The 144,179-nt window shown below is 34.4% G+C and overlaps 9 protein-coding genes, 2 long non-coding RNA genes and 1 pseudogene across 15 annotated transcripts; 6 read left to right on the forward strand and 6 right to left on the reverse strand.

Moving 5' to 3' along the window:
• Nucleotides 1-1,985: 1,985 nt before the first annotated feature.
• On the forward strand, nucleotides 1,986-2,396 carry LOC148240455 (protein DOWN-REGULATED IN DIF1 11-like). The gene has a single exon (XM_088210321.1). The coding sequence runs from the start codon at nucleotides 1,986-1,988 to the stop codon at nucleotides 2,394-2,396; it is 411 nt and encodes a 136-aa protein (XP_088066447.1).
• Nucleotides 2,397-3,570: 1,174 nt separating this feature from the next.
• On the forward strand, nucleotides 3,571-3,981 carry LOC148240456 (protein DOWN-REGULATED IN DIF1 11-like). The gene has a single exon (XM_088210322.1). It carries the CDS (start codon nucleotides 3,571-3,573, stop codon nucleotides 3,979-3,981), a length of 411 nt encoding a protein of 136 aa, XP_088066448.1.
• A 1,174-nt stretch (nucleotides 3,982-5,155) lies between these two features.
• Nucleotides 5,156-5,566, forward strand: LOC148240457 (protein DOWN-REGULATED IN DIF1 11-like). The gene has a single exon (XM_088210323.1). The coding sequence runs from the start codon at nucleotides 5,156-5,158 to the stop codon at nucleotides 5,564-5,566; it is 411 nt and encodes a 136-aa protein (XP_088066449.1).
• Nucleotides 5,567-43,328: 37,762 nt separating this feature from the next.
• Nucleotides 43,329-44,342, forward strand: LOC148240458 (uncharacterized). Its single transcript, XR_015813953.1, has 2 exons — nucleotides 43,329-43,879; nucleotides 44,029-44,342. It is a non-coding gene; the product is annotated as an uncharacterized LOC148240458 (long non-coding RNA).
• Nucleotides 44,343-47,550: 3,208 nt separating this feature from the next.
• On the forward strand, nucleotides 47,551-48,183 carry LOC148240459 (proteinase inhibitor-like). The gene is made up of 2 exons (XM_088209385.1): nucleotides 47,551-47,707; nucleotides 47,859-48,183. The coding sequence occupies exons 1-2, from the start codon at nucleotides 47,689-47,691 to the stop codon at nucleotides 48,053-48,055; spliced, it is 216 nt and encodes a 71-aa protein (XP_088065511.1). The 5' UTR covers nucleotides 47,551-47,688; the 3' UTR covers nucleotides 48,056-48,183.
• A 3,246-nt stretch (nucleotides 48,184-51,429) lies between these two features.
• On the forward strand, nucleotides 51,430-52,037 carry LOC148240460 (uncharacterized). The gene is made up of 2 exons (XR_015813964.1): nucleotides 51,430-51,567; nucleotides 51,711-52,037. It is a non-coding gene; the product is annotated as an uncharacterized LOC148240460 (long non-coding RNA).
• Nucleotides 52,038-53,319: 1,282 nt separating this feature from the next.
• Nucleotides 53,320-61,737, reverse strand: VAMP727 (vesicle-associated membrane protein 727). 2 transcript variants are annotated; one of them, XM_088208741.1, is made up of 6 exons: nucleotides 61,582-61,737; nucleotides 60,605-60,869; nucleotides 60,324-60,522; nucleotides 60,118-60,238; nucleotides 53,795-53,857; nucleotides 53,320-53,697 (listed from the first exon to the last, which is right to left on the reverse strand). In XM_088208741.1, the coding sequence occupies exons 2-6, from the start codon at nucleotides 60,792-60,794 to the stop codon at nucleotides 53,554-53,556; spliced, it is 717 nt and encodes a 238-aa protein (XP_088064867.1). In that variant the 5' UTR covers nucleotides 60,795-60,869; nucleotides 61,582-61,737; the 3' UTR covers nucleotides 53,320-53,553. The 2 variants fall into 2 exon arrangements, with proteins under 2 accessions (XP_088064867.1, XP_088064868.1); XM_088208742.1 differs by lacking the exon at nucleotides 61,582-61,737 and adding an exon at nucleotides 61,379-61,519.
• A 948-nt stretch (nucleotides 61,738-62,685) lies between these two features.
• On the reverse strand, nucleotides 62,686-71,178 carry LOC110814492 (putative GPI-anchored protein At1g61900; annotated as a pseudogene). The gene is made up of 5 exons (XR_015813775.1): nucleotides 70,444-71,178; nucleotides 64,806-65,629; nucleotides 64,040-64,172; nucleotides 63,897-63,945; nucleotides 62,686-62,862 (listed from the first exon to the last, which is right to left on the reverse strand). The product of XR_015813775.1 is annotated as a putative GPI-anchored protein At1g61900 (transcript).
• A 6,533-nt stretch (nucleotides 71,179-77,711) lies between these two features.
• On the reverse strand, nucleotides 77,712-83,712 carry LOC110817927 (NAD(P)-binding Rossmann-fold superfamily protein). Of its 2 annotated transcripts, none has more exons than XM_022046652.2 (6): nucleotides 83,356-83,712; nucleotides 82,806-82,965; nucleotides 79,611-79,798; nucleotides 79,176-79,299; nucleotides 78,731-78,861; nucleotides 77,712-78,079 (listed from the first exon to the last, which is right to left on the reverse strand). In XM_022046652.2, exons 1-6 carry the CDS (start codon nucleotides 83,578-83,580, stop codon nucleotides 77,951-77,953), a joined length of 957 nt encoding a protein of 318 aa, XP_021902344.1. In that variant the 5' UTR covers nucleotides 83,581-83,712; the 3' UTR covers nucleotides 77,712-77,950. The 2 variants fall into 2 exon arrangements, with proteins under 2 accessions (XP_021902344.1, XP_088064951.1); XM_088208825.1 differs by having other exon boundaries at nucleotides 83,279-83,419.
• A 2,173-nt stretch (nucleotides 83,713-85,885) lies between these two features.
• LOC110817918 (AMMECR1 family) lies at nucleotides 85,886-93,327 on the reverse strand. 2 transcript variants are annotated; one of them, XM_088208826.1, is made up of 6 exons: nucleotides 93,309-93,327; nucleotides 92,880-93,084; nucleotides 90,702-90,821; nucleotides 89,456-89,570; nucleotides 86,830-86,923; nucleotides 85,886-86,400 (listed from the first exon to the last, which is right to left on the reverse strand). In XM_088208826.1, exons 2-6 carry the CDS (start codon nucleotides 92,981-92,983, stop codon nucleotides 86,195-86,197), a joined length of 639 nt encoding a protein of 212 aa, XP_088064952.1. In that variant the 5' UTR covers nucleotides 92,984-93,084; nucleotides 93,309-93,327; the 3' UTR covers nucleotides 85,886-86,194. The 2 variants fall into 2 exon arrangements, with proteins under 2 accessions (XP_088064952.1, XP_021902332.2); XM_022046640.2 differs by lacking the exon at nucleotides 93,309-93,327 and having other exon boundaries at nucleotides 92,880-93,267.
• Nucleotides 93,328-94,799: 1,472 nt separating this feature from the next.
• On the reverse strand, nucleotides 94,800-107,635 carry LOC110817937 (leukocyte immunoglobulin-like receptor family A protein). Its single transcript, XM_088209138.1, has 4 exons — nucleotides 107,477-107,635; nucleotides 102,178-102,267; nucleotides 95,835-96,099; nucleotides 94,800-95,374 (listed from the first exon to the last, which is right to left on the reverse strand). Exons 1-4 carry the CDS (start codon nucleotides 107,517-107,519, stop codon nucleotides 95,080-95,082), a joined length of 693 nt encoding a protein of 230 aa, XP_088065264.1. The 5' UTR covers nucleotides 107,520-107,635; the 3' UTR covers nucleotides 94,800-95,079.
• Nucleotides 107,636-108,837: 1,202 nt separating this feature from the next.
• On the reverse strand, nucleotides 108,838-115,829 carry LOC110814501 (bystin-like protein). Its single transcript, XM_022041976.2, has 11 exons — nucleotides 115,565-115,829; nucleotides 115,242-115,451; nucleotides 114,582-114,708; nucleotides 114,072-114,123; nucleotides 113,553-113,880; nucleotides 112,846-112,925; nucleotides 111,554-111,601; nucleotides 110,955-111,101; nucleotides 110,333-110,405; nucleotides 110,166-110,241; nucleotides 108,838-109,276 (listed from the first exon to the last, which is right to left on the reverse strand). The coding sequence occupies exons 1-11, from the start codon at nucleotides 115,679-115,681 to the stop codon at nucleotides 109,197-109,199; spliced, it is 1,338 nt and encodes a 445-aa protein (XP_021897668.2). The 5' UTR covers nucleotides 115,682-115,829; the 3' UTR covers nucleotides 108,838-109,196.
• Between the last annotated feature and the right edge of the window lie 28,350 nt (nucleotides 115,830-144,179).

Raw genomic sequence — 144,179 nt, forward strand, 5'->3', positions numbered from 1 at the left:
CTTAATTCTTATTTATTTTATTATTTTAAAACTTTTAAAAGGCTTAGGACCCACTTTTCATAATATCCATGTGTTAAAATTAATTTTCACATGGTTTTTAAAAGGATTTCACATGGGATAAATATGGATTTAAATTAATTATTATTTTAATTATAACTCTATCCGTTAATATTAATTAATTTATTAATTTGAGATAGAATAATTATTTTATTTTGAATTTATCCTACATTAAGATAGAATTTTATCTTAGATATTATTTTATTAATTATCTGAAGATTTTTGTACTCATCTAGATTGTTCGGGAAAGGCTATAAATAGACCTTTGCTCCTATGATGTAAAACACACATTTGAGAATAAATTTGAGAGAATTCTTGAGAGTTCTGGCTTTTCTTCTTTTAGTATTTTTGCTAAAAATTAGCTTCTTTAAGTTCTTCAAGAAGTAAGAGTCTTTAGAAGTCTTGTTGAGCCAAAGAGTAGGGATCAACTTATTAAGTCTGTGACATTTTTTCTTTCCTTATTTATTTCCCTAATCTTTATTTTTACTTCCCTTTAGGATTGTAAATTCAATTAGAGGGAAGAGTTTAATTCTAGGTGGTTATTATTTTGGTATTACATACATTGAGTGAGTTTCAGGAGTAGATTCGATCCTTCCCATACCTTTCTGCGTCAAATACTGTCTTGGGCTATAATGATCTTCAAAATTCATTAACGTCTAATGTTTTCCAATCATAGTATACGCAATTGTTATTACTGTACTACATGTTTTGAAAACATCATTTCCTATTCTCATTACATGGATCAATTTTTGATTACCTAGAAACCTTATCACTGCGGTACATCTGCAGTCTCCCAAGTTTCCCATGTCTACTTTAAGCTATTGTTTCCTAATTTTTGAAATTCAATATTTGATTATTTGGAGTATATTATCTTAAATCTTTAATAAAACCTCTAAGTATCACCAACATAGACATCATTCGTAAGGGCTTAGAGTTTTAATCTACTGTGGCTGTTCGTATTCATATAGGAAAGTTCACCAATACAACGGTTACTTTTACTATTCTGTTTCATATTCACATCCTCCAGGATAGGTGTGTACGAAACTAAATGGGTGTGATGGTTTTTGAAGTAACAGATGTTATTTGTGGTTCCTTATCATACTAGAGTTTTCAAGATCCTTTTTCCCTTTTTCTTTTAATTATTGGCATCTTCATGAATTTTACTTACATAAATTTTACATTTTTTGCTTACATGATATTTTTAATTAAAAAATAATTAATAAATCTAATCAAAATAAAAAGTAAATAATAAATTTCATAAACATTAATTATTCATTTAATGTGTAATTTACAGAATTAATAAAACAAAACAATAATCAAAGAATACATATATCTTAAAATGTCATTCCATCTAATCTGAAAGGAATCATATAAAATTTTTCTGGACCTTTAATTCCAAATTGAAAATTAAATTAAACTACTGTATTCTAATTCGTTCTATTTAATTCCATCTAATATTAATTATTTAGTATATGCCGAATTTTACTACTATTATAAACTCTAGGTACCATTACAAACTTTGCATTGAACTTGCTAATAAAACCAATGGTCTGCCCAAATAAGGAAAATCTGACCCATAATTTGAGGGATTGGATAAACATTTTCTTTTGTTTTTCTCTTTTTGAATGATTGGGCAAATATTTTGAATTATGTGAATTGAACATAAAATACCTCAAAGCCAATAAATATGAAAGTAATTTTTTTATAACATAATATATTTGTTAATATAAGTTTGCTTGATGATTAAAATTTGAATTTCTATCTTAAATTAATAACTTAATTAATGGATGTAATTAACGGAGGAGGGTGTAGATGTTAAATTAATATGTTATAGTGAGCGTTATAAAAAAAACATCTATATAATTCATCTCTAAAATTGAAGAACCACTGTACACAAGCTATTTTGAAAACTTTCCCTTGCTCCCAGTATGGCGAAATTGGATTGTTCCATCACTTTTCTGGCACTATTTTTCGCCGCAGGACTGCTTTTTGTACCGGCACTTTCAGAGGATATAGCCCCGTCACCCAAGTCCGAGCATCATATAGTCGATGAGGAATTCTTTCAAACTTGCGTCCAGAAAGTTAACGGGAGATGCAGCATTGAAGTGCTGGGATACCTTTTAGCTCCCAAAAATCAGCTCAACGTGAGTCGAGATTGTTGTTTGAAAATAATAGAGTCCGGGATAGATTGTCACCATATTTTGGTGGATGTCGTGTTGTCAATGAGACAGTTAGAGGCATATGAACCTGTAGCCCACAGCAAAAGCAAGGAAGTATGGAACTATTGCATAACGAATTACGGGAAGGAAGCCCATGCTCCGATCTCTCTTGACAAATGAGTTATAATACATTAATTGTAGTTTATAATTTCTCCTGTATTTGTCCATTTTTCTGGACTATTAATAATGATTTTAATTTCAAGCATACAAAGTATAGAGCTTTAAGCAAGGTATATATGTATCTACAAAGTTGCACATTGATATATCCTTGATATATTGTTTTATCAGAATATTTGAAAAGTTATATGTCGCAAAATAATTTAATTTTATCAAATGGACAGGGTTAAAATTTTTTTTTTATGAATTCATGGAGAAAATATCATTAGAAAATTAACACTCAAACAGTAAGTTATGTATGGCATTTCATGGGTGTTTGTTGATATTAAAAAGGAGACAATCAGTCCGGATAGGGCCAGAAAAAAAAAAAAAAAAAAAAAAACGCTAACGCCATCTAAATTTATTCGGTTCAGCTCAAATTAAATTGTATATTTTTTTTTCCTCACATGATGTTTTTAATTAAAATAAATAAATAAACCTAATAAGAACAAAACTAAATAATAAATTTCGTAAACCATACTTATTCACTTAATATGTAATATACGGAATTAGCAAAACAAAACAATAATCTAAGAATATACGTATCTTAAAATCTCAGTCCGTTTTGTCTGGAAGGAATCAATAAAAATTTTTAGGACCTCCAATTACAAATTGAAAAATAAATCAAACTACTATATTCTTATTGATCTATTTAACTCAATCTAATAATAACATTTTAGTACATACTGAATTTTAGCACTATTGTAAATTCTAGGTCCCATAACAAACTTCGCACTTAACTTGCTGACGAGTCCAATCAGCCTGCCCAAATAAGGAAAACCTGCCTCGTAGTTTGAGGCATTGGAGAAATATGTTCTTTTGTTTTTCTCTTTGAGAGAGGTTGGACAAGTATTTTAATCTCGTGGATCGAACGTAAAATACCTCAAAGCCAATAAATATGAAATTAATTTTTTATAAGGTAATATGTATGTCAATATTAGTTCGTTTAACTATTAAAATTTGAATTTCTATCTTAAATTAATAACTTAATTAATGGATGTAATTAACGGAGGAGGGTGTAGATGTTAAATTAATATGTTATAGTGAGCGTTATAAAAAAAACATCTATATAATTCATCTCTAAAATTGAAGAACCACTGTACACAAGCTATTTTGAAAACTTTCCCTTGCTCCCAGTATGGCGAAATTGGATTGTTCCATCACTTTTCTGGCACTATTTTTCGCCGCAGGACTGCTTTTTGAAACGGCACTTTCAGAGGATATAGCCCCGTCACCCAAGTCCGAGCATCATATAGTCGATGAGGAATTCTTTCAAACTTGCGTCCAGAAAGTTAACGGGAGATGCAGCATTGAAGTGCTGGGATACCTTTTAGCTCCCAAAAATCAGCTCAACGTGAGTCGAGATTGTTGTTTGAAAATAATAGAGTCCGGGATAGATTGTCACCATATTTTGGTGGATGCCGTTTTGTCAATGAGACAGTTAGAGGCATATGAACCTGTAGCCCACAGCAAAAGCAAGGAAGTATGGAACTATTGCATAACGAATTACGGGAAGGAAGCCCATGCTCCGATCTCTCTTGACAAATGAGTTATAATACATTAATTGTAGTTTATAATTTCTCCTGTATTTGTCCATTTTTCTGGACTATTAATAATGATTTTAATTTCAAGCATACAAAGTATAGAGCTTTAAGCAAGGTATATATGTATCTACAAAGTTGCACATTGATATATCCTTGATATATTGTTTTATCAGAATATTTGAAAAGTTATATGTCGCAAAATAATTTAATTTTATCAAATGGACAGGGTTAAATTTTTTTTTTTTATGAATTCATGGAGAAAATATCATTAGAAAATTAACACTCAAACAGTAAGTTATGTATGGCATTTCATGGGTGTTTGTTGATATTAAAAAGGAGACAATCAGTCCGGATAGGGCCAGAAAAAAAAAAAAAAAAAAAAAACGCTAACGCCATCTAAATTTATTCGGTTCAGCTCAAATTAAATTGTATATTTTTTTTTCCTCACATGATGTTTTTAATTAAAATAAATAAATAAACCTAATAAGAACAAAACTAAATAATAAATTTCGTAAACCATACTTATTCACTTAATATGTAATATACGGAATTAGCAAAACAAAACAATAATCTAAGAATATACGTATCTTAAAATCTCAGTCCGTTTTGTCTGGAAGGAATCAATAAAAATTTTTAGGACCTCCAATTACAAATTGAAAAATAAATCAAACTACTATATTCTTATTGATCTATTTAACTCAATCTAATAATAACATTTTAGTACATACTGAATTTTAGCACTATTGTAAATTCTAGGTCCCATAACAAACTTCGCACTTAACTTGCTGACGAGTCCAATCAGCCTGCCCAAATAAGGAAAACCTGCCTCGTAGTTTGAGGCATTGGAGAAATATGTTCTTTTGTTTTTCTCTTTGAGAGAGGTTGGACAAGTATTTTAATCTCGTGGATCGAACGTAAAATACCTCAAAGCCAATAAATATGAAATTAATTTTTTATAAGGTAATATGTATGTCAATATTAGTTCGTTTAACTATTAAAATTTGAATTTCTATCTTAAATTAATAACTTAATTAATGGATGTAATTAACGGAGGAGGGTGTAGATGTTAAATTAATATGTTATAGTGAGCGTTATAAAAAAAACATCTATATAATTCATCTCTAAAATTGAAGAACCACTGTACACAAGCTATTTTGAAAACTTTCCCTTGCTCCCAGTATGGCGAAATTGGATTGTTCCATCACTTTTCTGGCACTATTTTTCGCCGCAGGACTGCTTTTTGAAACGGCACTTTCAGAGGATATAGCCCCGTCACCCAAGTCCGAGCATCATATAGTCGATGAGGAATTCTTTCAAACTTGCGTCCAGAAAGTTAACGGGAGATGCAGCATTGAAGTGCTGGGATACCTTTTAGCTCCCAAAAATCAGCTCAACGTGAGTCGAGATTGTTGTTTGAAAATAATAGAGTCCGGGATAGATTGTCACCATATTTTGGTGGATGTCGTTTTGTCAATGAGACAGTTAGAGGCATATGAACCTGTAGCCCACAGCAAAAGCAAGGAAGTATGGAACTATTGCATAACGAATTACGGGAAGGAAGCCCATGCTCCGATCTCTCTTGACAAATGAGTTATAATACATTAATTGTAGTTTATAATTTCTCCTGTATTTGTCCATTTTTCTGGACTATTAATAATGATTTTAATTTCAAGCATACAAAGTATAGAGCTTTAAGCAAGGTATATATGTATCTACAAAGTTGCACATTGATATATCCTTGATATATTGTTTTATCAGAATATTTGAAAAGTTATATGTCGCAAAATAATTTAATTTTATCAAATGGACAGGGTTAAATTTTTTTTTTTTATGAATTCATGGAGAAAATATCATTAGAAAATTAACACTCAAACAGTAAGTTATGTATGGCATTTCATGGGTGTTTGTTGATATTAAAAAGGAGACAATCAGTCCGGATAGGGCCAGAAAAAAAAAAAAAAAAAAAAAAACGCTAACGCCATCTAAATTTATTCGGTTCAGCTCAAATTAAATTGTATATTTTTTTTTCCTCACATGATGTTTTTAATTAAAATAAATAAATAAACCTAATAAGAACAAAACTAAATAATAAATTTCGTAAACCATACTTATTCACTTAATATGTAATATACGGAATTAGCAAAACAAAACAATAATCTAAGAATATACGTATCTTAAAATCTCAGTCCGTTTTGTCTGGAAGGAATCAATAAAAATTTTTAGGACCTCCAATTACAAATTGAAAAATAAATCAAACTACTATATTCTTATTGATCTATTTAACTCAATCTAATAATAACATTTTAGTACATACTGAATTTTAGCACTATTGTAAATTCTAGGTCCCATAACAAACTTCGCACTTAACTTGCTGACGAGTCCAATCAGCCTGCCCAAATAAGGAAAACCTGCCTCGTAGTTTGAGGCATTGGAGAAATATGTTCTTTTGTTTTTCTCTTTGAGAGAGGTTGGACAAGTATTTTAATCTCGTGGATCGAACGTAAAATACCTCAAAGCCAATAAATATGAAATTAATTTTTTATAAGGTAATATGTATGTCAATATTACTTCGTTTAACTATTAAAATTTGAATTTCTATCTTAAATTAATAACTTAATTAATGGATGTAATTAACGGAGGAGGGTGTAGATGTTAAATTAATATGTTATAGTGAGCGTTATAAAAAAAACATCTATATAATTCATCTCTAAAATTGAAGAACCATTGTACACAAGCTATTTTGAAAACTTTCCCTTGCTCCCAGTATGGCGAAATTGGATTGTTCCATCACTTTTCTGGTACTATTTTTCGCCTCAGGACTGCTTTTTGTACCGGCACTTTCAGAGGATATAGCCCCGTCACCCAAGTCCGAGCATCATATAGTCGATGAGGAATTCTTTCAAACTTGCGTCCAGAAAGTTAACGGGAGATGCAGCATTGAAGTGCTGGGATACCTTTTAGCTCCCAAAAATCAGCTCAACGTGAGTCGAGATTGTTGTTTGAAAATAATAGAGTCCGGGATAGATTGTCACCATATTTTGGTGGATGTCGTTTTGTCAATGAGACAGTTAGAGGCATATGAACCTGTAGCCCACAGCAAAAGCAAGGAAGTATGGAACTATTGCATAACGAATTACGGGAAGGAAGCCCATGCTCCGATCTCTCTTGACAAATGAGTTATAATACATTAATTGTAGTTTATAATTTCTCCTGTATTTGTCCATTTTTCTGGACTATTAATAATGATTTTAATTTCAAGCATAGAAAGTTTAGATGTTTTAAATATTTTAAATATTTTAACAGTTATAGTTATTAGTGTCTCACTGTAATTTCTTTAGAATATTTGATCAAGCAAAAGGAATATTGATGTGATCTTCGACGACCTATAATTGGTTCTAAAAATGAAACCTTGCATCAATGAGGAATGCCCAGAATAGGAGAGTAGTTTCATCCCTGAACGCTGTCCTAATTGGGATTATTCCAATACATGGCCCAAGTTTTTCCAAGCTAGAATGCTTAAGGCCCAAGTAAGATTAATGGGTTTGAAGAATTTTAAGAAAGCCCACGCTCGAGGAGGAGGCCCACACGTTCGCCGAAAAAGTGGCCCAGCCCATATAGCCCATGAACATGCACATGTGCCCACATGAATCGTGTGTTTGAGTGCCAGGAGCGCCCACGCACGCGACCCTCTAGGCCCGCATAGAACCAACCACACACGCGTAGGCCCAAGGGGCCAAACACTTGCACCCCACGTGGACAGGCCCGTAGACGGCCCAAACGGCCGAAGCCTAGCCTGTGCTTCTCGCGAACCTCCTCCCGCACAACACGCGCAGCCCAACTGGGCCGGCCCATCCGGGTAGCCAAAACCAGCCGACCCCTCTTTTTCCCTTTTTAAAATATTTAAATTACTTAATATTTATTTATTTTATTATTTTAAAATTTTTTAAAAGGCTTGGGACCTACTTTTCAAAATACCCTTGTGTTAAAATTAATTTTCACATATTTTTTAAATGGATTTCACATGGGATAAATACGGATTTAAATTAATTATTATTTTAATTATAAATCTATAGGATTATTTAATTAATTTATTTGGGATATAATAATTATTTTATTTTGTATTTATCTTACATTAAGATATAATTTTATTTAGGATATTATTTTATTAATTATCTGAAGATTTTTGTACTCATCTAGATTGTCCGGGAAAGGCTATAAATACACATTTACCCCTAGGATGTAAAACACACATTTGAGAATAAATTTGAGAGAATTCTTGAGAGTTTTGACTTTTTTTCTTTTATCTTTTTTGCTAAAAATTAACTTCTTCAAGTTTTTCGGGAAGAAGGAGTATTTAGAAGTGTTGTTGAGTCAATGAGCGGTGATTAACTTATAGGTAACTCTGTGATTTTTTTTTTCTTGTTTATTTCTCTAGTCTTTGTTTTTACTTTCCTTTAGGATTATAAATTTAATTAGAGAGAAGAGTTTAATTCTAAGTGGTTATTTTTTTGGTATTGCATATGCTCAGTGAGTTTCAAGAGTAAATTCGATCCTCCCCCATACCTTATCGCGTCATCTGGTGTAAGAGCTTTGGCTCCTTGAAACCTAAATCTATCTTTATTTGATTTAGCATTTTGTTCTTAAATTAGCACTCAAAATTATTTGATTATTAATTCATATTACATCCTGCTTGAATTCATATCTATCCGTTCAATTCAAGTAGTTCGTGTTATTATTAAAAAAAAAATTATATATCCAAAATTACCAAAAATGCCCTAGTTGCACCCTATAAGGCAATTGGCACATGTTTGCATTTTGTATTACAAAAACAAAATAACTGCCTACTTGGTGATCGTAAATCATTTGAGAAATCAAAGGCAAAGTATGTTGCCTAACTGGTATGAGCGAAAATTTTTATTTTCTTTCCGCACGCTATCCACATTTAATTCTAATTTGCATTTCTGTAATCTGCATCAACGTTGCATAAAGAAACTTAATCGGTCGTAGAGCGTAGCCGACAAATTGGGTGTAGTATAGGAAGATACACCTACTAATTATATCCATCAAGATTGATCAGATCCTTACGCATCAATCCAAATTGTCATTCTTTGTGATCTATATTTTTGTTTTCTTTATTTTATGACTGTTACATAATTAAGTGACTAATTATTACTAGTTGTTTAACGTATAAAGAGCACACCATTCTTTTTTTCTGTGTGCTTGTTTCTGAGCTTCAGTAGAAATCAGAATCCTTTAGGGTTCCTTGTGTCATAAGGACTAACGTGTAGACCTGATTCAAGTGATTTCGATTTCAAACGCTCAACTCAACAGACGAAGCTGTCAACTGAGAGATTGCAAGGTAAACATGAGTGAAGGTGAGAGAGAGATTTTCTTTCATTAACCTTTACCTTGCAGGAAAATTCACTATGTTTCAATAAAGTGACATGCTTTCATTCCGAGAAAGCATCATTGTTGTCCGAAGGGTCGTGAACCTATAAGCCCAATGAGAGGACAACGACCAGAGGGAGAACATATTCCACACGCGATGCCTTGTCCATGATAAGGTATGTGGAATGATCATTGATAGTGGTAGCAGTGCTAATGTGGCAAGCACTCTATTCGTGAAAAGAGCAAGGTTGACATGCATCAAGCATCTAAATCCTTATCGGTTACAGTGGATGAATGAGTGTGGCGAAATTCAAGTTACCAAACAAGTCATAGTATCGTTCTCCATCGAAAAATATCACGACGAGGTATGTTGTGATATCGTACCTATGCATGCTAGTCACTTGATACTTGGAAGACCTTGTAGTTTAATAGACAGGTACAACATTACGGTCGCACCAATTGATATTCACTGAGAAAGGAAGGTTTGAATCATGTCCTTACATCTTTATCAACAAAAGAGGCACATGAAGATCATGTCAAAATTAAATAGTCCTTTAATGAATACTCAAGAAGGGTAGAAGAGAGAAAGAAGGCCATAGAGAAAGTCAATGGCCCATTAAGCATAAAGGATGCCCAACAGACAGCTAAAGATGGTCCATTGCGAGGAAGACCAAGACAGAAAACAAAGGAGTGTCCTGAAGACAGAGACATAATGTTGAGGAATATCTCTTATGAAAAGGGACGTTCAATTGTAATTACCTACAGGGAGATTCATTTTGACCTTAACCACTCTTTTCAAAGTCGTACTGTTTTTCTCTTACAAATAATTACCATAGTAAGTGGGCTACGAAGATTTGATCAAGATCCTAGAGGAATTATGAATGAAGTCATGACGTGCATCAACAACAAAGCAAACATGCCAGGGAGGTATGCGTGTTCCCTACTATAATCCCTAATCTTCTCCCTTGTGATGAAGGCTCAGATTCGAGGATGAATCTTTTTAAAGAAAGGGGAGATGATGTGATCCCAGACAGCTTAGAATTAGTTCAAAAAATACAACCTTACATCAACGAGGAACGCCCAGAATAGGAGAGTAGTTTCATGTTTGAACGCTTTCCTAATTGGGATTATTCCAAGAGATGGGCCAAGTTTGTCCAAACTAGAAGGCATAAAGTGCAAGTAAGATTAATGGACTTGAAGAATTGTAAAAAAGCCCATGCCTAAGGAGGAGGCCCACACGTGCGCCAAATAAGTGACCTAGCTCGCACGACCCATGAACATGCATGCATGCCCATACGGATCGCGCGCGCAGGCCCAAGGGGCCGAACACCCGTACCCTGCGCGGACGGGCCCGTAGATGGTCCAAATGGCGTAAGTCAGTTCCGGACGCACGCAGGCCCAAACGGCTGAACACCCACACCCCTCGCGGACGGGTCCACGAACAGCCCAAATGACCCAATCCCAGCCCGCAATTCTTGCAGGCCTCCTCCCTCGCAACCCGCACGGACCAGCCGGTCCGGCCCATCCGAGTAGCCCAAATCGGCCGTCCCCTCTTTTCCCCCTTTTAAAATATTTAAATTACTTAATTCTTATTTATTTTATTATTTTAAAACTTTTAAAAGGCTTAGGACCCACTTTTCATAATATCCATGTGTTAAAATTAATTTTCACATGGTTTTTAAAAGGATTTCACATGGGATAAATATGGATTTAAATTAATTATTATTTTAATTATAACTCTATCCGTTAATATTAATTAATTTATTAATTTGAGATAGAATAATTATTTTATTTTGAATTTATCCTACATTAAGATAGAATTTTATCTTAGATATTATTTTATTAATTATCTGAAGATTTTTGTACTCATCTAGATTGTTCGGGAAAGGCTATAAATAGACCTTTGCTCCTATGATGTAAAACACACATTTGAGAATAAATTTGAGAGAATTCTTGAGAGTTCTGGCTTTTCTTCTTTTAGTATTTTTGCTAAAAATTAGCTTCTTTAAGTTCTTCAAGAAGTAAGAGTCTTTAGAAGTCTTGTTGAGCCAAAGAGTAGGGATCAACTTATTAAGTCTGTGACATTTTTTCTTTCCTTATTTATTTCCCTAATCTTTATTTTTACTTCCCTTTAGGATTGTAAATTCAATTAGAGGGAAGAGTTTAATTCTAGGTGGTTATTATTTTGGTATTACATACATTGAGTGAGTTTCAGGAGTAGATTCGATCCTTCCCATACCTTTCTGCGTCAAATACTGTCTTGGGCTATAATGATCTTCAAAATTCATTAACGTCTAATGTTTTCCAATCATAGTATACGCAATTGTTATTACTGTACTACATGTTTTGAAAACATCATTTCCTATTCTCATTACATGGATCAATTTTTGATTACCTAGAAACCTTATCACTGCGGTACATCTGCAGTCTCCCAAGTTTCCCATGTCTACTTTAAGCTATTGTTTCCTAATTTTTTAAATTCAATATTTGATTATTTGGAGTATATTATCTTAAATCTTTAATAAAACCTCTAAGTATCACCAACATAGACATCATTCGTAAGGGCTTAGAGTTTTAATCTACTGTGGCTGTTCGTATTCATATAGGAAAGTTCACCAATACAACGGTTACTTTTACTATTCTGTTTCATATTCACATCCTCCAGGATAGGTGTGTACGAAACTAAATGGGTGTGATGGTTTTTGAAGTAACAGATGTTATTTGTGGTTCCTTATCATACTAGAGTTTTCAAGATTCTTTTTCCCTTTTTCTTTTAATTATTGGCATCTTCATGAATTTTCTTTAGTTGAATCGTACTATTCTTGTAAATCCGTCAAGGCTAAATGATTCTTAATATACCCCAATACTTGATCAACTTATTCTTAAGTCCTTTTGAATGTACATGGTAAGCATGGAATCCATGGCTATTGTCAAGAATCATTAGGAATTACTTGGGTGAAGGGTTCATTTATGAGTTTTATTTATGAGTGATTAAGTTTGGTTTTATCTCTTGCAGGATTAGGTATTACACTTTTGAGTTTTCAAAATTTTTAAGTGATTACTCTTAAATATGACCTTAAGATATGAGTTACTTGTTTATCATATTATTTATTTCTCCTTGTTGGTTCAGAGAGAAATCTTCCATGCGTGGTGGGTTATGGGTCTACTACACTTCTGTTGTGCTACTCTGATAATATCTACTTGGGAGTCTATCCTAATATATTAGTATATTGTACTACTTTGTGTTCCCTTTAGGTATATGAGAACTATATGCTGGATTTATCGTTATTTTATTAATGATTTATTTGTCATAACATGTCCATAACGTCATGGCTTTCTTCCAAGTTTGTAGCAAATCTAGAAAGATTCCTAGTTAGGCTTACTTTGTTTCACTAACTAAAATCACTTTGCATTCACCAAGTATATGATTTATTCAATCTCCCAAATTCATTCTCCTCAAAGCACATGATTACTTAATTGCTTATAATTTTAAATCGTGATTGTATCCCTATTTGGAACTTTGCTAGTAGCTTTCGAACAAGTACGGTACCCATTCTTCCTAGGGAATATTCAAAAGGAATTTCTAAAATCCATCAAAGTCTTGATATGTATCAGGTCTCCCAACATCCTTGGATATTAGGAAAGGTTCAAAAAGCATAACTGGTCATTCAAATATTTCTTTAGTTTATTGTTTTTCCTAGTCACTAGAGAACTTAGAAAAGATATTTTGCTAGAGATTTCTCCATGTTATTTGTGCATTTAAAAATTCTCCTTATAGTCTCTATTCAAATTTGGTTTGTCCCATTTTTGCTTCCTACTTTGAGGTGGAATTTATCGCTCCTATTTGCACTTCCTATTCCTTAACACTATCTCTTACATGCCCATATGTTTTACTTCTCAACCCTACTTTCTCTAAAATGTTTCCTAATGTTTGTATACTTCATATAGTCCAAACCCTCATGAATCAAAGGAGGCCAACAAAAGTTGCTCTGATACCAACTGTAACAATCCCAGTTTTCAAAGGTGGTTGTTATACCAATCAAACCTGTAAGACTTATTCACATTCTTTTCAATAAATAACACATCAAAACTAAAGATATCAACCTGCATAAATTGAAAATTAAATCAAACTATTATATTTTAACTCGGTTTATTTAATTCTATCTAATATTAATTTTTTTAGTGTATACCGAATTTTACTACTACTATAAATTCTAGGTAACATAACAAACTTTGCACTGAACTTGCTAACGAGTCCAATGGTCTCCCCAAATAAGGAAATCTGCCCTGTAATTTTGGGGGTTAGAGAAATATTTTCTTTTGTTTTTCTCTTTGAGAAAGATTGGGGAAATATTTTCAATCTTCTAGATTGAACATAAAATACCTCAAAGCCAATAAATATGAAATTAATTTTTTATAACATAATATATAAGACAATATTAGTTTGTTTAATGATTAAAATTTGAATTTCTATATTAAATTAATAATTTCATTAAGAGGTGTATTTAATGAAGGGTGTACATATTAAATTAATCTATTATAGCGAGTGCTACAGAAAAGTATCTATATAATTAATCGCTGAAACTAAAGAACCACTGTATATAAGTTATTCCACAAACTTTCTCTTGGTCCCAATATGGTAAAATTGGATTGTTCCTTCAATTTTCTGGCACTTTTTGTCGCCGCAGGACTACTTTTTATACCGACATTTATACAAGATATAAGTCCGTCACCCAAGTATGGACATCATATAATCGACGAGGAATTCTATCAAACTTGTGTCCATAAAGTTAATGGGAGATGCAGCATTGAAGTGTTAGACTCTTTTTTTTCTTAGAAAAATAAGGTTAATGTGAGTCGAAATTGTTGTTTGAAAATAATAGATTCTGGGATAAATTGTCACCATGTTGTGGTAGATGTCGTTTTGTCAAGGAAAGAGTTGGAAGCATATGAACTTGTAGCTCACATAAAAAGCAAGGAAACATGGAACTATTGCATATTGAATTATGGGAAGGAAGCACATGTTCCAATCTCTCTTGATAAATGAGTTATAATACATAATTATAGTTTATAATTTTTCATGTATATGTCCAATTTTTTGGATTATTAACAATAATTTTAATTTGAAGCGTATAAAGTATCGAGCTTTTAGCAAGGTATATATATATATCTAAAAAGTTATGTATTGATATATCCTTCATATATTGTTTTGTCAAAATATTTGAAAAGTTATATTGCAAAATAATTTAATTTCATTACAAATACCTAGTTAAATTATATAAATTCACAAAAAAAATCAATTGAAAATTAACATTCAAATAGTAAGTTATATATTAAAAAAGATTGAAAAAAAGATATTTCATGAGTGTTTATTAATATGACAAAAGATTGAATCAGACCAAATAGACAAAAAAAAAAAAGAACAACAAAGATTGTTTAAATTCATTCGGTTAAGCTGAAATTAAATTGTATATTTTTTTTCGTTACATGATTTTTTGATTAAAAAATAATTAATAAATCTAATAAAGATTAAACTAAATAACAAATTTCATAAACAATAACTATTCATTTATTAGGCCACTTATGGAATTAACAAGACAAAATAATAATATTAGAATATATATGTATATATCTTAAAATCTCAATCCATTTATATGGATGGATTCAAATAAAAATTTTTAGGACCCTAATTCCAAATTGGAAATTAAATCAAACTATTATAATTTAATTCGGTCTATTTAATTCCATCTAATATTAATTTTTTAAGTATATACCGAATTTTACCACTACTATAAATTCTAGGTAACATAACAAACTCTGCACTGAACTTGCTAACGAGTCCAATGGTCTCCCCAAATAAGGAAATCTGCCCCGTAATTTTGGGGGGTTAGAGAAATATTTTCTTTTGTTTTGCTCTTTGAGAAAGATTGAGCTAATATTTTCAATCTTCAGGATTGAACATAAAATACCTCAAAGCTAGTAAATGTGAAATTAATTTTTTATAACATAATATATACGACAATATTAGTTTAATTGATAATTAAAATTTTTATTTTTATCATAAATTAATAATTTAATTGAGAGATGTAATTAACGGGGGTTGTACATTTTAAATTAATCTAGCATAGAGAGCGTTAAAAAAAATCTATATAATTAATCTCCGAAACTAAAGAACTATTGTATACAAACTATTCTAAAAACTTTTTCTTAGTCTCAATATGGCAAAATTAGATTGTTCTATCACTTTTCTAGCACTTTTGGTTGCCGCCAAGCTACTTTTTATACCAACACTTTCACAAGATATAAGTTCATCACCCATGTATGAACATCATATAATTGATGAGGAATTCTTTCAAATTTGTATCGATAAAGTTAATGGGAGATGCAACATAAAAGTGTTAGAATACTTTTTATCTCACGAAATTCAGGTTAACATGAGATGAGATTGTTGTTTGAAAATAATAGACATCAGGATAGATTGTCCCCATCTTCTGGTAGATGTCACTTTGTCAATGAAATAGTTACAGGGATATGAACTTGTAGCTCATAAAAAAAAAGAAAATATAGAGCTAATGCATATTGAATTATAGGAAGGAAGCAATGAGTTATAATACATAACTGTAGTTTATAATTTGTCCTGTATATGTCCATTTTTCTGGACTATTAATAATAAATATAATTTTAAGCGTATAAAGTATAGATCTTTTAGTAAGGTAAATATAAATGTATATCTACAAAGCTATATATTGATATATCCTTCATATACTGTTTTATTAAAATATTTTCAAAGTTATAAATTGCTAAATAATTTAATTTTATGGAACACACCTGGTTAAATTATAAAAATTCACAAAGAAAAAAATCATTCGGAAATTAATACTCAAACAATATGTTATGTATGATATTTCTTGGATGTTTATTAATATAAAACAGGATTGAATCAAAATGAATACGAAAAAAAAACCACAAAGACTATTGAAATTCGTTTGGTTCAGTTCGAAATAAATTTTACATTTTTTGCTTACATGATATTTTTAATTAAAAAATAATTAATAAATCTAATCAAAATAAAAAGTAAATAATAAATTTCATAAACATTAATTATTCATTTAATGTGTAATTTACAGAATTAATAAAACAAAACAATAATCGAAGAATACATATATCTTAAAATGTCATTCCATCTAATCTGAAAGGAATCATATAAAATTTTTCTGGATCTTTAATTCCAAATTGAAAATTAAATTAAACTACTGTATTCTAATTCGTTCTATTTAATTCCATCTAATATTAATTATTTAGTATATGCCGAATTTTACTACTATTATAAACTCTAGGTACCATTACAAACTTTGCATTGAACTTGCTAATGAGTCCAATGGTCTGCCCAAATAACGAAAATCTGACCCATAATTTGAGGGATTGGATAAACATTTTCTTTTGTTTTTCTCTTTTTGAATGATTGGGCAAATATTTTCAATTATGTGAATTGAACATAAAATACCTCAAAGCCAATAAATATGAAAGTAATTTTTTTATAACATAATATATTTGTTAATATAAGTTTGCTTGATGATTAAAATTTGAATTTTATATCAAATTAATAATTTAATTAAGAGATCTAATTAATTAAGGGTGTACATATTAAATTAATTTATTATAGTGAGCGTTACAGAAAGTATCTATATAATTAGTCACTGAAACTAAAGAACCATTGTACACAAGCTATTTTGAAAACTTTCCCTTGCTCCCAGTATGGCGAAATTGGATTGTTCCATCACTTTTCTGGCACTATTTTTCGCCGCAGGACTGCTTTTTGTACCGGCACTTTCAGAGGATATAGCCCCCGTCACCCAAGTCCGAGCATCATATAGTCGATGAGGAATTCTTTCAAACTTGCGTCCAGAAAGTTAACGGGAGATGCAGCATTGAAATGCTGGGATACCTTTTAGCTCCCAAAAATTAGCTCAACGTGAGTCGAGATTGTTGTTTGAAAATAATAGAGTCCGGGATAGATTGTCACCATATTTTGGTGGATATCGTTTTGTCAATGAGACAGTTAGAGGCATATGAACCTGTAACCCACAGCAAAAGCAAGGACGTATGGAACTATTGCATAACGAATTACGGGAAGGAAGCCCATGCTCCGATCTCTCTTGACAAATGAGTTATAATACATTAATTGTAGTTCATAATTTCTCCTGTATTTGTCCATTTTTCTGGACTATTAATAATGATTTTAATTTCAAGCATATAAAGTATAGAGCTTTAAGCAAGGTATATATGTATCTACAAAGTTGCACATTGATATATCCTTGATATATTGTTTTATCAGAATATTTGAAAAGTTATATGTCGCAAAATAATTTAATTTTATCAAATGGACAGGGTTAAAATTTTTTTTTATGAATTCATGGAGAAAATATCATTAGAAAATTAACACTCAAACAGTAAGTTATGTATGGCATTTCATGGGTGTTTGTTGATATTAAAAAGGAGACAATCAGTCCGAATAGGGCCAGAAAAAAAAATAAAAATAAAAAAAAAATAAAAAATAAAAAAATAACGCTATCTAAATTTATTCGGTTCAGCTTAATGCAACTATGACTTTAACTATAACTATGTTCCTAGAAGACGATGTAAAATCGTAACTATGACTTGTGGAAGCTATGATTTGGTCCATGTTGATAGTGCAAATTGTCTCCTTCCGTGATTATGATTGGAAGATATTATGTGATATGATGATGGGTCTATGTGCATATGTGATTGGTTGTGTTGGTGAATAATGAAAATATGCTGTTATGTGAATATGTACATGAGATAGGATATTCTACATGCTTAAGGAAAGATGTTATATCTGTGAATATGTGCTTAGGAAAGGATATTTTATTTGTGGATATATGTAACATATGTGTTTAATGAATGATATTTTATGTATGAATATATGTAATTAACATGACTGCGATATTACGTTTGTGAGATTGTGAATAAATCAAAAGTAATTATGAGAATGTAGTTACGTAATAGTGGATACTTTATGGATGGTTTGAAAAATATGGAAAGGAAAGATACTTTATATGTGGATATGTGCAATCAAGGTGATTATACCATTATACAATTGAGATTGAGAAATTATTGATATCTTTTGAATGAAATGATGTATATGTAAGTGAAAAATATATGATTAGTAAGATCAACGATATTGTACTAGAATGTGAAAATCAGATAGTTGTGAAGGGTGTGGTAAGCTAGAGGTAAAGATAATAGCTCATATCAGTATATTATCTCCGATCTCTGGATTGAAGTCTTAAACTATTCCTACTGAGCAAGTGGTAGCTCACCCATTTTTTATAAATTTCAGAACAAGGAGTGCGGGACCAAGTCGAAGAATCATCAGAACAAGGAGATCTTGCTTAAAGGGAATAAAGGATAGAGAGATACTTGTCTTTTCTTTATGAATGTGATCTTTCAAATTTTTAAAGCGTCATTTGATTTTCTTAGTTTTCAAGAATAGTAGGACAATGTTTTAACTACCTTGCAATATGTATTAGTTGAAGCATGTTGGAATTAGTTATAAGAATGAAAATCCTTGTAGAAAAATATAAATGTTATAACTTACTTCGATATATACGAAAAAAAAAAGTAACAACTATATTATTTATAAAATTTTGGGTTATTATAGATGAGGAATTCTATCAAACTTGTGTCCATAAAGTTAATGGGAGATACAACATTGAAGTGTTAGAATATTTTTTTCTCAGAAAAATAAAGTTAGCGTGAGTTGAAATTGCTGTTTGATAGATTCTGGAATAGATTGTCACCATCTTATGGTGGATGTCGTTTTGTCAATGAAACAATTACAAACATATGAACCTGTAGCTCACAAAAAAGCAAGGAAGTATAGAACTATTGCATATAAAATTATGAGAAGGAAGCACATGCTCCAATCTCTCTTGACAAATGAGTTATAATACATAATTATAGTTTATAATTTTTCATATATACGTCCATTTTTTTGGACTATTAATAATAATTTTAATTTGAAGCGTATAAAGTATCGAGCTTTTAGCAAGGTACATGTATATATATATATCTATAAAGTTATATATTGATATGTCCTTCATATATTGTTTTATCAAAATATTTAAAAAGTTATATATTGCAAAATAATTTAATTTTATCACATAGAGCTAGTTAAATTATATAAATTCACAAAAAAATTAATTAAACATTAACATTCAAACAGTAAGTTATGTATGATATTTCATGGGTGTTTATTAATATGAAAAAATATTGAATCAAACCAAATAGACTATAAAAGCCCAAACTCCTAACAAGAATTTCGAGCGTTTAGCCTGATCATAATTATAATATAAATAATACTGAAATTTTCATTGAGTAAGAGAATTAAAGGTTTAAAGGTTATATTTCTTGCACGTTTACTTAAATACCCAAATAGGGGCTAAAGGAATGTTCAGAACTTAAATAGAGAAAACTACTACAAAGTAATTATTAACTTCAATTCGAATTTGGCGAAACAGAAAAAGATAATGTCCTAGCTAGTCTCTTGCTATTCGGGATCTGCATTTTAGTCATCCTGATCTGAAATAGTTAATAAGAAAGGGGTGAGTTACACTAATTCAATAAGAATATCAACACTTTACTACTGACACGGAAATCAAATAATTGTAGAAAGCATAAAACGACCAACGGAGCATGCTTTTAATAAAACCTGAATGCTAATGCATTCCTTATACATTTTACTTAAAACATTAGCATTTTCTTCCCTAACTAGTAGTTTCTCAAATGCCATACATAAAGATAAGATCATAATGACGATTTAATCACAAATAGCATACATTCCAATAGACATGTAAAGTTAGATTCTTCATTATTTTGCCTAAAATCGGGTTGCTTACCATACCCATCTCTACCATACCATTTTATTTTCTCTACTAGTATCGTTGGGGGCCCATAGAGATCCCCACTACGCGTGGATACATACACTTATAAATCAATCGGCTGTCCCCAAACCTCGTCCAGTAATGGGCGCCACAACTAAAAACTATTTTAATACCCTAGTCTGGCATGTGCGAAATTAATAAACTCTCAACCCCATTCGGTATGAGATTTTTCAGCCCCGTACGACTGAGGGTAATGTCCACGGTAGGGTTCACCCTATGTACCAAGTCCGTACACTCTTTTTCATGATACCTGGTAAACCCTTTCATTCAACAACATTGGTTTATGCATGCATATTTTTCATTATTATCTAAACCCCAGCAACACGTGAGACCCATACTTCAAAATACAATAAAGCGAAATTTGTACTTCAAAATTTGTTAAGGGATAAAACCATAAATAAAAAATGAAATAAAATACCATAATAGAATTACAACACCATTGGTTGCGATAACATGAATAATAAAATGAAACGATAAGTAAAGGTGGAACTAAACAATGTAGAATGTGAAAATGAAGTGCAATAAAGTACACTTCCACGATTCAAATTTGTGATTAGTATATTGATTTTAAATTGACATAACAAAAGAAAAATAGAAATGGATTGGGCCAACTGGAAAGAAATATACTATAATAAAATAAAGTAAAACAAAATAAAATAAAAATAATAAAATAAAATAAAATAAAATAAAATAAAGTAAATAAAATAAAATAAAATATAAAAAATAAAAATAGAGATAAAATAACGAATAGACAACACGAATAAACTAGTGACGAATATAAACAAATCGATTATTGGCTCAATCGGCAACCTGTATTTAATCATCAAGGAATCACAAAACTGTTTAGAATTTTCTATTTATTATTGATTAAACTTTAATTTAATAGTAATAGAAAAAGGTTGAGAGATTTTTATCCTGTGTTGGACATTAGAACACTATCTTTTTCAACTATAGTTTGTAGCGGTTCCTAACTCTCAGATCTCTTGGGTTTTTTTGGTACAATTGGAAACACACATCAAAACGGCATGAAAATAGGTAAAAAGTGGTGAAGAAAGGCAGAGGAACTCACCGGAGTCAGGTTAAGGTTCCGACACGGCGACGCCACCAAGCTCCGTCATCTGTTTTTCATTCTCCAATGCTTTTTTCTCTCAGCCAAGCCGAACCTAGTGGTCTTGTGATGAAAATTAGATTAAATCATGGAGAGGAGAGTGTTTTGCAGAGAAAGGGAGGAAATTTCAGCCTTACTAGTCGGGTTTCGACTTCTTGCACGGCGACACAACTGTGCTCCATCGTCCATCTCTCTCAGGATGTGGCTTTCCTTGGCTTCTCCTACATTAAGGTTAATATAATGACCTAGGGTGAAAAAATAGGATGAATGGGAAGAAAAATTTTGTTTACCGGCTTATTTAAGTTTTCGGCACGGTGGCGTCATTGTCCCTCCGGCGGCTAAGCTTCTCACGACCGCCCCTTCTTCTTCTTCTCTGGTTGGGGTGTCTGCTAGGGTTTTTGGGTGCTGATTAAAGAAAGGTTTAAATACATCTCTTGTTTTAATCTCAGCCATCCACTCGAGTCTGGGTGTATCAACAAGAACTATTTAATCCCTTTTATTCGGGCCAACTCAGATTTTTCTCCTTCATGCTTTGGGGACTGTCCGATCAATCAGCTTTGCAAATTAGGATCGTCGATCGTGCGACCATTGGATCCATCATGTGGGTGATCGGGTTCAACTGTTTGGATTCGCGCAGGATTGAGATCTCGTCGTTCGTGCTAACGGAAATGGATGTGGGCCATCCGATCTGTTTAGCACACAGATTGACCACTCTACTTTTTGTGTGGAAACACATGCTGACGCAGCCGCCACCCGAGGTGCTATGTTTTGTCATGCTTGCTAAGGTGGCCTATTTTTCCTTTTTTTTTTTATGAGTTGACCCCTGGTTTTTTTATTTCTTTTCAAATAGGCCCCCCATATTACAGTTATGCCCATATTTTTAAAATTATTTTCAACAAGGTCTAAAACAAATTCCTTTTAGTTATTTTTTTGTATTTTTGTGATGAATTAATTTTATTTACTTATTCCGCAATAGAATAGAAAAAAAAGGAATTAACTGGATGGAAATTCATGAAATTAAATGAATGAAATTGTTTTTATTAACTGAAAATCAAATGGGCACATCTCAAATTCAAGCGCTACAACTCCCCTTCCCCCAAGAAAATTTGATCCCCCAAATTGTTATTACTCACTGAACAGCTGAGGATGTCTAACCCTGAAGTCCGACTATATCTTTGTTGTAGCCTCGTCCTGTGAGTGATTCAGTCATAAGACTTTGATGAAGGGGATTCTCCTTTTATGAAGTACTCTCTCCTTTCGATCCAAGATGCTGATGGTTATTTCTCCGTAAGAAAGATCCTTCTGAAGTGGGAACGGTTTATAGGATAAAACATGCGAAGGATCAGGGTTATACTTGTGCAACATTGACACATAGAAGACATCATGAACCTTGGATAGTTTTGGTGAAAGTGCTAATCTATAGGAAGAAGTTCCAATCCTGTCCAAAATTTTTAATGGTCCGATAACCTGAAGATTTAGTTTTTCCCTCTTTTCAAACCTAGTGATGACCTTAAGGGGGGTGACTTTAAGAAAGACTTGATCACCTATCTCAAATTCTTAAATCCCTCCTTTGGGTGTCTGCATAACTCTTCTGTTTACTCAGGACTATTTGGATGTTTTTCTTGATTTTAACAATCTTCACTGTGGTATCCTCTACAAGTTCTGGGCCGATTAATTTCTTATCACCTACGTCTTCTCAATAGATTGGTGATCTACAGGGTTGATCGTATAATACTTCATCCAGAGTCATACCGATACTTGCTTGGTAACTATTATTGTAGGCAAACTCTATCAGGGGTAATTGATCATCCCAGTGTCCTCCGAAATCTAGGATACAAGCCCTGAGCATGTCCTATAATGTTCGAATAGTCCTATTTGATTGTCCGTCTGTTTGAGGGTGAAATGTCGTATTGAGTGATAATTTGGTCCCAATCGCCTACTGAAAACTAGTCCAAAACTTAGAGGTAAACCTGGGGTCCATGTCTGATACCATTATTATTGGAACCCCATGCTGCCTGATTATCCCTCAAATATAAATCCTAGCTAACTTGTCCAAAGGGTCTGTTACTCTAATGGCTAGGATGTGGGAGGACTTAGTGAGTCGATTGACTATTACTCAAATTGCATCATGACCAGAACGAGCTTTAGGTAATCATTGTACAAAATTCATAGTGATATACTCCCATTTCCATTATGGAATTGACAATGGTTGGAGTAGACTGCCTAGGCATTGATGCTTGGCCTTAACCTGTTAGCATATGAGACACCTTGAGACAAAATCAACAATATCCCTTTTCATCACATTCCATCAAAACCAAGGCCATATACTTTGGTATATCTTAATATTTTCCAAGTGCATGGTGAACTTCGAACTGTGAGCCTCTATCATGATATCTCTTTTAAATCAACATCGCTTGGACACACAGCCTGTCTTGGAACCTTAATAACCCATCAGTAGAAACTTAGATCCTTGGATTCAACCTCAATTCTGTATCATTTCTAAGGTTTGCTAAAGTAGAATTAGCCAACTGAACCTCCTTGATCCTCTGGATTAACTCAGGTTGGACTGTTAAGTGAACTAGATATGAGGCTCATTTTAAGTGTTGGAGTTGTATTCACTGCGTGGCCTTTACTATTCTGTACTAAGAGACCATCATATGAGCTAACATACCTGCATTATTTATGCTGAGAGCATCAGCTACCATATCACCCTTGCCTAGGTGGTATAAAATATTTCAATCATAATCCTTAAGAAGTTTTATCCAATACCTCTGACGCATGTTGAGGTCTTTTTGTGTGAATATATGTTTCAGGCTCTTATGGTCTGTATAGATTTCAAACATCTCTCCATACAAGTAATGGCACCAGATTTTCAAGGTGTGGATAATTACAACAAGTTCCAAATTGTGAGTGGGGTAATTTTTTCATGGTTTTTCGGTTGCCTGGACCCATAAGCTATGACCCTCCCCTGCTGCATAAAAATACAACCCAAATCTTGATAGGATGCATTACTGTACACTGTATATCCACCTGTTTCATTTGGTAGAGTCAACACCGATGTGGTAGTCAGTTGCTTTTTGAGTTTTGTAAAGCTTCTTTCACATTCCTCATTCCACTCAAACTTGACATTTTTCTTTGTGAGTCGTGTTAGAGGGGCTACTATACTTGAGAATCTTTCTACAAACTTGTAGTAATAACTTGCCATACCCAAGAAACTTCTAACTTCCTTGACCGTCGTCAGTTGCTTCCAGCACGTCACTGCCTCAATCTTGTCGGGATTCACTAACACTTCTTCTCTCGATATTATGTCCCAGGAAAGAAGTTTGCTCAAGCAAAAATTCACGTTTACTCAACTTTGCATATAGTTTCTTTTTTCTAAGAATCTGTAAGACTTGGGTAAGATGTGGAGTGTGTTATTCCCTGTTCTTAGAGTAAACTAGGATATCATCAATGAAAACTATAACAAACTAATCCAAGAATGGTCTGAAGACCCTATTCTTCAAATCCATGAAGATTGCAGGTGCGTTAGTCAATCCGAATTACATGACAAGAAACTCATAATGTTCATACCGGGTTCTGAAGGTCATCTTAGAGATGTCTTCTACTTTGATATTTACCTGATGGTATCCTTAACGCAGATGAATGTTAGAGAAAATTTGGGCACCCTATAACTGATTAAAAATGTCATCAATCCTGATGAAGGGTATTCATTCTTAATTGTTACTCTATTCAATTCTCCGTAGTCTATGCATAACCTCAAAATCTTATCACTCTTTTTTGCGAACATAATTCTAACACCCCAAGGAGATATGTTGTGTTAGATGAAACGATTGTCCTGCAGCTCTTTGATCTATTTTGTCAGTTATTCCATTTCAACATGGCTCATTTGGTATGGGGCGATCGAGATGGGTTGGGTGCCAGGTTGAAGACCAATGGTGAATTCTACTTCTCGATATACTAGCAGCCCTAGTACTTATTTCATCAAGGAATACGTCAGGAAAGTTTCGAATCAAAAGAAATATCTTGGATGCAAATATCTTCCTTGGGTTTGCCTATCGTAGAAAAAAGAATAATTAAGTTAATGGCATACGATTAAATTCAATATATTACCACCATATGTTAACAATATATGAGATTTTATTAATTAATAAAAGAGTTTTTTGTTAGAGATGTTGAATATAAGTCTCTTGTGGTAACATTCAATGATAACATGATAAGTCGCTAACGACTTCATCCCTAGGATTATATAAAAATCTCCTGTATCTAGTGCTATTAGATCTACGCTCAATTCCCTACTTGCCATTTTAATGATACAAGATTGTATATGACATTTCCCAGTAATGTTCTGTTCCCAAGTGTAGACACCAATAATACAAGATCAAGAGATTCAAGTAGTACATTTAAATATTAAGTAAAAGCATATGAAACAAAAGAATGCGAAAAATAAGTGTCAGTTAAAATATGTGCAAGATGTTTGTAGATAGTATACATACCCTAAATCACATATGGGTTGGCTTCAGTATCCTGCTGGGTGAACGTGTAGACTCTACCCTAGATCGCAGACCTAGCTTGATTCTGATTCCTCGGGCATTCTCTCACGTAGTGTTGGGCACTTCCGCATATACAACCACGGACCAGTTGTGCAAACTCTATTTTTTTTTAATGTCAGAGATGTTCCAGAAGGTACTTAACATTGTAGGCTGCACAAACTATTCCCAGGTGATTGGAGTGGACAGAGTAACCTGCTTGAGTTGCCACCAACATCCTGCCTAACCTACGAGTATATACGTGGCAAAGGCAACCTTTTGTTCGAGAATCACCCCAAGTATCGCGAAGGCCTTCTCTGTTTCTGTCAACTAGTACTTAACTTCCTCAAAAGTGGATGTCCCTGCGAAAGTAGATGGGTTAAGTCTCTTGTACTGCTCGATATAGTCTGGTCCATCGTAGGCAGAGCTGGGTCCTGCTGGAGGGGAACTGGATTATGCTAGGGAGGAAACGGGTGGCGCTATTAGAACACCGGATTGTACGGTGGAGGTATTAGATTGTACTGCGGAGGTGTCAGATGGTATTGTGGAGGAATTGAGTTGTATCATGGGGGTATTGGATCCTCTCGATGCGGAGGTGGCTCATACTGTGGTAGGGGTAGAGGAGGATCAAACAACTCCCTTCTCTCCTCCTTAGCCTGCTGGGTAGATATAAACCTCTTAAGCATTTCGAAGAGCCAATCAACATCCTCCCGTAATGATCCCTCTCGGGCTGCTCTTTTTAGCAGGGGCCTTCCTTTTCTCATGTTTCCTTACCTATATTACATGACAATAGTTTGAGATTCGAATTGCATAAAATTCATTCCAATCCTATGTGAAAGGAATATTTCCGAAGAACCTGGCTCTGATCCAATGATAAAAGCCTAAACCCTTAACAAAGATTTTGAGTATTTAGCCTGATCATAATAATAATATAAATAATACTATAATTTTCATTGAGTGGGAGAATTAAAGATTTATAGGTTACATTCCTTACACGTTTATTTAAATACCAAAATAGGGGCTAAACAAATGTTTAGAACTTAAAAATGAGAAAAACCGCTATAAAGTAATTATTAACCTCAATTCAAATTTGGCAGAGCAAAAAGTGATAATGTCGTAGCTAGTATCTTGCTGTTCGGGATCCTGGTCTTGGTCGTCTTGATCTGAAATGGTTAATAAGAAAGGGGTGAGCTACACTAATTTAGTAAGAATATCAACACTTTACCATTGATATGGAAATAAAAGGATTATAGAAAACATAAAATGACCAATGGAGTGTGCTTTTAATAAAACCCGAATGCTAATGAATTCCTTATATGTTTTACTAAAAACGTTATGATTTTCTTCCTTAACTAGTAGTCTCTCAAACGCCATATATGAAGATAAAATCAGAATAATGATTTAATCATAAATAACATATATTCCAATAGACATGAAACGTTGGGTTCTTCATTATTTTGCCTAAATTCGGGTTACTTACCATACCCATCTCTACTTTACAATTTTATTTTCCCCATCGGAATCACTAGGGGCCCATAAGGATCCCAACTATGTGTGGATACATACACTTTCCTTGTAAATCAATCAGCTGTCCCCAGACCCTGTGTGATAATGGGCGCCATAACTAAAAACTATCTCAATACCCCATTCGATATGAGTGAAACTAATAAACTTCCAACCCTGTATGGCTGAGGGTAACGTCCACAGTAGGGTTCACCCTATGTACTAAGTCCGTACACTCTTTTCCATGATACCTAATAAGCCCTTTCATTCAATAACATTAGTTTATGCATGCATGTTTTCCATTATTATTTAGCCCTAAATAACACGTGAGACCCATACTTTAAAATGCAAGAAAGCAAAATTCATGCTTTGAAATTTGTTAAGGGATAAAATTGTAAATAAAAATGAAATAAAATATCATAATAGAATAACAACACCATAAGTTGTGATAACATGAATAATGAAATGAAATGATAAGTCAAGATGGAACTAAACAAAGCAGAATGTGAAAATGAAGCGCAATAAAGTACACTTCCACGATTCAAGGTGCATGATTAGTATATTGGTTCTAAATTGATGTAATGAAAGAAAAACTGAAATGAATTGGGCTAACTGAAAAGAAATAGACTAGAATAAAATAAAGTACAATAAAATAAGATAAAATAAAATAAAATAAAATAAATAAAATAAAAATAAAAATAAAAATAATAAATAGGCAATACGAATAAACTAGTGACGAATATAAACAAATCAATTACTGGCTCCATCGATAACCTGTATTTAATCATCAAAGAATCACAAAACTATTTAGAATTTTCCATTTACTATTGATTAAAATTTAATTTAATAGTAACAGGAAAAAGGTTGAGGGATTCTTACCCTCGGTCGGAGACCATAATACACCTTTTTTAACTACAGTTCCTAACTCTCCAATTTTTTAGGTTTTCTAGTACAATTAGAAATGCACATTAAAACAGCATGAACGTATGTAAAAAGTAGTGAAAAAAGGGCAGAGGAACTCATCAGGGTCAGGTTGGGGTTCCAACACAGCGGCGCCACCGGGCTCTACTGTTTGGTTCTCCTTCTCTGAAGCTATTTTCTCTTGGCCAAGTCGAACCTAGAGGTCTTGTGATGAAAATCAGATTAAATCATGGAGAGGATAGTGTTTTACAGAGAAATGGAGGAGATTTCAGCCTAACTAGTCGGGTTTTAGCTTTCAGTGCGATGGCACACAGCCGTGCTCTGTTGTCCCTCTCTCTCAAGTTATAGCTTTCCTTAGCCTATACTGCATTAGGGTTAATCTAAATGACCTAGGGTAAAAAAATAGGATGAACGGAAAGAAACATCGTGCTTACCGGCCATATTTAGGTTTCTAGCACGGTGGCGACGTCATCCCTCCGGCAACTGAGCTTCCTCCAACTGCCCCTTCTTCTTCTTCTCTAGTTGGGATGCTGGCTAGGATTTTTGGGTGCCAACTAAAGAGAGGTTTAAATACCTCTCTTCTTCTAATCTCAGCCATCTATTCAAGCCCGCGTGGATCAACAGGAGATGTTTGATCCCTCCTATTCGGGCCAACTTGGATTTTTCTCCTTTATGCATTTGGGACCGTCCAATCAATCAGCTCCACGAATCAGGGTCATCGATCGTGTGATCGTTGGATCCATCATGTGGGTGATCAGCGCTGTTCATTTGAATCGAGGGGGAATTGAGATTTGGCCATTCGTGCAAGCTGGAATGGATATAGGTTGTCCGATTTGTTTAGCACGTGGATCATCCACCTAGCTTCCCACGTGAAAATGCATGCTAACGCGGTTGCCACTCAGCATGCTGTGGTTTGTCATGCTTGCTAAGATGGCTCATTTTTTTTCTTTTTTTGCGAGTTAACCCCTATTTTCTAAATTTCTTTTCAAATAGGCCTCCCCTATATTACAGTTGTGCCCGGACTTCTAAAATTATTTTTAAAAAGGTCCAAAATGAATTCCTTTAATTATTTTTTTGTATTTTTGTGATAAATGAATTTTATTTACTCGTTCCTTAATAGAATAGGAAAAAAAAGGAAATAAATGGATGAAAATTCATGAAATTAAATGAACAAAAGTGTTTGTATTAACTCAAAATCAAATGGGTACATCTCAAATTCGGAACGTTACATAGACAAAAAAAAAACAAAAACAAAAACAAAGGCAATCTAAATTCATTCAGTTCAATTCAAATTAAATTGTACATTTTATTCCTTACATGATTTTTAATTAAAAATAATTAATAAATCTAATCAAAATAAAACTAATAATAAATTTCATAAACAGTGATTATTCGTTTAATAAGTCATTTACGGAATTAATAAGACAAAATAATAATATAAGAATATACATATGTATCTTAAAATGTCATTCCATTTAATATGGATGGATTCAAATAAAAATTTTTAGGACCCTAATTCCAAATTGAAAATTAAATCAAACTATTATATTTTAATTCAGTCTATTGAATTCCATATAATATTAATTTTTTTAGTGTATACCGAATTTTAACACTACTATAAATTCTAGGTATCATAACAAACTCTACACTGAACTTGCTAACGAGTCCAATGGTCTCCCCAAAAAAGGAAAATCTACCCCGTAATTGTGGGGATTAGAGAAATATTTTCTTTTGTTTTTCTTTTTGAGAAAGATTGGGAAAATATTTTCAATCTTCTGGATTGAACATAAAATACCTCAAAGTCAATAAATATGAAATTAATTTTTTATAACATAATATAAACGACAATATTAGTTTGTTTAATAATTAAAATTTGATTTTCTATCTTAAATTATTAATTTAATTAAGAGATGTAATTCATGAAAGGTGTACATATTGAACTAATCTATTATAGAGAGCATTACAGAAAAGTATCTATTAATTAATTACTGAAACTAAAGAACCCACTGTACACCAGCTATTCCAAAAACTTTCTCTTAGTCCCAATATGGCAAAATTGGATTGTTCCTTCAATTTTTTGGCACATTTTATCATTTTAGGACTACTGTTTATACCGATATTTTCACAAGATATAAGTTCATCACCCAAGTGTAGACATCATATAATCGATGAGGAATGCTATCAAACTTGTGTCCATAAAGTTAATTGGAGATGCAACATTGAAGTCTTAGAATATTTTTTTCTCAGAAAAATAAGGTTAATGTTAGTCAAAATTGCTATTGGTAAATAATAGATTTCGGGATAGTCAAAATCTTGTGGTGGATGTCATTTTGTCATTGTAACAATTACAGTCATATAAACTTGTAGCTCACAAAAAAAGCAATGAAGTATGGAACTATTGCATATTGAATTATGGAATGGAAGCACATGCTCTAATCTCTTTGGACAAATGAGTTATAATACATAATTGTAGTATATAATTTTTCATAAATATGTCCATTTCTATGGACTATTATCAATAATTTTAATTTGAAGCGAATAAAGTATCAAGCTTTTAGCAAGGTATATATATATATCTACAAAGTTATATATTGATATATCCTTCATATATTGTTTTATCAAAATAGTGAAAAGTTCTATATTGCAAAATAATTTAATTTTATCACATAGAGCTAGTTAAATTACATAGATTCACAAAAAAATCAATTGAAAATTAACATTCAAACATTAACTTATGTATAATATTTCATGAGTGTTTATTAATATAAAAAAGATTGAATAAGACCAAATAGACTATAAAAGCCCAAACCCTTAACAAGAATTTCGAGTGTTTACCCTGATCATAATAATAATATAAATAATATTGAAATTTTCATTGAGCATGAAAAATAAAGGTCTAAAGGTTATATTCCTTATATGTTTACTTAAATGCCCAAATTTTCATTGATCATGAAAAATAAAGGTTTAAAGATTATATTCTTTGCATGTTTACTTAAATCCCTCCTATTTGGGCCAACTCGAATTTTTTTCCTTCATGCATTTGGGACTGTCCGATCGATCAGCTCCACAAATCAGGATCATCGATCATGTGACCGTTGGATCCATCACGTGGGCGATTGGGGCCATTCATTCAAATTCGGGCAGGATTAAGATCTAGCTGTTCGTGCGAGCGAGAATGGATGTGGGCCGGCCGATCTATTTAGCACGCGGATTCCCCACCCTTCTTCCCATATGGAAAAGCAAGCTGACACAGCCACTACTCAGCGTGCTATGGTTCGTCATGCTTGCTGAGGTGGCCCATTTTTCCTTTTTTTTTGTGAGTTGATCCCTATTTTCAAAATCTCTTTTCAATCGAATAGGAAAAAAAGGGAAATAAATGGATGGAAATTCATGAAATTAAACGCATAAAAATTTTTTTATTAACTCAAAATCAAATGGGTACATCTCAAATTCAGGATGTTATAACTCTCCCCCCTTAAGAAAATTTTGTCCTTCAAATTGTTATCTCACTGAACAGGTGAGGATGTCTAACCCTAAAGTCCGACTGTATCTCCCAAGTAGCCTTGTCCTACGAGTGATTATGCCATAGGACTTTGATGAAGGAGATTCTCCTATTGTGGAGTATTCTTTTATTTCGATCCAAGATGCTGATAGGTACTTCTTCATATGAAAGATCCTCCCGGAAAGGGAACGATTTGTAGGAAAAAATATGTGAAGGATCAGGGTTGTACTTACGCAACATTGACACACGGAAGACATTATGAACCCCGGATAGTTCTTGTGGACTGTGCTAATCTGTAGGCGAACGTTCTAATCTTGTCCAAAATTTTGAATGGTCCGATAACCCAAGGATTTAGTTTTTTTCTCTTTCCAAATCTAGTGATGCTCTTAAGGGGGGTGACCTTAAGGAAGAATCGACCACCTGTCTCAAATTTCAAATCTCTCCTTCGGGTGTCTGCATAACTCTTCTGTTTACTTTGGGATGTTTGGATGTTTTTCTTAATTTTGAAAATCTTCATTGTGGTATCCTCTACATGGTTTGGGCCAATCACTTTCCTATCAACTATCTCTTCCCAACAGATTGGTAATCTATAGGGTTGACCATATAATGCTTGATAAGGAGCCATACCGATACTTGTTTAGTAACTGTTATTGTAGGCAAACTCTATCAGAGGTAAATGATCATCTCAGTTTTCTCCGAAATCTAGGATACAAGCCCTGAGCATGTCTTTTAGTATTCGAATAGTTCTCTCTAATTGCCCATCCATTTATGGGTGAAAAGTTGTACTGAGTGATAATTTGGCCCCCATTGCTTACTGAAAACTGGTCCAAAACCTAGACGTAAACATGGGATCCTTGTCTAATACCACTGTTACTAGAACCCCATGCTGCTTGACTATCCATCGAATGTAAATCCTAGCTAGCTTGTCTAAGGGGTCTGTTACTCTAATGGCTAAGAAGTGGGAGAATTTAGTGAGTCAATCGACTATTACACAAATCGCATCATGACCAGAACGAGCTTTGGGTAATCATATTAAAAAATCCATGGTGATATACTCCTATTTTTATTATGGAATCAGTAACGGTTAGAGTAGACCGCATGGGTGTTGATACTCGGTCTTAACCTATTAGCATGTGAGACACTTTGAGACAAATCAACAATACCCATTTTCATCCCATTCCATAGAAATTGGGACTGCATACTTTGATACGTCTTAGTTCTTCTCAAGTGTATGGTGAACTCCAAATTGTGAGCCTCTGTCATGATATCTCTTTTTAAATCGACATCGCTTGGAACACACAACCTGTCTTGGAACCTAAGCAACCCATCAGCAAAAACTTGGAACCTTGGATTCATCCCTAATTTTCTATCCTTTTTAAGGGCTGCTAAAGTAGAATCAACCAACTAAGCCTCCTTGATCCTCTGGATTAACTTGGATTGGACTGTTAAGTGGGTTAGACATGTGGCCCGTTCTAAGTCTTGGAGTTATTTTTGTTACCTAACCTTTATCATTTTGCAATCGAAGACCATCATATGAGTTAACATACCTATATTATTTCTACTGAGAGCATCGGCTACCATGTTGCCCTTACTTGGGTGGTACAAGATCTTATAATCACAATCCTTGAGAAGTTCTATCCAACACCTCTGATGCATGTTGAGGTCTTTCTATGTTAATGTGTTTCAGGCTCTTATGATCTATATAGATTTTAAACGTCTCTCCATACAAGTAATGGCGCTAGGTTTTCAAGGCATGGATAATCGCAATAAGCTACAAATCGTGAGTGGGGTAATTCTTTTCAAGGTTTTTCAGTTGCCTAGACCCATAAGCTATGACCCTCCCGTTCTGCATCAAAACACAACCTAAACCTTGGTAGGATATGTCACTGTACACTGTATATCTGCCTGTTCCATTTGGTAGAGTCAACACCAGTGCGGTAGTTAGTTACTTTTTGAGTTTTGTAAAGCTTCTTTTACATTGTTCATTCCACTCAAACTTGATATTTTTCTTCGTGAGTCATGTCAGGGGGCTGCTATGCTTGAGAATCCTTTCACAAACCTACGATAATAACCTGCCATACCCAAGAAATTTCTAACTTCCTTGACCGTAGTCAGTTCTTTCCAGCCTGTCACTACCTCAATCTTGTCGAGATTCACTAAGATTCATTCTTTCGATATTATGTGTCCCAGGAAAGAATTTTGCTCAAGTTAAAATTCACATTTTCTCAACTTTGCATATAGTTTCTTTTCTCTGAGAATCTATAAGACTTGAGTCAGATACTGAGTGTGTTGTTCCCTGTTCTTAGAGTAAACCAAGATATTATCAATGAAAACTATGACAAACGAATCCAAGAATGGTTTGAAGATCCTATTCATCAAATCCATGAAGCTTGCGGGTGAGTTAGTAAATCCAAACAACATGACAAGAAACTCAAAATGTCCATATCGGGTTCTAAAGGTCGTCTTAGGGATGTCTTCTACTTTGATCTTTACCTGACGGTATTCTGAACGTAGGTCAATCTTGGAGAAAATTTGGGCACTTTATAACTGATCAAAAAGGTCATCTATCCGAGAGAGAGGGTATTTATTCTTAATTGTGACACTGTTCATTTCTCTATAGTCTACGCATAACCTCAAAGTCCCATCACTCTTTCTTACGAACGTAACTCTGGCACCCAAGAAGATATGTTGCACCGGATGAAACCATTATCCTGCAGCTCTTTGATCTATTTTCTAAGCTCCTCCATTTCAACATGGCTCATTCGGTATGGGGTGACTAAGATGGGTTGCTAGGTTAAAGATCAATGACGAATTCTACTTCTTGATCTACTGGCAGCACTGGTAGTTTAATAGGGAATATATCAGGGAAGTTTCAGACAACAAGAGTATCTTATATGCAAATCTTTCCTCAGGTTTGCTTATGACGGAAAAGGAATAATTAAGTTAATGACATATGATTAAATTCAATATATTACCACCATACACGAACAATATATGAGGTTTTATTAATTAGTAAAATATTTTTTATTAGGGATGTTAAATACAAGTCTCTTGTGTTAACAATCAACGATAACATGATAAGTTGGTAACCAGTTCATCTCTAGGATTACATCAAAATCCCCCGTAGCTAGTGCTATTAGATCTACGCTCAGTTCCCTACCTGTTATTTCTATGATACAAGATTGTATTTAGCATTTTTCAGCAATGTTCTGTTCCTAAGTATAGACACGAATAATACAGAATATAGACGTTCAGGTAGTACATTTGAATATTGAATACAAGCATATGAAACAAAAGAATGTGAAACACTAGTGTCAATTAAAATATGCGCAAGATGTTTGCAGATAGTATAGATATCCCTAATAACATCTGGATTGGCTTTAGCATCCTGCTGGGAGAACGTGTAGACTCTACCCTAGACCATGGGCCTGGCCTAATTATGATTCCTCGAACACTCTTTTGCGTAGTGTGGATACTCCCACATATGCGACAGGTGTTGTAAAGATGATAACAAGGTCAGTCTGCATGATCCTTGCCACAGTGTTGACAAATTTTGCCACGTCCTGCTACCAGGGCCTTGGGAAGAGCCTGAGGTGAAGACCTTGGCCTCTTGTACTACTGGTTTGGTGTAGTGGGTGTTGGTTTGCGATGGGGAATTGGGAGCTTGGAGTTGCCTATTTTAGAGGAAAAAATACAGATGTTTCTTTCGATCAACTGTGTCTTGGCAAAGACTGGCGAATATGCGTCAAGCTAAAACACAAACAACTGCTGCCTGATCTCAGGACGAAGACCTCATTCAAACCTCCTTGCTATCCTACCTTCATCTGTCATACTGTCAGGGGAGTATCGAACCAACTCAAGGAATTTTTGAGCATACTCTGTTATTGATAAATCTCCTTGGACTAGTGTGCAAACTCTACTTCTTTCAGATGTCGAAGATATTCCAGAAGGTACTTAGCATTGTAGCTTGCCAAAAACTATTCTAGGTGATCGAAGTGGACATAGTAGCCAGCTTGAGTTGCCACCAACGTCTTGCCTCACCTACAAGCATATACGTGGCAAGAATAACCTTCTGTTGGGGAATCACCCCAATTATCGCGAAGGCCTTCTTTATCTCTACCAACAAATACTCACCTTCCTCAAAAGTGGATATCCCTATAAACATTATATTCTAATTGATCTATTTAACTCAATCTAATAATAACATTTTAGTACATACTGAATTTTAGCTCTATTGTAAATTCTAGGTGCCAAAACAAACTTCGCACTTAACTTACTAACGAGTCCAATTAGTCTTCCCAAATAAAGAAAACCTGCCTCATAGTTTGAGGCATTGGAGAAATATGTTATTTTGTTTTTCTCTTTGAGAAAGATTGGACAAATATTTTAATCTTGTGGATCGAACGTAAAATACCTCAAAGCCAATAAATATGAAATTAATTTTTTATAAGGTAATATGTATGTCAATATTAGTTCGTTTAACTATTAAAATTTGAATTTCTATCTTAAATTAATAACTTAATTAATGGATGTAATTAACGGAGGAGGGTGTAGATGTTAAATTAATATATTATAGTGAGTGTTATAAAAAAAACATCTATATAATTCATCTCTAAAACTGAAGAACAATTGTACACAAGCTATTTTGAAAACTTTTTCTTGCTCCCAGTATGGCAAAATTGGATTGTTCCATCACTTTTCTGGCACTATTTATCGCCGCAGGACTGCTTTTTATACCGGCACTTTCAGAGAATATAACCCCGTCACCCAAGTCCGAGCATCATATAGTCGATGAGGAATTCTTTCAAACTTGCGTCCAGAAAGTTAATGGGAGATGCAGCATTGAAATGTTTGGATACCTTTTATCTCCTAAAAATTAGCTCAACGTGAGTCGAGATTGTTGTTTGAAATTAATAGATTCCAGGTTGATTGTCACTGTGATATGTCAAAAATACCTTCGAGTTAATTTCTTATATTTTATATATTTAATTTAGCCTTTATATGTGTTTGAAAATGTATAATGAGGTTAAGAACATAGTTTAGAGTCAAATGTGAAATGATGGATAATGATGAAGGAGTTAAAATAACTGTTAACTATTAGATAAATTGTATAATGGAAAATGACAACTTTTAGATAAAATGACATGTAAAAAGTGGTAACTTTTAGATTAAGTGACATATAAAAAGTGGTAACTTTTAGATGAAGTGACATGTGAAAAATGACAACCTTTTAAATAAAGTGGTATGTGAAAAGGCCTTTTAGATAAAATGACATGTGAAAAGTGGTAACCTTTTAGGTGAAGTGACATGACGAAAGGTGTTAATTTTTAGATGAAATGGTATGTTAAAATGGTGGTAACCTTTCTCTCATAGCTCCCCACTCCTATAAATAGGGGATAGGAGAAGAGAGGAAGAGACATTAGGATGTGAGAAAAATAGTGAGAAGCATAGAGGTGAAGGAAGAATAGGGAGTACGAAGTGTGTGACTTTTGAAAGTATTTTGAGATTTTAGATAAAAACCTTGGGGAAGTTCTGCTAAATTTATGAGAGCAGAGAAAGAGAAATAAAAGAGGAATAAGGCTCAAGATTAAAAGGAAGTTATAAACTGTTAGAAAGGTAAGATTTTTCTTAAGTTTTAAAGTTTGATTTCTCTTTGATTTTTGGATTAGTTTTTGAGTATTATGTTGGATATTTTTTAGTAAAAAAAATGATAAAGATATCCCAAAGCTCTACATGATTTTTTAAAGAAAAAAGTTATAAATAAAGCCAGAACTCTACCGAAATTAAGACTACAATTGCTAAGGACCTAAGATAAATGGATATTATGGATTCATAGCCTATGTAGTTTTGAAGTATTTTACGTATTTTTAATATAAAAATGTGCACGTGTTTAATTTGTCTTCTGTATTTGCTAAGTAAGTATTTGTTAAATTTTTACTTCGATATAAGTGTTATTTCGCTTTGTATTTTCGAAATATGATTTTAATATATGTGAAATATGATTTTAATATATGTGCATCACTCATTATGGAAAGAAGTTATTGCGAAAGCACTTGCATTATGCTAGGCTTCAATCTGGCCGTATATAACTGTTTTGTGTTTGGGTGTATTGGCGAAGTGATAAGTGTGTACACATACATAACCATTCCGTATTCGGCTGTATGAGAAAATAGTGTAATCTGCATACCTTAATTGTTCCGTGTTCGGGGAGTAGTAGTGTTTCAAGGTACTCATGTATGTCATTCCGTATCCGGGTACATGGAGAACCAGTGATAAGTATTTATGCCTATGCATAATGTATGATAACTTATTAATTCTCCAGAATAGTGATGAACTATACAACATGCATCTATTTTTTTATTTATGCCTTCGTCTTCTGATTTGTATATGTTTTAGAAAGATTATATGATATATGTTTTGTTGTGTGTAAAAGAACTATATATTGCATGTATTATGCTGTGATTTCATAATATCGTTTATTGAGATATTTTATCTCATCTCTATCACCCTCCAGATACTAAATCTACCATTACAGAATGAGTGGCGATACGGAGGAAATTTTCGAAGCTAGACTCTGATATTAAGGTTATTGTTTTGTACTTTTGCTTATTAATATAAGTAAGAAAATTTAGAGCCTCGTACATAAGTTTATGTTTTATATTTAAGGGATGTAACGCTTATGTGACTCTTTTATTATTAATAAGTTAAGTTATTTTACTTAACTTGAGTCTATATGATTTAAATAAGTATGCTTTAGTTATTATCCTATAAAACGGTGTGTGGTCTGTGACAAGTGGTATCATAGCACGATTCTAGGACATCCCTTGAATATAGGGTTACATGAGACTTAGACAGAGTTATGAAACATAAGGAAATGTCTCTAAGTTTGAATTTCATGAATGTAGGAAATGGCGAGGATACTAAGAGAGCAAGTACATCAGGTTCGGGAAGACCAGATCGAGTAGAGTCTAGATAAACTCATGCATATAGTTGAAGGCTTGGCTATGGTGGTAAGTCAACATGTAGTCCATAGCCAAAGTGCTACTAACGGTAATAATGCTAGTACCAGTAGCACCTAGTCGATGGAGGGAAATAATGGAAAACTCATTGAAAGATTTAAGAGGGTGAACCCACCATCATTTGCTAGAGTAACCGAAATGATATTAGTCGAACAGTGGATCATGGAGTTGGAGAAGATATTCGATGTTCTCAGCCCCACTTTAGAGCAAAAGGTCCAATTAGCCACATTCATGTTCAAGGGAGCTGTAGAACACTAGTGGCGCCTAAAGAAGGGATCACTGAGGACACTGATCCTTTAGGAAGTATTTGGAGTGGCATTCTACAAGAAGAATTTTCTTGACTTTGTTCAAGAACAAAAGTAAATAGAGTTTCTAGAATTAAAGCAAAGGAATATGAGGGTGGCAGAATATGCAAAAAAGTTTATAGAGCTGGCGCAGTTCGCGCCCAACTTAGGAGCAGATGGAAGCATAAGAGCCAGGAAGTTTTAGAGAGGCATGCGTAAAGAGATCTGAGATAAAATCTCCATTACAAAAATTAATGACTATCAAGAAACACTGTGCTAAAATAATTTCAAAACTCTATTTATTCAGGCCTTTGCCCGCTTTGTACTTAATTAATTTACACTATTTAATATTTATCGTGATTTGTAATTTTGGTTAATTTTTATTGATTTAGTTTTTAGTTAAATTTTATTTTAAATGATTTTAATTTAAGTAAATTAAATTGAAAATGAAAATTTAGAAAAAAAATTAAAAAACAGTGAAATGGGAAAAAATTCCTACGAAAAAAATCTTACGAGAAGGCTGGTTGCCCGCGCAGGTGCTAGGCATTGTGCGCGCGTGCATGCGCACACAGTGGCCGTGGGACGTGCGCACAGCACGCACATCCCCTCCGCATGCCCATGTGTATGTCTTGTTCGCACGCACGGTGCGGGATTAGGACTTGCGTGCACGTCTTGTCGCCTACAGGCGAGGCTCGTCCACGCGTCACCTTGCACGCAGATAGGCCCTGTGCACTTGGGGACTGCGCACAGTAGGACTGCAAGAGCGGTGCCCAGCGCGCCTAGGCCTTGCACACGCGGAAGGACACTTGTGCGCTGTAGGCTTGCCTGTAGTGAGTCATCGCTGCCTTGGGCGGCGCACTGCCACCGCTGGTGGAGGAGGCCCTCCTTCCTCATTTTTCACGCCAAGCATATTTTTCTCTTCTGTCTTCACCGGATTTTGCCACTTAGTGTGAATCCAACAGTTTCGAACTTCTATAAATTGGCCTCCCTTTTCCTTCTTCTTTACATTTCCATTTTTTCAATCCATTTTTCTTTTTTTTCTCTTTTGTTTCTTTTATTTTTTAGATAACTTTACCGATTTCATATTAGTTTAAGTATATGCAAATCATCAAGTATCTACAAATCACATAGCATGCTTGAAATCAAGAACAATTCAGCTTATTAAACCTACAAACACAAAATCATGCAAAACAGGCGAAATCACAAATTATCACTTTAATAATTTTTTTTGTCTAAAAAATACCCTTCAGATATCTAAAGAAATATTAAATTTCTTACTGAAATCTTGATATTTTTTCTTCGTCATTCTCATTTTCTTCATCCCATTCTCTCTCTAGATTTCTCTCTCTCTAATTCTTAAAAAAAATGGAAGAATGGAAGTGTGGGGAAAAATGGAAAGGAAAGACCCTATTTATAAAAATTAGGAATCGTTAGATTTGCGCCAAGTGGTGAAATTCAATGAAGAGAGAGGAAAAAAGATACTCGACACGAAAAACAAGGGAAAAAAGTCTCCTCTACCGCCTGAGGCGACGGCGACGCATTGCTTGAAGAAGCAGCGGCCCGCCCGGCACACTGCAGGCTAGCCTATAGGTGCATAGACCTCCTATAGCATGCGCAAGCCTACTGCGCACAGGCCCCAGGCACACAAAGGCCTATTTGTGCAAGCTTGCTACATAAACGACACGCGCATAGTATGCAGCGCCTATCCGCGTGTGAGGTGACGCGCGGACAGCCCGCCTGTGCGTGATAAGACACACACATGGTCTGACCCTGTGCCGCACGTGCAGATGGGACGTGCATGTTGTGTGCACGTCCCACGCCTTTTGTGCGCGCGCATAGTGCATAGGCATCCCGTACGAGCAGCTCCTCTTCCTCACGAGATTTTTCTGCGAAATTTTTCATGCTTCGCCATTTTTTCAAAATTCTATTTTTTTGTACTGAAATAAAATAAATAAAATTAATGTAAATTGACCTAGAATTAAATAAAATTAAAACAATTAAAAATCAGCAAAATTCATGAATTACGATAAATAATATGCAGATTAAATTAAATGAGTTCAATGTGGCTTAAAAGTCTGAATAAATAGGATTTTTCAAATTAATTAAGCACAATGTTGGACGGGATATTACATAGTGAGTTGAAGGTGAAGAGATGGGGATTGATGGAGTGTATTATATAGTGCTTAAGGACAAGCACAAGATAAGTGTGGGAGAGTTTGATAGTACCTAAAAACAACATCATTATCACCAACTTTTGAGTTGTTAAATTGATGGTATATTATCTAATCCGAGTTATTTTTTATGTTTTGTTGCAAGATAAGATATAAGGATGAAAAGAGAAAAAATAACATGAAAAGAGGAAGAGTTCGTAAAAAGAGTCATCAGCCCATAAACAAGCCTTGGGCAAGACTTGGGTCCTGCCCCAGACAACTTAGCCTTGGGCAAGGTTAAGAGTCACGTACAAGAGCAGATTTAAATTAAAACAAGCGCTTTTTAAATCTGAAAAAAGATATCATTCAAGCTAAGATCTGGGGCCGAAAATCAAGGAAAAATATTATGGAAGGCTCATGATAAGCCAAAAATTAAGAAAAATAATCCTAATCAACAAAAAAAAACCCTAATTCCTTTTCTATAAAGAAGGTGGCTCCCAAGCAGATCCATCACCTCTCTCCTCTCCAACACTGCACACAACAGCTCATGCTGTCTTTGCAATTTTTTTTCTTCATCTTTTTTCTTCTCTTTACTCTCCAAAAACTCTTTTGTATTGAAAAGTCCACCATGAGTGGCTAACTCACTTTCTTTTCCTAGTTGATAGATCTAGTAAACTCTAACAATATATTTGTGAGGTCTAATCGAATTATTTGGGTTTTATTTAAGAGTTAGTATTTATTTACTTCCTGCACCTATATATATATTTGTTGGTTCGAATTCGTTTAAACAAGGTCCGTCATACGAGAAGAACAAATGTAGGCAGCTAGCCGAACCTCTCAAATCCGTAATTATTTAAGTGGTTCTGGCACAGAGTAATGACTAGTAACGCACTGGAGAAGGTGAGTAATCTAGTTGACCAGTTCACGCTTAAATCAGGTCCTTTTACAGCTCAAAATCGTTGACAAGTTAAATCCTATGGACATTCTCAGGACTGTTTGGCAGTGAAGAACTAATAAATGAATGTTTCTTGGTTAGTTTAAGATTAAGGAATGATTGATTGTTGGAACATTTTCGATAACTATAACTGATTTACTATATTTTGGGTGAAATGAATCCTTACATGTATGATCAATTACAATGCTAGAGCTTGTTATTTCATCAACTAAGAATTTTTTTTATAATTATTTTAGGTTTTAATTTACAGCTAAGAGTTTGTTTAATATTATTATGCTCAGTGTTCATTTTATATTTTGTGTATTGGATTTTATAAACCCCCCTTTTGTTTGTTTTTTATTCATCGATTAAGAAAGAAAATTGGTTTTCAAGTTTCTGTAGATTCGAGCCTTCTTACCACTGCTACAATATTATTTTATTGGTTAATTAAGAATTTATTTTTAGTGGGTTCGGCTCCTGCCAAAAGTAGATCAAGTACCTAAGCCACCTAATATTAACAGAAAAAGTAAAAACATACCCCTTTAAAATCATAGCTGTAATTTCATAGCCTTGTTTAAAATATCTCAAACACAATTATTAAGTAACCTTGGCCATGTTATCATTGGGGGTCTTATCAAAGACCGCCTGGGTTTGTGAGTGAGTGGTTTCATGAATAAACCCACCCATGATTTTTGAACCCCATGGTATTTCTCAAGGTGTGAGTCTTACGTGGAGTCATGATATTTGTAAGCCTTTTGTAGAAATTGATTCCCTCTTTGTAAAGTAACTTTTTGACCAGATCAACACCCACATAATCTGTCTACTAATATGGAGTAACAATTGAGAGACATGTTCTCATCCGGCAACAATGGCTAATGAGACTCCAATGGGTTTCACTATGTTACCTTCTCTCAAAGAGCTCCATCAGTTATTATATTTATAATAGTGTGACATTGTTTGAAGTCCCTTAGTTCCTCTCTAGGCTTTCTGTTGTTTTCATTCCTCTTTTTTGTAGTCAAAAATATATGATCAACTTTGTTTTTAATTGGTTTTAAATGATGTTTACTTTCATTGTACTTATAACTGTATTTAAAAAATGATTTAATTTTTGTAATCTACGTAAGTGTGCTTATGGAACACCCACATGGGTAAATGTGAATTTGAAAAATTAAACCGTAAGTTTAAAAAAAAAAGCACTTGAACTACAAATAATCAAATGGTATATACATAAAATGATTTATTTATTTTTTTTCTAATTTCTATTGCATTAGTAATTGTGGATATTATCATGAATTAGATAAGCTCTAAGAAGACAACATTACGACTGACAAGCAGGCTGCTGCAGGAAGCAGAGCTCGTAGGTTGACATGAATGCTTATCATGGTCAAAGTCAATCAAATTCATGCATATTTTACATCTGGCTTAAAAAGTTCTAGCAAATTCTATTTGAAATTTCACAGCATCCAAACAAGCTGCCTTGGTCTGTATACATTTAAATATAAATACCCTACCACGTCCATAAACTCATCACTTAATTTAAAGTTATAGAAGGAAAAGTAAGAGAAAGAAACCAAAGAGATCGGAAATGGCAACCATATGCAAAGGTACGTTTCTCTTTTTAAATTAGTTTATTTATTAATACAATTAATAGGATTAATTATAATTTGAGTTAATTACTAGACTAACTAAATACAATGTGTGTGTATCTATATATAATATATATATATATATGTATATATATAATGGGGTACAGGTAAAAATTCATGGCCAGAACTCGTTGGAAAAAACGGAGATGAAGCAGCGGAGATCATAAAGAGAGAAAATCCTAACATCGTTGATGCCATTGTGGTGTTGGATGGAAGTGGAGTGATTGGGGACTTCAGATGCAATAGGGTTTGGGTTTTGGTCAACGACTGCAGGATTGTTACTGTAGTTCCTACAATAGGCTAAAAATGTTCAATCGGGTTTGTAGTTTTATTTTCTTAATTAATATATATTTATGTCTAGGGTTATAAATAATATTATTGTAATAAAATAATAAATAAATAAATAATATATTTAAATTTATTTATCTTCTATTTAAACGTATCTTTTTAAAAAAATTAAAAAAAAAAAAAAAAAACTATTTTGGACACATATTATTCAACTTCACATGTTTTAGTATTTTTTATTTTATATTTCTTTTTCAAATATCTTGAGCATAATACTGATGTTAAAGTTAGAAAACTGGCTTACTTTTCTTTGAAATTCACATGAATTTATAGTTGACAAAAAAAAAATTTGTGAAAATCTTGCTCGGGCCTTTTTTTTTTAAATGAATTCATGTCTTTGCAGCATATTATTGTAGGACTTTAAATTTCATACTTAAACATGAGGATAATAATAATTAAGATAGATGATTCTCTTTGCAATCAGGTCATAAGATTATGGATTGTCTTTTGCACTTTCTTCCATAATAAAAATTGACGTCTTATTTGATACTAAAAAAAAATTTATTTTTTTGTCCAACATAAGCAAATTAGATTCAAAAAGTTCAATTAAGTTGGTGCCCCCTTCTGATTTGTTTATTTCGAAGCAACAAGGGATGTATATTATATGATAATATTGGTTTATCACTTGGTTTATCATCTTAACAAAACTAAATTAACATCATTTTCTTCAACAATTTCAGTAATTAACTCTGGAGTTAGACAATATTATCATGTATATATTACCTAAAGTTAAGCATTTTTACTAGCATGTTATGTAAAATATTCTTCCTCCAACATAGTGGAGAATTATGTATTTTTTTACCTTATAGATTCAATATATGGGGAAGACACGGAAACATTATATGCATTATGTGCTTATCAAGTAAGTGTGGTATCTAAACCCTATTTATTTAAAAATTATTGAGAAATATTTTTTTAAAAGTAAAAAATATATATATTCATCAATCAAAAGATATACATACACCAATTACAATACAACATAGATAACTTCCTTAGGAAGACATATATGGAAGTGCAGTTCGACTCAAAACTACAACCTTGTGTAGAAAAAAGAGACATACTAATTCTTAAGTTAAGTAGTGGTAATAAACTATTGATAAATATGAGAGGACAAATTGATGATTGGCTAGTCTACTTTCTTTCATAATATTGCATTGATTTCAAAAATTAGGAATTATGATCAATAGGGTAATTTGGTCTCTCAACCCATTGGTTTTCTAAGATTTCAAGAGGGAACTTACTAACATCATCCTAATGTTAAGAGCTTAGCCTAGTGGCAGGAACAAATTCAAGGGATAGTTTTTTATTAAGATTTCTGAATGTTTTTGTAATTTTTGTTCTGTTATATATTAGTGTACCAAGTAGTACAAATCACAATTGTATTGTCATGTGCATGAATATTATTGTTATCTCTTTTTTTTTATCAGTTGAGGTAATAGTATTTAAGGATATCAATGCCTACTGAAATCAATGAGAAATATTGAAATATTTTCATTATCCTTCCCTTACTTTTCCTATGTCCTCTCACTTTATTGCTCTACCTTCTTTAGTCTCTCTCTTATTCTTCCTTGGTCACCTTAATATTTTTTGTGTGACTATTAAAATTCATGAGCTAGAATCCTAATAAACTAGTATTAAAGTTTAACAAACCTACGGAGATCGCTTATTCCATTGTTAAGTAGTTAAGAATAAAGACGGATCTATCTTGACTGAGTACCCAATGAATTAACCTAATGGAGGGTCTTGAAATGGCATGAGCAAAGGCAACAGAACCCATGACAGATTATGAAATTGTAGATTCCAAGTTAGAGGAAAGGTTGGATGTCAAATTCTTTGTAAAGTTAGATGCTAAGTTTGCTGATAATAATGTCTAACTTCAACTTGCCATGATCAGCACCTTGAAAATATTACTTAGTAACTTGCAATCCACCTACTAGAACCCCTCATTGTTCCACTTCTCAAGTTGTCCTCTAAACTAACAAATCATAGAAGCTCCACATTTTTCTCCACAAACTTAGCTATCTCTATTAGCATCTAATTAATTCTCACACGAACCTCCAAATCCGACTCACCCATTACAAGCTAAATGTATTATCCCTACCTACGAGTGATGGAGACCAGTGCTTGCAGCTAGTCAGTTTTTGTACCTTAACGCTTACGTATCAATACCCTCCAAAAGTCAACATAACATTCGTCAATGGAGAAAACTCATGGCCTTGGATTAAAAAGTGTCAACATTATTTTTCAAGTTTACATAGTGCTCAAGAGATAGAATGTAGGAACAACCATTCTCTATCTAGGGGATAAACTAATGTGTGGTATTAAGGTTGGCTCACGTAGTATGAAAATATAAACTAGGGCGATTACAAAGAAGAAATATATAGTAGGTTCAAATATCACAACCTAACAGACACAATAAAGAATTTAAAAAATTAAAGCAAGAGAACAACTTGTCCAAATATTAGGAGAGGTTCAAGGGATAGAGGTTAATGGGTGGCTTCATGAATAAACTAGGCACTAACCATCCGATGAATATTGAAGCCTATGGTGTTTTTCAAGGTGCAAGGCTTACTTGGAGACATGATATTCATCAAATTTTGTAGAAATTGACTTCCTCTATGTTAAATAGTTTCTTCACCGATCAACACCCGCATAATATGTCTACTAATGTGAAAAAGCAATTGAGAGACATGTTCTCATTGTCGGCAACACTGGATCATGGGACTCCTATGGGTTTCACTATGTTACCTTATGCTTTCAAAGAGCTCAATTAGGTGTTATACTTAGACTAGTTTGACATTGCTTGGAATCACTTCGTTCTTCTTTATGTTTTATGTTGTTTTTTTTCCTCTTATTTGTAGCAAAAAAATGGCCATCTTTGTTTTTAATTCGTTTTAAATAATTTTTAACTCTCTTTTTAATAGTAATTATCTTTATAAAATGATCTAATTTTTGTGATGTACATGAATTTGCTTATGAACACCCACGTGCCTAAATGTAAATTCGAAAAACTAAATCTCATGGTGTTAATTAAAAAAAACACTTAAAACTATAAATAATCAAACGACATATACATAAAATGATTTTTTTTTTTTTGTAATTTATATTGAATTAATAATTGTGGATATTATCATGAATTTGATAAGTTCTAAGAAGACAACATTAAGACGACAAGCAGGCTGCTGCAAGAAGCAGAGCTCGTGGGTTGACATGGATGCTTATCATGGTCGAAGTCAAATTAATGCATGTTTTACGTCTGGCTTAAAAAATTCAATCAAATAGAATTTGAAAGTTTCCCAGAATCCAAAGAAGCCGCCTCAGTCTTATATATAAATATAAATACCCTGCGACGTCCATAAACACATCAGTTAATTTAAAGTTATAGAAGGAAAACAAAGAGAAAGAAACCAAAGAGATCAGAAATGGCAACCATATGCAAAGGTACCTTTTTCTTTTCAAATTAGTATATTTGTTAATACAATTAAGTAGGATTGGTTATAATTTGAGTTAATTACTAGACTAACTAAATATAATGTGTCCATATGTATATATATATATATATATATATATGTATATATATAATGGGGTGCAGGTAAGAATTCGTGGCCAGAACTTGTTGGGAAAAACGGAGATGAAGCAGCGGAAATCATAAAGAGAGAAAATCCTAACATTGTTGATGCCATTGTGATTTTGGAAGGAACTGCAGTGATTGAGAACTTTAGGTGCGATAGGGTTTGGGTTAGGGTCAACGAGTGCAGGATTGTTACTAAAGTTCCTACAATAGGCTAAAATTGTTCTGATTGCGTTTGTAATTTTATTTTCTTAATTAATATATATATGTCTATAAATATAATATTGTAATAATCTCAAAATACTATAATAGAATAATAAATAAATAAATAATATATTTAAATTTATTTATTTTCTATTTAAGCATATCTCTTTTTTAAAAGAACATTTTACATGAATGTTATTCTAACTTTACATTTTTTAGTATTTTTTATTTATAATATATTTCTTCTTTAAATATCTTGAGCATCATACAGAGGTTGAAGTTAGAGAACTAGCTGATGTTTCTTGGAGATTCACGTGAATATAATAATTGTGAAAATCCTACTCAGGATTTCTTCTTTTTTTTTTTTTAACATAAATTTATAGTTATGTTGCTGTATTATTGTAGAACATCAAAATTTATGGCCAAGAAAATCTGACCCTTATCAGATTGAATTGCTTGTCTGTTAAAAAATGAGGAGATTATGTGGAAACAAAGGACTTAAATTTCATGCTCAAACATTTGGATAATAATAATAATTAAGATAAATGATTCTCTTTGCAATCAGGTAATAAGATTATGGATCGCCTTTTGCACTTTATTCTATTGGTAAAAATCAACGACTTGTTTAATACCAAGACAGTTTGATAGAAATTTTTTATCATAAAAAAAGTTGGTGCCCCCTTCAGATATGTTTGTTTGGAAGCAATAAGGGATGTATATTATATGAAAATATTGGTTTATCACTTGCCTTATTATCTTAAGAAAACTAGATTAACATCATTTTCTTCAATAATTTCAGCAATCAATTCTGGAGTCAAAAAAATATGCATATATTACCTAAAGTTAAGTGTTTTTACTGATATGTTATATGCAAAATATCCTTCCTCCAACATAGTGGAGAATTATATCTTTTTTACCTTATAGATTCAATATATGTGAAAGACATGGAAACATTTTTGCATCATGTGCTTGTCAAATAAGTGTGGTATCTAAACCCTCTTTATTAAAAATCATTGAGAAACATTTTCAAAAAAAATAAAAAATATATATATTCATCAATCAAAGAATATATATACACCAATTATAATACTTCATAGATAACTTTTTTATGAAAATACATATGGGAGCACAGTTCGACTCGAAACTACAATCTTATATAGAAGAAGGGACATACTAACTATTAAGTTAAGTAGTAGTAATAAACTATTGACAAATATGATAGGACAAACTGATGATTGATTAGTCTACTTTCTTTTATATGATTGTATTGGTTTTAAAAATTAAGAATTATGATCACTTTGGTAATTTGGTGGTCTCTCAACTAGTTGGTTTTCCAAGATTTCAATAGGGAACTCATTGACATTATCCTAATGTTCAGAGCTTAGCCTAGTAATAGGAACAAATTCAAAGGGTAGGTTTCAATTAAGATTTTCGAATGTTTCTACAATTTCTGTTTTATTATACACTGGTGTACTAGAAAGTACATATCACAATTGTATTGTCTTGTGCATAAATACTACCGTTACCTCATTTTTTAATTGGTTGAGGTAATAGTATTCAAGGATACCGATGCCTACAGAAATCAATGAGAAATATTATAATATTTTCATTATTCTTTCCCTATTTTTTATGTTATCTCACTCTATAGCTCTACCTTCTTTAGTCTCTCTCTCATTTTTCCTTGTTCTCCCTAATATTTTTTTTGTGGCTATTAAATTTCATGAGCCAGAATCCTGATAAACTAATATTAGAGTTTGACAAACCTATGAAGATCATTTCTTCCATTGTCAAGTGATTAAGAACAAAGGAGAATCTATCTTGACAAGTACCCGATGAGTTAACCTAATGCAGGAGTCTGGGATAGACATGAGCAGAGGCTCCAAAACTCTATGATTGACTATGAAATTGTAGATTCCAAGTTGGAGGAAGTGTTGGATGTCAAATTTGATGCAAATTTGGATGCTAAGTTTGTTTATAACAAAGTCTAACTTCAACTCGCCATGATCAGAACCCTTACTAAAAACCCTCATTGCTCCACTTTTCAAGTTGTCCTTTAAACCAACAAATCATAAAGGCTCCACATTTTTCTCCACAAACTTAGCTATCTCTACTAGCATCTCACTAGTTCTTACACTAACCTCCAAGTCTGCCTTATGGACTGTAAGCTAAGTGTATTATCCCTACCCCACAAGTGATGGAGATCAATGCTTACAGGCAGTCACTTTTTGTACCTTAATGCTTACAAATCAACACCCTGCAAAAGTCATCATATCCTTCTTTAATATAGAAAACCCCTAGGTTTGGATTAAAAGGTGCCAACATTATTTTTCAAATTTACATAGTGCTTAAGGGATAGAACATGATAACAAACATTCTCTATCTGGATATAAACTAGTGAGTGGTATTAAGGTTGGCTCATGCAACATGGAGACATGAACTAGCGCGATTTCAAAAAAGAAATTTATCTGTAGGTCCGGATATCACAACCTAGCAAATATAATGAAAGAGCTTTAAAAGTTGAAGCAAGAGAACAACTTGCCCAAATACTAGGAGCTATTCAAGGGATAAAGGTTAATGAGGAGCTTCATGAATAAACTAGGCACCAGCCATTCGATGATTATTGAAGCCTGTGGTGTTTTTCAAGGTGCGAGGCTTATTTGGAGACATGACATTCATAAGCTTTTTGTAGAAATTGACTTCCTCTATGTTAAATAGCTTCTTCACTATATCAACACCCACATAATATGTCTGCTAATGTGGAGAAGCAATTGAGAGACATGTTCTCATTGCCTGGCAACACTGGCTCATGGGACTCCTATGGGTTTCACTACGTTACTTTATGCTCTTAAAGAGCTCAATCAGGTATTATACTTAGATTAGCATGATATTGTTTAGAGTTGTTTAGTTCTTCTCTATGTTTTTTGTTGTTTTTTTTCTCCTTTTTGCAGCCAAAAAAATGACCAACTTTGTTTTTATTTGGTTTTAAATTATTTTAACTTTCGTTTTACTTGTAATTACTTTTAAAAAATGATCTAATTTTCGTAATATTTATGAGCGTGCTTATGGAACACCCACGTGGTTAATGTGAATTTGAAAAATTAAACCACACCATATTAATTATAAAAAAAAAAAAAAACTTAAATTATAAATAGTCAAATGGTATAAACAGAAAATGATTTTTCTGTAATTCATATTGAATTAATAATTATGGATATTGACATGAATTAGATAAGTACTAAGAAGACAACATTAAGACGACAAGCCGGCTGCCGCAAGAAGCAGAGCTCGTGGGTTGACATGGATGCTTATCATGGTTGAAGTCAAATTAATGCATATTTTACATCTGGCTTAAAAAATTCAAGCAAAGTGAATTTGAAATTTCCCAGCATCCAAATAGGCGGCCTCAGTCTATATACAGATATAAACAGCCCACGATGTCCATAAACTCATCACTTGATTTAAAGTTATAGAAGGAAAAATAAGAGAAAGAAACCAACGGGATCAGAAATGGCAACCACATGCAAAGGTAGCTTTTTCTTTTTGGAATTAGTTTATTTGTTAATATAATTAATAGCATTAATTATAATTTGAGTTAATTACTAGACTAACTAGATATAATGTGTGTATATATATATATATATATGTATGTATATATATAATGGAGTACAGGTAAGAATTCATGGCCAGAACTTGTTGGAAAAAACGGAGATGAAGCAGCAGAAATCATAAAGAGAGAAAATCCAAACATTGTTGATGCCATTGTGATTCCGGAAAGAGCTGCAGTAATTCTGAACTTCAGCTGCGAGAGGGTTTGGATTAGGGTCAACGAGTGCAAGATTGTTACTAAAGTTCCTACAATAGGCTGAAATTGTTCAATTTCGTCTGTAATTTTATTTTCTTAATTAATGTATATTTATTATGTCTATGTTTATGAATAATAATATTATGATATCTCTCACAATACCATTGGCTGGTTTTCGAACTGACCATTTAATTTCTGTAATCAAATAATAAATAAATAAATAAATCATACATCTATATTTATTTATCTTCTAATACAAGCATGACTCCATTTTTTTTTTTTTATTTAAGAAAAATATTTTGGATAAGACTGGGCCTTTCCTAAAAAGTCAGTTTCCAGCATTTGACCTTAGAGAACAAAATTCTACATGAAGGGAAGGGAATAAGCTCAAAGTGTAGTTTTCTTTTTAGGGTTTCAGAATTTTTCTTTTTAGTCTTCTTGTTTTTGCAGTTTTTTATTCTGTTATGCACTGGTAGCAGAGGTTGCAGCTATATTCTCATCTGTAGAAATATTACCAACGAATCAAATCAGATTGTTCTATTTCTCAATCTTTTTTACTTGCTCCTATAGAATCAAGGAGGAAAAATTGGGAAAAAAAAAAGAAATCAGTCATTCACAATTATTAATGAAGGATTCCTCGAAAGATGTTAAGAATCAGTAATCAATTTTAAAAATCAAATGGGTTCGATCTTATGCATGCGCAAGAAAGGTAATCAAAAAAGAAAAAAAATAATTTTTTATTTTATTTTTATCACTTAGGAGCCCAATTAAATGAATGAGACGTATCATAGTATTTCCATTATTCCTCCCCTACTTTTCCTCTCTTCTCTCCCTCTTTATCTCTCTACCTTCTCCTCTCTCTCACTCTGTTCTCCCCATTTATTTCTGGCGTGGCTGTTAAAATCCATGAGCCAGAATAATCCTAACACCAGATTAGCCAACAAATACTGTAGGAATACAGGGCAATACTCTCCTAGTCAACCCTCATTTCTACCCAAGTGGTATTGTTTGGCTGACACGTCATGATGGTTAGATATGGATAATTTTCAATTAAGATTCTTGGAAACTAAGCAAAGAACGCAAGGTTTTGCGCTCAGCAAGTAGGCACATATACAAGCCAACTTCTGCCACAATAGAAGATACTGAAAATATTTATGGTTTGTATCTAAGCCAAATCATAATTTACTCATGGGTTTCTAGATGAATGTGATGCAAAAAAAGTTATTCATGACATCAATTATGCCCTAGAACTGCAAAAATAAAAAATAAAATAAAAAAAAAGAAAAAAACAATATATTTCTTATTGTATTCACTCATGCAAATAAGAATCTTAAACACAAATCTTTTAAGGTAGAAACAGAGTGTATAACAGTATCCTAAACACAGCCAATGCCCTCTTACCCATTACCAAAAGAAAAGCTGACAAACTCCAAGGTCCGTGTAAAATTGACAGATTGTAGAAAGTAAAATAATCCGGAGCCTGCAAATAAGCATCCATTGATTACAAGAACAAGCACCTGTAATATCAGTATCTGCATTCAGAAATATTATATCAACAAAACCATTATCAGGCTTGAACTGATTTGCAAGGCTATGATTTGACACGGTCTCCTTAAACAAGAAGAGACACTCCTTTGTACAGAAATAGTTCATAGCATTGGGCAATAAAAAACAAACAGAATGCTATCAGTTACAATTTTAGCTGCCCCCTTAACATTTGAAGCCACCACATACAAGGAACCATACTATGAGGATCATAACAAGGATTGCTCCTCCTACCATCAGCTTCATTTGAAGATTCTGCAGCCACATCTTCCGCCGTAACTGCCTACCTTGCCTCTGGAAGCTGTCAGCCTAAATGAAAAAATAGCATGTGAAAAATAGCAAAAATAAATTAAAAAAGCTGCCAGATTCTGTTTCGACCTGCATGAAGAGCAAGAGAACAAGGTACCTGAAATTGTAGGTTTTCTGTCTTGTCCACTAGAAGTTCGATTCTTTCCCCACGATCCAGGACCTATATTAAAGCAAGGATAGCATGTTATATGAGTTCATAAACAGATTTCCATAATGTTCAAGGAGAGCAGCAGAAGTATAGTTTGTTATTTCTTTCCAATGCATGCTTTAAAATATATCTCATTACAAGAAGGCAACAAACTTCTTAAGTGAAAATGAACTCTCAAGAGTAAATTTAAAGCCTCCTGCTGGTATTGCTGGACCCTAAAACTGGAGAAGTATCTTAAATCAATTGTTAAGGATATTGAAAGAATGTAGCAATTTATTTCATATTCAAAAGGAGCTTAACTCAAACTTTCCAGCATCCATGTGTATTAACTATTACATTGCTTCGAAGTTCACCAAAAAACAAGTTTGGTTTTTGTTTTCCAGAACCCTTCAACTGTCACATCCTCTTCTTACCCTCTCCTGTACTTTCCTGGTGTTTTTTCAGGTTTAAATGTAAAAGACTCTAAAAATTAAATTCAGATACAATTACAATATTCAAAGACGAAATAAGCGTAAAAGTGCATCTAGATCCCCTACTTGCTTGAATGTTTTAATTCTCAGCTAGGAAATACTGTTTTTGAAAAGTTACCACCACTTAATTAAGAAATCTTAGCCCAACTATCAGATCTCACCTTTAGAAATCAGGTCAAACTTACAGGCTCAATCTCTCTTTGAGCATGAGGTGCATCTCTCACAACGATTGTTTCAGTAAAACTATGTCTTTCTATTAACTTTGTTCATAATTTATCACCCTTGTAAAACACAAATGTGTCCCTCAAACAAGATGGTAAGACCTCAGTTTTGTTCATGTAATAAAATAAAGTAAAAACTCCTTTGGGTTTTGAAATAACAATATACGTATACACATATATTTTGTTAACCGAAGAAAATCACGTAAGAACCTTTCAATTTTAAATGAGAGTATGTGTATATATATAGAGTAAAAAGGAATCCACTTCTTATAACATACCTGTTAAATTTGCCAAAAAAATTGTTAACATTTTAATATTATAGTTGCTGAGTTTGGAAAAACTTACCCACCTTTTTTCAAAATGGTAAATTCCAGGGAATAACAATAGGAATACAATAGAAATTGGATAAAAGTTGGATGAAGATATCGAAATCCATAGAGGATTTCAATATAAAAGTAGAACTGATTCAATTGTAAAGCAAATATGAAAATTACAATCCAAACCTCTATATAAGTAATTAAAGATCAAGGAATAGAGTTGAATATTATAGGAATTAGACCAAATAATGCTGGCACCAGATTAAGGTTACTCTAATTTGAATTCATTTATCTTGGTTGATCATTCACTAATCAACATGCTCTATCATAGAAATGATGTTTTTGCAACATTTAAACTGCAAGAAAATAAGGAATGTAGCGTCTGAAACTCATCCCATCAAACTAATCACATTTCCAGATCTCCCCATAGTTCTCAAGCATCTCTCAGCATAATAGCATAATGTTATAAAATTGGACTAGTGTATTTATTTGGCTTTGGTTTTTTCTTTTTCCTCAGTTTTTATGTTTTTATTCTGGCTTTGGCAATTGAATTGCAAACCTCAGGCTTGTCTTGCCCACTAACAAATATGATAACCACAGAGACAAAGAGCTTGTGGTTACTTCTTTGGCCATTGTTGAGCTTCTGAATTCTATTTTGTCTTCCATAAACCTTCTAAATGGATCTGACAAATTCAGCTAAAAATTATATTCTATGGCCAGCATATGAAATAAGGTTAAACGAGTTTTATTTATTAGATAAGGACCTAACATCACACCAGGATCTTAAACACACTTGAAAATCTCATACTGTTGAGATCCTAAAAAATCATGAATAGTTACAATAGTTGATAACAACTCTCATGTACTCGAATAGTCATGGTTGATCGGATTCTCATGTACTCTTTTGTGTCCAAAAATAATAATTGTAAATCAAAACGAAGATACGTAATTTTTGAAGAATAAAATCTCAGTTTATTATTCTCTCTAAACTTTCTATCCCTCTCTCTCTTCTCTTCTCTCTCTGTTATCTCTTCTCTCTATATATTTTTCTCTTTCTCTCTCTAACAACCTCTCTCTATATATATTTCTCTCTCTTTCTAAAACATTTTTCTTTCTCTCTATTTCTTTCTCCCTCTAAAATCTCCACTCTCTCTTTCTCACAAACTCTCTTCTTCTCTCTTCCCAACTTCCTCTCTTCTCTCTTTTCAGAATCTTCTTTTCTTCCCTAAAATTCAAATTCTGCACCAATATTTTCTTAAATTCAACTTCTGCCCCACTATTTCCTCAAATACAAATTTTGCCCCAATATTTTCTCAATTTCAGATTCTGCCCAACCTTTCAAATTTTCTCATAATCACCCCAAAATCATTCAAAGTTTAATATTTTTCTAAATTGAAGGTCCGGTGAATTACATGTCAAAACCAGATCCTAACAATTTAGTATCAGAGGCAGGTTCCAGATCCCAATGGGAGCCGATGATGGCCGACATTGCGAAAATTTCGATCAGATAGAGGAAAAACTCAATCTGATGATCCAGTTGTTGAGTGCTGACGTTACCTCTCTGGAGGACGCAAAACCAATGGCCTCTATTGCAGCTGTGCGCGAAGTGCAGAGTGGGACTCTTCTTTTCCCTATGCGGCATGACGAAGAAGATGAAACAAAAAGGGGTAAACTGTCTTTTAACTAGGCAAACCCTAAAACTGGTTCAATGACTAAATCGGTTGAAAAAATCCTAAAACTGCTGGTTCGAGCCGGACTAATTCAAAGACAATATGAGGCCAGACTAAACCCGCGTCAAACCGAATTAGTTTATTGAACCAAACCGATCAGACCCCAGTGGACCGAATCGAACCACTCAATCTCTCTGTCACTCATATTCCCTTGTTCTCTCTTGGTCTCTCACTGATGAAAACAAAACAGAAGAAGGAGAAGCAGAAGAAGAGGAAGTGGAAGAAGAAAAAACAGAAGAAAAATGAAAAAAAAAAAGTGGGAAAAGAAACAAAAGAAGCGAAAGAAGAAAAGATACAAAAGATCCACATGAAGTTCTTCGGTAGCACATTAAAATATATACATATATATAAATTAATAATATCTATATATAATCATAATAAATAGTAATAATATCCTTAGATAGCAAATGTTGGAAGCTGAATTTCAACCTTGGGGACAAGGTTGATATCCAAGGAGAAGAAATTGTTGAGATCCTAGAAAATCATGAATAATTGTAATGGTTGATAAGAATTCTCACGTACTCAAATAGTTGCAATGGTTGATAAAAATTCTCATGTAACCTTTCATGTTTATAAATAATAGTTGTAAATCAAATCTAAGGAATGTAATTTTTGTAGAATAAAATCTCAGTTTATTATTCTCTCTCTAAACTTTCTATCTCTCTTCTCTCTTCTCTCTTCTCCCTTTTATCTCTTCTCTCTATAAATTTCTCTTTCTCTCTCTAAAAGCCTCTCTCTCTATATATATATTTCTCTCTCTTTCTCTCTCTAACAGTCTCTCTGTTTCTAAGACAATCTTTCTTTCTCCCTCTAAAATCTCCACTCTCTCTCTTACAAACTCTCCTCTCTCCCTGACTTCCTCTCTTCTCTCTTTTCAGAATCTTCTTTTCTTCCCTAAAATTCAAATTCTGCACCAATATTTTCTTAAATTTAACTTCTGCCCCACTATTTCCTCAAATACAGATTCTGTCCCAATAGTTTCTCAATTTCAAATTCTGCCCCAACCTCTCAAATTTTCTCAGAATTACCCCAAAATCATTTAAATTTAAATATTTTTCCTAAATTCAGGATCTGGTAATTTACATGTCAAAGCCAGGTCCTAACACATACATTACAAATGAGTAAATCTAGACTCTGTATCCTTATTGCAGAGAGAGATGCACTTGATTACTATCAAATCTCTTAACTAAAGAAGTTTCCTTCGACTAGGCTTGGCAAGGAACAATCTCCTATATTTTCAAGCCTTAACATTAGTTTTCATTAATGATCATATGAATTAGACATGACACTTACACCATGTTTTTTTGGTATAATAATAATGTTATGCAATTAATAGCACAAAATAATGCAACGTAATGATCTATTATATTTTAATGCTTAAATACACAAATGTACAACAATGTAATCATATTTACATTTTCAAGTCTTGTTTATTTTAAATTATTTTTAATACAATTAAAAATTTTCAATTTTTTTCCTTATTGCATAAAATGTCAATAATTAGCACATTCTTGGGTCCAAGGTGAAGTCCCAGGACAGACAAAAGCCCAAGTAGCAGTCCCAAGTCCAACCCAGCTCAACCTAATCCCAAGTAGCAGTCCCCATGTCTGGCAAAAAAGCTACACAAAATCCAATGTTATTTTCTACAGAACGGTTTGGAGGAGTGTGTGCGGTAGCACCTTTTCGCTTGGGACCTTATTGAGCATCCCGAGGAGCTGGGAGAGCTTGGAATTAGATCTATGCTGGCAATCAACAATTCTCTCATGGAGAAATGGCTTTGGATTTTATGTCTTCCGAGAGATGCTTATGAAGGCAAGATGTTGCTATGTATAACCTGGTAGGGAGAGGATGGGAAATAGCTAGGAGCGGACAAGCTTATGAAACAAGTCTATGGACGTGGAATTGCAGGAACAAGGATCAAGTGTTTGAGCATGTGCATTAGAAGTTGCGGACAAGCCGAGGATGTGTTTCTCACCATCCCATTGAAAGAAAAATGCCGAGGATTTTTGAACTTGCTAGGGATAAAGATGCATAGTTGGGGACCTAATGTCTTGCTCAACTCCATCCTCAAATATTTCTCTCCTGCAACCTGAATTATTGGGAGATTGCTTACATGGCTGTCTTATGGCCTTTTTTGAATCGTCAGATCAATCAAGGGGGTGTCTGATCTATTAAAAAGAACGACTGGATCATGAGTCAACAAAAGCAATAAGATGAATGTAGCTTTCAGATTCCCTGGAAGCAGATCTGGAAGAAGAAGGCATTACCTCAAATTGCTCTCTTCTTCACTTGGGAGGCTATCAGGGGCAAAATCTTCATTTTTGACAACTTAAGGAAATGAGAGAGTTTGCAGTCAATGGTTGTCTATTGTTCCTTCGGAAGAATGAATCCACGAACCATCCACTCCTCTAGTGTCTAAAGTTTAGACAATTATGAGAGTGGTTCTCACTCTTGGGTTGTCAGCAGCTTGGTGGCGGAATTATTTTGGGCCTGTAATGGCATTTCTTTGAGCAAAGAGAGGAAGAAGCTCATATCCTTAATCCCATTGGCTGTCTGGGTGATATAGAAGAAAGGGAAGAACATATTTTTGAGGACACTGCTTCTTCTCTTGTTAGTATTAGAGATCATTGATTCCGAACTAAAAGTTTTTTAGGTCACTCCATTCTGTCAGGAGAGGATTTTGGAGCGCTTATTGAAATATTAGTGATCATTGGCTCCAAACCTAAGATTTCTTTCTTTACCATCTTATTCTTTTATTTTTTTCCTCTTAGGTGTTACTCCTGTATGTTCCCCATATTTAGGCAAATACTATGGCTCCCAGCCAGTTTATGTCCCTTTCTAGTGGTTTTTCATCTATAAACTACATAAACATATAAATACACCTCTGAGATATTTGCAAAAAGTGCTTTTCTGCACTCTTGCTAAAAATTATGATTGCCATTCCACCCTTCATAAGAAACATAATATAAATCGATTTGCTAAGAAATTAGATAACTAATGCATCTCTAAGTGGAAGAAGAAAAAAAACAATAAATCATTTTTTTAGAATAAAAATAAATCTCAGTGTAACTATTCTAGAATAATTTCAGCAATGTGATTTGACAATTATGTTCAAAAAGCAGATAAGTGGTGCAGGAAACATTTCGACCAATAAAAAAGGATTTAATAAACAATCCTCCGATTAAGTAAGCAAAGGCATCAAATGTCAATTTTGACACTTTTATTAACATGGTTTGATTTGCATCAGCAGTAAAATTTAAACGAGAGATGATCACACATTTTTGAAGGGGGAAAAAAAGAAAAGAGGCTCATGCTGAAACAAACCAGGGACTAGATAACCTTAAAAAAATGATTGTGATGCCTTAAGAGAAAATAACATCGAGTAAATTACAACATGGGTCATGTCAATTAAATGGGGAAACTTAAGGATGTACTATAATTTATTATGGGAATATAGATTGAGAAGCATGTTATCCTGTTTCAGCTGCATATTTTTTCCATTGCCAGTACCATTATTTAAGAGAAAAAACACACCTTCTCAATGTTGTCCATCATGATCCCTTTCACTTCAGTTATTTGAGCCTTTAATTTGGCAATCTTGCTTATTTCTTCTGGGTGATTCATACAATATTGCATGTGCTCCTTAAGCCTAGGCCTGTTAAACAAAATGAAGAAAATCTCAGTCTATTTTTTCAATATTCTAATAGACGACACAAACAAAGTTAGCTTAATCAAGATACCCAAATTCTCTGTCAAGATTGTACGCAATGCTAAATCGGTCCTCAAATAAATCATCGTCATCGTCATCGTCAGCAAGGGGATGAGAACCACCATCTGTTATACTAGCACCATATCGTTGCTTAAAATCATCCTTCACCCGTTCTAGGAATACAAAAGGGACACTCCTCCCAGCAGATTCATCTGCAACTACAAGAAAAACTACAGAAACCAAGTCGACATCATTAACCAGACATTTCCAGTCAGAACTTCAAATAAAAACTGTTGAAAAAAGAAAAGATACCGAAGCCACTGTCAATGAGGAAATTAAATGTGTGACCATCACATGAATATGTGTACTTGTTGCTATTTGACGGTAGCTTCTGTAGGCACTGAACAGCAATGGTACTAAAGTTCCCTGAATATGATGTGTGTTCTGCTAAAACAATTGTTCCTTTTGCAACAAAACTATATATTAAACCTTTCTGACTCATCTCCGAATTTCAATTTCAGAAACCAAAATTACGTTCTCAACGTCAAATCCTATGAAACCCAAATGTTAAAGCAACCTGCAAAATGTAAACCCAAGAACTATGATATTTAAATTCTCAAATAAGAACATAAGCGACACATCCAAACAAAATCAAAGTGCATTTCGCAGCTGTTTATCAACGACTACAAAGCTTATTTGAAAATCCTCACTGAGAAATCAGCTAGCAAAGAAGATAATAGTCCCAAGCAAAATAACTACGCAACAATCGAAGTACATAATGATCCATAAGCATCTGATCTTAACAAGTTGAGAAAGCTACAATTCGAAGAGGCGCAAGAGAAACAAAATAACCGAATATTGACGAGAACCAAGACTCCAATTATTCCATATGCTCCGTCAAATTAGCAACAGACATAAAAAAAAAAATATAGAAAGGAAATTAGGCGTTTGAATCATTAAATTACTGCAGATCAAACAACAGCGTGAGCACATGCTTTTTTCTTTTCAATTTTCAAACAAATCTAATTCAGCGCAACATTTTCCTACCAATCAAACAAGACGCAAACGGCCACGAAAAACACATACCGAGAGAGAGAATAAACTGGATTGACAGTAAACAGTTAAAGATAGAAAGAAATAGCTAGTAATGGATCAAATTAAGGAAATTACAGAAAACTATAAAATCAGAAAAGTCAAGAAAACGAGAACCGTAAGGGGAAAAAGAAGAGAGAAATAAAGAGAAAGAATGGAGAGAGAAAGAGAGAGAGAGAGAGAGAGAGAGAGAGAACCTAGGGCGGAAGTCCGCTTGCTTGGTGGATACGACTTGGTGTGTTTCGTTAAAGGAACGTGGTAGAGGGGTTTGAACTTTAAATTGAATTCCATGATTTGATTAATTGTTAAACCATGTTTTAACTGTTACCTAAAATTATGATTCTTGTCAGGTAATTGGTAAGTGATCGTTAACCATCTCCCTCCCTTTCCTCTTCTGTCTTCTTTAAATACATATATATTTCAGATTGCATTACAAACTATTGTTATTTCAATTTTTAAAAATGTGGTTTAATTTTTTATTTTGTCTTTAATTTACTTATTGTACTGTATTTTCAAACAAAATACATAGAATTTAATATTCAAATGTCATATTATTAAAAATAAATTACATAACCATCGCATCTTAATCAACAACTTCTCTATTTTGTTCAAAATTATACCACAAAGGAGAATTTGGAGAAGAAGATTGTATGCGGTTTATTCAACAACTTGGTCAAATTTATCTCATTGTATCTCATTGATTTGATTAATTAATTGTCTAAAAATATATAACTTTCTCACGGTATGGTTTTGACATCTCATCTATACTATGAGTTGAACATATATATATATATATATAGTATATGTGTATAGGGACAACTGATGCCACTAGTTATAGATGGAAAACAAAAACAAAAAGAGAAACAATCACATATTTTTAGCTATTACCTCAGCCCCAACCAAATATCACATACATATAAAATATTAGGCAATTCTAGAGAGCTTCACGAGCCTAGTATATCTCTCGTGAAGATGGTGCGTCCAACGAGTCAAACGCTGTTAGATTTCCAAGAAACGTGGTAACTATAAACTTTCTAATCTTTATTATCTTCGCGTCGCCATGCTGACTTGAAATGTCCAACCAACGGTTATGTCTGACTTGGGTATTTCATTTGATCTCAACTACAAGTATTTTGTAATTTTACACAATCAAAAGTTGAGAAGAGAACCTTATTACTAAAATTCCCCAAAAATGAAAATTAACTGATAATAATAATGAGTTGCAGAGACATCATAGCTAGATAAATATAGTTAAGAGGGGAGAAACCAAAACGAAATTATATATATATATACATGGAAGCTTGGATTGAAAAATTATATATATATATACACGTAAAAGTTTCTCCATACCAACAAAGTCAAGTATATGTAGAATAACAGCTATTCAGTACAACAATGCACTGAAAAGTATTAAAAAAAAAAAAAAAAAAAAAAAGAAAAAGAAAAAATGGGCATCACCACCACATACTCACGATAGCCTGCCAAAGCAAATGAACAATATTAGAGCAAAAACACTTCTGAAGCTAATAACAAAATTTACCCATTTGCACAATACAACACCCAATAGAGTTATTTTTTAAATCTATTTACTTCAAATAAAAAATTAAAAATACAATAATTTGCCACCTTAATGTTAACTGGTAGAAATTATTAATACAAAAAATACAAATCCATACAATGCCAGAACACAAAGCATATATAAGTTACTTAAGATTCCAAATTCAAACGCAAAAATAGTGCATATGATTTTTATATATGTTTCTATACAAAACCCAAAAAGCCCGAAATTAATATAGTCTGGTATACGCAAACAAAAAAAAAAAGCATCAAATTATTTAAGAGTCCAAATCCAAAAATCAAATGGTGCACGTAAGGCTGACAAATGTTTCTAGATATTCCCAAAATTTTAAATGGAAAATACACTTGGGAATTTGATTTTTTTAAGTTAAACAAAATTTTAAAACCTGAAAACCAAATACGAAATTCCAAAGTTTCTTAATTAGAAAAACCAAAAGAGGAACTAATTACAAAGCCAAATTTTGAAATGCAAAAAAAAAAAATCGAAAATGGAACCCAATGAGGATGATAAAGGCCATGGAGCTGCAATATCGTCAGTCAAGTCACATGCAAAACCATATCCAGTTGAATTATCCAATATTATATCGGCAGGAAAGCTTTGAAGCAGACACCCTACATTTATATAAACGAAAGAACATATCAAATATTTAATCCATCTTGTCAAAAACTAGTGCAAGTAGTATCAATAACATATGAACAAAAGCAACATAAACCTCGAGCGAGCAGGACCCCAAAGCATAGAAACAGTAATTCAGTTTTTGAAACTTAGATTACTTCTTATACATCCAGTAAAAAGTAGAACAAACTATTCGGAAGCATCACTACCAGGACCAATTTTTCAAACCTCAAGCTTGCGGCAATAAACATTTATTATGTGAATCATGTCTCAAACTGCACAGTTGCCAAAGTAGAATAAGCAAGTAGCAGATCGAACCTTTTTGTCCACATGCTTCTCGAGACCATAAATAAATCCATGAAACCACCTAAAATAAAATATTAGAGACAATTTTCTGTAAGAACTTCTCTAAATTAAAAGAAAAGAGAGTTAGATGAAGAATATATATTTACAATAGCTACCTTGTCTACTAAAATCTTTCAAGTCAACATCACAGAGTTCATAAATATTTGTCATGACACCACTTTCTCTTAACATGATCCCAAAAGCAGTTGCACAGACTATGGTTTGTTTATTTGTGAGAAACATTTGCTTCTGCATCCGAGCAATGTATTCAGTTATTGAGCTACAGCACAAAGGACTAGGGGTGGCTAAACTGCGACACGCTCAAATAACTTCTTAAGGCTTCTTAAAATTCAAAGGACAGACAGCATGCAAATTACTTCACTATAAGAAAAATCATTCACAAAAATAATAATGCAGTTGACCAATTATCTCCCAAAATCAATATGAAGTAATAGCAGAAATAGAGGAGAGCGGTGAATGGTAAAAGCTCCACCAAACAAAAAAGAGCATAAAGCAAAAAGGGGATTATGAGAATGAGGATGATAAACCATGAGTTTTGGCATGGATATTAGTCAACATGAAACTTGTTTCATTTTGTTTTGTTTCAATGTCTTTACTATCACAAGAATTAAAATTTCCTTTTATATCTTGATGAGGTACCAAGGTATAAGAAATTCTCCTAAAACAAAGAAGATTTTCGAGGGTGATAAATCTCATAAGTTTTCTGCCCATTAAGAACACTGTTGACAGAATAGGAGAAATTCTCCAAGACAAGAAGTCAACGACAAAGGCAGTACGATTTCCAAAAGCAGTAAGAAGAGAAATATCCTAGGATGCTCAGAACACCCATGTATAAGAAATAAATGCCATACTCTTGTTTACTTTGCAGGAAGATAATATCCGGAAAGCAGTATTGGCTGCATCGGCAGAGAGTTTCCTTGAAAGATACGAATATACCACTCCCTTGCAATGAGTAATGGCATCAATATGATTAGTCTCACCTACTGCATTTTTATTATCATTGATGGTTAACTGTATTCCTGAGATCTGAAGTGCAGCTTCCGCAATGGCAGGTTGGCAAATTGATCTTCAACACACTACATGCATCTAGCAATCTGTTTGTGTTAATAAGTTTCTCAAGGCACTGACATTTTTCACTGGACAAGAACATCCTGTTAGATTTGATGGTTTTACAGCGCAAAGTGCAGGTATTGTAGTGTTGACCCCTTTGCTCACTAAGATACTAATTGTATCTGAAAAACAATCATTAGCCACCGTGTTTTGCAAAACCAATGAATCAGAGTTGATACCATGGTAACTCTGGAAGATGTGGAGTAAACTACTAAGCTGGGGACAGCATATTACATTTCCCACAAGTGGTGTCATGGACTGAGAACAGTCAGATGCTGTTTTGCTCATGTGACTCGATATAGCAGAGAAATTTACAGTGCACTTCCCAGTTAACTTTGGTTCAAAAGAAATAGGAAAAGGAGGGTAGATAGGTGGCGAAGGCTCATCAGGACATGAGTAGTTTGGAATGACTGCAGGAGATATTTGAATAGGATCAAAAACTCCAGTACCAGGTGGACTAGACAACTCGAATTTGGAGGATGCATAACTAGTCTTGGGCAACACCTGTGATGCAACTACAACTTGAAAACTGGATAACCAGATTGGAAAAAACAAGAGCTGCTGGCATAATAGACCTGTCAGTAGATGAAAAAAATTCATTAGCACCCACATACAGAAGTGTTCAAGAGGTATATAGTGCAGCATAAACAAAACATGAAATACACAACTGAATTTTCTTCTGGTTCTAAAGCAATAGTAATTTTGATTTACTTAAAATCAAATAATCATGATTTATATTTCAACTTTGCAATTTATTGTATATCAACTTTTATTTCTTTTAATTTTTTGTTGAATTCATGATCGATTCAGGTTATGGATACTTTGGTACTTAATACTTTAATGGGGTTTGATAGACTCGCTAATAAGTTCCAAAACTTATGAAAGTGAAGGAATTTATCTTAAGGTTTCTTTTGATGCAAAAATTGCTTATGATTTTTTCAATTAAATGAGTAATATATGTGTGTAGACCTATATATATATTGCACGAAAATAAGTCTTTCTCCATTATTAATCTAATTTCATTCTATTATTTTTTTTTCTTTTTTAATTTCTGTACAAGCATGGGAGCATCTTGATAGCTACGTCACAACACATGATATTGAAGCTCTCTGGAAAAAGAATTCAATAGTAAAGGAGTTGTAACTTATCGATTTTAAAAAAGAAAAAATAACCATGACTTATCCATTAAAGTGAGATCAGCCACCTAAACATGCATTGGTCCAACAAGAACTAGATCCAGAAAATGGTACTAAATGAAAAGAGGTGAGATATTCATCCTGTGATATAAGCTAAATAATGACGGCTAAAAGTTCTATGTTTAAGCTCTAAACCTATGCATTCAACTCAAAAAAGAAGCAAACAGAAGTTAAAAAACAAGGTATGCACGGATATTATGCATACACGCTGACACAGATACATGTATGTATCTACATGTACGAATATGCCTTCATGAATCGCTGAAAACCAAGACTGAGAGCTTAGTCAGCATAACCAAACATGTATAGGAAGTAAAAAATAATAATAATAATTAATAAAAATAAATAAATAAACAAATAAATAAAAAGAAAAACCAAACCATCATATTGGAAGCATAATCAAGTCTGTTCATAAGGAAATCAAGTCCAAGCTATGGGTCGAATGTCCAATCTAGTGATATCAAGAATTGTCTCACAACCATCAGAATTTCTCCCCAAATATCAAGAACACTTTTAACTAATGAAATAAGGATGGAAAAACTTGGTTAATGTCTCTTGACCTTTAGAAAACATCCACGTTCTGTAACGGTCCCGGAAATTTAAATAAAATATATGTATAAAAAAGGTCAAATGCGGAAGCGAAATAAAAATTTTGATTAACATCTCTTACACAATAAAGAAAACGTACTCAAAACATGAAAGAACAAACTAACTAAAAGAGATACTCGAAATAAAAACTATAAATATAGCTATAGAGTCTTTAAGCGTCCCATTCGCCGTCTTCCTACGGAACGGGATCGGGAACAATGTCTTCCTGATCTGAAATGGTTAAATAAGAAATGAGCTACACCAGTTCAGTAAAGACATCACACTATCTCACCGCCACAGAAGTAAATGTGGGTAGAAAACAAAAAATGACCAATGGAGCATAATTTATAACGAACTCGTTTATTGACATAAAAACCTTTACTGTTCATTTTTCTCGGTGAGATCCATAAAAACAACATATGAAAACAATAACCTTATAATATCATGAAATCATACACACTTTATAACATAACATATATCACACATTTACATTTCAATCATCAGGAAACAGATTTCCTCTTTTACCAGCCCACTAGTATCCCTGGGGATCCATAGGGGGTCCCCTCTACGCGTGAACCATTAACATTTACAACCTGATTCCAGGGCCGTCCCCATACCCCGTCCGGTATGGACGCCAAAACCATGAACCTCAATACCCCGTCCAGTATGAGGGTGAAACGGGCCGTCCCCATACCCCGTCCGGTATGGGCGTCAAAACACATAAGGTCTCCATACCCCGTCCGGTATGAGAGACCACGTTCCCGGTAGGGTTCCCCACGGACCCGATCCGTACACCATCTCCCAGGATATCTAGTCAGGTTGTTCACATTATCCACTCATTAATTCACATAACCTTTTTGCCTTTTTCCTTGATCTCAATCATCCAATCATACACAACATGTAAACCAGTAATTGATACCAAATAAGACAATACAGTACCGGGTTCACCATAATACAAACCATAATAAAAAAAACTATAGTTCATGCATACGAGACCATAACATAATTACATCAAACATCATGCTGCATTTACTACTGGAAATTAGATCAAACAATAACAGACCAACATTGTATCAGACTCGGGCCCCATTGACAACCTAAATCAATTATACATCTATAAAGTCACACAGTATAGTTTAATTATTTATTTAGTTTTAATACCGTGATAGGAAATAGGGTGAGGGGTGCTTACCTGTTTTGGGGTCTGAATTCGACTCTACAGTGTGCCTACAGGCTGTCCCTAATTTCTTTGAATTTTTTCTAAAAAACTGAAACGCACTACCGGTACCTGCACGTGTCCCAAAAAATTTCAAATCAGACCTAGGACCCCTTTCGGCCAATATCGAAATTCCGGCACGGCAGCTCCGCCGTGCTCCGGCGACAAGCGGCGGCGATTCGCCTCGGGTTGGTTGTTTTCGGTCGTTTTCGGCCGAATTCGGCCACACTTGCATCTGTCCCTGTGATAAAACAACCCTACGACCCTCGGTGGGCCAAAAAATCACGAAAAGCCGAGACTTACCTGCGGCGGTGCTCTCGAGTGCGGCGGCTCCCCCGGCGTGAGTCGCGTTTTGATGTTTGGCTCCGATCAACCTGTAGAGAAAAGAACGATGATCACAGTAGTATAAAATTTGCATCGAACGGAGACCGGGAAGGGCCTCATCGGAGGCAAAAACCGAAGAGGGGCGCGGCGGCGCCGCTGGGCTTCGGTTGGGTTTTCCGGCCGTTTGGCCGGTGGTTTGGCTCCGGTTTGGCCATAGGCGGATTCAGCATCGAAAAACGAGCAAGGGAGAGAAAATTTACCTCGATCGGCGGTCAGAAACTTCCCCGGTGCGGCGGCGGGTGGCGGCGGCCGACTCCTCCGGCGTCTGATTCTTCTTCTCCAGCAAGGCACTAGCGACTAGGGTTTTTGTGGTCAGGTGTGGGTGGGGTTATTTATACCTTTTGCCTTTTTATCTCAACCGTCCATCAAGATTAAATCTGAACCGTTTGATCGCGATTTAATTGGGATTAAATCTGGGCCGTCCATCGCGATGCAATCTGGGTCGTCCGTGCGCGTGAATCTGGGCCGTCCGTGCGCACGTTTGATTTGGGCCGTCCGTGCGCGCTGGAATAGATCTGGATCGTCCGATCGCGCGCACGCGGATCGCCCACGTGGCCCATTCCCTGGTCAACGTTGCCTTGCCACGCGGCGGGTCCTGGTTGGCCGGAGCTGCTGACCGGGCCGCTGACGTGGCTGCTGAGGTGGGTGCTGACGTGGCACAATTTTTCTAAATTGCGTTTTGACCCCCGGTTTCCGATTTTCTTTTCAAAAACACCCCCAAAATCCAAATTTTCACCTTTTTTTTTTTCAAAATCAATTTCAATTAAATCCAAATAATATTTTTACCCAATTTTATCATTATTATTATTTTTATTTTCATGAAATTAGATTAAATTAAATCAAATTAAATTAATTAAAAATAAAAAAAATTCAAATAATTACAAAATAAAAATAATAACACTTGGGTGTTACACATTCAATAAAAATAGAACCTTTTCCACTCACCAATGCCACATGCATCAGCAAACTAAAAGCTCTCCTTGGCATTTTGTCTAACAAATCATGGGCTCAGGTTATTCAATAACCCTCTGGTGAGTGGTAAACAAAAAAAGTATACTGGCATGAGGGAATATACCATGTTCAACTAATCCTGTCAAGAGCATATAAGAAAACCTTTTTATCCAACCTAAAGGATATTCGAAGTCCAAAACCCACATAGACTGCTCAATATGGACAGACTCCATCCAACATCTATGGCAGCATATCCCAATGGCTTACAAAAGGGTAACCAAATAACACATCAAAACCCTCACTAACATTCATGGGCTAAACCAGGAATAAGAGACCAAGCCAAAGATAGAAAATGCAAAAGCAAGCAACAGCCACTCAAGAACCTTCATGAGTCAATTATAAGGAACTTTAAATGTGAACAACATGAAGACTGGCATGAAAAATCGGTGCACATGCCATTCAACCTGTCATTACAGGTCTGATGTTACCATGTAATTTAATACATTGAACTACATTTCCGCAAACTCATTATCATTGATGAGCAGAAGATTGAGATTCATTCAGGCTTTTCCCTGGCACAAATTAAATACAAGCTATTTCCAACACTTAGGACAAACTACTAAGGTACTTACCAATTGCAACTTAGAAGAAAGCAATCAAACGACTTGCAACTACCAGCTGAACCAATCAATTCCAAACAAAGATGCTATTATATTGCTCAATCTAGAATGGAAAGTAACATAAAAGAAATATGAAAAGATGTTGCATTCGTCACAGAAGAGTGAAGACTAGAGTAAGGTTTCTTCGAGAAGATTCATCTAGTTGTCGCTTGATTCTGTAATAAAAGAGGCTAGAGGAAAAACCAAACTTCATCGCTCATAAACTTTATTTAAAAGTATCCAAATATCTCCGAACTCAATCATCATACATATAATATTGTTGAAAGGCATTATTTCGAAAAAAAATATGGTTAAAGGCATTTCTTTATCAACATCGAGACTGGGATCCTAAGCTAGATACTTTTCATGATAGCCTAGTGCAGGGTGATCTTTACCTAAAATGTGCATCCCAGATCAATCGAAAGGGAGTCACCACGTATCCTCTGAATTCTACCACGTCTCTGTTTTGCGTTTTTCACTAGTGAAAATGCTCTTGCAATTCTCTCTTTTACAACCGACGACCACCTGATTTTCCCCAAGACTAGCAGTAAATTGGCCCCAAAAGCTCTCTGTCAATTGCGGGCATCCTCTTTCTTTTTCCCCTTCGCTTCAAGTGGGGCCTTAAGAGGGCAATGCCTCTGAGAAACCCTAGCCGCCAGCCATCAAAACTATAGGCTATACTCCATGAGTCCCAGCCAGTCATTTGCTTTCAAGGACCCGCGCAAGGAATCAATCAATATCCTCTTTGTACTGTTCTTGCGGCCGCGTCTACACTACCCCATTTCCACTTTCCCTCGAGGTGTCAACTTCTCTCTCTTTCCGCTCAGCGACCATTAGTGAAACCCTTTGGAGGATTCCTCTTCTTCGTCCCTTCACCGACCTTCTGTGTATCTTCCATCATCATTAATCGTTGAACGGCTCGACAAGCATCACCGCTTGAACCAGTTATGCCCAGCATATTGATTTCATTCCACATTTTCCACTACACAGAAGTATGAGCCAGATGTGAACTCTGCATTTGAGCTGAAGCTCAACTTTTTTTTCTCTTGAAATGATCTTGATTTCTTTTAATATGCAAAATAGGTACAAATTAGATATATTTTCCTTCATTTATATATTTTTTATTTCATTTTCGTCTTTTTATTTCTTTATAAGATTTAGACCGAACATAAATTTATATATATGGTGTTTATTTTGTTCTACTTGAAATGATCTTGAGAACATGTTACTAATTCATCCACATATCTACCTACATTAAGCAATCCATTAATTGGGAATAATAACACCATCAAATGTGCACATAAATTGCATAAAGTTCAAATGTAGAAAATAAATTGGGTATGTCATGTCAAAATTTGTTTTTGGAAGAGATTCTGATACAGCCATTGATGAATATGTAAGAGAAATAAAAAAGATGTAAAAATCAACAAAGATGCTAACATGAGTGAGATGTTTATCTTTTTGTACAAATTAGATATTTATACCATGAGTTTTTTAAAAAAGTGCAATATTATAGTAAATTTTTAAATATATTTATATTTAAGATTTTTTTAAATATCCAAAATAAATTTTATGTCTCTTAAGATATTCAAGTAACTTGTAACAGTTACTCATAGTATGTCATGTTATCTTACAATACAAACAAATAGATGAGTTAGATTTATAACATCTCTTTAATGAGTGCCTAATGATTTTGCTGTGGGTATATTAATATTTTTTTTTACGAGAGCTAGTTCCTTTTATAGTTTTATTTGTATACATAACACTAAAACTTAGGATTTTTTATGTTTTAGAGTTTAAGAAAATCTCTTTTTACTTTTCTTTTTGTTAAACTATTTAATAAGCTTAATTTAAAGTACGAAAAGATTTTATAAACACAACTTGAGCTTTAATTGTCATGTATGACTCTGTAGAGATCCGAAACTTAAATTGAAATAAATATATGAATTGAATGCAGAAGCAGAATAATAGAGTTATGGTTTACATTTTATACACAATAATTTAAAATACCCAATAGGGATACGAGAATATTCATTTTAAAAGAACAAATGAAAATCAAAGAAATAAACGAAAAGTAAATAACTGAGTATCTTATGACGACCTTCACTATCTTTTGAAGGAGTCTGGGCGGTAAACTATTTATAACTCTCTTGTTAATCGAAATTTGGGTCTTGGTCCTCTTAATCTAAAATAGTTAATGAAATAGTGAGCCACACTAACCCAGTAAGAATATCACACTACTCACCGATACAGAAACTAAAGCTTGGTAAAAATCATAAAAAAATAACTAATAGAACTCTTGATTTAAGTAAATTTATTTATCATAAAAAAAATCATTTATTGCATATATTTACCATTTGTGATATTTTTAAAATTGACCTATAGAGATAATAACTCAAATAACATTCCAATCTTATATTCAAGTGAGCAAAAACAATAACTTTCTCTCTTTATTTGCCTACTGGTATCCTTGAGAGCCCATAGGGATGTCTCATTATGTGTGAACCATTATTCAACATTGTCAACTAACCGGCCGCCTCCATACCTTGTTCGGTATGAGCCTCAAGAATACCATCCCTCAATACCTCGTCTAGTATGAGGGTGAAACGGGCCGTTTTCATACCCCGTCTGGTATGAGGCGACGTTCATGGTAGGGTTCCCTATGTACTCAGTCCGTCTACCATCTCCCAGGATATCTAGTAAGACTACCATTCATTCATTCACTTAACCAATCAATTTTTCGTTTATATTTAATTTTCAGTTTTATGATTTAATCGTAAATCAACGCAAAACAAACAACACATGCATCAAGAAAATACAACTAAATCATTTTACCAATTCCAGTATATTATCATACATTTAAGGCTGTAAAATCAAACAATCAATCAAATAGGACAAACAGTAATAAATAACTAGTTCTGTCTCCATTAGTAACTTGTAATTAATTCTCAAAGTTTTCTAAATTACGCAAAATATCATATTATTGATAATTAAATTTTAATTCCATAACAGGGAATAAGGTAAGAGATTCTTACTCAAATCGGTGTCCAAATACTGAACTTTCTACTGCACCTACTAGCGATCTCCTAGTTTTCTGAATTTTTCTGCGGAGATTAAAACACGCTTCACGTACCTAAAAATACTCCAAAAAATTAAAAATCGGTGTTAAAAATATTTTACGACCAATTTTAGAATTCTAGCACGGTGGCATCGCCATGCTCCAGTGATGACACCATTGCTTACAGCAGTAGTTTGCCTCAGTCATGCCATTTTCAGCCACTCTTGACTGGTTTCAGCTGATTTTATATTTATCCTTACGAGAAAATACGTTAGGGGGGCTCAGTTGGTTGAAAAAGTCAAAAAATAAAAACTTACCGGCGGTGAAATTTTTCGGTGCGGTGACTCCACCGGCTCACCTTCGCGGCTGGACATTTTTCTTTGGTGAACCTATAGAAAACAGAATGGTGAACACAATTGTGAAAAAATCGCACGAATTGGGAAACAGGAAGGGGCTCATCGGAGGTGATTTTAGATTTTACTCGTGGCGACACCGCTGGTCTTTACCCCTGATTTTCGGCTCATTCGTCGTTCTTTTTACTCCAATTTGGCCATGGAGGTGTTCGGAATCAAATTTCAAGCAAATAGGAGAATATTTACCTTTTTTGGCGGTCGAAAGTGACTCCAGCGCGGCAACGAGCGGCGGTCGATTTCCTTCTCCGACAACTGGTTCTTCTTCTCCAGTGGGGGGCTGGGGGGTAGGGTTCGGGTTCGGTATGATGTGAGATATTTATACCCATCTCTCTTAAATCATGACTGTTCCTTGCGTTTGATCTCCACCGTCTGATCATGTTTAAAAAAGAACTGAATCTGAACCGTTCATTATGATTTGATCTCGACCATATGATCATGTTTAAAGAGAGAATGAATATGAACCATTCATTGCATTTAATCACGACCATCCGATCACACCTGAGATGGGAACAGATCTTGACCGTTCACACGCGCGGAAATGCATCCGGACCGTTCGATCGTTGGCACGCAGATTGCTAGTGTGGCCTCCCGCGTGGCACCAATTCAGTGTGACTTGCCACCCAACATGCTCCGGTTCGTTGGGGCTACTGATTAGGCGGTCCTACATAGTGCAATTTTTCTTAATTATGTTTTTACCCCCTAGTTTTTGATTTTTTTTCAAAAAATACTCTCCGAACTTAAATTTTCACTCATTTTTTTCTTAAAATTATTTTCAATTTCATCATCCACCTATTTTTTTCTAATTTTATATTAAATAAAAATTTAAAAATTATATTTATATATATATTTTTTTAATTTTAAAATTAATTTCTGACTAAATTTTGGATCTGGGTATTACAACTTTTTCCCTTTAAAAGAAATTTAGTCCCTCAAATTTATCACTCTCTCACTCAATCAAATAGTTGGGGATACTGAGGTTTAAAGTCTAATTCTAACTCCCATGTGGCCTCTCTCTGTATGTGATTCGTCCATAGGACCTTAACGAAGAAAATTTTCTAGTTGCGGAGTACTCTACTTTTTCGGTCCACATTATCCACCAGTACCTCCTCATATGACAGATCCTCCTAGAGTGAAAGGAGCTCGTGGGCCAAGACGTGAGAGGGGTCTGTGTTGTACTTGCGTCGCATATACACATGAAACACATTATGAACCATGGATAGTTCTGGAGGTAGTGTCAGTCTGTAAGCGGCGGTGCCAATTCTGTCTAAGATTTCAAATAACCAAATAAACTGGGGATTTAGTTTTTTCCTCTTGCCAAACCTACTAATTTTGTTAAAATGAGTGACCTTAAAGAACACTCAATCACATATCTCAAATTCCAAATCCCTCCTTTGAGTGTCTGCATAATTCTTCTGTCTGCTCTGACCTATTTGGATGTTCTTCCTGATCTTAACTATTTTGGCCGTAGTCTCCTCCATAAGATCTGGGCCGAATAATTTTCTATCATCCACCTCTTATCAACAGATCAGTAATCTGCATGGGCGGCCATATAACGCCTCGTATGAAACTATGTCGATACTTGCTTGATAGTTGTTATTGTAAGCAAACTCTATTAACGGTAAATGATCATCTCTATGGCCCCCAAAGTCAAAAACATAAGCTCGGAGCATATCCTCCAGTGTGCGGATCGTCCTTTCTGATTGTCCATCAGTCTGATGGTAGAATGCGATACTAAGAGACAATTTCGTTTCATGGCTTGCTGAAAAATAGACCAGAACTGAGAAGTGAACCTGGGGTCTCTGTTGGATACTACTGTCACTAGCACTTCATGTAACCTGACTATCTCTCCGATATATATTCTTACTAGCTTGTCTAAGGGGTCGGTCATCTTAATAGTCAAGAAATATAATACTTAGTGAGCTGGTCAATAATTACCCAAATGACATCATGTCTCGAGCGTGCCCTAGAAAATCCTGTCACGAAATCTATTGTGATGTGTTTCTACTTTCACTCTAGAATTGGTAATGGTTGAAGAAGTCCACCTGATCGTTGATACTCTGTCTTGACTTGCTGACACACCAAACACTTGAAAATAAAGTCGGTCACCTCTCTTTTCATCCCGTTCCATCAAAATTGGGGTCGCATACTTTGATACATCGTAGTACTTCTAAGATACATGGCAAACTTTGAGTTATGAGCCTCTGACATGATGTCATTTTTCAGCTCACTATCATATAGAACACACACTCTATCCTAAAATCTGAGCAACTCATCGGCAGAGACTCGAAATTTTAAATTTATTACATGTTCTGCATCTTTCTTGAAGAATGCTAGAGTGGAATTAATGGATTAGACTTCCTTTATTCTCTGAATTAACTCAGGTTGAACAGTCAGGTGGGTTAAACATGTAACTTTCTTCAGGTCCTGAAGTCGTACCTGTTGTGCGGCCCTTATTACCCTGTATTCTAAAATCATTAGGCGAGCTAATATACCTGCATTTTTTATGCTGAGTGTGTTGGCTACCACGTTGTCCTTGTCTCGATGATACAAGATGTTGCAATCGTAATTCTTGAGGAATTCTATCAATTGTCTCTGACGCATGTTAAGATCCTTTTGAGTGAATATGTATTTCAAACTCTTATGGTCGGTATAGATCTAAAAAGTCTCTCTATACAAGTAATTGCGCCAAGTCTTCAAGGCATGGATAATCGCGACAAGTTCTAAGTCATGGGTGGGGTAGTTTTTCTCATGACTCTTCAACTGTCTGGACCCATAAGTTATGATTTTTCCATACTACATCAAAACACAACCCAACTCTAGGTAGGAGACATCACTATAAACTGTGTATCCACCTGTTCCACTCGGTAAGGCTAACACAAGTGCAATAGTCAACCACTCCCATCAATTCATGTCCTCCTACAAGATTGTTAAAAGTTCCCCATTCGAACCCATGTCCCTAGAGTTGAATGAGCAAACATTTTAAGTCTCCCAATCTCATGTCCGATGTTGTTCAGATATGGCTTAAATTGACCATCATCATTATAAACTAAATTTTTTTATAATCTCTTACATGTGTATGTATGAATTGGTTTGAATTACTAATCACTTTCAACTATACTTTTTTGTATCCTCTAAAACACCCATACAACATATCCTTGTAATACTACTCTACACTCGGTTATAATCTCAATTTTGTTTTATGTCAAAAATGAGTCATTATTTACCTACGTTTCTAGTAGAAATAACATATTCAAGTTATGTACTTTTAGCATGTGATAATGTTTCTTGGTTCCTAATGCCCCTATAATTCCACATTTATGAAGTTATAGTTCAGTAAGTGGATATAATAATTGCTCAAGTACATGGTCTTCCATTCCTTTATCATCTCCAAATTTCTCTAATGAGTTAATGCTCCCTGTAAAGCATCCATTTCCTTTTGCTTTGACCATCTCTATTAGACATTTCAAACAAAGATACATGTCTATTAGGGGGTCGTTATATTGACGATTGTCAGTATCCCTCATTTTTAGCAAACTTCTCACAATGCCTTTCCTTGTCCATCTTTGTTCGAGTCTGTAGATAAGAGTCACCTCTCATTTTTGCTGCAACACGCCCTTTATTTTTCAGACACCTATCTCTATTATGTTGTTATAGGTTATCCATTAACAAAATTCTTAAAGCTACATGAGAATCTGAAGTGCCTAACCTGTCATATGTTCTTCCATCAATGCCTTTCCCTTATCTATATTTTCTTTGTTCCCATATATAAATATATATATATATATATATCGAGTCTCAATATATGAGCTGTCAAATAAGTCTTCATGTACTTCTGTATTAGTGAGACAAACATCTTCAACTTCTAATACCTGAAACCTGCTTCCACTGTCCTTACATTTTAAGTCTCTTTGCACCCTTGCTTCTACTAGTACAACTCCCCTACGGCCCCCAACTCTCCTGTTAACATCCATTATAAATATCAAATTAAATTATTTTAAGAACTCAATAATTTATTTATGTTTTTGGCCTATGATATAGAGGGTCATATATTTTCCATCTAAAACATAATTGTTTTGCATTAAATTAAATTTTATATTACTAATTAAACTAGAAAATAGTATAAAAAATTATGCAATTTCAAAAAATTTAAGGACTGAGTAATGTATTTAAACTTGAAAACTTATACAAAGTATAAAGGCTCAATGATTAGATTTCCTGACATTTTACTTGCAACATTTTGATTACACCAGAACCACCAGAAGAATCAGAATGAATTTAAGTCTTCCAAGATACAGGGTACTAAAATTAACATTGTAATATCTGAAATTCTGTATAATTTCTGGGTATTCCTCTCCCATAATAATGCCCTGCAACTGCAATCAGCTTTGTAAAAGACAGTATCAGGAACACACAATATTTTCGTAAAATCAATTACCAAGTTTCAATTTCCAGGGTCAATTTAACACCATCTACAAATGGGGTTGGCGTGATATCTAATGTTTGAACCAATTTAGTAATGTCCATTGATATGTCACTTGGGGAGATGACACCACGATTAACCTGAAAGAAAAGAACACGATGATTACGTTCTACTGCAGATACAAGTGATTTAGATTAGAAAAACGACTATAAAAATATACAATAATAGAAAAAGAGAAGTTTGATCAGTTGCAAGAAAAATATCTGCTAAATATATTACTTTCTGATTTCACAGACAAGCCATGGAACAGTTTGAAAGCAACGTAAAATTTTTTCTAGCTTCTTACTTACATTGTATAAGGTAATGTCCTCTCAATGTAGAGTTCCAAGGTTATGTTTTGTTTAAATCTATTTTATTCCTATATCTTAATTACTTAGTCCTAGAATTCATTCATAGTCATAACTTACATATTTAATTCATAATTTAGTCATCTCCACTCGTATCTTAAATTTCCAATCATGAATCCACATTCACACTTCCTAGAGGATAAATCACAAAAACTGAATCTTTCGAAATTAAAATATGATTTTCATTTAAATCTTTATCTCATTTATATAATATTTCACTTTTATTCCATAAAATTAAAAGTTGAACTGAGCTTAAACTAATAATTAAATAGTTGGGCATCAATATGAAACCACCAATCCATAATTAATGAAGTAATCCAACATAGGAAAAGCCACACAGCTAAACATGAAGATTAAAGAGATTGAAACTGATTTTTCACATACTGAGGATGCAGATACAGGCTTTATCAAGGAGGTGTTGTATCCTCTTATTTTTGCCACAGCCTCTGCCATTTGAACACGAGAAACCCTGTCTGGTCCACCAACATTTAGCAGTAACTGCATATCTTTACCACCTGGAACCGTAAGATTATATCATAGTTGAGTATTAATTACAACATGGACAGGAGTAATCCAACAGTTATGGTGAACAAAATAAAATCCAATCACTAGCATACAAAGGGTTGTTGGTTCGCTTAAGACAGGCTTTAATTAACAAGTGATATATAGGACTTTTGTCAATTTTTTGTCAGTTATGAAAAACAAAGCAGCGCATTAAACTTTCCCACAAAATTAGTCAGTGTAAAGACCAATTAATGAGAACATGTAAAAGAAGAATGGATAAATTGGTCATCTAATCAAATATCTAAACATGGATACCATATTACACCTGATAACCATATACGTGCCAGAGCTAGTATGATAGCCACAACATCCTTTACATATATCGGGCAGCGGTATTCATCATAAAAAAATTCCACTCTATCTCCTTTGGAGAGGACACCATCAATCCACTGCAAACAATGAGGTTGAAACCATTAGTAACTGATATAAATAGTCTCTTTTGTACATTCCCAGTGCAGACTCTATATATCTAAGCATATAATGGATAAGTGAAATCATGCTACTCCTAGACTAATGTACACTAGCTCATTGTGCATTTCTAGTATTATCCAGCGCTATTCAGGCAAATGCTCTAAAATTGAACTAGGAATGACAGTCACAATTTCTTGCCATGACAACCACGATTCATCCAGGAAAAATAATAATACAGTTTATTTAAGTGCAAATTGCATTCAAGAGAAAATTATCTTCTACAGCACACCTGAATTGGAAGAGACTTCGGAACAGGTGAGATAGTTTGTGGCCCAAAGATGATGCTACTTCTCAAGATTGCAAAGTTTGGCCACTTTTCATAAATAAACTGCTCTGCTGCAACTTTTGATTTTCCATAAACATTTACGGGAATGGTTTCATCTTCTTCCTTATAGAAGGACTTCACGCCTTGATATACTGAGGGAAAAATTGCATCATCCACAATAGAACATGGGAGACATAATTGAAAGAAAATGGCTTGGTAGTAGAATAAAATATCTAAAATGTGCATTCCTCAGAGCATAGTTTATATTCAATTTTATTTTTAGTCACTAATGCTGATGAAAATTTGCTTATATTTCAATGTCTTACCACTTCAGAAATTTGGAAAGCATAAGAATTTTTTTTGGTGGAATTACGTTTTTAGTACTCCTATGGAAACTAGTGGTACAGTATCTAAGATTATAGTCTGTAAAACACAAGACTGAATCTCTAGTCTATTAGTGTCCAATGCAAGGAGAAACTTGATACACTATTTGTCAATTTGCTACTGTTTTCCTCCTTACATGGTAGTTGTTTCCAATTGTCTTTCCCCCTTATTTCCCTCCCGATAAGGATGACTAATTGCAAAGTTTGCCAAAAATTCTTTGAGATTTTTGAAGATATTTTTGGAGCTTTAAAACTCTAAGTCGAGTATTCTCCTAGGAGACAATAATGCAGAAAGGATTTAACCAAGTTTTCTAAAGACCTTGTTCCTTTTAAATTTAGAACTTATTCTAACAGTTGGTAGTCTATTATATAATTTAGTAACATTAACATTTTATTAATGGTTTAAGATGTTTTAAGTTTCTTATTAGAATTTCTTAGTTCTAATGATATTATGATTAAATCAGATCCTAAAATACTTTTTAGATTCTTTCATTATAATAGAAAGATATATGCAAAGAACTACATCACCAGAGTGGTTAAGTATGATCGTACAATGCTATCAAACTCAGCTCAGGTTGGATTTTTAAGGCCTAGTTTCTTCTCTAGTTATTTCCTTCCTGTAAAATCCCAATTTCCAATTCCTAGATGTGACATTCAGATTTAAACCTGATTCCTGAGTGGTGGGATTCTCCATGCATGTCCTACATCAGATGGCTGTCTTGAGTCTTGCAAAAGCATCTTCCAGTTCTGTAGTCAAAATATGTGATGTCATTTCAAGATTTTTGTATCAGGGTGAATTATGGAATTAGATTTGCATATACAGCATATTTATGTGGATTTTGGAGGCTTATATGCAAGTTTAGCTCCATTAGCAAAACTCCATGCCTGTGTTATACAGCATCCTGGCACCATCACGCTCAGATATGAGAATTACTGGCTCGTCATGTGAATATTGAAGTGGACCACCATAAGGACCCACCATTAATAGTACATTAGTGCAATAAGGATTTGCACCGACCACTACAACTTGGTATCTGGAGGAAGAGCTTACGAGTTCAACGCCGTGCGGGACTATTGCATTCTTGAAGAGGAGAAATGAACCATACATGTTCTCACAGATCATCACTGATGACGAAGTAAATCCCACCTCTAATGGGACGTGGATTTGCACTATAGAAGCAGAACCTTTTTTCCTTGCCTATTGGGATTTTGCACAAACACATCTCCTGCTGGATCTTCCTACCAATTTCGAACATCTCTAATCTGTTTTCCTGCATCTTCTGTAATTTCCCTTGCATATAGCATGCTTGTTTCTACCAATTTGCTTCCAACCTTTTGGGGCCTGTAGTAGTATGATGTATGCCACTGATTTCAGGAAGGAGATCGAACAGAATAGCAATATTCAATTGGTAAAGAAGAACTCAGCAAGAGGATTGAATATTCAACTATTATAACAATTGTTTTGAAATGATTTACAAGAATATAAAAGGAGAGAGGGAAGAGAATAAGGAGATTTAGAGGAAAGAAATCATGGTTAGGAATTGAAAAGAAAGAAACACAGGACAAGAGGGCTATTTCCTTCATGTAATTTTTTCCTCTTTTCTTTCTCCCGTTACATATCTCTGTAGAAGCTTCCAATGACCTCCTGTAATTAATCTCTAACAATTATCGAACTTACTCATTAACTAGCTGTCAGGACCATGTGAAATGTATGGCTGACTAGGTCAAATAAATGGCTGACCAGGTGGAATGTATTGTTGACTAGGTGAATGGTATGGTTGATCGATTATTTGTCTCGTCTATTCCTACCATTACAGCATAAGGAAATAAATAAGGCAGAGTGGGAAGTGATTGAGGGGAAAAATTTAATCAAAAATTACAGTTTTTCTCTCAAAAATAATTACTCCTCTCTCTTCTACCTTTTCAACCTTTCTTCTCCCTAAGTCTGTTCTCATCTTCTCCTAAACTCTTTTCTAATTCTGCTGCAAGTCTTCTTCCTCCTTAATTTCTTCACAAGTTAGGTCAGACTCCTAACACTATTCTATTCATTTCCACATGTTGCAAGGCATCACAAGCTGATTGAAGAGCTAAGAGCAATTCTTCAAATTAATATGGAGTTTCTCATGTCAAAAGAACTACCAACACTCCATTATATCCAATTTACATGTTTATTTTGTTGTCAAGTTTGCCAACTATAGATTGTTCCCTCTAAATAGACAACCACAAAAGAATTATGAAAAATTTGTATTACCTTTGTCGTAAGCAATACGAATGTACTTCCATTAAAAAAAGTTATGACTGTACTAGGTCCTTTCTTAAGAAAGTACTTGCTTGCATTTGGAAGTTCATATTTTTCACATCAAAAGCTTGTTTATAGTAATCCTTTAAGCGAGTTTACATAGAACTGAAACATTTAATCCTCAAAAGTCAATTTATTGCAATTACATAGTTTGTGAATGCCCCTATTCAATCCTGTAAAACAAACATCTTCTATTATATTCATTTGAAGCCTCCTCAAATTGTTGAAACTGTTAAATAATTTATTGACCTAGCAATTTATCTCAAAAAATTTAAATGATAGGAAATGATTCAACTTTATCAGTTATAGGTCTAACAGAAACCACCAAGTAATTCGATTGAATCAAATAGCTTAAAGGCATAAAAGTAAATACCCAAAACCCATCAAGACAAGTTATCATAATGCAGAGATTAATCAGAACATCATCAACTATCTGTTCACTAGACAAAACCCAGTAGCAAGATTCCTTTGACTTACCTTGATCGGTAGAAAGATGGATCAAAAGGGTAGTCTTCTCATTAAAGCTCGACAACCAGCCAATAAGAGAAGAAGGCACATTAATAGACATAGCAGCTCCAGGATCCGCCTCACAGGCCCGAGGCACAGACAAGGCAGCACAATTTACGACCACATGAGGCTGGCAATTGCAAAAATTATTTCCTTCTCAGCATCCAAAATATGTAAGTTATATTTCATTATTTAAAAACCCATTTTTCTCCTCCAAGCATCTGATAAATAATTTAAGCCCAAGTATCCCCTACTAATTTGTTTCAAAAAGAACACAGTAGAGTGCATTTTAGGAAGAATTATTCAATCAAATTCCAAAGATCCTGGATAAAATTTGGCAGTAGTGTGCATTTCAGGTAGAATTATTCAACCAAATTTCAAGATCCTGAATAAAATTTGAAAGCAACGGCCAAATTTGTAAAAAAGAGAGACCAATCACTAACCAAATTCATATAACTTTTCTCAGTAAGCTAAACGAAGATTGCGTCCATCGATCCAAGGAAGAAAAAAATAACCAGACCTGACCAAATCTGCGAGAAATTCCATCGAATCCATGCCCAGTCTTTAAATCAAGGGGAAAGGCGAGAGAGGAAGGAAAGGCATGGAGCAGAGAGTGAGGGGGAGGGAAGGAGTGGTGAGTAAATGCGACGTCGTAAGGGCTGCCATTGATATCTGAGAATCCTTGCAGCAAATGTTGTCCCAAGTAGCCTGTGCCGCCCACCACCAACACTCTCTTCTTGCTCATCGCTTAATCTCTGAAACTGAGAGCAGATATATCTTAATTTTGCTCAGTATAAGCATGGCACCCATGCTTATACTCACTGCTCGGACGGGACCTTTCCCTGTCGTTTCACTGTCATATGTGAATGTGAATTTTACACTGTAAAAAACAAAATTTTCATGGACTAAAAACAATTTCTATGGCGAAAAATCAGACATGGACACAATTACAAAGGCTAACACAATTATAAATGTGTATAAAATATTTAATAGCATATATACTATATATTATGATATATGTATATAAATTTAATGTACATAATAACATGTTGAGGTAGCATGATCATTAATTTTTAAAAAGAGATAAAAGAATTTTGTGGAATTTAAAAAACAATAATATAAGGGAAATTTTGAATATTTTTGTATAATATAAGAGAAATTTTAATATTTTAGCTCAAAATCCTTATACATATTTTTCATGGGCAGAAGTACCTTACCAATTCTTCCATTAGTTAGGTTTTTTCTGTATAAGTTCATGTAGTAATTTTTTGTCTATTTTAACACAATATTTTTAAATTTTTACTGAATTAATTTTTAAAATTAACTATCGTTTAAGAGCCTTTAACTTTTAGATACATGTTGAGAATTTGTCAAAAATCATGAGAGTAAATAATCGTGACATACAATATATACTCACATTAAATTAAAATTTTAAAAATTAATCAAAATGTATATTAATTTTTGTACTAATTTATTTTTTATATTTAAGTTCTTATACAAATTTTTAGTTTATTTTAACCATATACTTTTAAATTTTTATCAAATCTACCTTCAGTACTAATAATAAGGTAATAATTCTAAGTACGTGACTTATCACGTATTAAAATCATGACAAAAAAGTAATAATATGTCATTCGCGTAAGATTAAAAATTTAAAAAATCTATTTAAGTGCCTGAGAATCATCTTTTTGTCATTTACATTTTAATTTCAAAAAATCTCAAATCTCAACTCCTTATTTCTTCTTATCTTCGTCCCTAAAACTAAAGTAAAAACAACATGATCTTGTCATCATTTCCTTCTTCTTTGTTAATCACGATCCTCCAAACAAATAAAAAAATTTACGAAATCTTCACTTAAAGAAAAAAAAAATAGAAAAAAAACTATAATACAATATTTATGGTTTATATGTGTTTATGATAAAATGATAAAACAGTATAAACAGGTACAAAAAACTCATGTAAAACTCGTTTTGCCATTTGTCTTTTTCCTACTTCATTCTTCGAGCAAAGATTTCATGAACTTCTTTGTTTGTTTCGAGAAGCACAATCGGTAAGGAAGAAGGAGATTATGAAGAGATCGTGTTGTTCTCTCTTTACTTTTGAGGAAGATAATGGGACGAAAGACAAAGGACATGATGAGAAGATGACTTTTAAATTTGGGAGTTGGGGCTTATGAAAATTAGGGCATAAAGGAGATAAATGGCAAGAAACTAATTGTGTCCTAAATGAATTTTTTAATATTTGCATCTGACATGGATAAGACGCCATGTAACGTGTTATCAATTACATGTTATGATTTTGATAAATTATTGATTACGTGTTTAGAAGTTAAATTTAAAAATATAGGATTAAAATATATTAAAAATTAGTACATAAGTTTGGATAGAAAGAACGAACTAGTATAAATGTTAATAGAGTATTTTCAGCAAATTATTTAATTTGACATGAACAAAATGTCATGTAACACGTTATCGCTTATGTATTATGATTTTGATACATCATCAGTTAATTTTTAAATTAATAATACCTAAAAAATAATTAGTATTAAGATTAATTCAGTAAAAAATTAAAAATATATAGTTAAAATAGACCAAAAATTAGTACCCTAATTTAATTGGAAAAAAAAAATTAACTATTTTAAAGATTGATAAGGGCATTTATGCCTTTTTATCATGTTTATGAAATCGCTGGTTTATGTTTTAATTAAAGAAATTAAGCTCCTACAATTTTGCAATGAATAAAAATGGTGTATAACAAATTCAATTAACTTTAATGGAGTTTGTTTTATTAAATTATATTATTTATTTCAATTTTATTTTTATTTAGTATTTTAAATTACTAAAAGAATTAAAAGACAATAAAAGCCAGGCGCATGAGAAGGATTATAACCAAACAAAGAATCAAAAGTCAACTTCAATATTTCTTTTTAATAAAAGTACTTTAATGTTTTATCATCATCATCATCATCATTGTTTAGCATGCACATATCTCGTGTTTTATTATAAGCAATGCAAGCTACTCCTATATGGTAAGGGTGGGAAAAACATCCATTGATAAACAAACACGCTGGGACTTTTAATATAAAAGAGTTGTACAGGAGGACAGCTTCCCATCAGAAGCTGCCAAACATGGTCTTAATAAAATAGAAACACCAGAATCCAATTCAGGCGTTCACCTTAATTTCCTTCTTCAAAATCAAATGAGATTGAAGAATGATATTGACAGTTCATGACAATTCCATATGCAACTTGAGCAGGAACAAAATTAAATCTATTCCAGCCCCACTTCTAAAAATTAATTGTTTTAACTTACTCCAATCCAGCTTCTTGTGGTTTTCACAAGAAAGCTTTGGAGAATAATCAATGGGTGCTTGGCTTGGCTCCAGCAATAGACGGAGCTGCGCCTCTGGTAGCTTTCACATACGAAGCATAGTCACTGTAGTGCAGGGTGAATAATGTACTCTGGTAACGGGTCAGTCGTATACGCTTTCTCAGAGACTCGGTGATTGCGCCACCATACCCTGCTTTGCGCATCAGTGAGTCAATTGCCTCCATTTTTGTCCAACCTGCATGCCAAAAAGACACAGGAGCATTTATTACCAGCACCAGCAAGCAATACATACCCGAATGATTCATTGGTAACAGAGAGTTCACACAGCAATTTGGTGAACAAAGCAAACTGAAAAAGAAAAAAGCTTAAAGAGTTCGTTTGATCTTCCTAAGATTCTAGTCTAAGCTGGCTAATTGCCTTGATTTTGAAATATCAAAACGAAGAGCTTTAGTGAAAAGAAAAAAAAAAGTTAGAAGACACTAAAACCAAGAACTGGAAAAGCATCACTGGGATAGGATACCGTAAGAAACGTAGAGAAAAGACACGTCAAACAACCATTCAGAGATAGATGAGCATTCGAATAAAGACCTATTCTTTAATCTGTCAGTCAAAGAATGAAACAGTTTGACTTCTAGATCAGCAACATAATAAGCAGCAGAGGTACCTTCATGGGCTGCCACCTCAGGCAAGTATGTGGCACTTCGCTTAGTATTGTAGTCAGGATCAGTAAACTCAATAATTATACCATGCTTCCCAACCTGCAATTACAACTCAACAGATCAGATAGAAAGGAGGCTAATAATTCAAGTATTATTCTATGTACCCCTCAGAAGATGTAGTTTTTCCTGTGGGTATTACTAAAAGTTCAGCATGTCATTACCCATATATAAAGAATTAATGGAGGACAATCATGTTGGTGATTTACAATTTATACTGCAGTACAGCAAGACTATTTGATATCATTTTCCAAATTCTTTTGGGATAATAGAAGAAGATTCATTAAAAGAAAGAGAAATAATGCAATGCAAAACCAGAGGATAAGGGATCCTCTTCAAAAAATCATGACATCCAAAATAAAAATAGGTACAATTGATTCCACCCATGAAATGATGAGACACTAGTGTTGTGAAAGCATCCATGCGCTGCCAAGAAAATGGCCCTTCCCCACAGCTCCTGAAATGATGATGTGCTGTATTCACTAAAAATCCGATGGTTCCTAGATATACAAAATTCAGTGACATTATTCCATCTGACCATTCTGACTATACTTCGTTATAACATACTGAATACCTGTGATAGTAAGGAATGGAACATATTTTATAGTAAAATCTTCAAACTATCTCATTTTTTAAAAGTCAATTGGCTCAGTTAGTATTATGCTGTAAGGTAGTAAAACTGCTTTTGAAACAGTAAAAACAGCTCTAAGGTAAAATCAGTCCAGTGTTTGGTTAAGCTTATTTTGATACAAAAAAAGGCAATCAATATAAATATGATATTGTATTTAATAAATTATATTATAAAATTAATAATAAATATAGAAATGATAAAAAATTGCATAATAGTAAAAAGAAAACAAATTATTTAACTAACAATAAATATTTTTTTTAAATTTTTAAAATTTTAAAATAGTTAATTTAATTTCATTACTCATTTTTTTGTTCAATATAAATATTGGTCATTATCATTTAGTTTTAAAATGATAATTATTTAAAATAATTTATAATAAATATAAAACTGTTGATAATAAATTTATATTTATTTTATTTAAAAATATCAAATCACAAAATAGTAAGACATAAATTTTATAAATATACATTAACAATATTATTAATCTCCCATAGCAAAACCATTTTTTAAAAACATCTATTAAAATCTTTGAATATACTCATTAAAAATATTATTCACCTCATACAGTACAATCATTTCTTAAAAGCATCTATTTCCGTCCTTTGATTTCGCGCTTATCAAAAGACAATAACAAATTCTGGTTTTATGCAGAAGCACTTTTATTTCTTAACATTTGGCTCGGTTCATGCTTTTGGCAACAATCAGATGCAGAAAATAAACCAGGTGGGCACTAAGTCAATTCTTACACTAAGAAATGAAATCTACACAATGCACAAGATTGACCGCTAGTTTGCTATTATTTTGGGGAAGGTGAAATAAACATATCATAGGTTATGTAAGTTTTGCAATTTAAAACTGCAAGTGAATATGAAATTTTTTTCAAACCATACCAACTGCCATGACCTGTTAACTGTCACTTCTCAGTTATGAAGAAACTCTTACACTGTTAGGATTGAGGGAAGCAGGAGAACTGGAAAGGAAAGAAAAGTAATGGATGCTCGCTTTCCCTTCTATTTTTTGGAAATAATTAGTAAAAGGAAGTGAAAGATTTTATTTTCTTTCCTTTAAAAATTACTTCCTTTTTTTTCCTCCCCATTCCTTTTTGGATATTTACCAAAATATAGTGTTAGACAAACAGTAGCAAGGAGAAAATGAAAGATAAATGCTTCTAAACAATCAACTCAACAACAAAAAAAGCAATTCTCAACCCCCACTCAGTTCTCAGTTAATTTGCATCTACTATGGTGCTAACAAACAGTTAATAAGAAAATGAGGTATTAAGCAGTGAATGTTATTTCAACAGTATTTCTCCTGGCAAAATGTTTTCATGGGTAGAGATGTGAGGTGAATTTTTTTCATCAAACATCAAAAAGACTTTAATTATAGGTCAACAATTGCTATAGAATCTTTCAATTTTAGATATTCTAAAAGTAAATTATTTTTTCAGCTTTCTGTTTAAAGATTTCTTTTATTTGTTTCTTGCTATTCCATGCAGAAACATCATACTCCAAATGTTCTAGAATACCATAGGAGGTCTGAAGGCACTTACCTCATAATCTAGGTAGTTGTTAGCTGTTTCATAATTGGCCAGAATGGAAACCATACATTCTAAATAAGGCACTTACCTTCATGTCAAGGTAGTTGCTATTCTTAAGGTCCCTCTCAGGTTGCTTATTCAACCTTGAAGTACCTATAGATCATTTGAGTATTCTTCATATTCAAGGTTCAATCTAGCATGCAATTTATTTCAATTATTCTTCTTTCAATATTTCACCATAAACGTGTCAATAAATTCATAGCTAGAAAGCATGCAGAAACATCATGTTCTAAGACAAACTCTTTAAGGAAGATGAATCATTAGTGGAAAACTCAACTTCAAGAGTTCCTTATTCCTCTACTACATGCAGAAACATCATATTCCAAATAGGTTCGAGGGCACTTACCTCCCAGTCAAGGTAGTTGTTAGCTGTTTCATAATTGGTCAGAATGGAAACTGTACATTCTAAGTAAGGCAATTCTTTAGCTTGTATAGGGGGAAACCTGCGATCTCTCAAAGCACTGCAAGATGCAACAATGACAAAAAGAAAAGCATCACATAGCATTTTTTTCATTAATCTATAAACGAGCTCTAAATGAATTGGAAAAAAAAAAGTCATAACCAAGTAGTAAGCTTATGAAGTCAACAGAAAACAAATGTACAAACCACCTTTAACAAGTAAAGCTCATCCATGGTTAGTTAAATACATAAACACAAATGGGCTCTAATCAAGCTCATTCAAATAGCTGTTCCACAAGCACAGTGATTTCATCACATCATGAAGAATATCTATGAAGCCTTGTCAAACCTCTTTCCCTCAAACCACAAGTGAGCAAATGATTAAGGAGATTTCAAATACCATCCAGAAATAGCAGAAATTGAACCTTGGATACCCTTCATTTGAACTGCATTACCTATATCTGATATTAAAATATACATTCCTATAAAGTTACAGCTACAGAATAGTGCAGTGTACAAAGTTTCCAATTGGCCTAATAAAAGCACATTGAATCACACATGCACTTGATTATAGATGTTTGTTTGCCTCTTATGCACTGTCACCACCAAGGTATACTGTGATAAAAGGCAACTGTTGACACCTATTAATCGATACCACATTCTCCAAAAGGTAACACTGGGTACACATCCTACAAATATTGTATTCTATATTTTGGTTACTTCATTGACTGGCTGTATCTTTCCATAAGAAATGCCCTGTATGGATATGCATATCTTCTAGTGCCTTCATTCCATTTTTATCCTTGGTGGTCCAGAGAAATATATTTCTAGCTCCAGAAGCCAATGGGCACTTACTATCACTTCTTCCAACTCTATTTTACTAACAATCAATTACATAATAAGAAAAAAAGAAGGATACTAGTAACAGAGGTAACAATCTCAATCTGATGAATATCAGTTTTGTTTTAAATCAGATCAAATAAAAATCAGGACAGGGACAATATATCATCTTTAAGATTATCCACCAAGATTAAAGAAAAATTAAAACCTGCTGAAAAAACATCCCAAAAAGATATTTTAAGAAGTTTTTCCCACCTATTTGGTGTCATTAACAGAGAAATAGGGAGAGATTCCTTACAATGATTACACAACAAGAAAAATTCAGATGCAAATTAAATCCTTGAAGACAATACCTATTTAGAGCACAGTCCCTGAAGCCATTAATGAGGCAGCGGGCTTCTAGAGTTCCAATACATCCACGTAAACGAGGCTCTGAACCATTCACCACTTTCTTCCAAGTGACAAACAATGGGCTGAAGAGGAAGAGTTATGCATCAGATATGGGCATAAAGTGGAAACTATAATATTGTTCCGATCTAATAGAAAGCACACAGCTTATCGATTTTAATTGGAGTAATTTAATTTCAATAGATTATACTTCTCACAAGTTCTTTACTTTTTTGTTGTTGTCATGTCTGCCTAGTCTTATTTACAACAAGAACTTCATTTTCTCTGGTACATGGCCATCCATTACCTAAGAATATTTGTTATCCTTGCTTTCAGCTGAAGATTAAAATTTCTAAATTCATAGCTAGAAAATTCGAAAGTAAAGTGTTTTATTAAGTGGAGAATAATAAATAACAAAAATATAAAACATAATCAAAAGCCATCTTTAGTCTAAGAGATACTTAGTCAGAGAAACTTAGAATTTAATAGTTTAGATAGACTATATAACCATAGAGTGGTTTGTATTTGATTTTGTTTTTATTCTCATTGCTAACATAGGATGGAACCTAGCTTTCTATTACTAGGATGAAGTGACACCTAAATTTCTATTGGGAAGAAGATGATATCCAGCTTCCTATTGATAGGATGAAGTGGCACCCAAGTTTCTTATTTCCAATAATATTCTATCAATTCATTACGCCAATTATTTGCAATTAGTCTATCTTGAAAGACATCTGCCAGCAAATGGCACTTAAATAAGTCATTTCATGTGCTGTAACAGGACACCAAATTATGAGTAAATTCTGACAAACTAAATTAATGTTCCCTCCTCCCATTTCTCTCAAAATCCTGTTCCAATTTGCTCTTGCTTCCCGCTTATTCCTCTATTGCTTGCTTCTCTGCCTCTCTGCTCACTTGCAGTCAAGTCCTCTAGCAGATTTAAACTCTCTTATTTGTGGTATTTTTCTTTCTATTTCCCACCACCATGTGCTGTTATTAAAAAAATGCTCAGTTTTGTGTGCTTCAGTTTGTTCTGTTGCCTCATTAGCGCAAAAGTTCATATTTTGAAGTACAACCAAGGCGCCATCAAACCTGGTTCTCTGGAACAAAATCTAAGCATCAAGTGCTTTGGTGAAATCAATTAACAAAAAATAGGCACAATCTCAATGGCTCAACCATCTTGCCGAATTCTCAAGTAGATAATATGTCAATACAAACCATATTAAAAATGACCAATGGCCTTGAGAGAGCATTATAAGCATGCACAAAAAGAACTGTAAACTCTTCACCTTTCAAACAATGTTAATAGATGTAACAGTTGTCAAACTGCACTCAGCACATATGTGTAGAATAGCAATATGAACACCAAGATTATCGAAATAGATAAACAGAGAGACCCTTCCTCCTACCTCCTCCTTTCCACCCGTGAAGAAAACAAGGGGAGAAAAATTCAGCACCTTACTTTCTTGCATGGGCTCAGGTGAGGAGACTCAACAATTTCAAGTACGAGAAAGCTATGTTAGAGTAAATTACCAAGTGGAACCTCAACTATTGAATGCAAGAGGAAATATTGACATAAAAAATAAGAAAAGCTAAGTTTAAACCAAAACAAATGAACAAAAAAGACATCTTCTGGTCCAAATAAATGACAAGAAAAAAAGAAAAGAAAACACCCTCTGGTTTAAGCAGATTCTAGACAACATACTAAAGATTTTTTTTTTTTGACAGTTAAAACAAAGTAACTGTTTGCTCAATCACAAGCTGTACAACTATTCATAGTCTTTTCACAAAGATTTTGGGTGGCTTTGATAAACATTGCACCCGAAAAAACTCTTCATGCGTTGCATTTGAAAAAATAATTTTAGTTCACATATTTGGAAAGATTAGGAGAATGAACCAAAAGACATTCATAAATTTCTTTTAACACCACACACTAAATGGGCAAAGAGAATTAATCAAAATCAGTAAAGGGAATTGAGAATATATTTATATACACCCCCTAATATAGATGTAAGAAACTCAACATGAGAATCAGAATTGACCAGAATCATACCCTATATGAAAAAAACAAAAAAAAAAACTATCAATGATTTAAGAAAAAAAAAAGGACGAAATCAGAACAGAAGAAAGTAGAGGGAGAGTACTGTTGGCCCTCGTTAAAGGCAGGAGGAGGAGCTTCCTCGCTGTTGTAGTGAGCGATCAAAGCATCGAAGCAATAGACAGCCATCTCCCTATTTGCAGACACCATCTTTCCCCTCCAATTTCAGTCTTCTTCTTCCCCGAACACCAATTAGTGCGGAGAGGAATCCCTCTTTCTGTGCGTGAGGACCAAACCGGAGGGTGGGTGTCCTTTATAGAAAGCACAAACACAGGGAAGAAGATGAAAAAGGAATCAATTAATTTTTTAAACTTTAAATAAATAAATAAAGGGAGAAATGCAATGAAACTTGGACTCTTGCTTCATTTAATTGAAGGGAAAATAAATAATTTATTTAATTTTTGGTCCCTGAAATTATTGAAAGGTTTTAACTTTAAAGAAAGAAAGAAAGAAAGAAAGAAAGAAAGGTTTTAACTTTTCCCCTCTTTCTCTCTTGCGCTCTGCGTGTGTTAATGGACTTGGCAGTATTCATTTCACCTTCTTCCTCACAAGTTCTGCGACGTGTTTTCACCATCCTCCCTGTTTTTCTCCTTTTCTATTTTTTATTTTTGCCTGAAATTATTAAAATTTTTTCAGAAAAAAAAGTTTCTTAATATGTATAAATAACAACTGGATTTATATTCTTCAAAAAAACAAAAAAAAAAAATTGATTTCATCATTCAATTAAAACATAGATGTTAATTAAATTTAGTTTAGTACTTGCTAAATTTGATTTACTATGTATTAAGTGATGACTATGTAAATTATTAAATGATATGTAATTCATAATTTTGTTTAAAAACCATAAAAAAATACTTTTTTTTTTTATAAAATAGGGAGAAAAAGAATAATAAAAATAATAGTGTAAAGAGGAGATATAATCTATACAAAAACTTATTAAATTTTTTTTATCAAAGGTAAAACTTAAATTAATGAAATTAAATTTAAAATTTTAGTTAATAGTATAGTAGATTTAAAAAATTTGAACATATAGTTGAGATTTAAAAAATAGCAAATATTTTAATATGCGAAGGAAATTTAAGAGACATTTCTTCTCATGTGAACACATTATATTATAATACATAAAGTTTATTACTAACATATTATGAGTAATATATTTGACTTCAAAATCCTGCACACTTGATGTCTAGAGGATCTACAAATCCTTCTTGGCTACACAAAATTTTTTTAGGAATTACCTCGTGACATCCAAGTATAAAGTGTGTTGTATGTGTCAATTGCTATTTAACTAATAAGTCAGTAGAATTCAAAGTTCATTTTTAAATACCAATCAACACATAAATAATATTTCTATTCTAACACTAACCAACAAAAGAGGAGAAAAACTTTGTTTTGTATAATAATTTTTTTTTTTTTTGAACAAGTATTGTTGCAAAATTATATTTATGCCATTATAGTGAATAATAATAATAATACTTTGCTTACCTATATATGTATGTGAAATACACGTATCAATTTACTTCAATGGAGCACATATGCATACATATCTTGTTTTTATTTTTTTAAGCTGATTTGGTTTTAAGATATACAATATTATTAAGTCACTGAAAAAAATATTAAAATTTGTTTACTACCAATTTATTTGTTTTGGTTAAAATCCTACAAATATTAGTATTTTCTGACATTGTACTTTGAAATGCAGCCCAAATTTTGTTGAGTTCTAATTAAATATCAATATGCGAAAATTTTGTTTCAGAAAAGATGCTTCCTTCGAGAATAAATGTGGCACACGGTACATTTATGTACATACACATATACGTGTATGTGTTCTTAATATTCCTCAAGGTATTATTAAAATTTGCATCAAGATCTCCAAAAATCTCATCTGATGAAACTGATATCGAAATACTGAGAGTGAAATACACAGCTAAACTAATAAAGTGGAATCTATCGCCAACACCAATAATTCAGGTGATATAATCGGTATTATCATTGCTAAACAACAATAAATAGTACTAAAAATTTTCAAGTTTTGATCACTGCAGACGTTCTAAATTTGATCAAGGTAATTCACCACTTTCAAGCCAGAGAAAATGGCATGGCTTTTTTTTTTTTAACTACAATGATTCAACAGGTAACCCTAGGCCGTAGCCTCCAACTTTACAGAGAAAGGTTGACATTGCTTGAGCACCTTCTGACCGAAATATTTACGTGTTTGTCCTTCTATAATGGACTCCAAAGATATTTCAATCAGAGTCGGAATCATGTCTTCTCCTTTCCTTTTCTTTCCTACGTTTCTGTCTGTCATCTGAATTCTGAGAGTGCCGCTTCTCACGCCTTTCATGCTTGTCACGCTTTTCAGACCTGTCACTGTCATTCTTCTCGTGCTTCTTCTCCTCATGCCTCCTCTTTCTTTTACTGCTTTCATCTTCTACAGCAGTATCCCTTGAAGGGTTAGTAATGGTCACCTTCACTATCTCAGGTGAAACTTCCTTCTCACTGGATTTGAGTGTGCTTGGATCTTCCCAGGGACGAGGTGCTCTGCAGGAAGCAGTTAAGAAACAAATGAAATTGTAGAAACAACAGGAAAACGTGCTGTGCACTGACCTGAACCAAACTAGCCCATGGCTTCCAATGAACTATCTACAAAATAATGGTTTAATGGTCGAAATAGAAAAAGGGCTTAAATGCGCACAACAAACTCACAATAGTAATCAGATAGGTCGCACAAAGATTCAAGCATATGCAATTAACTTCTAGCTCCATGAATTGTATTTTGGGACTTTTCAATTTTTAATTAAATAACTAGTATCTTTGGAGAACATAACTAAGATCGTTTGAAAAGGATAATCACCACCTACCCTTCTCAAACCCCAGACAGTAAAAGAAAACATTCTTTCTTCCCCACAAAAAAGGGAAATGTTTTAAGCTATACAACATAAGGCAATGAAAAGCAAGCAAGCCAGCATGGTTATCTTCATTCTTCTTTTCAGGAACATACCTTGAGAAACCAAGACCATCCACACGTGCTGCTTCAGAATACCCTGCTCCCAAGTCCTCTGCAGTAGAGCCTCGCTTCACAAGTTCAGAAAACTCATGCTTATCAAGACGATTGCCTTGAGGATGGGTAGAACGCTTTGGTGCCAAGCCCAAAGCCTCCCTCATGGCTTGTTCCTCCTGTTCCTTAATTCTTTTTATCTCCTCTTTTACAGCATCAGTACTGGAAGCCCCAGATTTATCCCTGGTATACCAGTGTAGATCTTTCCCTATGAGGGTAAATAAAAAGAGAAAAAGAGCAAGGTTAGATTCTCCTGAGTCTCAAATGTGTCTCTTACATGATCATATATTATTTCCCTAATTGTGATAAAATTTGAATACATCAAGAATGATCAGATTATTGAACAATGAAAAGAGGTCCTTTACAGATCTATTAGGTCAGATATTTATCCTTATGAAAAATTTATTTCAGGTTTTGAAAGAAAAGTGACCATTTTGAAAAGACATGGCTCATAAATCTAAGTTTTGACCATTTCAAATGGCATGGCTATTTAATCTAAATTTTATGTATATTATAGAAGATAACATCTGCAATATATAACTAATTTACCACTTTATGTGGAAGAAAATACAACACTAATTTTTGTTATTACTGACATTATATAGCAACAACAATCCCAAATCATCAACCAAAGGCCTTTCACTCTATGTTTTACCTTAACAAGGAGAAGGAACCAAGATTAGATTAAATATCATACTGTTTGCTATTGTTGCATAAGTAACACCTCAAACCTTCCTAAGCCGGTTGAAAAATGATCTAGTCCACTGATCTGAGGATTTTCAAGTACTTCATACTCATATCGTAATCACCTGCCAAGATTTTTGTTTTTTTTTAAATAAAAGAGATTAATTTTATTTTCAAAGATACCAAGGGAGTATTATCAGTATACAAAATAGTTACAAATCTATCAAGTGATTCAGGACAAAACCTAAGTCTTCCCACTTCTTTCATATCATATCATAACCTAACAAGATAAACTTAAAAGTATGAAACCATCTATCTCTAACGTTTATAATATCAGTTTCAATGCCCTCAAAAGCCCTCGCACTTCTTTTCTTCCACACAACCCAAAAAATGGTAAGTGGTATAAGGAATCTATGCCTATTCTTTTTACAAAAACCCGCCCAAGCCCAAAGTTCCCCACTATCTTTACCGACTCTAATCCAAAACAAACCCAAGAGCCCAAAAACCATAGCCCAAATGTTGTTAATCACAGGACAGCCCAATAATAAATGGTAACAAGATTTCTCATCAGCTTTACAAAAATAACATCTATTCACCATAATGTTTCCTTTTCTTTTTAACATATCAATAGTCAAAATGCTGTTTCTCGCCGCCTCCCAAGTAAGAAATGCCACTCTAGGAGGCACCTTCACTTTCCATATAAGCTTGAAAGGTGCAGTCGCGTTCTGAACATCACTACTTTTGCTCAAGCTGTAGTAGAACGACTTAACCGAAAAATCCCTATTCGTATTCAGCTTCCACATCCTCTCATCATTATTTCCATTCAGCTTAATTTTATCTAAACAGGACAAAAGGTTGTTGTATTCTTCAATCTCCCAGCCTTGTAGATTCCTCCTAACTTTAACGCACCAAGTTCTATCACCCTCACCACCCCCAAAAAACTTTTCCACCTTCGCATCCTTATCACTAGCAATCACATAAATCCCAGGAAATCTGCCTTTAAGTTTTAACTCTCCCACCAACTCATCGTGCCAGAAATTAACCTCCTCCCCCTTCCCCACCTTCCACCCCAAACAGCTCATAAAATTTTTCCTGTCGTCCCTTATTCTTCTCCATAGACTCTTGCCATGTGGTTTAAACCTCTCTCTTCTCCCCCTCTCTCTCTCCCAATCTCCCCATCTTGCCTCAATCACCCTCCTCCACAACTTGTCCTTCTCGATGAGAAATCTCCATAACCACTTCCCATGAAGAGCTTTGTTCATATCCATAATGGATCTTAATCCCAAACCCCCCTCCCCCACCCTTTGCTTAACCTACTCCCATCTAACAAGATATTTTATGTCTCCAACCTCATCACCCCATAAAAATCTACATTGGATCTTTTCAAGTTTAATCGCGATGCTTGCCAAAATGGTTAATATAGAGAGGTAATAAATTGGTAAATTTGCAAGGGTGCTTTTGATTAACGTGAGTCTACCACCTTTCGACAAATAGTTTCTTTTCCAACCAGTCAACCTCCTCTCAAACAATTCCACAATAGGATGCCAAGTCATGACGTTTTTATAATCAGCACCAAGAGGTAAACCCAAGTATTTAATCGGTAGAGTCGACACTTTACACCCCAATACAGTCACCAGCCACCTTGCGTCACCCCCACCACCAATTCTAATTAATTCAGTCTTTCTCATATTTATCCTAAGTCCGGACACCATTTGAAACCCAATGAGAATACACCTCAAATGCAGCAAAGCCTGAATACACAATTCACAAAAAATCAGTGCATCATCTGCAAAGAATAAATGAGACACCTTCACCCGAGACATCCCACTCCCCACCTCAACACCCTTCAAAACACTCAAATCCCTACCCTAGCCATCATTTTACTAAAAGCTTCCATAACATTAATGAACAGTATAGGCAATAATGGGTCCCCCTGTCGAAGCCCTCTTGACGCCTTAAAGAATTTAGAAGACCTTCTGTTAACCAACACGGCAAAAGAAGTGGTAGAAATGCAACTCATAACCCATTTTCTCCATTTACTTCCAAACCCCAATCTACTTAGCATGTAATCCACAAAACTCCAATTAACATGGTCATAGGCCTTTTCCATATCAATTTTGCAAATAACACCCTCTTTTTTCTCACCCATCAGCTCGTCAACAATCTCATTAGGAATCATCACAGCATCTAAAATTTGCCTTCCCTCCACAAAAGCATTCTGATTTTCCCCGATGACTTCCCCAAGCACCTTAGACATCTCTCTTGCTAACACTTTAGATATAAGCTTATAAATGCTGCCAACAAGACTAATAGGTCTGAAATCTTTAATATTTTTAACACCAACCATCTTCGGGATAATAACCAAAAAAACAGTACTGATAGAGTTAACGAAAGAACCCGTTCTATGGAAGTCATTAAAAACAGCCACCACCTCCTTCTTTATCACCTCCCAAAACATTTTATAAAACATTAAATTAAAACCATCAGGACCCGGCGCTTTCTCCCCATTACAATCCTCAAGACAGCTCCTTATCTCCTCTTCAGTGAAAGGAACCTCTAACCTCATTCTACTCTCCTACCTTAACTGCTTAAATTCTAACCCCTCAAGGCTTGGTCTAATAGCCTCCCCCTCCTTGAACAGCTTCTAAAAATAGGATTTAGCACCCTCCCTCACAGCTTCATTTCCTTTAACCGGCTCCCCATCCAAAATAAGTTCCTCCACAATTATTTTTTCTTCTGTAATTGACTAAACTGTGAAAATATTTTGTATTCCTATCACCATTCTTCAACCACTTCTCTCTAGCTTTCTGCTTTCATGAAATCTCTTCCATATTCAAAAAAGTAGCAATTTCGCCCTTTATAGTCTCCCTCCTAGCTCGATCCTCTTCATCTAACCTCTCACAACTTCTTTACTGTCTAAATCCTCCAACTCTTTGAAATTGTCACTAACTCTCCTTTCTAACATCCCTTCCTCCTCTCTAGCATATTTTTTTATTTCCTCCTTCGATTCCTCTAATTTAGCAGCAAAAATGAAACTCGCCGTTCCCCTCACACTCTTCTGCCCCCACACCCTGCCAACCAAGTTCTTGAAACCCTCTACTTTCAGCCATTTATTATCCAACCTAAAAGGACATGGTTCCCAAATAATGCCATCAGGTATAAGACATATTGGGAAGTGGTCCGATATAGGCCTACATAGGACCTTCTGCTTTAGACCTTCAAGCTGTAATAACAAAATGTTAGATACTAAAAATCGGTCAATTCTCGACTGAGAGGGGGATCTCCTGTGCACTAGACCACGTCCACTCCCTGCCTCCAAGTGGCAAATCTACCAACTCAAGATTATTGATCATATCTCTGAACTCATCAATCTCTCCATGATTTGCACTTGCCCCCGTTCTTTCCTTTATGTACAAAACCATATTGAAATCCCCCCAACCACCCATCCCACCCCCCATCTTCTTTTACAGCTTAAAAGTTCCTTCCTTAACTTCCTTTTTTCCTCTCTGTTCCCTCAACAAGAGATCCCCGAGAATACCCACTCTCCACCACTTACACAATTTTCAAGTAACACAAATGGAGAAACCTGATCCACCTCATACCCTTTACAACTGTATTTTTCATTATCCCACATAACCAGAATTCCCCTAGCCGACCCCGTCGCAGGCACAAACTTCTAGTCCACCTTCTTAGCACCCCACAAACTATTGATAACCCCATTATTGATCTCTTCCATTTGGTTTCTTGTAGACAGACAATCTCCGGCTTCCATCTTCTCAGACACCCCTTTATAATTCCTCTCTTTTTCCTGTCATTTACCCCCCTCACGTTCCATGATATTGTTTTTCCCATCATAAGATATACCTAATAGACTGACTCCTCTCCCCCCTTCTATATTTTTTCCCTTCCTCCTTGAGTGACCACTCCAATTGTTTTAATCCTCTGCTTCCCCCCTCCCCTATTTTCTTACCCTTTTTTCTTTCATATTTACTCTCCCCCTCCACCATCTTATATCTATTTTCCATTTCCTCCAATAAACTAAACACCCTGTGTTCAAACCCATCAAAGGACATGCCAAATAATTTACTCACCTTTAAGAAGTTTTTTTTAACCCACGTGGAATATTGCTCCTTTAATTTTTCCTCCACTTCCTCGCCCAACCTTAGTGGACTTTCATACCGAATGGGAGTTACATCCAGCATTACATCCTCCTCATACCCAAGAAACGTCTTCCCATCAACATGCGTAACATTCACTAGAGCCATTGAAAGCGCCTTATCCATATGCATAAACCCATCAACATCACTCGTCTTCCCTGTGTCAAAACTCTCCTCAGATATCATGGAATTGACATATGTACCTTCATCAATATCAGCTTCAACATCTTCCTCATCCCCCAAACACCCCATTGAGACGTCCGTCCTTACGCTTTTGGGAACCCTAACCTCACTCTCCTCACATGACATAATATCATATGTTTCGACACCCCTCACTGCCCCCTTAACCTTTTCTTTTAATAAATTAATGGGCTTGTCAGATTGCACAGATTTGGGCCACGAGTTTCCTAACCCGCTTCCTTTGACTGGGCCTCGGTTGATCAACCCACTTTCCTTTTTCAACCCACGAAAATTTCATCTTATCTATCTTTCTCAACCCATTATACATGGGTCGAAAAGATGGGTCCACCCGAAACATCCCGGTTTGCCCCAGAAACACAACTTTCCCTACCCGTCTACCATTCTCCTCTTGCTTTCTCACCACCTCCGCAAAGGTCGCCCTCTTCCTTTCCAGCCGAACGCCCCACTCCGCCGTACAATCCGGGCATCTTATCACCCATTCTGCCGGAACCCCCATACACACACTATGCACCTGTTTCCTTCCTCCCTTCCCATTTAGCCAAACTGGAGGAACCAGCTCGATATCCGCCACCACATGGATAGCTTCCATTAACTACCACCAGTCATCTGCCTTATCTCCCTTCGGAAGAATAATTCTATTTAAATTTCTACTCACCACCTCCTTGTCTTCCGAGAATACTAAAAATTTACCTTGCTTGTTGCTTCCCAAAGACATACGAAGCGTCCTCCAACTGCTTCGGCAACATCTTTCCCATACGCCTTCACTTTTCTCCCACCTGAACTCCCTAAAGCTCAGAGCAACCACTTCAAATCTTCCTTCTGGAAAAATAACGATTTACAATAACCCTGACAATTTTCGTACACTCTCACCCCGCTCCCTTCCCCTACCACGTCGAAGGATTAATCCTCGAAAAGGACACCAATAGGCCAAAGTCTTAAAACTGCCTACATATGTTTACAACCAGGGAAGCTGATTCAAGAATTTAGAATTGGGAATAAATTTTAACCACAATCTAATACTCTGTTGATCCACAAGGAAAGATAATAATAATAGGAGTAGCCAACAGTTGTACAAACACAGAGTCTCTACGATACAAAAATAAGCTTTTAGTCACAAAATTGCATTTCTAATCACTTCAGAAGAATAAAATTCAGTAGTAGCAAGTCCAGCCAAGATTTCCACATTCATTCTTCAGGAAAAACATTATTTCATGATGAAAGAATAAAGCTCAACAAACTAGTACCTTTCTGCCATCTTCCAACAGGTGCCTTGATGCTATGACCAAGATAATTTTCTCGGTGTTTATCAACCTTCACATCATCCCAAGTAAATTCTGCATGTTAGAGAAAGATAATTATTTCCTTATTCTTGCTTGAAATGCTAAAGCAGTACAAACTAACAGATGCATGCCCCGGGATATTACATGATGAGAACAACTACTTATAGGTTTTAGGTTAATAGGACCAATATCAAATTTTTGAAAACAGAAATCAGATGACTGGAAAATGGACATAATTAACACAGTTGCTAGAGATATGACATTACACTTAACCAACAAGCAATGAACCATCCACATGAACACAAAAACTTTGATATGGCATTACTGTTTTATCGATAAACAGATACAGCATTACACTTAACCAAGAAGCAAGTCACCATACGCATGAGCACAAAAACTTCAGCAATTCTAAAGTCACACATAACAAACAATTTGATTGCACAACTTTTTAGGAGTGAAGATCTATCAGTTGAACAGATAATTCCATGAAGTTGATCGAATAAAATTAACAGACCTCTAAATATCAATAGTATCTAAGAATTTAGTATATATACAGACATGGATTTTAGTACAGTTATCTACAGAATTTTCATTCATAAGTTTTTCTTTTTGTCCTTAAAATCCATATGGATTTTAGTCTCAATGAGCTTGTTTCATAGTACTTTTAAGTTTCAAAAATATTTAGATACCCAACTTCTTATATAAACTTTTAGACTCTGAAAAACTTCAGGATTTGGTAAAGTTATGAGCTTTAAGCTGAAATTTCAGTAAAATGTAAAATGGCCAAAAGAGGAATTAGTTGCTCTTTCAATTAAAAATTATCTACGTATTTTATGTCAAAATATTAAAAGTAATTTCGTATAGAGTTTACTGTTTGAGATATTTTATTAATTTTTGAATTACATTTATTATGTTTATAGTAGAAATAATTGAAGTTACCAAATCGAAGTAGTGGTAAGGTTGTAATTTTTGTTTTGATGAGAGGTATAATGGTTTAAAATAATAGTCAATGGGACTAAAGCCCATTGGCCTTAAAAGCTTTTCAAGATAAAAGCTAGTGATAGGAACTTCTTATTTTGGACTAGAATCTAGTCAATTGCATAGTTGTGCTTAACTATAACAAAGAGAGATTTGTCAATAGCGGATGATTCATTCTCTCTTTTACAATTTTCTCATAACTATGAATGGGGATATTCTCAAAACTCATAAAGGAAAAAAAAATAAGTGAATTAGACAAAAGAAGAAGTAAATTGAACAAAAATAAACGAAGTGACTCAGACAATTTTTTTTGGTCAATAACCTCATACCAATAACTCAAATATTGATTAATATATAATAAATCAAACACTACTTGAAAACAGCTCTTCTGCTCAGAAACAAAATGTTCCAAATGCTCCTGGAAATTCTTGCTCCCACTGGACCATTTGTATCTACATGCACCCACATATTTAAAATTTGCATATAACATTGACTTTTGTTAAGAAAATTTCAAAGACAAGAAGAGCCAACAAAAATACTTGCGAATCTTTTTGAACGGCTCAAATCAGAGCAGTAAACTATCCTAAGTAAACTGATTTAGCCAAACTCGGTTAAAAAAGTTAAAGCAGAGCACAACATTACAAAGCCCATTCGTAGGTCACACATGTATGAGTCTCATGCGCCAGCATCCATTCACACAACAGCAGCAACATTTGGCAGTCGACTCAACTGGAGTTAGTGGCAATGACAAATCTGAGGTCAGTTGAGATATAGTTGCACAGAAGTACAAGATGAAGAGAGGCAACAGGAGAGTGGAGCTTTTTCCAGCAGATTTTCATGGCAGAGCTTCTGGACATTGTCAATCGAGGTCTTCTGAGACGGGTGGCAACAGCTGTGTTGATCACCACCCAGAGATTACTAGTGAGCAAACTAGCTTCGGCTTTATGGTTTCTGTGTATTTTTTTGGATGTAAAGTTTGAAGATTTGGTGTAGGAATCTTTTAGCTCTGATACCAAATTGATATAAGACGAATTAGGGAAATTTACCTACTTTGAAATTCAGAGGAAAAAATCTAGGCATTACACATTGTATCTCTTCGGCGTCATATTTAATAAGCCTTCAACACCACACTTAAGGGCTTAACTGAATCACACAATTAGAAAATTGAGAAACTCTCAAAATATTTTTATTGAATAATTAAAATCTGCCTCAAAAAATGAAATGAAAAAAATATTTATATTGTTTTCTAAGTAACATTTACTATATAGGGTTAACTAAGTAGTATATATAAGAAATACTACTAGTAAAATTGAAAACTAATATTAATAAGATTAGGAACTCAGCAAGTGCTTAGCGATAAAAAAACCTCCTTTACTTTCAAAAGGGGCTTCATCCTCTATGTCAATCTCTTATGATGAAGAGGAGGAAACAGTTGTCAGGGAAAACAAACCTCTATATGCAATAGACTCTAGCAAGCTCATCTGGTAATGCTTGCAACGCAAAGAAGCATCAGTCCAATGGGTCCTTGGCGCCTGGGTTAAGGCTTTCTGTTTTGCTAAGTTTGGATCCTTGAATCGATGCTACTTACCACTGGCAATGGTGGGATGAAAGTGGAAGGCAAGTTGGTTTCATGGGAGAGAGTTCAAAGAGGAGGTTTTATGTGAATGGGAGGGGAATTTGGTAGCGGTTGAGGAGGAAACAGAAGCTGTTGAGCAGGCTGGGCAAATGGAGACGTCACAATTGGTAGCAAACAATATCCAGAAAATTAGAAAGTTTTGGCGTGAGTTTTAAGGGGTTGGGATTCAAGGATCAGCTTTTGATTTGTTCAATGGTAATTACGGTAAAAGAGCAGAGAAAGGCAGTAACAAGACTGAAATCTCTAACGATGAAAAAACAGGATGTGAGTTTTAAGAGAGAGTAGGAGCATTCTCTGGTGATCAGAAAACTAGGTTGTTTGTTCCAGTCCTCAGTCAAAAAATATGAGGACTGAAAAATCTGGTTTATTTCAGTCCGATCCAGAATGAAACGGACCTGACTACCAAAAAAAAGTGAATTAAAAAAACTGGAACAAGTTAAAAAAATTAAAACTCGAATTCTGGAAAAATATTATCCATCCGGTCCCCAGTCCACTCTAGTTCCAGACCGATAAACACTCTTAAGAGAGATAGAGTATATGAGACCTCACAGCTCCATTGAATATTGATGAGTGCAAGGATCAGGTTGGTAGCCAAGAGCAGCTAGAATGTTGAATCACTATATTACATAGAATTCTCTCTTGGAATGTGAGAGTCTAAGAGACCTACACGAAGCTAATAAACATGTAATTACTTCTTGAAGACTCGATTGAGTATGCCTTTAAGAGTTTTAAGAACGCTTTTTGAACCAGTTGGCTTATTGTGATTTAGCAACAATTCACCCTTGTTTTGGGCTAAATTTTTAGCCTAAAATTCTCGGGCTTGTTGCAGTTTAAAAGTTTATCAGCAACCACAATGAACTTTGAATTTTTACTGTACCCTGATTTGAAAAAGATTGCTAGATGGAAAAAGTGTATGATAGAAGAGGGTTGGAGACCATGCCTTCAGGTCCTCCATGGGTCTCTAGACTAAGCCTCAAAGTGGACTTGCACACAGAACACAAGATCAAACAACCAACCTTCCCATCCTTTCTCACTTCTCTTCTGTTTCAGCTCCATGGATGACTGGCAACTAAGCCTTCCTCTTCAATATTTGACTGGCATGGGGAAACCAAACCTCTCTCCTTCCTTTAGACTGAGATCAAACACCACCAGACAAACTTCCAAGAAAATTCTTCACCATCCACATTCCTTTGTTCTTTCAAGAATCAATAGTCTCTTGGTGCGTCTTTCATTTTTTTCTCTCAACTATGGAGATATCCCTTTGTTGATGTATTTCAAAATGATAGAAGAATCCTATCCCCATGCCTGAAAGTTTTTACCCAAAAATTGTGGCCCTGACCCAAGAGAAGTTCCAAATGGCCTTGAACAACCATCTAATCCCAAGAATTCTTTTAACTTCGCCTTCCAGGATTACATTAAAAGATTTTTATAACCAAAAATTTCCTTGGTGATAGGAAAGGCATGCTAGAAGGCTGAAACAACCAGAAGCACAAGTAAGAGGACCAAGGTGGAGGAACTTCTCTCACTACTTTCTCTCTAAATGGTCAAATTTTTTACTCACCTAGTACTGAAGCAAGTTGGCATAACATGTTAGCATTCTAACCAAAACATCTCTGAAGGAGACAAGACTGGAGACGATATAGGCTGACGACCAGCCTTGCAATCAAAGACCATAGCCAAGCTCAAAATAATTGTCACCTCACCAAAAGAAACCAATTTTATTTTTTCTATATTCATCCTAAACCTATAAAAAGAAAAAATGAAAAAGGAAACAGAGAAGAGAGAATTATTAAAGAAAAAGGGAAAGAAAAATTAAAAGCTCTAGCACCTCAGCAGCTTCTAGGTTGCTGCTCCCAGGTATTTTTGCAAGCCTGTAAAAAGTGAATACTGATATCACCCACTCTATATCCAGAAACATAGCCTATAGCTGCAGATGAAAAGCCTATTTGATACATCCACAATCATAACATACATGTCCTTTTTTATAGTGAAATGAAAAGTAATCGGTTCCATGATCAGTCTTGAGAGAAATACTAACAACACAAGTCACTGCTAAACTGGTTTCCGGTACTTCAAACATCATTAGAAAAGAAGAGAAAATGACATAAATAACCTGATGCCCCAAGATTATTCTTTCTATTGTGTGCTTACAGGCCATACATATTTCAAAGTGCACTAAGAAGGGCTTCCCCGCTAAGTTATTCATATAATTCAATCAATGAACTAGACGGGAACACAATAAAACCTATGAAAATATCAAGTAATTTTAATGAATACAGTGAATTACAAAAGCACCTCAAAGCAAGAGTCAATTCCCATCAAATATGTAACTCTTTCCCTGCTAACTGCATCCCGCGTCCTTGTTATTACTTCGTTTCTCTTTTATAGGAAAAAACCATGATTGAAACTCCATATATGCAAAGTACTCTCAGAAATAGCTTTGTCAAGATTCAGGAATTTCAGCGAACCCTAAACCGAAACTATTGAGCCTAAATCTCGATTTATTTCCGCCAATCAATTAGCCGCTAACATTTCCCGTGAAAATAAGTTCACTCAAATTGAGATAAACAAGAATAGTAGAGCATTACAACCCTGGATGATCGCATATATAAAAAAACGTACATGTACGACAAGAGACAGAGAACTTACGATCTCGTCCACCGCGAACGCCACCTCTGGTAGGATGATACATAATTTCCTCGGAAGTCTTTCAAGGATGTAGGACGAGGAAGGAAGGATGTAGGACGAGGAAAACCGGATTATAGTCTCGAATCTAGAGTAAAACTCAAAGAAAGAAGTTAGACCTTGGAATTGACTTGGTATTTAGGAGAAAAAACCTCCGAAACCTTTGCCAAATTGCAAAAGTAGTCCTTATTTTTTATTATTTACAAATGTGTCTTTAAATCTTTACTTATTATAATTAAATGCCTAAAATTTCATTTTCTTCTAAATTAATCCGTCAATTTATTTATGTATTGAAATAAACATAACTTTTTACATATTGTCACATATACAATTATGTCATCAAAAATTAATAACATAAATGTTATTAATATTTTTATTTTAAATTTTGTCAAATTTATATATAAAAAAAAAAAGCTAAAACAAAAACAATGAAGAAGAATTGATAATTCAAGATTGCAGCTGCTTAAATTCTTTGTAAATTTAAAAAATTCTTTATACATATAATTTAATAAATAATGATCAAGTTTTAAATTTAAAAAGACAGAACATTATAGTTTTTCCTATTTTGCATCATGTTATTTCTATTACTGTCATAAACTAATAATTTATGATGGCTTGCGATAAAATTTTTAGATGTTCATTTTCTACCATCATCCCTTCATATGAATTTCATCGTATTTTTCAGTATAAATTATATCAGCAGTTCTGCTTTTTTCCTTCTTAAGTTGCAGCTCATTCACTAGCCACTTCGACATTCTCATGATGCCTTAGTTCTGATTGTCTCCTGAAGAAATTTTCTTACTGAGATTTAAACTTCAATTAAATTCGTTAATATATTATAATTCGTCAATATATTTTAGTCATTAATACCCAAATACACTTTTGTAGCCTCCACATTTTAGTAATTAATGCCTGAATGTATTTTTGAAGCCTCAGAATGCTCGCATGCATATTTTCTTTCTTTTCTCATTTCTTTAATCTTGTGCTTCATGATAAAATTGTACAACTCACTACTCTGTCAAATTCTTCTCAAACCATTCTCCAATGATGGATATTTCCAAATCTCAAATGGTTCGTGCAATTTTTGGTTTTGCATTTCCCAATTGAATACTTAAACAACCTCGGTAACTAATGCATTTTTTTGAAGTGAAACCAGCATGAATTTGTAAATATATTTAGTTAAAAAAAATCCTATGCGTTCCTAAACTATTAACTAAACGAACAAGATGAAGATGAAAGGGCAATGGAACCGCAGAAGTGTCCTGATATGTGTAAGGATAAATACAAAAATTGACAAACTCCTGTTTAATCAAGAGAGTGAACAGTGGCAGAGAAATTGTATAATCTACTAAGAAATATAAAGTTATATCTCAATTTAAATAACTAATTTCCTGTATCATGCACAAAACAGGGAGGATATTGTACTTCCACCAGATTCTACTTGGTGAAGGTTGTACTACATTGCACAATGCTAGATTCTCTCCACTAAGTAATCAATTAAATAACATTTATTATACTAAAGAATGGAAGTGACCACCCAATAATCAAGATAAACAAAACTCTTGGGCCCGAAGGCAAAAAGCTCTTCTTCCATCTTAGGCCTATTAAGTTGCTTTGTCATTGAGCTGGGCGAAGAACCAAAACTTGTTTACACGGTTTAGATGGCAAGAAAGATGACATACAGTTAATCCTCCTCCATTGGGACATCTGGGATATCAAATCTGTCTTCTTCAATAGTCTTATTAATCACTGAAACTGGGGATGGTAATGGCAAATCAAGGAAAACAAGGGTATGAGAAAAAGAGCACCATTATGTACCAGTAGCTTTATGGTTTGATACAATTCAAATATTTCAATAATAAAATTTGAATTACAAAAACTTACTTATGCCTCATAATAGAAGCAATCAAATTTTTTTTTTGAAATAAATAATAGAAGCAATCAATTAAAACATTTAAATGTAGGTCTAGCACATATCAATCTCAGTTATGCAACAAGTCTAGTTGTAAGTATAAACCATAAGTTCTAACTTTTTGAAATTAGTGTGTGGGTGCATAGTAGTAGCCTGATAATTGGATAAACTATTAACAATAGTAGATCTTATTAATATAATAGCATAAAAGCATTCGAGGAACGAGACTTTTTAGATAACTAAGACTATGTTAGGAACAAATATAAATTGATGTAATTAGGAAGACAGTGGACCAATTCCACATGAAATTCTATTTAAGTCCAGCTTCTATCATCTCCTTAAAAGAAATATGAATCTACAAATGAATTCTTGATGCAATTAATAATAAATTGTTTCAATTTCCAATTGAATCCCATATGAGCTCAATTGTTGTTATTTCAAATTTGATTTTCGTTATTTTCTAACTCAAATAATGTATATATGCAAATAAACTTTTACATATTTTTTTATTTCTTCCAGACATAGCCTAAGCTACAAGAATATAAATTCTTTTCTGATTTCTGAAGGAAAAAAATTTTATCCTGCTTCAGAACAGGCATTCTTTCCTATCTTTTCCTATCAGATCTTTGAAAAGTCACGATCATGTAACACAAACAGGCATTAGCTGTCCAAGAAGAAAGAAAGACAAAATCACAGAGCAAGAGAAGCTATAGCAGAATAAATTTTTTCTAAAAAGGATATTTATCAGCATAAGATCATCCTCCTTCTCCCCGCGATTACGGCTGTTATCTAGCTCCCTGATAATTTCAGGAGTCACCTGTGAAAACAGAAAGATCAAAATCACATTCTGAGAGAAAGCTAGATAGGGAAACTAGAGAACAAGCACTTAAGGTAAAAAATGATCATACTAATTTATGCTTCTGCTTTTCAAGCAGCCTTCTAAAGTTGTCTTTGTCTTCCTTCTGCAACTCATTCTTATACCTACAAAAATCTCAAGACAGCAACAGTTTATGGAAGGTAAAATCCCACCACTTGGACTAAAAAGTATCACATATAACATATTTCATTTCAGTCATATGGCAGTCAGATCTTAAGGCAACCAGCTTCTAGTTTGAAAAATTATGCTAGCGAGCTAATCACTAAAATCCATGTCCCTCAAAATAGTAGCGAACAAGAAAGGAAAATAGATCCAGCATCTGGAAAGAGAAAGAAGCACTATAGTGGTTCCTAGTCAAACAATGAAACCCAGAAAAAAAGGCACACCATCTTTACCACCCTCCCCCTCCTCTCTTGCCCTCTCATATGTTATACATGGACCTATGAAAGACAAGAAATGTAAATAACTGGGCAACATAAAAGTGTAATGCTCATATTATAAAAATTGAACAGTATTTATACATAAAAACAAAAGTTGAAGTGATATTTTTTTAGATAAAACAAAAGTTGAGGTGATTTTTTTTTTTTGAGATAAAACAAAAGTTGAGGTGATGTTGCACACGAGGCAAGAAAAGCTTCTACAGTGAAATGTACCTTTGGATAAAGGCAAGTAGTGACTGGTGCCATATTACTGGCATTACTCTTGTCTCATCCATAAATCTCAAGAAATGAGCAATCACTGCATCAACCACACGATATGGCAAAGCATATTTCTTCTCCACAAGAAGCTTTATGAAGTAACTGTAATAATTATCCAAGGGACCTCATTAAGTAACTTGTTAGAGCATGTTTTTGCAAAAAAAATTGATTATAATATTTATTTTAATATTTATAAAAAAGGCACTCGAACAGCCCCTCAGATATAAGGCAAAATGTCAGATCCACAAATCCAAGAGATTAATATACTTGTAGTACTGCAAATCAACTCCTTCACTCTCCACCAACAAAAAAGAAAAACTTTTAAACAAAATTGTTACCACCACCTTCAGCATAAGCCTGTATAATCTCTTCTAATATATGGTGGAGCTACCTCATCGGCAGCTCCCAAGCCTGAAAGATATGATACTCAAGCTGACTCCACTCAAATAAACTTATTAACAATGCAGTTCCTTTTTTTTTCCATATTTTCTCTTTCTGACTGTTGTGAGAAAATAAGGGGAGAAACTGAAAATATGAAACAGCTTTTAAGTTACCTTGTTGTGCCACAATATTCCATCTCTGCAAGCTTCATTAATGCAACACTGCAATTTTATTTGAGAATTAGATCCCTCCAATAAGGACTATTTTGAAGAAAATAAAACCATAAAATTCTAGAAGCTTATCAATGAAACATACATGTTTTGCTTAAGAAATAAATACTCATGAAACATACATAACATGACAACTTCTTGTTGTAAAAAATAAAATTTCTCTCTTAGTTATTGTTTATTTAGTACCCAGAAATGTTAAGGCCGGTAACATAAACATCAATTGCAACAAGAAGGCTGGGCAGATCTTGGTTTGACAAACTTGCATGGAGGTCTTAGATTGGTATCAATATAGGAGAAAGAAACAATAATAAAACCTCCCCCAAAAGAGAAAAAAATAGAGATAAGCAAACATCTTCTACAAACATATTCAAACAATACACATATAATTGCCCAAAGAACCACTATAAGTTAAGTATCAATTAAATAGCTTAGAAGTAAATTTTCTCCACCTTATGCGTTTCCTGAGGAAATACACTAAGGGAAATAGCACTACTAGGAGCTATTTCACAGTTACCCTTTTTTTTTTTAAAATAATATTTCACATCTACCCATTATTTATGGCAAGGCACTATCTTCTTTTTTTTTTTTGAAATAAAAGTATAGAAATATATTATTATAAGCATCTAGGGGGTGCAACCCATGTACAAAATTTACAGCTCATTCATCATGAGATAAAAATGGTAAAAATCATTCATAACCACTGTAGAACAACCCATCAACGAAAACTTCAGGGTTCTAAATTATCTATTTTCCAAAATATCAAAACCTTTACAATTATCTACTCCTCCAAAAGCTCAACTATTCCTCTCCTTCCATACCGTCCAAAGGATGGTGAGTGGGATAACTTCAGCTATCTTCTTTATGTGCAAAGTACTAAAGGCACAAGGCAAATCTGGTTTTGAAGACCAGTCATAAGGCAGAACGAGGAGGCACATAACTACATAATCTGATGTAAACATGGTGCATGAATAATAAAATGTTGATATGCACATAAAACAACCAACATCAACCAATTTCATAAAACATCAACTCTCAAAAAATTATTAGAGATATTTATATTCAATTTAGGCTTTAAATGTTCTGGTACTGATATCTCTTTATCTTGCAACAATAACAAACATAAGGTCCAAATGCTTGTTCCCAATCCAGTAGTCCAACATAGCAGTCATAGATAGCTAGACCTTTTATTATAACCAAAGTGAAGTTCAGGATAAACATTACTAAGAATAGCTTACCTTGAATGAAGCATAGGAATGGAGACTTTCTGGATAATGCTTCCAATAATGACAGCTTCCCTTAAACTGCATGTTCTTGACTGCATATTGACCATTGGGAATTAATAAGTTTCTTAGAGATACTAAATGATATAAGGTTGAGAAAAAGTCTTAATGATCCTACTATTCAAATTCAAATTTTAATGAAAAAATGGAATATGATGCATGGTAGAGACGTCTAAAAAACATAAAACAAAGATTAATAACAACAATAACTTATTATGATAGTTTTATCATCCACATGGTCTCTACAGAGTTTCAATTACACATGCACATACATATTACATGCATATAAGGAACCTCTGAAGCAGCAAAAGAAAAAAAAAAGCCACAAAACAAACGTCTTCCTAATAATACAGCAACAATTTGTTTTCTTTTAGGTACTCAACCTCTCCCAACCATGAACTTTGAAACAAAACAATTTTTTTTTTTCAAATAGAACACATTAATCCCTATAAAGCGAAACACTTTGAAATCAGAACCTCACACATATATCTTTTACAGACATGGCAGTTTTTCTGAAAGGATATGCCAATTAATACCAGATGCACTAGAACAAATTGTAGCTTAAGTTTGTAAGATCTGCAGAATTAGCTCAGGTTCATGTGAGCAGACAGACACCTATTGCTTGTATATCAAGAAGTTTATTCTGAGAGGAAAATTCATACTTTACATAATGGAAACAGTATCCCCTTGTTGAATGCAGCAGGTTTATATAGTGCCTTCTTCAAGGTTTGATATAGAGAAAAATGCAGTTTCTTGTTCTTCCTTATATCATCTCTGACTCGAGGAAGCAAGACAAGCTTATAAAAGCGTTCAGCCTTCTTCGCGTTCAAATTGGAAGCAAATATTCTTGTGGCTTGATACATTGCATTTGGTGACCAATTTTCTGGTTCAGTTAGGTATAGAACATCCTCCCAAAGTTGCATCGAAGGAATGTGCTTAAATGCTTTGGGCATTTTTCCTGCCGTGTATTTATTAAGAAACTTGCCCAGTCTGCATATTTTTCAAAGATTGCCCAAGTTAAATTTGTCATACAGTAAATTTGGAAAATGGAAAACATGATTCTTGTTAATTTCGATAATCTAATTGTAGGAACAGGCTTCATGCGCAAAAATACTAGAAAAGTACACGCATGCATCCATGTGATTTTTAACTCAAAAAAGGAATGAGAATAGTGAAATTACCCCTTGTACAACTCTATGAGTGAGTTATCCAATTTAGGCACTGGTCGTGCTTCTGCAATCAACAATAATAAATTAATTTTATTTTTTAAAGATAACTATCAAACAGAAAAATTTATAAATATGTTTTGAACTTTAATTAGTCTCTAGACCTATCTTCCAACTGCATCTTTTAAGACATCAAATTCTTAAATGTCTTAGTTACCAACGATCATGGATTCCAATGCACAAGATTTTGTAGCACTCACCAATGAGGCCCTATCGACTAGTATTACACAGAAAAAATCAATTATAAAACCCTGGGATTTGCTCATCCAGGTAAGCTCAGTTCAGGATCATTAGATCTTTCTCTATCATATAGGAAGGACTGGTGAAACTCATATTTTGATGTAATTTGCAGAGAGAGAGAGAATAACAGCCTTAGTCTGGGATGTATAAAAAGTGCAAATTCCAATGTATGAACGTAAGACATGCTGGTCGAATAAAAATTTTAGAACATTGTATAACACAAACCTGAAGAAACATTTGCATCTTTTTCTTTAATTTTCTCGATAATGATATCTGCAAGTGTCCGTTGTTGACCAGCATCCTTTGATAAGAATGCCTCTAGCAACTTCTCCTCATCTTCGTCAATCTCCTCCTGTGTGTTTAGGAAGTAACAACCAAATGGAAATTCCATAACTACCCATCATCCGACCAAAAAAGGGCAGAAAAATTTTAAATTCAAATTGGTCCTTTCCTGGCACCCTTTTATTCTCTCAAAATTAGTAATGGATCGTTCGAGCTATTTCTCCCTCAAATATTTTTTTTCAAAATAAATTTCTCCCTTAAATATGTAAGAACTAAACACTATAAGTGTACTATGTTTATGAAATCCATTTGGCTCACTATAATGCTAACTTAGAGATCAACTAGAAAAAAAAAAGCTGTCCAAAAGTATTTTCTTGATAATTTCCGCAGAAAACGAACATAAATCCAAACCAAAACAAAGCATTAATACAATTTTAATTTCCTTCCTGTGTTCTCTTAACACCCGTTTGAGAGTTAAATAATTTGTATACGTTTATTGCCTGTAACTTCTCAACAACTAAACATCAAAATAAAGACAATAAATAAATTTGGTGATAAATGAAACTCAAACTCAAACTTTGTTTAGCGAAAAATGGAACTCACTTCACAACCGCCAAATTGGCTTTGAGTCTCGGAGAATCCACCAAAATCGTCGAGATTATCTTCTTCTTCTTGCTTATTCCTTTCCTCTTCTGCTATTGCGGCAAAGGCGAATGCATTCTTAGGGTTTTGCTCTTCAGCTTCCTCTTCTATCTCCTTTTGTTGAGCCAAGGCTTCCTTCAAGATTTTCGAGCTAATACCAGAGGAAATTAACTATAATACCAAAACCAACAACATAACCGTTAAACATAACCCCTGAAGAGAAGGAGGAAGGGATAATAAACAAATTTTGCACTTGCAAATACAAATAGGCAGAAAGATAACACCTTCTCTTGCTTTTGGTGGTGTTTGGGAGCTTTGGATCGCTTCTTGGATGACGCAATCGAATCGTCATCTACGAGGAACGGCTGGGGATTTTGAATCCGATTGCGCTTCTTTCCCATTGATGAATTCACAGAAACTCGAGATGGTCGGACCGTTTATTATCCTGGTGGCGGTGGATGATTCTTAGCTTAATCGGTGGAAAGCTGTGACCGGTAAACGAGAAGAAGCACGAATTTCTCTGAGCGCGTGAGCAGAGCAGAGTGCCGAGAAGCAGTCGGCTTGGGGACTTTCTTAGGGTTTAGGGAGAGACAGAGAGACTGAGGGTTTTCTTTTGTGCGAAGTAGGGAATCATTTTTGGCATGTCCGAATTTAATTTCTTAAAATTGATTTTAATAAAATAGAACTACATACTTTGTCCTTAATCTAATTTTTAGAATGTTATTTTAATTTTTTTTTAAGAAATATTTTATTAATTTCTTACTATTTTTTAAGACTATATCTGAAATATTACATTAATTTTGATTTTTCATAGTCCTATTTGGAAGATAAGTATTTTAATTCATATGTTTCCAAAATAATTTAAGTAAGCATTGCAAGTATAGCGAGTCACAATGAATTTTTATTACTCTTAAACATATTTTAAAATTTTAATTCAGTATTTTGGTTTAAAAAATTAGTTCAATATTTACTACTATAGCACTTAAAAAATTATATATGATTCAATTATACAAAGTATGTTTTGGAAAACAATTGATTTAAGAATTGAATAGTAGTGAAATATTTATTAGTAAGCGTCTACTATATAACACTCTTATAATTAAAAAGTAATAATTTGAAGGCTTTCAGAAATGATAACTAACTACTCATTAGATAATTTTTAGACTAATAAAGCAATTGAAGAAAGAATAAAAAGAGTTAGAATTATTTTGAGTTGCTCTTAATAAAAACATGTAAAGAATAATAAAAAGATAATATTACTTTTTATACAGAATCCAACTTATTATGTGCATGAAAGAAGTGTTGATATTTGGAATTAGTTTGTAGGAACATATGATAGATTAACTCTATCAAATAAGTCAACCACAATTAAATAGAAGAGATATGAAGTTTGAAGAATGTCTTTATTTATGCTGTATTTGGTTAATAGATCATGAATGTGCAATATGGTAATTCACTAGATTTATCTTATTTGAATCACTTCTAAATAGATGGTATGGTTGGTTGGATAGTTTTTATTAGTAGATTATTTCTCTATTTTTTTCACATTTTTCAAACTACTGATTTCGTAGTTTTTAATGGTTGATAATTTTTCTTTCCGTTTTACTCTCACAATTATTTATTAATTTATGTTTTACCTTAAATCTAAATTTTGTTTTTCTTATACCTAAACCTACTATTCTTTCTTTATCGCCGCTTGTTTCATCTCTTCTCATCTACTTCTACTTCTATATTCTACTTCCATATTTTGCTCCTATTTCTGCTTCTGCTTGCTTCTCCTCTTACCTTTATTATGCTTCTGCTTATTGCGAGAGTCTCCACCGGTGTTAACTTGCTTCACCAAACACAGCATCAATCAAGGTATGTACTTATTCAATTTTCTTTTTGATGAAAATGGTTTTATAATTATTTCAAAATGTGTCTATCTGATCAATGAAGCATGGTTTTGTACCCATTTTATTACCTAACCTGTTCAGTCCTCTGCATAAAAACCTGAATTGAGACTTGTTACTAGGAACAGAGCATATGCATACTTACTAAACTCTCCCGTATTAGCAAGACCTATAATTTTAGAATGTGGACCATTAAAACAGTTTTCCAACTAGTTTATAGTCAGTTCTCTCTCGCTCTTTCTCTCTCTCTCTCTATATATATATTGTTCCAATCTTAATCAACTTTACCTCTTCTATTTGAGAGATGACATGATATTACTCCTGTTTGTCTGGTATTCCAAGTTAATATGGATATTGTGGATGTTGAAAAAAATTTCATGAGGATTTATACATTTTTGTATTACATGATATTCACATCTCAAAAAAACATGAAAGGTGTAACAAATGTCAGTAAAGTAGAAAAAGATACCGATATGTGTGTGTGTTTATGTATATATGTAAGAAAACCATACAAACAACTAAATCAGTTTATCTCAGGTTAAAATTAAAGAGTTGTACATGAGGGAGAAAGTTACTCCCTTGATATATACTTCATAGACCTGATTAGGAAAGAAAAGGTAAAAAAAAAAAAGAGCAAAGAAGCAGTAATGAGATGATTCAAAATTAGGGGTAATAAAGGCAAGACATCTTAGCTCGTTTAAGGGTGGAAGCAGCGATTGCTGCTGTTGCAATCCTCATTTTCTCTATCAATGCCTCTATATTTCCTTCCTTTGTTAATATCTCCTCCAACTGTTTAGTATTGATCATCAACTTCACTTTCCAAACTCCCTTTTTGTGAAGGCAATACTCAAATTCTTTCTCCATTCGCCAATTTCTCCATAAACGACACTCTCCGTTCTTCCCCTTGCTTCACACCCTTTCCTTCTTTGCTCTCTACTAATGTCCCTAGCGGAAGCATATAATAAAACTAGCCATTAACTAGACGTTCTTCGCTTGACACCGAAGATGATGCATGACCTTGTTTAAAAATACCGTATTTTGGGAGTATCAATCACATCCTTAGCCAATTTATATGTGTTTAGTTCTATAATATCCCCTAAATCTGTAAGAAGCCAAATGCAAAACTTAGGTCCTACCCAATTGCTTACCCCTTTGAAGGAACAATTACCTATTAAAGAAAATGAAGAGAAACTCCAATCAAGCTGGTATTTAAGGTGAGTAATCAGTGGAGGGATAGTGGATGAGGTGATAATTGAAAAAGTTTAATTGGTGCCATGTGAGAATAGACCATTGCTAATATATTTTAAGTAGAAACTTGAGGTTGATTCTCTTGTCAGAGGATTAAAAAAAGAAAGTTAGAAAGAAGAAAGAATTAAGAAGCAGATTTTAAAATTTTGGATTAGGGCTGGTTAATGTTAGGGACAAAGTAGGTTGTTTGTATTATGAATTTTGTTGAAAGATGGAGAGAAAAATGACAAAAGTTGTTCATGTTCATTTTGTCATCATGATAAGAGTGAGTTTAATTTATCCTATCCGTTTTGATGGTTTTGAGAGTTTGAGATGAGAAAATTTTGAGTGGGTAAGGCTTAAACATCTTTTTTGAGAGAGTGAAAAAATTATGGAGAAAGACCTGAAAAAACATAGGAGCGAGCGAGAGACATATATATTAAGCAGGTGGAATGTAATGGAAGATCCTTGGTAATCTCTATTGAAGAAATTTGTTCCTTGTTTGGTACTTGTGAAACATGGATTGGTTGGTAGCATTTTTTTATTTTTTGTGTTATTTTTATGGCTATATTTTTCTCCTAATTTCATGCCACCAAATCATTCACTTAACTCTCTCATACTCTGTAACACTTCATGTAGCGCCCGGGGAAATTGAAGAAATTGAAGAAAAAAAAAAAAACGAGCGTGCCACGTCAGCAGCCACGTCAGCAGACCCAGTCAGCAGGCCTGGTCAACCAGGACCTGCCACGTGGCAAAACCACGTCGACCGGGGACGGGCCACGTTGGCGATCCGCGTGCGCGCGATCGGACGGCCCAGATCAATCGCGCGCACGGACGACCCAGATTTAATCACACGGACGGCCCAGATTTAATCAAAAACGGACGGCCCAGATTAAATCAAAATGGACGGCTGAGATCAAAAGGCAAAAAGGTATAAATAAGACCCCCACACCAGACCCCAAACCCTAGCCGCTTGCCCTCGCCGGAGAAGACGAACCAGAAGCCGGCCGCCACCACCCGCCGCAGCACCGGAGGAATTTTCGACCGCCGATCGAGGTAAATTTCATTACCCCGACTCGTTTTTCCACGCTGATTTTCTCAGTGGCCAAATCGGAGCTAAAATCCCGGCCAAACGGCCGAAAAATACGGCCGAAAGCCAGCGGCGCCGCCGCGCCCCTTCTCGATTTTTGCCTCCGATGAGGCCCTTCCCGGCCTCCGTTTAATGCAATTTTTATATCACCGTGATCACCATTCTTTTCTCTACAGATTGATCGGAGCCGAATCACCAAAACACGAACTTCACCGGAGAGCCGCCGCACCTGAGAGCACCGCCGTCGGTAAGCTTCGGTTTTTCGTAAATTTTCGGCCCCCCGAGGGTCGTAGGGTTGTTTTATCGCAGGAACCAATGCGAGTGTGGCCAAATTCGGCCGAAAACGGCCAACCCGAGGCAAACCGCCGCCGCAAGCGGCGGCGCCGTCGCCGGAGCACGGCGGAGCCGTCGTGCCGGAGTTGCGATATTGGCCGAAAGGGGCCCTGGGCCTAATTTGGGATTTTTTTGGAACACGTGCAGGTACCAGTAGTGCATTTCAGTTCCCCGAGAAAAATTCAGGGAAAATTAGGGACAGCCTGTAGGCGCACTGTGAAGCCGTGTTCGGACCCTGAAACGTGTAAGGACCCCTCACCCTATTTCCTATCACGGTTTTAAAGTTCAATAAATGATAAAACGGTATTTCATGAATCAACGAATGTGTGAAATTGCTTAAGGTCGCTAATGGAGCCCGAGACTAGTGTGTTTATCGGTTAACTGTTATTTGGCCTGTTTTACAGTTTTAAATGCAGCATAAGGTTCGATGTTTCCATTTTATAGTTTCGTGTGCATATTTTACTGTTTTATTGATTATGGATTGAATGACCGGGATATTGATGCTGTATGTTGTCTGTTTGGCATAAATTATCGTTTTGCTTGTTTGTATGTGATTGATAATGCTGACTGAGGAAAAAGGAGAATGAAAGATTATGTAAATGGAAATTGTATAATGTGTTCAGCCTGACTAGATATCCTGGGAGATGGTGGACGGACCGGGTCCGTAGGGAACCCTACCGGAATTGTGGTCTCCCATATCGGACGGGGTATGGGGACGGCCCATTTTACCCTCATACCGGACGGGGTAATGAGGTCTATGGTTTGGCGCCCATATCAGACGGGGTATGGGGACGGCCCTAGAATGGATTTCAAGTGTTAAGGATTAACGGGTAGCGGGACCCCTATGGATCCCCATGGATACTAGTGGGCTGGTGAATTAGGAAAATATGTTGTGTAACGATGAAATTATGAAAAGTTTGATAGGTATTATGTTATACAGTTCATATATATGTTTTCATGATGATGATGATGTTATTGCTTTCGTATATTGTTCTATGAATTTCACCGAGGTAAGTGAATGGTAAAGGTTTTATTATTAATAAAAGGATTTGTTGTAAATTATGCTCCATTGGTCTTTTTGTGTTTTCTACCCACCTTTACCTCCGTGACGGTGAGATATCGTGATGTCCTTACTGGGCTAGTGTAGCTCATTCCTTATTTAATCATTTCAGATCAAGAGGACATCGTTCCCGAGCCGGTTCCGCAGGAGGACGACGAAGGGGACGCCTAAAGACTCCATAGTCACATTCGTAGTTTTTACTTTCAAGTTTCTCCTTTAGGTAGTTTAATCTTTTATATTTTGTGAGCACGTTTTTGGTTTTAGTGTAAGGGATGTTATTCAAATTTTGACTTCGCTTCCGCATTTGATATTTATAATATAAATTCCATTTTAAATTTCCGGGGCTGCTACACTTCATCTCATCAAGGTATCATATAAATATAAGAGTCTACAAGCTTTTTAATTAGATAGAGAGAAATCCTGCATTTATTTATTCTCTCCATTTCACGTGTGGCAGGCAACTTTTGTTGTTTTTTACATGGAATAAAAAATTTGAAAAAATTTTACTTGGAAAAATTTAACCATAGGCATAAATTTATTCTCTCTTAATTTAGCCATAGGCATAGATTTGACTAGGACAAATTTGATTCATTACTAATTAAAGAATTTAGAATATGATTTGTTTTAACTATTAAAAATAGGTAATTCTCTTACTCTTATTTTCTATTAAAACTTATTCTTGTTTTATGTTTTCCATAAGGTAAGAAAAATGGATCTTGCGAAACATGTAGCTATTTTAGTGGGGTACTTTGTCATGCTTGTTACGATTTGTGTTCATAAAAGGAGAAAGCTTTTACTTACTAAATAATTACAACTAGAAAAAGAGAAATTTTGAGATATGCTAATGAAAAGCTTGGTCTCACGTGAGTTTTGTCGGCATATCATCAGTATGAGAGCTCCAACCTTTATGAATTTATGTCGTTTGCTAATTATAGATGGTGGACTTAGGCACATCATTCGTGCAACTGTTGAGGAACAAGCTGCTAAGACCCTTTACCTATTAGGACACAATGGGAAAAATCGAATCCTATCTTGGAATTTTCGACAATCCAGAGAGATGACAAGTCGCCATTTTTATAATTTGCTATGATACATAGTATAAATGGCAAATAAATTTCTTATTCAGCCAGATGGATCACAAGTGCATTCGAAAATAATCAATAATCCTAGATTCTTTCCATATTTTAAGGTAAGTATATAAGTTATTTAATTTATAATTTTTCATAACTTACTAGTTTAATTAAGTTTTTTTAAATAAGTATAAGTTTAACTAATTAGATAATAATTAGTTTTAGGATTATGTTGGTGCAATTAATGGAACACATATACGTGTGAAAGTGTTTAGAAGTGATGCCTCAAGGTTTCATGGGAGAGAAGATTACCCCACACAAAATGTATTGGTAGCTTGTACATTCGATATGAAATTTATATATGTCCTAACCAGGTGGGAGGGGACCGCATCATATTCAAGAATATTAAAACATGGATTAAATGAACTTGAGGATCCTTTAATTATTCCCAAAGATAATTAAAATATATTAAATTTGAATGTGTAATGTATAAGTATGTAGAAAAAATTATAACTCAAATTATTCATTGTTTGTAGGTAAGTTATACCTCAAGGATGTTGGTTTCATGTTGGGGGGTGGAATAATTACTCCATAAAGGGGAGAATGGTAACATTTGAGTGAATATTCAAGGAATCCACCACGCAATGCTCGTGAGCTATTGTTATGATGTGAACTCATCTAGCAAATGCACTAGTTCAAATATGTACTATAGCGGTAAATTCGGATATCGTCCTACGATGACTAATATAACAATTAATAGAATCACAACTAATTGATATTATTTGGCCAACGATTAAGGGTTTGTTTGGATAATGGTTCAATAATGATGACATGAATTTTTCATAGTTTTGTTCTGTTTGTTTGCATTTCCAAATACATGGTATAATTTTTTGGTGGTTGGATCATGGTTCTCAAAACTATGATTTTTTTCATTTTTTTAAACTACTGATTCGATGGTTTTATAATGGTTCAATTATTTTTTCTTATTATACCCTTAAATTTTTTTCGTATTTACTAATTTGCCCTTAATATTATCATTCTTCTTCTTCAACATATTTAGGGTTTACTTTCTTCTTCTTCAACATATCTAGGGTTTATCTTTCTTCTTCTTCTAAACCTGATGCAAAGTCGTACACCACAAACCATCTTCATCTTCAGCTTCTCTTGTTCGATCAGGTAAGGGCCTCTAATTTCTCTCTTCATTTCTCTTTTCTTGTTATGTTTCCAGTTTATTATCTTTACTGGTATGTGTTTTCCATTTTTTTATATTTTTTTGTCACCATTTTCATTTTGTTTGATTGGTTTTAGTTCCTTCATAGTCGATTGAGCGAAAATTGTTATTAGATGTTGTTGTCATTCTGTTTTGGGAAGCCTGAATAGGCGAGTCTATGTCTGTGTGCGTGACCATCTCTGTTGTGGTGTGTGTGTGGCCTATGTTGGCCGAGATTATGAATTGAACAGACCATATGGTTAGTTGGCAGAGAGGACCGGATGATAGATGGTCCGAAGGGAGGGAGATATGATAGATGCATGGAATTCTTGAGGCCAGAGAAATGGCCATTTCTGTTTTAGAGGCTGTAAAAGAAATAGTTGCATGGTAGAACGTAAAATGTCAGTAAATTGCATCCATTTGTGGAATTCATTTGCACTTATGCATAACTTCACTTAGATCTGTTATTAATTGCTAAAATAATTATGTGCTTCTGCATCCAAACATGCAAAATTGTTGTATACAAATTATGTATCCTTTTTGTCCTAGAAATATGTCTTTAAACTGAAGATAGAACATATAAACTTCAAAGCAATTCCAGCCTAGTGAAAAGATAAGAGCATAAGCAATAATTTTGAATAGATAATCAATATTAGTTATATATTCTGGAATTTTGGGAATATTACTAATCAATATTAGCAATTCCAGCCTAGTGTAATGTTGTTTTGAGTTAAAGCTGAAGCTGAATCTAAGCAGGGAGGCCAGAGATATGTTGTAATTGTGTGTAGTGGCTGTTGCTTATTCTAGAAACCAAGATTTTAGGTACAATTGTGTATTGAAAGGAAAAAGAAATTTTCAAACAAGAACTTAAGAAAAACAAAGAAAAGGAAAGGAAACTTGAAAAATAGGGTCGTGGAGAATAACAAGTTTCCTAGAAGTTTGTTTTTATGATTTGAAAGAAAGAACTTGGGAACAAATTCAAATTAGAACTAATGGATAATTGTAAATGGAACCTTAGTTTTATCTTAGAATATAAAATATTAGAATTTAGGGACAAAATAAAGAATAAATAAAACTAGCAGATATTTTAGTAGTTGTGATTTTAATTGGTTGTTTGATGGAAAACTTTTTGCTTTACCTTATCTTTTCTTTAATATATAATTTTGTTGCAAAAGGAACAGTTGTTTTAGCAAAACACACATCATATTCAAGGAACTCTTGTGTATGTGAGAATTGTGGCTCATGCTCTGCTTCTTTGTTATGTTAGAATTTAGCTCGATTATTTCTTGATTCATTGCTGTTAAAATCCTTTTTCTTTATCTTTATTTTTTTCTTTATTTCTCATGCAAGTGGCTGTTTGAATTTGAATGTTTTCCTCATATGTTAAAACACTACCGTATAGTTAATTACTTCGTCAGTAGATACACATTTAATATTTCATACTCATTTTCAGATGGATCATACGAAACTTATAGCAATGTTAGCAGGAGTTTTAGTGATGCTTGTAGGAATTTATATTCATATAATGAGAAAACTTAGTTATGTACATGAATTAAGACTTGAAGGTGAGAAAGTTCAAGTCAAGCTTATGGAAAGCTTGGTATCAAGTGAGTTCTGCCAGCACATTATTAGGATGATAGCTCCATCATTTACGAAGTTATGTCATCTGCTAGTTTCAGAAGGTGAACTTAAACATACCATTCGTGTAACTATAGAGGAATAAATACTCAAGACACTTTACTGATTCAGACACAATCAGAGAAATCGAGTCATGTCTTGGTATTTTTGACGATTAAGAGAGACGATAAGTCATCATTTTCACAATGTCATATGATCTATAAAAGGATTGACTAATAAAGTTCTTAATCAGCCTGATGGATCGCGAGTGCCATCAGAAATAGTCAACAATCCTAGGTTCTTTCTAATTTTTAAGGTAAATATGTTAAAACTGTTTGATTAAGTTTTTGTAAATGCGTATAATTTTATTTAATTAATGATCAATTAATTTTAGATTGTGTTGGTGTGATCGACAGTACACACGTGCGTGTTAAAGTGTCCAAAGTTGATGCTCCAAGATTCTATGGGAGAAAAGATTTCCCCACATAAAATGTTTTAGTGGCTTATGCATTCGACTTGACTTTTACATGCGTCCTTGCCAGGTGGGAGGGGACTGCATCAAATTCGAGAGTAATGAAACATGCATTAACGATAGCTGATGATCCTCTAATTATTCCAGAAGGTGATTAAAAAGTTTGAATTTCAAAATGTAGTGTATAGGTTTTAAAAAAAAATTATAACTTTACGTAATATTTCAAGTAAGTTCTAATAGTAGATACTGGCTTTATGTTGCGAGGTAGATTAATTACTCCATATAGGGGAGAATGGTACCACTTGAGTGAATACTACAGGAAGCCACCACTAAATGCTCGTGAGTTATTCAATCTTCGTTATTCTTCTTTACATAATATGATTAAACGTGCTATCGGAGTTCTAAAAAAATATTTTCCAATTATTTCAAGCACTAATGAACCACACTGTCGGCTGAAAAATCTCAATCGCATTATATTTGCATGTTGTATTTTGCACAACTTTTCGTGGAAAGAGGATCCAAACGATGAACTTCTAAGAGAGGTTGATGAAAAACTTATAAACGCTTCTCATGAAGAATCTATTTCATTTGGTATTAGGGATAGCCATGAGGAAACAAGAAGGGGAGAAGCTATTAGGGATATGATAGCAGCTGATATGTGGCTTACTTATAATAGTTGATTGCTTTATTATAATATCTATATTGGTTAAGGATTGTGTTCTTTGCAACTGTTTTGTTTTGTACGAAATTACTATACTTTACGTAACGTTTTAATGGTAACATTATATTTTAGATTTTTTACTATTATTCACGCTTTAAAATACATGAAGTTCTGCTTATTGACAATGATAACTTTGTCCACTAGACTGATGCGTTCTTTGTTCTTAATGGTAATTTTTTTTTATTAGTTCAGTATTGTAGTGTTGTATAAAATTAATAGTGGGAATAATTCTGCAGATCGAGTGAGTAACATTATCCATTGGACTGATGAGTTGGATGATGCACTAGTAGAAACATTTTACTCTCAACATTACTTGGGCCACAGATCAAGTGGGACATTCACCACACAAACTATTGATTGTATTGTTTTAGACTTGAAGTGCGTATACACAAACATGCCAATTGCAAAAGAGCAAGTCCACAATCGTATTAAAAATTTAAAAAGGTAGTTCTCAAAATGGTACGATGTATTCAAACATGGGCTTAGTGGATTTGCATGGAATCTCTCAACTAAAAAATTTGAAGTTGAAGAGGAGGTTTGACAACAACTAATAGAGGTAAATCAAAAAGTAAATCATATGTTATTTGCAATATCTTATATAGCTTAAATATTAATATCATATTTTATAATATCCTAATCCAGAAGTAGCTAAACTTTAGAACAAACAAGTTCGAAATTACGATAAAATGTTGGAAATGTTTGTAAGAGATAGAGCTAATAGAGTTGGTAGTGACTTGGTACGTACCACTCAAAGACAAACGAATATGAATGTTAATACAAATGCAGCGGGAGTTGAGGATGTGATGAATATGGATCTCGAAAATGTCAGTGTTAATATCAACACCAATAGTGAGGAATCTTTATATGATCAGTAAATGCCTCAAACTCCTACTTCACAACCTGAAGGTGAAACTCCAAGTTGTTTAAGACCAAGCAAATCAAGACATTTTGGGTACTATCCCAGAAAATGATTATCTGCTTGAGAAAATTGGAATGATTCCTAATGCACTCAATAATATGGAATCAACAAAGCATATTTCATCGACTCAGCTGTACGAAGAGATTGGCCGTTTGAGTCTCACTGAAAATTAAAAATCACAAGCTTATATTTATCTTTTGAAAGAATCAAACATGCGTCTGGTTTCTTGAGTTGTCCTCCTGAAGGTCGCAAGAATCTCCTAAAGAATTTGCTTCCAGAACTAGGTAATGATATATATTAAAACTCAAGTTTGTTTATAAAAACTTGTTACTTTGTAATCTTTGTTTTTTTAATTAATCTTCGCTTTTGCAGGTATTTGAAAACGGAAGATGTTATTGAAGTGTAAGACCCGAGTTTAGATGTAGGAATGTCACAAAATTTATGTTGCATGATGTATCATATTTCTTTTATGGTTGGTCAAAATTTATGTAAATATCTATACTTATTTACTTTATTACGATGGTCTAATTTATATTTTAATCTATGTTGGACTAATTTGCATTTAGAAATGAATGATGACGCTATAAAATGTTCATATTTGGAGTAGTTGAACTAGTGTTGTATTTTTGAAGCTCTTATATTTATAAAACTATGTATTTTTTTATATTTTTAGACAATGCAATTTATTTATTTTATTGTATATATGTGTTTATATATTTAAGTATATATATATATATATTATATATACATAAACATGTATTTATATATTCAATTAAATTTATCTACTTATATTTTTAATTATATATACATGTATATAATTTATTTAATTATATCAATTTTGTTGTATCTATATATATTTATATATATTATATTATATATATACATAAATTTATATATGTGTTTATATATTTAAGTATATATATATATTTTATATTTAAATTTGTATTTATATATTCAATTAAATTCATGTACTTATATTTTTAATTATATATACATGTATATAATTTATTTAATTATATCAAATTTATTGTGTCTATAAATATTTATATATTTAGTTATATATATTTTATTATATATATACATAAATTTATATATTTATGTATGTGTTTATATATTTAATTATATATAAATACATATTTATAATATTTTAATTATAAATATATATGTATTTTAATTATATATATGTATATAATATATTTAATTGTATATATATATTTAGTGTAATATATATATTATATGTATATATTTAACTAAATATATTTATATATCTTTATATCTAACATTACATATTTTTTTAATCTTTTCTCTTTTTTTATTATATATACAGTAAAGTAATGACAAAACAGACAATTTACTCAAATATATAATCATATTATACTGTCAAATCAAATAAATAGTTGTCACTATTAGACATTAATAGACTATCATCTAAATATGATTAAATTTGAACATTAATGAATCTTGCACATACCAAACCATACCCAACATTAATGAACCATTATACAATTCATTCAATTAGGCCCTAAGAGAATGAATATAAACTAAAACTTAACAACAAAAAAACAATGAATTATTATTAATTAACAATCAAGATATAATGACAGTTAAGATTTTAGAATCCACCTTAAGTTAAATTATGAATTTTCTTAATTCAATCTACAACCAGAACTTTTCTCCAATTTTATTCAATAAAGTAATAATCTCTTTCTCAAGATCAATTACCCTACCTACTTCATAATAACATACATATTTTTATGTATTAGTATGAATTAGTGCATTAACATTCAATTAGCAAATATATAAATCATGCCAAGTATCTCTGCTCATATTCAATCTATTGTGTTAACTTGATATTTAAATGAACAATCAATCTCTCAATCCAATCATTCATCATAAATCAATAAATAGGTGATCAATTTATTTATGCATTAAGCCACAAGATAATATATAGGGTTTGAGGAAAAAGACTTTCATATATTGAATAAGAAAATCATAAAGTATCTTTTAGGGTTTCATCAAAGATCTTAATAGAAAAGTTTAGTTACACATCCTAAATAAAATTGCAAGAATGAAATCTAAAAGAAACATGAAACGATTAAGAATAACCGACTGGAAGAAGCTCTTGACGTCTGCAGCCATCTTCTGTTTTCTCCTCCTTCGGTCTCCTCTGTAACACCCAACCTTTCTTTTTTTAATAATAATAATTATTTTTTATATATATAAATGTAATTATTATTTATATGATTTTAATTTATTTTATTTAATTTTAATTTGATTTTATGAGAATAATAATAAAAAGGGTAAAAAAAATTGGTTAGGGATTTAATTGAAAATAATTTTGGAAAAAAGAGGTGAAAATTTGGGTTCTGGGGGTATTTTTGAAAAGAAAAATCAGAAATCGGGGGTCAAAATATAATTTAGAAAAGTTACGCCATGTTAGTTGCCCGATTAGCAGCCCTGACCAACCAGGACGCGCCAGGTGGCAGAGGCACTGATGTGGGAGGCCACGCGGGGGGAGCCACGTGGGGGATCTGCGTGCGCGCGATCGAACGGCTGAGATCCATTCCTGCGCGAATGGACGACCCAGATCAAAAACGCGCACGGACGGCCCAGATTGCATCGCGTACGGACGACCCAGATTGAATCGCGCACGGACGATCCTGATTGAATCGCGATGAACGACCCAGATTCACTCCCTATTTAATCGCGATCGGATGGTCTAGATTAAAAGTGATGGACGGCCCAGATCAAAAGCGTATAAATAATCCCATCCGCACCCAAACCCTAACCCTAGCCGCCAGAGCCCCTCGCCGGAGAAGACAGCTCAGCTGCCGGGGAGCTGACCGCCACCACCTGCCGCCGTACTGGAGCAATTTTCGACTGCCAAACGAGGTAAAAATTTTTCCTCTTGCACAAAATTAAATTTTAAACCTACCCATGTCCAAATCTGAGTGAAAGAACCAGCCGATTGGCTGAAAAACGTCGCTGAAGCTCGGCAGCGTCACCGTAGGGTGTTTCAAAAAACGCCTCCGATGAGGCCCTTCTCGATTCCCGTTCGATGTGATTTTTCTACCGTTGTGACCACCATTTCCTTCTCGACAGGTTAGCTGAAGTAAAACACCCAACCGCAACGTGAGCCGGAGGAGTCGCCGCACCGGAGAGCCCCACCACTGGTGAGTTTCGGTTTATGTGTTTTTTCAGCCCACCGAGGGCGCTAAGTGTGTTTTCTCACAGGAACCGGTCCAAGTTCGGCTGAATTTGGCCGAAAACGGCCGAAAACAGCCAACATGAGGCGGATCACTGCTGCCCCATCGCCGGAGCACGGCGGAGCCACCGTGCCAGAATTCCAAAATTGACCGAATAGGCCCGGGGTCTGATTTTTGGGTTTATTTGGGACACTTGTAGGTACCGTAAGTGCGTTTCAGTTCTCGAAGAAAAATTCAGGGAACCTAGGGACCGGCCGTAGCCGCAGTAACCATCTAGTTTTCGGCGTCGAATCAAGTAAGTACCCCTCACCCTATTTTCTTTCATAGATGTGAAGTTTGAATAAATAATAATATGATCTTTTGTACAAGTTAGATAGATATGTATAATTAATTACGGTTTGCTAATGGAGCAAGAATCAGACATTCTTCTCTGTTGATTTCTATTGATTTATTTTACAGTTTGAAGGCATGTTGATATCTAGTTTAGGGTTTTAAATGCATATATTACTGTCTTACTTGATTACTATTTAATTTTAGAAATCTAAGATATGATTGCATTGTTGGATGCATATTACTTGTTTATGTATTTATGTTCAATTTGGTAAGGGAGATTAAAGATAAACAGGAAAGGGATGTGATCTAATGAACAGATAAGGTGACAGCCTCAGTAGATATCCTAGGAGATAGTGGACGGACCGGGTTCATAGGGAACCCTACCGTGAACGTTATCTCATACCGGGCGGGGTATGAAGAATTGGTCATTTGGCTCTCATACCGGACGAGGTATGGGGACGGCCCGCTTCACCCTCATACTGGACGGGGTATTGAGGTTTAATATTTTAGCACTCATACCGGACGGGGTATGGGACGGTCCTGGAATTAAAATTGTTAATGGAAAGGGTTCACGTATAGCAAGGACACCCTTATGGATCCCCATGAATACTAGTAGGTTGATAAAAAAGGGCAATTGTTATTTGATGATTTGAATATAAAAGTATAATATGTGCTATGTTGCAGATTATACATGAAATCATGATATTTATAATGTTATTGTTTCCATAAGTTGTTTTTATAAATCTCACTGCAGTAAGTGGACGGTAAATAGTTTTATTATTGATAAATAAATTTGTTTAAAATTTGTGCTCCATTGGTTGTTTTTGGTTTTCTACCAACCTTTACTTCTGTGACGGCGATTTATTGTGATGTCCTTACTGGGCTAGTGTAGCTCACCCCTTATTTAACCATTTCAGATAAGGAGGACCCAGTTCCCGAGCCCAATCCGCAAGAAGGCTATGAGTAGACCCTAGATGCTTTATAGTTTCCTTTATTTTTTCCATTTTTCGTATTTCTTTCAGAAAATTTGTTCCGTGATGTTTGTTAGTACTTTTCAGTTATCTTGTAACCGATGTTAACCTTAACCTTTATTTCGCTTCCATACTCATATTATTATATGCATCTCTTTTTAAATTTGCAGGGTCGTTACAGTTGGTATCAGAGCCGCGTTCCTCAGACCCGTCCTTACACAAAAATACTTAGAGAAACACCAAATAATGAATTATCACTCAACCCTTACTTGTGAAATGCAGGTATAGAGAAATGAGAAGAGGAAGAACACCACTAAACCGAGCAGCCCGGGAGGGTTCGCTCAGAGAAGACATGGACAGGATATTTGAGATGTTAGAAAGATTCATTGCGGCCCAGCAGGGTCGAGGGGAGAGGAGGGAGCTACCTGACCCTCCCCCGCTGCCACAGGTTGAACGACCACCGCAGCGAGAGGATCCGGAACCACCCCGGTACGACCCTGCTCCTCTACAGTACCACCCGATACCACCGCCATAGTATAATCCGGTGCCCCCACCGTATCAATAAGTACCACCACAGGGCCCCTCAGTCTACCATCAGCCTGGCCTAGTCCATTTCCCATGGGACCCAGTTCCTCTTATGATTGACCCGGGCTATATAGAGAGGTATAAGAGACTAAACCTATCCACTTTTGTAGAGGGATCCTCTTTTGAAGACGCTGAGTACTAGTTGGCAGAGATAGAGAAGGCTTTCAAGACCTTAGGGGTGACTTCTGAGTAGAAGGTCACCTTTGCTACCTACATGCTAATGGGAGAAGCAAACTGCTGGTGGGAACTCAAACAGACCACCCTGTCCGTTCCAGTTACTTGGGAGCAGTTCCTAGTAGCCTTTCATGCAGAGTACCTCCCAGAGCATCTTCGATATCTGAAGGAGATGGAGTTCGTCCACTTGGTCCAGGGGAACATGACTGTGTCAGAATATGCTCGTAAGTTCCTAGAGTTGGGCCGATACTCCCCTGAGACGCTATTGGATGAGGGCAGGAAGGCTAGGAGACTTTCCAGATGTATTTCCAGATGAACTACCCGAACTGCTAATGGACAGGGAAGTTGAGTTTACCATAGATCTACAGCCAGGCACCCAACCTATTTCTCTTGCTCCTTGCTGCATGAGCCGCGTTGAGATGGAGGAGCTGAGAAAAGAGATCATTAAATTGTGAGACAGTGATTTTATCAAACATAGTGTGTCCCCTTGGGGTGCCAAAGTCACTTTTGCCAGAAAGGGAGATGGAACGTTGAGACTATGTATTGATTACAGAGGATTGAACATGGTCACAATTAAGAACAAGTATCACATTCTCAGGATTGATGACCTCTTCGATTAGTTGTAGGGTTCGTAGGTCTTCTCTAGAATAGACTTGCGATCAGGTTACCATCAGGTGGAAATAAGGACAGAAGACATCTCCAAGACGACTTTTCGAACTAGGTATGAACACTATGAGTTCCTGGTCATGTCATTTGGGCTAACCAACGCTCCAGCCATCTTCATGGATCTGATGAACAAGGTCTTCAGATAATTCTTAAATCAATTTGTTATCGTATTCATCGATGACATCCTGGTCTATTCAAAAAGCAGAGAGGAACATGCTCACCATCTAACTCAGGTTTTGCAGGTTCTTAGAAGAAAGAACCTGTATGCAAAGTTGAGTAAGTGTGGATTTTGGCTTGAGAAGACCACCTTCATAGGACACATCATATCAAAGGATGGAGTATCAGTGAATCCTGAAAAGGTTGAAGCAATGCTCGGCTGGGAGAAATTGACATCAGTTAAAGAAATTCATAGCTTTCTGGGAATGGTGGGTTATTACCGCAAGTTCGTTAAAGGATTTTCTAGTCTAGCTGCTCCCCTAACCCGACTCACAAAGAAGAATGTCAAGTTTGAGTGGAATGAGGACTGTGAAAGAAGTTTTTCAAAACTAAAGAAGTGGCTGACTACTGCACTTATGCTAGCCTTATTGAGTGGATCGGGGGGATATACAGTTTACAGTGATGCCTCCTATCTAGGCCTGGGTTGCGTTTTAATGCAGTATGGGAAGGTCATAGCCTATGGGTCCAGATAGTTAAAGAGTCATGAGAAAAATTATCCCACCAATGACTTAGAGCTTGCCGCCATTATTTATATGAAGAGACCTTTCAGATCTATACTGATCACAAGAGTTTGAAACACATATTCACTCAAAAGGATCTCAACATGCATCAGAGAAGGTGGATAGAACTTCTTAAGAACTATGAATGTGACATCTTGTACCATCCGGGTAAGGGCAACGTGGTAGCCGATGCACTCAGCAGAAAAAGTGCAGGTATCTTAGCCCATTTGATGGTTTCAGAATGCAGGCAAATTGGGGCCACACAACAGGTTCGAATTCAGGACTTGAGGAGAGTCACATGTTTGGGTCATCTGACCGTCCAGCCTTAGTTAATCCAGAGAATAAGGGGAACTCAGTCAGCTGATCCCGCCCTAGTAGCCCTAAAAAACGATACAGAACAGGAAGTTAGATTAGAATTCTGAGGCTCCACCAATGGGTTACTCTGATTCCAAGACAGGGTGTGTGTTTCAGGTGACAGTGAGTTAAAGAGAGACATCATGATAAAGGCCCATAGCTCAAAGTTTACCATGTATCCCGAAAGTACTAAAATGTACCGAAGCATGCGACCTCGATTTTGGTGGAACAGGATGAAGAGAGACATAGCTGGCTTTGTGTCTAAATACTTGGTATGTCAGCAGATCAAGGCAGAGCACCAGCACCCAGGCGGGTTACTTCAGCCATTACCGATCCCAGAGTGGAAATGGGAACATATCACAATGGACTTCGTGGCAGTATTTCCTAAGGCACGCTCAGGACATGATGCCATCTGAGTAATTGTTGACCGCCTTACCAAGTCTTCCCACTTCTTGGCCATCAGGATGACCGATCCCTTGGACAAGTTGGTAAGAATGTATATCTGAAAAATAGTCAGATTGCATGGAGTCCTAGTGACAGTAGTGTCCGGCAGGGACCCTAGGTTCACTTCTCGGTTTTGGAGTAGCTTTCAGCAGGCCATTAGAACAAAACTGTCCCTCAGTACTACCTTCCACCCTTAAACTGATGGACAGTTAAAAAGGAAAATTCGTACACTTGAGGATATGCTCCGAGCTTGTGTCCTTGACTCCGGTGGCCATTGGGACGACCATCTACCCCTGATAGAGTTCGCCTACAACAACAGCTACCAAACGAGTATTGGCATGGCTTCGTATGAGGCATTATATGGGCACCCATGCAAATCACCGATTTGTTGGGAAGAAGTGGGCGATAGAAAATTATTTGGTCCGGAGCTGGTAGAGGAGACTACATCTAAAATAGTTAAGATCAAGAAAAATATTCAGACAGCTTAGAGTAGGAAGAAGAGTTATGCAGACACTTCGTGCAGAGATTTAGCGTTTGAGAAAGATGACCGGGTGTTTTTTAAAGTCACTCCTTTTAAGGGAATCAGTAAGTTCGGCAAAAGGGAAAAACTAAACCTCCGATTTATTGGACCATTTGAAGTCTTAGACAGGATTGGTATTGCCGCCTACAGACTAGCACTGCCTACAGAACTTTCTAAGGTCCATAATGTGTTTCATGTGTCCATGCTACGCAAGTACAACCCGGACCGCTCTCATGTCTTAGCCCACGAACCTCTTCCACTCCAGGAGGATTTATTCTATGAGGAAGTGCCAGTCGGCATTGTGGATCGAAAGAGCAGATTACTCCGCAACGGAAGATATCCTTTGTGAAGGTTATATGACAGAACCACACACTAAGGGAGGCCACATGGGAGCTAGAATCAGACTTTAGAGCCTAGTACTCTCAGCTATTCAATCAAGAGTAAGAGGCAAATTTAAGGGACCAAATTTCTTTTAAGGGGGGGAGAGTTGTAACATCCAACCTTTCTTTTTTTAATTATTATTATTATTATTTTTATATATAAATGTAATTATTATTTATATGATTTTAATTAATTTAATTTAATTTTAATTGGATTTAATGAGAATAATAATAAAAAGGGTAAAAAAATTAGTTAGGGATTTAATTGAAAATAATTTTGGGGAAAATGGGTGAAAATTTGAGTTCTGGGGGTATTTTTGAAAAGAAAAATCAGAAAACGGGGGTCAAAATGTAGTTTAGAAAAGTTACGCCACGTTAACTGCCCGGTCAGCAGCCCCGACCAATCAAGACACGTTAGGTGGCAGAGGCGCTGATGCGGGAGGCCACACGGAGGGAGCCATGTGGGTGATCCGCGAGCACGCGATCGAATGGTTGAGATCCGTTCCCGCGTGCATAAACAGCCCAGATTGCATCGCGCACGGACGGTCCAGATTGAATCGCGATGAACGGCCCAGATTCATTTCCTATTTAATCGCGATCGAACGATTCAAATTAAAAACAATGGACGGCCCAGATCAAAAGCGGATGGGTATAAATAACCCTATCCGCACCCAAACCCTAACTCTAGCCGCCAGAGCCCCTCGCTGGAGAAGATAGCCCAGCCGTTGGGGAGCCGACCATCACCACCCGCCGTCGTACCGGAGCAATTTCTGACTGCCAAACGAGGTAAAAATTTCTCCTCTTGCACGAACTTCAATTTTAAACCCACCCATGGCTAAATCAGAGTCAAAGAACCGGCCGATTGGCCATAAAATACCGCCGAAGCTCGGTGGCGTTGCCGCGAGGTGTTTCGAAAAATGCCTCCAATGAGGCCATTCCCGATTTCCGTTCAATATGATTTTTCCACCGTTGTGACTATCATTTCCTTATCTGCAAGTTGACCGAAGTAAAACATCCAATCGCAACGTGAGCCGAAGGAGCCGCCGCACCAGAGAGCCCACTGCCGGTGAGTTTCGATTTTCTATATTTTTTCGGCCCACTGAGGGCCCTAAGTTTTTTTTCTCACAGGAACCGGTGCAAGTTTGGCTAAATTCGGCCAAAAATAGCCAATTTGAGGCAGGTCACTACCGCGGGCAGTGGCACCGTCATTGGAGCACGGCGGAACCGCCGTGCCGGAATTCTAAATTTGGCCGAGTAGGCCATGGGTCTGAGTTTTGGGTTTATTTGGGACACTTGTAGGTGCTGTAAGCGCGTTTCAGTTCCTGAAGGAAAATTTAGGGAACCCAGGGACCGCCCGTAGACGCAATAACTATCTAGTTTTAGGCGTCGAATCAAGTAAGGACCCCTCACCCTATGGAAAGGGTTCACGTGTAGCAGAGACACCCCTATAGATCCCCATGGATACTAATAGACTAATAAAAGAGGGCAATTATTGTTTGATGATTTGAATATAAAAGTATAATATGTGCTATGTTGCAGATTATGTATGAAATCATGATATTTATAATGTTATTGTTTCTATAGTTTGTTTTTATAAATCTCATTGCGGTAAGTGGATGGTAAATGGTTTTATTATTGATAAATGAATTTGTTTAAAATTTGTGCTCCATTTGTTGTTTTTGGTTTTCTACCAACCTTTACTTCTGTGACGACGATTTATTGTGATGTCCTTACTGGGCTAGTGTAGCTCACCCCTTATTTAACCATTTTAGATCAGGAGGACCCGGTTCTCGAGCTCGATCTGCAAGAAGGATACGAATAGACCCTAAATACTTTATAGTTTCCTTTATTTTTTCTCTTTTTCGTATTTCTTTTAGAAAATTTGTTCCGTGATGTTTGTTAATATTTTTGAGTTATCGTGTAAGGGATGTTAATTTTAATCTTTATTTTGCTTCTGCACTCAAATTATTATATGCATTTCTTTTTAAATTTCTGGGGTCGTTACATCCTCTCTCTTTTTGAGATAATTCCCCCTTTATATAGTTTAAGACCTAATATTTTAACAGAATTCAAATATGATCTGACATATCCCACAGATGTGTTGAATTAACACACGGCTGTATTTTCCTCAAAATTACATCAATTTCTAGTTTTTAGACACGACATGACCGTGTCTCCCAGACACACGGTCATGTTTCTTTCACTGAGCGAAACAGAAATGCTGGCTTTTTAACACATGATTGTGTGTTAACTTGGTATAAGGCATACGACCGTGTCTTCTAGGAATAAGGTCGTGTCTCACTCCTCCTCAGAAATAGAAACATTGGCTCGTTAACACATGGATGTGTGTTATGGCTATGTCTCCACATCTTCATGTTTTAATCCTTTTTGCCCTAAATCTTGTTCCAATACACTCTAATTTGCTTTCAAGTCCCAAAATCATTCTTAAAAAGTGCCGAAGACAATCCAACAGTATATGTGCCAAAAGTTAATCAAAATTAACTCAAACAAAATAGAAAATTATCTATAAAATTCAATTATATCAACTCCCCCACACTTGAGTTTTTATTTGTCCTCAAGTAATCTTAAATCCATTCCATAGTAAAACCATTAATGAAGTCCTCCTCATCAAGACTATATTACCTCATGACAACACAAATAATATGTATAAAGACACAATCATCTATGAAAGACAATTCAGCAACTTCAGAATATAGACTCTATCCAGTCCCATCTTATTCTTAGAAACTAAGTATCCAAAATATTTTATGAGTCATTCAATCATTTGTAATATCCAAGCTTTATAACCCAAAACATAATCAACCTCAATCGGCAAAAGAGTAGGTATACATGCAATTTTATTTTTACTTTTTTTAAAGCACCTTATTAGTTTGTCCAAAATGTCAGTCAACCTTTTTATGCAAGTGTAGACATTAGTGATGCCAGCCCCTGGTTACTTAGTTGGTCACACTTCCGAATGACCATTAGCTCTACTCATAACCACCATTTTATTTTTCGAGTCAAATCGATCCACTAAGGAGTAAATCCTCCCTACTAAGGTAGTTGCATTCCCAAGGCTCAAATTTGAGACCTCTGGTTAAGCTAGCATAGTGCCGAACCGGTAAGCTACGCCCATTGGTGGTGTAAAATTGAGTTATCAGCATAGTATTTTATTTTTATTTTTTTCTTTTTGCATACATATATATATGTATCTAATTTTATACCGAAATACATTTTTTTTGGAAAGAATTATTTAGTTTAGACAAAATAACGGATTTCACGACTCAAATAATATAGAGGATTCTAAACTCTTAAAACTAGTAGAAACTAAATAAGGTCAAATACTTCCATTGCTAAACTATTTCCTCAAATAATCTTATCCCAGTACATATAAATTTAATGTCATAACTATCATGATAGGTAGTCATGACACAACAGGACACATCAAGATCAAACCATAGAACTTCATTAAGATTGAAAGGATAACAACAATTATAAAGATTTAGAATACTACTCCCCCACACTTAAAAGCGACTATGTCCCCATAGTTCGAAAAATAAAAAAATAAAAGAAATGACAGTAAAAGAAACAAAACTTCCGTAAAATTTTAATGGAGTAGCATCCACTGCAGCCTCGGTGAAGTTTGCGAAAGACCTAAAAACATACTAACAAACACTAAAAGAAAACTAAGCAAACAACTTAGTGGTAAAGGAGAGAAGAGAACTAAAAGGTATAAAAAGTAAAGATAGATTGGAAAAAAACATAAAAAAAAATGAAAATAAAAATTTTAAAAAAAAAGGCAAGAATGAGACTAACTATCTAACAGTGGGTAGGGTGGGGGCTGAAATCCTACATTATGAAAGTACACAATCATATAATGCTCCATTCGCCTTTGGTGTTCTTCAATTCTTTCTCATCCCATACTAAGCTGCTCTAATCTCTCCTCTATGGTGGAACTTGAACCAGAACCTGCTCCTGCATTGGCTTGGGGAGAACTAGGCTCAACTTTATCCATGGGTCCCGACTATCTTGATTTCAATTTGTCTGGTGGTTCCTTAGTTGATGGCTTGTCTTTTTCTCTATTAGAGCTATAAATCTCATCAAATATGAAGTTCCTTGGTGCATTAAATTGAGGTCTTATTTCTAGCAAAACTACTTACTCATTGACTTCTTCATTCTTAATGTCACTCATTTCTCCAATCATGATACCTTGTTCTATTACATCTTTAAAGTAATTTTCCTAAAAAAACACATTGCACGGCTGAATCAAGTGTATCAATAATGAAATAAGTATCATTTGAAGTATGTGCATATTTCATAGATTCAGGCATATAAAAAGTAATTTTCTCATCTAATACCCTAAGAATCAATTTACCATCATGAACATCAATTAAAGCTCTAACAGTTGCTAGAAATGGTTTTCCTATGATAGTTGGTCTCTCAAAGTCCTCATCCATATCTAAGATCACAAAGTATACTGGAAATATAAACTTATCTACCTTTATTAGCACATCTTCTATTATTCCAACTAGAATTTTGATAGACTATTTGCTAATTGCAAAGTAATCCTAACAGGCTTAGGTTTTCCTAATCCTAGCTTTTTGTAAGTATCATATGGCATCAAATTGATGTTATCTCCTAAATTACATAATGCTTTTTAAATTGAAAGATCACCTAAGTTACATGGAATAGTAAACTTACCTGGATCCTTCAACTTTTGTGGCATCTTATTTTGTAGAATAGCTGAGCATTCTTCGTTAAACATCACCATGGCCACATCTTCCAACATCCTCTTATTTGAGAGAATCTCCTTTAAGAACTTTGCATAGTTAGACATCTATTTTAAAGCATCAATTAAAGGAATGTTAATATGAAATTGTTTAAAAATATTCAAAAACTTACCAAATTACTTATCCTTTTGTTGTTGTTTTAATCTCCACGAATATGGAATGTTTTCTCCTCCTTGATTGGGCCACTCCTTTTCTTGGTCTCCATTCATTTTTGTTTATCTTTCTCCTTGTTTAGGTTGCTCTCATTTATTTGTCTTCTCTTCTTTAGTTCCACCTCCACTAATTGCTCTCCACTTCGCAATGCTATAGCATTCACATGCTCCCTTGAGTTGGTCTCTGTGTTGCTTGGCAAAGTTCCTTGGGCATGCTTGAAAATCAACTTTGATAATTGCCTAATTTGATTCTCTAGACTCTTGATAGAGGCTTCATTATTTTGCAACCTAGTGTTCATTGCTGTCATGAATTTGGAAAACATATCCTCCATGTTTGGCCTTAGTTTAATGAAGGGCTAAGCTGGTGGGGCAGTTTGTCTCTGATTATTTTGGTTGGCCCATGAAAAATTAGGGTGATTCCTCTATCCAGGATTATAATTATTAGAATAAGGATTCACTTATTGAACTTTAGAATTCTAAACTCGCACTACTTGCGCTGTCACCATATTCATGTTGTCTATCTTCTTAGTTAAGACTTTAATTTGTGTAGATAGAGCTATATAGTTGTCAATATTATGCAAACTGACATTTTTTCTTGATGAAGATCTCTCATTCTCCCATTGGTAACCATTGTTTGTCATCTATTCAATCAACTTGTGTGAAGCCTCTGGTGTCTTATTTTTTAATGTTTCTCTAGTTGTTGCATCAATCATGGTCTTGATATTAGTGGTGAGACTATTACAGAATGTTTGTACTTGAAGCCACATAAGTAGACCAGCGTGAGAAACTCTCCTTACCAAATCCTTATAGTGATCCCAAGAGTCATACAATGATTCTTCATCTATTTATGCGAAGGTGGTGACTTGATTCCTCAACCTAGTTGTCTTTGAAGGTGGAAAGTACTTAGTGAAAAAGTGTGGAGCCATATCCTCCCAAGTAGTTATGGAACAGGCTACTAACAAATTTAACCAAATCTTATCTCTATCCTTTAATGAGAAAGGGAAGAACCTCAATCTGATTGCATCATTGCTCACTCCATTGTGCTTGAAAGTGTCATAAATTTCCATAATATTGGCAATATACTCATTAGGATCTTCATCTGGGAATCTAAAAAATTGTACACTCTGCTGAATCATCTGAATGATAGTTAGCTTAATCTTAAAGTTATTCGCTGCTCATTAGGATCTTGAACTGGCCTTGTGACACTTAGTTCAAATCCAATAAGAGATGGAATAGCATAATTCATCTTTGTGTGCTCCCTTTGCCCTTCCAGTTTGTCATCCATTGTTGTTGTTCCTATTCTCAATGAATTTCTGATATAAGATGGGAGTCGTCTACTTCTTACTTGTACTCTCAATCTACGGCAAGTTCTCTTAATTTTTGAATCAAAAATCAATATTTCTTTACTGTTTCTAGTCATGCACTACAAAACACCCTGAAAATAGCTAGTAAAACAAAACAAACAAAGTAAAACTACCAAATTAATAATAATAAGCCAATTTTAATATTGTTAGTATTAGTCCCCGACAATGGTACCAAAAACTAGTTGTGATGTGAACTTAACTAGCAAGTGCACTAATTCGAACACGTACTATAGCGTTAAATTCGGATATCAACCCACGATGACTAATATAACAATTACTAGAATTATAACTAATTGATATTATTTGGCCAACGATTAAGAGAATGAGTATAAACTAAAACTTAGCAAAAAAAAAAAAAATAATGAATTATGATTAATTAACAATCGAGATATAATGATGGTTAAGATCTTAGAATCCACCCTAAGTTCATCTATCAATTGCCTTAATTCTATCTACAACCATAACTTTCCTCCAATTTCATTCAATCATGTAGTAATCTCTTTCCTAAGATCAATTACCCTACATACTTTATAATGACACACATATCTATATAGATTAATATGAATCAGTGCATTAATATTCAATCATCAAATATGTAAATTATGTCAAGTATCTCTACTCACATTCAATCTTTTGTGCTGACTTAATATTCTAATGAACAATCAATCTCTCAATCTAATCATTCATCATAAATCAATAAATAGGTGATCAATCTATTTATGCATTAAGGCACAAGATAACACATAGGAATTGGGAAAAAGACTCTCATAGATTGAATAAGGAACTCACAAAGTATCCCTTAGGGTTTCATCATAGATCTCAATAGAAACGTTTAATTACACATCCTAAAGAAAATTATAAGAATGAAATCTAAAGAAAACATGGAATGATTAAGAATAACTTACTGGAAGAAGCTATTAACGTCTGTAGCCATCTTCTCTTTCTCCTCATCTGGTTTCCTCTCTCTTTTTGAAATAATCTCCCTTTTATATAGTTCAAGACCTAATATTTTAATAGAATGCAAATATGATCTGACACGTTCTACGGTTGTGTCAAATTAACACACGGCTGTGTCCTCGAAATTATAGCAATTTCCAGTTTTTAGACATAATATGAATGTCTCTCAGACAAACAGCTGTGTTTCTTTCACTGAGCGAAACAGAAATGATGGCTTCTTAACACATGACCATGTGTAAATTCAATATAAGGCATACAACCGTGTCTTCTAGGAACATGGTCATGTCTCACTCCTCCTCAGAAACTGAAACACTGGCTCCTTAACATATGGCCATGTGTTATGGTCATGTTTTCCACATCTTCATGTTTTAACCATTTTTTGCCCAAATCTTGTTCCAATCCACTCTGATTTGCTTCCAAGTCCTAAAATCTTTCCTGAAAAGTGACAAAGACAATCCAACAATATATGTAGCAAAAATTAATCAAAATTAACTCAAATAAAATAGAAAAATATCTATAAATTCAATTATATCAATTATTTAATCTTTGTCATGCTTCTTTACGTAATGTGATTGAACATGCTTTTGGAGTTCTTAAGAAATGTTTTCCAATTATTTCAAGCTCTACTGAACCTCATTATCATCTCGAGCCTCTTACTTACATTATATTCGCTTATTGCATCTTGCACAACTACTTATGGAAAGAGGATTCAAATGATGTACTTCTTGCAGAGGTTGATGAAGAACTTCAGCACGTTTATCATGATGAATGAAATCAATATAACATTAGGGATAATATTAAAGAAACAAGGAGGGGGGAAGCTATTAGAGACCATATAGCAGCTGATATGTGGGCTACTTATAATGCTTGATTACATTTTGAACTAATGTGTTGTTTATGACATTTGTATGGTCACTGACTTGTGAGATATTTTAAAATTTTAATTGAACAATATAATTTGGAATTTGTATGATATATGATTATATATGTTGGCTATATCTATTTGTGTTGAACGATGTATGACTTTATGATTATATGATTATATTTATTGGTATTGTATGGTATATGATTATATCTGTTGGTGTTATGCTGTGTGTCTTAGAAAATGGCCAGGAGGAACAGATCTGCAGATGGAGAGAGCAACACTGTCCATTAGACAGATGTTATGGATGATGTGTTAGTAAATGCCTTTTATGATCAGCATGTGTTAGATCATAGATCTAGTGGGACATTCACCATACAAACTATTGATTATATTATAGATCAACTGAGCAATGCATATTTAAACATACCCATTGATAAAGATCGGATTCACAACTACATCAAAAATTTGAAAAAACAATTCTCCAAATGGTATGATATCTTTAAATATGGATTGAGTGGTTTTGTCTGGAATCCGATAATTGAAAGACTTGAAGCGGAAGAGGAGGTCTGACAGCAATTAATAGAGGTAAATCACCTAGTTTATCACATGTTGTTTGCATTATTTTATATGGTTTGAATGTTAATATATTATTTTATCGTAGGCTCAACCCGAAGCAACTAAACTGAAGAACAAACGTGTGCTGAATTATGACAAAATGTTGGAAATGTTTGAAAGGGACAGAGCCAATGGGACTAGTTGTGAGACAACATTTTCCACTAAAGGACAAAGAAAGAAGAGTGACAATGAACAT

The sequence above is a fragment of the Carica papaya genome, chromosome 8 (assembly GCF_054855325.1).
Source record: "Carica papaya isolate Zhongbai chromosome 8, ASM5485532v1, whole genome shotgun sequence".
NCBI lineage: Eukaryota > Viridiplantae > Streptophyta > Magnoliopsida > Brassicales > Caricaceae > Carica > Carica papaya.

Bases quoted from the DNA above. Each gene is read 5' to 3' on its own strand.
- LOC148240455 (XM_088210321.1), top strand. From the start codon at position 1,986: ATGGCGAAATTGGATTGTTCCATCACTTTTCTGGCACTATTTTTCGCC.
- LOC148240456 (XM_088210322.1), top strand. From the start codon at position 3,571: ATGGCGAAATTGGATTGTTCCATCACTTTTCTGGCACTATTTTTCGCC.
- LOC148240457 (XM_088210323.1), top strand. From the start codon at position 5,156: ATGGCGAAATTGGATTGTTCCATCACTTTTCTGGCACTATTTTTCGCC.
- VAMP727 (XM_088208741.1), bottom strand. From the start codon at position 60,794: ATGAGTCAGAAAGGTTTAATATATAGTTTTGTTGCAAAAGGAACAATT. The intron at 53,858-60,117 runs GTGTGTTTTTTC...GCTTTAATATAG, and splicing joins TGATGGACAACATTGAGAAG to GTCCTGGATCGTGGGGAAAG. The intron at 53,698-53,794 runs GTACCTTGTTCT...TTTTTCATTTAG, and splicing joins CAGAAAACCTACAATTTCAG to GCTGACAGCTTCCAGAGGCA.
- LOC110817927 (XM_022046652.2), bottom strand. From the start codon at position 83,580: ATGAGCAAGAAGAGAGTGTTGGTGGTGGGCGGCACAGGCTACTTGGGA. The intron at 82,966-83,355 runs GTCTGGTTATTT...TGCAATTGCCAG, and splicing joins TTTCTCGCAGATTTGGTCAG to CCTCATGTGGTCGTAAATTG. The intron at 79,799-82,805 runs GTAAGTCAAAGG...TTTTTCCCTCAG, and splicing joins CCATCTTTCTACCGATCAAG to TATATCAAGGCGTGAAGTCC.
- LOC110817918 (XM_088208826.1), bottom strand. From the start codon at position 92,983: ATGGTGTCTGCAAATAGGGAGATGGCTGTCTATTGCTTCGATGCTTTG. The intron at 89,571-90,701 runs GTATTGTCTTCA...TGCATCTTGCAG, and splicing joins AGGGACTGTGCTCTAAATAG to TGCTTTGAGAGATCGCAGGT. The intron at 86,401-86,829 runs GTACCTCTGCTG...TTTGGCATGCAG, and splicing joins TGAGGTGGCAGCCCATGAAG to GTTGGACAAAAATGGAGGCA.
- LOC110817937 (XM_088209138.1), bottom strand. From the start codon at position 107,519: ATGTATCATCCTACCAGAGGTGGCGTTCGCGGTGGACGAGATC. The intron at 102,268-107,476 runs GTAAGTTCTCTG...TCTAACATGCAG, and splicing joins CGTTCGCGGTGGACGAGATC to AATTTACTTGGGATGATGTG. The intron at 96,100-102,177 runs GTACTAGTTTGT...TTACCCTCATAG, and splicing joins TGTTGGAAGATGGCAGAAAG to GGAAAGATCTACACTGGTAT.
- LOC110814501 (XM_022041976.2), bottom strand. From the start codon at position 115,681: ATGGGAAAGAAGCGCAATCGGATTCAAAATCCCCAGCCGTTCCTCGTA. The intron at 113,881-114,071 runs GTAATTTCACTA...AAAAATATGCAG, and splicing joins CTCATAGAGTTGTACAAGGG to ACTGGGCAAGTTTCTTAATA. The intron at 109,277-110,165 runs ATATCCTTTTTA...ATTTGCCATTAC, and splicing joins GGATGATCTTATGCTGATAA to CATCCCCAGTTTCAGTGATT.